This window comes from Panthera onca, chromosome D1 (genome assembly GCF_046562875.1).
Source record: "Panthera onca isolate mPanOnc1 chromosome D1, mPanOnc1 haplotype 2, whole genome shotgun sequence".
In the NCBI taxonomy this organism is placed as follows: domain Eukaryota; kingdom Metazoa; phylum Chordata; class Mammalia; order Carnivora; family Felidae; genus Panthera; species Panthera onca.
This window is the reverse complement of record NC_138348.1, coordinates 54,565,634-54,706,756: the sequence shown is the minus strand read 5'-3', so window position 1 is coordinate 54,706,756 and position 141,123 is coordinate 54,565,634. Positions and strand designations below refer to the sequence as shown.

Genomic DNA, 141,123 nt, shown 5'->3' with positions numbered 1-141,123 from the left:
TTAAGATGAAAGATGTTCAATTACTGAGATAACCAGAATGACCCAGTTTGGATTTCAAATGTGGAGTTGTTTTTTTTGTTTGCTTTAAAGAAGAAGGTGGGAGAGGCGCCTGGGTGGCTCAGTCGGTTAAGTGTCTGACTTCAGCTCAGGTCGTGATCTCGCGGTCCGTGAGTTCGAGCCCCACATCGGGCTCTGTGCTGACAGCTCAGAGCCTGGAGCCTGTTTCAGATTCTGTGTCTCCATCTCTGTGACCCTCCCCCGCTCATGCTCTGTCTCTCTCTGTCTCAAAAATAAATAAACATTAAAAAAAAAATAAGAAGGTGGGAATAAAAAGTGTGTTAACAATAGCTTGTTACTGAATTTTATTATCTAAATCTGGCACATAAAATTGGCATTGCCCATGGTTATGGCATCATTCCAAATATTTTACTTTTTCTCTGCCTCTGACTTCCATAACCTTTAATATAATAGCTAGTATTATCATCAATACATGTTTTATTGCTTTGTCAGTAACCTGAACTTTTTGGTCAGATATTCTTACTTTCCCCTAGATCTTCAGGAAATATTTATAGCACAAACATCCTATGAAAAATAACTCTTCTTACTTCAACTTCAGTCTGTATGGTTTTTTCAGAAGTACTAATGTCATGCTTAATGCTTAATAAATCTGTTTTTGTTTTTGGCAAATATAATCTCAAGAGTACCAGGAACCAGATGCAGAGATATTTTAATCTGTTTGGATTTGTGATGCTATGTTTGGGCTTTCTCTTCAAGGAAGATTAAAGTGGGTATGTTAATCATGTTCTGGATAGGAAGACAGAAGTTATACCAGTGGTTAACACTGGGAGTATTTAATCCAAGATAAACAAGTATAGGTGGACTGAAGGCACAAAGGGAATACAGAAATAATAGAGATAGTAACTGCAGGGTATCACTTCCACCTTTATGTCTGTGGGAACAAAGATAGGAGTTTGAAGTATTGAAAACTTAGAAGCATGGTGAAGGTCTTCCCCGAACTGACACTCAGACCCCTTATGGAAAGGTGCTGTCCTGTTGATTGTAGTACCTCAGGAGCCAAGAGAACAGACCACATAGATCCAAGACTCACACCCCTGTGAAGAGGCACTTCATAGCTGTAGCTCATGCTTCAGGAGCACAGAGGAGGACCCCTCATGGACCTGAGACTCAGACCCCTGAGACGCACCCCACTGATGTCTGGTTCTGTTTCTTCTGAGGAAGCGTGATGAGATTTTGCTGGGAGTATTGGGAAGAAATAAAACTAGAAGGAAGAACCAGTGATATTGGCGTTGTTGTATGGCATTGACAGGAATCACAAGCAAACATGCTGGGATACTCATCCTTTTAGTAGCTTCCAGTTTCCTTCTATCATATTCCAATTAACAGAACATAGCAGGGAACCAGCTGGCAAATGATAATTGTGTTTCATGATTCCCACCCTTATTATCAAAGCAGAGTATAAAGAATTGTAGTTATATTTATTTTTTTAATTTCTATTTATTTATTTAATTTTTATTTTTTTTCAATATATGAAGTTTATTGTCAAATTGGTTTCCATACAACACCCAGTGCTCATCCCAAAAGGTGCCCTCCTCAATACCCATCGCCCACCCTGCCCTCCCTCCCATCCCCCGTCAACCCTCAGTTTGTTCTCAGTTTTTAAGAGTCTCTTATGCTTTGGCTCTCTCCCACTCTAACCTCTTTTTTTTTTTTTTTTTTTTTTTTCCTTCCCCTCCCCCATGGGTTTCTGTTAAGTTTCTCAGGATCCACATAAGAGTGAAAACATATGGTATCTGTCTTTCTCTGTATGGCTTATTTCACTTAGCATCACACTCTCCAGTTCCATCCATGTTGCTACAAAGGGCCATATTTCATTCTTTCTCATTGCCATGTAGTACTCCATTGTGTATATAAACCACAATTTCTTTATCCATTCATCAGTTGATGGACATTTAGGCTCTTTCCATAATTTGGCTATTGTTGAGAGTGCTGCTATAAACATTGGGGTACAAGTGCCCCTATGCATCAGTACTCCTGTATCCCTTGGGTAAATTCCTAGCAGTGCTATTGCTGGGTCATAGGGTAGGTCTATTTTTGATTTTCTGAGGAACCTCCACACTATTTTCCAGAGTGGCTGTACCAATTTGCATTCCCACCAACAGTGCAAGAGGGTTCCCATTTCTCCACATCCTCGCCAGCATCTATAGTCTCCTGATTTGTTCATTTTGGCCTCTCTGACTGGTGTGAGGTGGTGTCTGAGTGTGGTTTTGATTTGTTTTCCCCTGATAAGGAGCGATGTTGAGCATCTTTTCATGTGCCTGTTGGCCATCCAGATGTCTTCTTCAGAGAAGTGTCTATTCATGTCTTCTGCCCATTTCTTCACTGGGTTATTTGTTTTTCGGGTGTGGAGTTCGGTGAGCTCTTTATAGATTTTGGATACTAGCCCTTTGTCCAATATGTCATCTGCAAATATCTTTTCCCATTCCGTTGGTTGCCTTTTAGTTTTGTTGGTTGTTTCCTTTGCTGTGCAGAAGCTTTTTATCTTCATAAGGTCCCAGTAGTTCATTTTTGCTTTTAATTCCCTTGCCTTTGGGGATGTGTCGAGTAAGAAATTGCTGCGGCTGAGGTCAGAGAGGTCTTTTCCTGCTTTCTCCTCTAGGGTTTTGATGGTTTCCTGTCTCAAATTCAGGTCCTTTATCCATTTTGAGTTTATTTTTGTGAATGGTGTGAGAAAGTGGTCTAGTTTTATTCTGCATGTTGCTGTCCAGTTCTCCCAGCACCATTTGTTAAAGAGACTGTGTTTTTTCCATTGGATGTTGTTTCCTGCTTTGTCAAAGCTTAGTTGGCCATACGTTTGTGGGTCTAGTTCTGGGGTTTCTATTCTATCCCATTGGTCTATGTGTCTGTTTTTGTGCCAATACCATGCTGTCTTGCTGATTACAGCTTTGTAGTAGAGGCTAAAGTCTGGGATTGTGATGCCTCCTGCTTTGGTCTTCTTCTTCAAAATTACTTTGGCTATTCGGGGCCTTTTGTGGTTCCATACGAATTTTAGGATTGCTTGTTCTAGTTTTGAGAAGAATGCTGGTGCAATTTTGATTGGGATTGCATTGAATGTGTAGATAGCTTTGGGTAGTATTGACATTTTGACAATATTTATTCTTCCAACCCATGAGCACGGAATGTTTTTCCATTCCTTTATACCTTCTTCAATTTCCTTCATAAACTTTCTATAGTTTTAAGCATACAGATCTTTTACATCTTTGGTTAGATTTATTCCTAGGTATTTTATGCTTCTTGGTGCAATTGTGAATGGGATCAGTTTCTATATTTGTCTTTCTGTTGCTTCATTATTAGTGTATAAGAATGCAACTGATTTCTGCACATTGATTTTGTATCCTGCAACTTTGCTGAATTCATGTATCAGTTCTAGCAGACGTTTGGTGGAGTCTATCGGATTTTCCATGTATAATATGTCATCTGCAAAAAGTGAAGCTTAACTTCATCGTTGCCAATTTTGATGCCTTTGATTTCCTTTTGTTGTCTGATTGCTGATGCTAGCACTTCCAACACTATGTTAAACAACAGCAGTGAGAGTGGACATCCCTGTCGTGTTCCTAATCTCAGGGAAAAAGCTCTCAGTTTTTCCCCATTGAGGATGATGTTAGCTGTGGGCTTTTCATAAATGGCTTTTATGGTGCTTAAGTATGTTCCTTCTATCCCGACTTTCTCGAGGGTTTTTATTAAGAAAGTTTGCTGAATTTTGTCAAAGGCCTTTTCTACATTGATTGACAGGATCATATGGTTCTTATCTTTTCTTTTATTAATGTGATGTATCACGTTGATTGATTTGCGAATGTTGAACCAGCCCTGCATCCCAGGAATGAATCCCACTTGATCATGGTGAATAATTCTTTTTATATGCTGTTGAATTCGATTTGCTAGTATCTTATTGAGAATTTTTACATCCATATTCATCAGGGATATTGGCCTGTAGTTCTCTTTTTTTTACTGGGTCTCTGTCTGGTTTAGGAATCAAAGTAATACTGGCTTCATAGAATGAGTCTGGAAGTTTTCCTTCCCTTTCTATTGTTTGGAATAGCTTGAGAAGGATAGGTATTATCTCTGCTTTAAACGTCTGGTAGAACTCCCCTGGGAAGCCATCTGGTCCTGGACTCTTATTTGTTGGGAGATTTTTGATGACTGATTCAATTTCTTCATTGGTTATGGGTCTGTTCAAGCTTTCTATTTCCTCCTGATTGAGTTTTGGAAGCGTGTGGGTGTTTAGGAATTTGTCCATTTCTTCCAGGTTGTCCAGTTTGTTGGCATATAATTTTTCATAGTATTCCCTGATAATTGTTTGTATCTCTGAGGGATTGGTTGTAATAATTCCATTTTCATTCATGATTTTCTCTATTTGGGTCATCTCCCTTTTCTTTTTGAGAAGCCTGGCTAGAGGTTTGTCAATTTTGTTTATTTTTTCAAAAAACCAAGTCTGGTTTCGTTGATTGGCTCTACAGTTTTTTTTAGAATCTATATTGTCTATTTCTGCTCTGATCTTTATTATTTCTCTTCTTCTGCTGGGTTTAGGCTGCCTTTGCTGTTCTGCTTCTATTTCCTTTAGGTGTGCTGTTAGATTTTGTATTTGGGATTTTTCTTGTTTCTTGAGATAGGCCTGGATTGCAATGTATTTTCCTCTCAGGACTGCCTTCACTGCATCCCAAAGTGTTTGGATTGTTGTATTTTCATTTTCGTTTGTTTCCATATATTTTTAAATTTCTTCTCTAATTGCCTGGTTGACCAATTCATTCTTTAATAGGGTGTTCTTTAACTTCCATGCTTTTGGAAGTTTTCCAGACTTTTTCCTGTGGTTGATTTCAAGCTTCATAGCATTGTGGTCTGAAAGTGTGCATGGTATGATCTCAATTCTTGTATACTTATGAAGGGCTGTTTTGTGACCCAGTATGTGATCTATGTTGGAGAATATTCTGTGTGTACTGGAGAAGAAAGTATATTCTGTTGCTTTGGGATGCAGAGTTCTAAATATATCTGTCAAGTCCATCTGATCCAATGTATCATTCAGGGCCCTCGTTTCTTTATTGACTGTGTGTCTAGATGATCTATCCATTTCTGTAAGTGGGGTGTTAAAGTCCCCTGCAATTACCACATTCTTATCAATAAGGTTGCTTGTGTTTGTGAGTAATTGTTTTATATATTTGGGGGCTCCTGTATTCGGCACATAGAAATTTATAATTGTTAGCTCTTCCTGATGGATAGACCCTGTAATTATTATATAATGCCCTTCTTCATCTCTTTTTACAGCCTTTAATTTAAAGTCTAGTTGATCTAAGTATGACTACTCCAGCTTTCTTTTGACATCCAGTGGCATGATAAATAGTTCTCCATCCCCTCACTCTCAATCTGAAGGTGTCCTCAGGTCTAAAATGAGTCTCTTGTAGACAGCAAATAGATGGGTCTTGTTTTTTTATCCATTCTGATACCCCATGTCTTTTGGTTGGTGCATTTAGTCCATTTACGTTCAGTGTTGTTATAGAAAGATATGAGTTTAGAGTCATTGTGATGTCTGTAGGTTTTATGCTCGTAGCGATGTCTCTGGTACTTTGTCTCACAGGATCTCCCTTAGGATCTCTCGTAGGGCTGGCTTAGTAGTGACGAATTCCTTCAGTTTTTGTTTGTTTGGGAAGACCTTTATCTCTCCCTCTCTTCTAGATGACAGACTGGCCGGATAAAGGATTCTCGGCTGCATATTTTTCTGTTCATCACATTGAAGATCTCCTGCCATTCCTTTCTGGCCTTCCAAGTTTCAGTAGAAAGATCGGTCACGAGTCTTATAGGTCTCCCTTTATATGTTAGAGCGTGATTATCCCTAGCTGCTTTCCGAATTTTCTCTTTATCCTTGTATTTTGCCAGTTTCCCTATGATATATCATGCAGAAGGTCAATTCAAGTTATGTCTAAAGGGAGTTCTCTGTGCCTCTTGGATTTCAATGCCTTTTTCTTTCCCCAGGTCTGGGAAGTTCTCAGCTATGATTTCGTCAAGTACATCTTCGGCACCTTTCCCTCTTTCTTCCTCCTCTGGAATACCAATTATGCATAGATTATTTCTCTTTAGTGCATCACTTAGTTCTCTAATTTTCCCCTCATACTCCTGCATTTTTTTATCTCTTTTTTTCTCAGCTTCCTCTTTTTCCATAATTTTATCTTCTAGTTCACCTATTCTCTCCTCTGCCTCTTCAGTCCAAGCCATGGTTGTTTCCATTTTATTTTGCAGTTCGTTTATAGCATTTTTTATCTCCTCCTGACTGTTCCTTAGTCTCTTGATCTCTGTAGCAATAGATTCTCTGCTGTCCTGTATACTCTTTTCAAGCCCAGCGATTAATTTTATGACTATTATTCTAAATTCACTTTCTGTTATATTATTTAAATCCTTTTTGATCAGTTCATTAGCTGTTGTTATTTCCTGGAGGTTCTTCTGAGGGGAATTCTTGCGTTTGGTCATTTTGGATAGTCCCTGGAGTGGTGCAGGACTTGGGGCACTTTCCCTGTGCTGTCTTGAATACCTTGCATTGGAGGGTGGGGCCGCAGTCAGACCTGATGTCTGCCCCCAGCCCACCACTGGGGCCACAGTCAGACTGGTGTGTGCCTTCTCTTCCCCTCTCCTAAGGGCTGGATTCACTGTGGGGTGGCGTGGCGCATCTGGGCTACTTGCACACTGCCATGCTTGTGGTGCTGGGGATCTGGCGTATTAGCTGGGGTGGATCGGCAAGGTGTGGGGGTGGGGAGGGGCAGGCTCAGCTCGCTTTTCCTTCGGAGATCCGCTTGGGGGGGGGGCCCTGCGGCACCGGGAGGGAGTCAGACCCGCTGCCAGAGGGATGGATCCGCAGAAGCACAGCCTTGGGTGTTTGGCAGTGCAAGCAAATTCCCTGGCAGGAACTGGTTCCCTTTGGGATTTTGGCTGGGGGATGGGTGAGGGAGATGGCGCTGGCAACGCCTTTCTTCCCCGCCAACCTGAGCTCTGTTGTCCAGGGCTCAACAACTCTCCCTCCCGTTGTCCTCCAGCCCTCCTGTTCTCTGAGCAGAGCTGTTAGCTTATAACCTTCCAGATGTCAAGTCCCGCTTGCTGTCAGAACACACTCCATCTGGCCGCTCTGCTTTTGTAAGCGAGACTCGGGGGCTATGCTTGGCCGGTGGGCCGCCCCTCCACCCTGGCTCCCTTCTGCCAGTCCGTGTAGTGCGCACTGCCTCACCGCCCTTCCTACCCTCTTCTGTGGGCCTCTCATCTGCACTTGGCTCTGGAGACTCCATTCTGCTAGTCTTCTGGCGGTTTTCTGGGTTATTTAGGCAGGTGTAGGTGGAACCTAAGTGATCAGCAGGATGCACGGTGAGCCCAGCGTCCTCCTACACTGTCATCTTCCCAGGATCTCCTCAAGAATTGTGGTTTTAGAGCTAAGATACAGTATTATTCATAGCCAGCACAGTGAGGTAATATGCATATAATACTGTTAGGTTTGATATAGCCATTACAGGGGTTTTCTTAGTTGCTGTAATCTGGACTGTTGATCATGACAACAGTATCTAGTAACTATAGTAAATGCTTCCATGGTTCACCACATACTTCTGCATATAATCTCCTGAAATGTAGCTAGTTGGCATACAGGAAACATTGGACTTGAACTATTTATTAGACCAAATGGACCTATCTGACATATAAACAATTTTTTTTTCCCAACAGCATCAAAATACATTTTCTTCTGAAAGACAGGGAACATTTTCTGAGATCAATCATATGTTAGGTCACAAAACAAATCTTAACAAAATTACCTGTCTGCCTTGTTAGGGATTCTGAGGCAACTCAGATCTTTTGCATGGATGCTTCTGCTCAAATATTTTGGTTCCTTTGGGAGGGAAGTGATTCTTAAGATTGTATGCTTTCTTGGGGTGCCTGGGTGGCTTAGTCGGTTAAGCCTCTGACTAGTGATTTTGGCTCAGATCATGATCTCACCATTCCTGAGGTCAAACCTCATGTCTCTCTGAGTCTGGCAACTCAGAGCCTGCTTGGCATTTGCTTTCTCCCTCCCTTTCTGCCCTCCCTCACTTGCATGTGCTCTCTCCCTCTCTCTCTCAAAAAACAAATAAATAAACATAAAAAAAGATTGTATGCCTTCTCTATTTTCTCAACATTTGTCTTTTTGCCTTCTTTAATTTTTAAGTAGACTCCTTGTTCAACATGGGGCTAGAACTTACAACCCTGAGACCAACTGTGGCATGTTCCACCAAATGAAACATCCAAGAGCCCCAAGATTGTATGACTTCTCTTGATCCTGCAGAGGTAGGCTGGGTACTGCAAGCCTCTCATTTGCTTTCTCTAGGATGGTGCTTCTAGTTCAATTTTTTGTGCTTTCTCCCAATCCCACAGAGATCATCCAGCTTTCTGCATGTGCTTACTGGTCATCTGCAAAAACTCATACTCTCTACCCGTGGGGATGCATACAGGGAGCTAGTCACATAGGGTGTTTGGTGAGGTATGTGAAGTATTGAGAGTGCCCATAGGTCAGTAAGGGGTCTGAGGTGAGACATCCCCACTGATTTGTGGGAAGGTCTCCTGATGGAGTCCACAAAGTGGTTAATAGGATCTGTATCCCTTCTAGGAGTTCCAAACCCTGGCTGCAGTGCTCCCAGCCTCTCCCTGTCCCTAAGTCATGCAGATCACATCACTGTTCTGTGTGGGTTGAGAAATACATGGGCCTCTTTGGCAGTATCCTACAAAGATGGAGAAGCTGGGTGCTCCCTCACTATCCTTTTACTTTCCCCTGTGGAAGATGGCATCTCTCTTGGCACTGAGTTGTGCCATCATGGGGTAGTGTGATGCAGGTAAGGTGAAATTGTTTCTATCTTCTCCAATGAATCTGTTTCCAGATTTTTGGCTCCAATGATGTGCAGGAACTTCTCCACTGGACTCCTGGGCTCTTACAAATGTCTGTGGATGATTATCAATATCTGTGTTCTTTGGAGAGAAGGTGATAGAATCCACTGTTGTGCTCACATTCATTGTCTTAATCCAGGGCTATGATGTCTCTCCAGACCACTCTCATAATAGTCTGAAGAGACCTGGAGCAGTAGGATATCCCATAGAGTATCACATTGTCCATTATAGTGATGAAATGATGAAACTGTGCTAGTCATGTGGGATGGACAAGACGTACATTCCAGAGGGTGGCCGGCAAGCCTACAAAGATGCAGAGGTCCACCACATCAGTACAACTTTAGCGGCCCAGTGTTCTGGGATACGCTATGATGTTTCCTTCACCACAAAGGGAGAGCACTGTGTCTTGCTCCCCAAGCATAAGAAGGATATACAATGTCCACTTTGGGTTCTAGAGGCATGCACCCTGACTCTGCTTCTCTCTCCATCTCTTTACACACATAATTAGGTGCAGCCTAGCTGACACTGAACTTTTCTTGACTATCAAGAAGATCCTCAGACATTTATATGTATTTTCTATTAGAGCATTAGCTTATTTGTGTATATTCCTTCTGAATGGAGATGAAATATCTAAGTATTCATGGGCCTAAGGACCATGGCTGGTTAAGAAATGAGGCTGTGGTCCGGCCTTACCCTAACATATGCAGACAGATGTCAGTGGCTTTGCTCTCTCTTCCCCGCCCCACACATTTATGTTTCTGGGGCATAAGAGAAGATATGCTACGTGTATAACTCTAATGTGAAGACATTTCTTTTTTTTTAATGTTTATTCATTTTTGAGAGACAGAGAGAGAGAGCATGAATGGGGAAAGGGCAGAGAGAGAGGGAGACACAGGATCTGAAGCAGGCTCCAGGCTCTGAGCTGTCAGCACAGATCCCAATGTGGGGCTTGAACGCACGAACTGCGAGATCATGACCTGAGCCGGAGTCAGTTGCTCAACCAACTGAGCCACCCAGGCACCCCTAATGTGAGGACATTTCAAAAAAATATTCTGGATTTAATATTCTATTACTAAATCTAATGTGTGTGTGTGTGTGTGCGTGTGTGTGTGTAGTGTAGTTTGTGTATACATGTGACTATTTTCTGTCAACTCATAGCCATCTGAAATAATGCCTTTAAGGATTCTTCACTGTGTAGTCTTCTATGAATTGAATATTTTCTGTTCATATTTTCATGGGTATAGTTTATCTACTATAGGCTGGTCGCCTCCAGTATTAAGAGGAAGGGACGATATATCCTGTCATGGGCAGGGAGGGATAATACATGACTACCTCTTCATCTGGACACATGGATTCTCTGTTTCTCCTGGATGTTGCCTCAGAGTTAAAAAGGACAGACCTGCCTCAGTGGCAGAACTAATCATATTTATTTTTTCTACCCTTAGGCAAATTACTCTGTGTCCTAAAATATGGCACAAAGAGGGCCAGATTGGGGCTAGTGGGACAGTAGTAAAATGACTGAATATTTCAATGTAATTCTTCAATCAAGCACCCCAGAGATTGGGGCATTCTTTAAAATAGACTTCCTGTATTCTCTTACACATATTTTGAGCTGTGGTTTCATCTTTCAGTGTCATTTTATCTTTGTTCTATCTTTCATGGATTCCTGAAATTTACAGATCACTTAGATCACTGATTATACTTCTATTTATATACCAGTGTTGCTATTAATTTCATCTCCTTTTTCTAGGTGAGAGTAGTTTGGACACGTGTGCTCTCTCCAGCTTCCTTATGCAATCTCCAATCTTCTTTCTTTCTTTTTTTTTTTTTTTTTTTTTAACGTTTATTTATTTTTGAGACAGAGAGAGGCAGAGCATGAACGGGGGAGAGGCAGAGAGAGAGGGAGACACAGAATCTGAAGCAGGCTCCAGGCTCTGAGCCATCAGCCCAGAGCCCAACGCGGGGCTTGAACTCACGGACCGCGAGATCATGACCTGAGCTGAAGTCGGACACTTAACCAACTGAGTCACTCAGGCGCCCCATTTTCTTTCCTTTTTTTTAAACATTACAGTTTTACTGATAAAAATTCACATACAGTACGACCTATTCATTTAATATGTAAAGGTTTAATGATTTTTAGTGCATTCTCAGAGTTTTGCCATTATCATCACAGTAAATTTTAGATCATTTTTATAATTCACAAATGGAACACCCTACCTACAGTCTTATCTCAGTACCTTCCATCCCACCCAGCCTAATGCAACCACTAATCTACTTCTGTCTCTGTAAATTTGCCTGTTTGAGACCTTTCATATATACTGAATCAATGATGTGTAGCCTTTGTTACTGACTCTTTTCAATTAGCATAATATTTTTTTTATTTCAAGTTTTTATTTAAACTCTAGTTAGTTCACACTATATAGACTGTATGTTAGCTAAGCTAACTTGACAAAAAGTTATATTTAAAAAAAAAGCAATAGCCAAATTATGGAAAGAGCCCAAATGTCCATAGACTGATGAATGGATAAAGAAGAGGTGATATATATACAATGGAATATTACTCAGCCATCAAAAAGAATGAAATCTTACCATTTGCAACAGTGTGGATGGACCTAAGGTGTACTATGCTAAGCAAAATAAGTCAATCAGAGAAAGACAAATATCATATGATTTCATTCACATGTGGAATTTAAGAAACAAAGTGGATCATAAGGGAAGGGAAGGGAAAATAAAATAAAAAGAGAGAGAGAGGCAAACCATAAGAGACTCTTAAATAAAGAAAACAAACTGAGGGTTGCTGGAGGGGTGTTGGGTGGGAGGATGGGCTAAATGGGTGATGGGCATTAAGGAGGCCACTTGTTGTGATGAGCACTGTATGTTATATGTAAGTGATGAATCACTAAATTTTCCTGAAATCATTATTACAATATATGTTAATTAACTTGTATTTAAATAAAATTAAAAAATTAAAAAAAAAAACAATGGTCAAGAAATGTGAGGATTTATTTTTGTATCCTCAATTCTATTCCGTGGATCTATATGTCTATCCTATGCCAGTACTACATTGTGTATATTATTATAGTCATGTAGTGAAATTAGAAATTGTTAAGTGTAAATCCCCCAATTTTGTTCTTTTTTGAGATGGTTTTGGCTATTTGGTGCTTCAAATTTCCATATGTATTTTGGGACTAGCTTGTCAGTTTAAGCAAAGAAATTTGAATTTTGATAGGTATTATATTACATTATATATTAATTTGAGAGTATAGCCTTAGTAACCATATTAAGTAGTCAATCCATAAACATAGCATATCTTTCCATTTATTTAGGACTTCTTTTACTTCTTTGAGCAGTGTTTCTGTGTACAATGTTCTCAGTGTGCAAGTCTTACCCCTCCTTGGGTAAATTTATTTCCATGTATATTTATTGTTTTTGATGCTATTGTAAATGGAACTTTTTCTTAATTTCAGTTTTGGATTGTTCATTGCTAGTGTATAAAAATACAATTACTTTTTTATATTTTGATCTTGTATTCTGTAACTTTGTGTAAGTCATTTATTATTAGTTTTAATAGTTTTTAATAGGTTTCTTAGGATCTTCTATACAAAAAAATCTGATCATCTACAAATAGAAATAGTTTTACTTCCTCCTTTATAATCCAGATAGCTTTTATTTTATTGCCTTTTCAAACTGACCTGGCTAGAATTTCCAATAGAATGTTGAATAAATTCGTGAGAATGGACATCCTTGTTTTGTTCATCATTTTAGGGTAAAGCATTCAGTCTGTCACCATTAAGTATAATGTTACTTGAACTTTTCACAGATATCTATTTATCAATTGAGAAAGTAACTTTTCTTCCTAATTTTTGAGTGCTTTTACCATAAATGGATGTTCAATTTTGTCAAAAGTTTTTCCTGCATCTATTCATATATTGAGATGATCATTTTGTTTTTGTCTGTTATTCTATTGTTTTAGTGTAAGTATGTGTATATTTTTTTCTTTTTTCCCCCCAACTTTAAATAAACCTTGAATTTCTGGGATGAATCCCCCTTGGTTATAGTATATAATCTTTTCTATATGTTGCTGAATTTGGTTTGATAATATGTTATTGAGGATATTTGCATCTCTATTCACAAGATATGTTGGTTTTTAATATTCTTTCCTGTGATGTCTTTGATTTTGACATCAGGGTAAAATGGCACCAATAGAATGAGTTGGATGTGTTCTCTCCTCTTCCATTTTCTGAAAGAATTTTTGAAAAATTAACATTAATTTTTCTTTAGGTGTTTGGTTAATTAACCAGTGAATTCATCTAGATCTGGGTTTTTCTTCTTTGGAAATTTAAAAATTACTGACTCATGATTATCAAAGAACCAACTTTTGGTTTTGTTGATTTTATATATTGTTTTTTAATTCTCTATTTAATTAATTTCCACTAGCTTAATCATTATTATTTTCTTCTTTTTGCTTTTAATTTTTTAACGTTTATTTATTTTTTAGAGAGATAGACAGAGTGCAAGCAGGGAGGGGCAGAGAGTGAGGTAGACACAGAATCTGAAGCAGGCTCCAGGCTCTGAGCTGTCAGAACAGAGCCAGATGCAGGGTTTGAACTTACAAACCACGAGATCATTGCCTGAGCCAAAGTCAGACGCTTAACTGACTGGGCCACCCAGGCACCCATCTTCTTTTTGCTTGATTTAAGGTCAGTTTGCTCTTTTCCCCAGCATTTTAAAGTGTATGGTTAGGTAATTGATTTGAGATACTTTCTAAAGACATGACATACCAAAATTGTGAGGTGAAGCTAAAGATTGCTTAGAGGAAAATTTATAGCCATAATGCCTACAATGAAAAAGAAAGTAGGCATTATGGCTATAAATTTTCCTCTAAGCAATCTTTAGCTTCACCTCACAATTTTGGTATGTCATGTCTTTATTTTCATTCACCTCAAAGTACTTTCTAAATCCTTTCGTGATTTCTTTTTTGGCCCATTATTTTTAGGAGTATATTGTTTAATTTTCTAGTATTTGTGAATTTACAAATTTTTGTTACTCATTTATAATTTAATTCCATTGTGGCCCATTTCTCTTGGAGTTAATCCCCTGATTTACATGCATAGATAGGCAGGATAGAATATGGCCTATTCAGTTTGCCTCTCTTGTCGTGAATCCTGTTCCTTATAATAGAGCTAGGGAAAGAGTGATTGAGGCCCCAGTATTCTCTGGCTGCCATGCCTGGGATAGAGCTTCTGCAGTATGACTATGGCTGAGTGCATGAAGACAGCCACTGACCTCTTGACTGCATTCACCTGGAATTTAGCTTCCACAGTTGGAGCTGAGGTGAAAAGAATGAGGAATATGGTGGTCTGCCCTTTCCAGGAGATATCGTAGCCTTAGACTGACAACTGGTGAAGATGGGGGTGGGGCTGGGGCTGGGGAAGGAAGCCCTATGTCCTTAGCTACACGGAGTGGAGCTATCAATATGCTGTACTGTGGGGGAAGGGAGGGGCAAATGCTGGCTCCTATTCAAGGGCCACAGACTCCCACTGTTCTTACAGTAATTTAATAGATTTTCTTGAACAGTTCTTCTGCTATATGCACTTAGGGCAATTTTCAGAGAATTTAAATGTTTATACCCATGTCTATATATAATTTTCACGATTTATGGTTGTTTCCCTGGGGAAACTATCCACAGATTTCCTCATGTTACCATTCTTCCCTTTTTTTTTTTTTTTTTTGTAATAGGCTTCCTGCCCAGTGTGCAGCCCAGTGCTGGGCTTGATCTTTCTGCTATTCTGAAAATTGATCTTTCCAGTTCTTTAGTTTATAGTTTTTTAAAAAATGTTTGTTTGTTTGTTTATGTATTTATTTATTGAGAGAAAACATGAGTTGGGGGGGGGGCAGAGAGAAAGGGAGAGAGAGAGAGACCCAAGCAGGCTCCAAGCTCTGTGTGGAACCCCACAGGGGGCTCGATCCCACCACTGTGAGATCATGACTTGAGCCAAAGTCAAGAGTCAGAGGCTTAACTGACTGAGCCACCCAGGTACCCCTTGACTTTACAGTTTGAAGAGCACAGTTTGATGGTATCTTGATCTTCCCAGCTTGGAAAATAGCAACAACATTGCTAAGAATATATTATTCTTACACATTCTATTAATCATTTTGCTTACATATTGTCACATATCACATAGTACATCAGATTTTGATTGGTTGCTTTATATCTACATATTTCAGTAATTATGATAATATCTTGTTGTTTGTCTCTGCCACCCTATCATATTGTGCAGTGTCTGGCAATAGGAGACACCCAGTAAATGAAAGAATGAATCAATGGTGGTTAAATTATATATAAGAATAATAGATAGGGGTGCATGGGTGGCTCAGTCAGTTAAGCGTTCGACTCTTGATTTCAGCTGAGGTCATGATCTCATGGTTTGTGAGATCAAGCCCCATGTTGGGCTTTGTGCTGATGGTGTGGAGCCTGCTTAAAATTCTCTCTCTCTCTCTCTCTCTCTCTGCCCCTCTCCTGCTCGTACTCTCTCTCTCTCTCACAAAATAAGTAGATAAAAATTTTTTAAAAATATAAAAAAAGGATAATAGACAGCAGGGTTTAATTGAAGATTAAGCAAAACTTAATAACTTTTTATTATGTATACTTTAAAAAAACAAAATGAGACAGAAAGATATGTTACAGTTTTAAGTATAATTTTGGAGGCAAATAATGGGCAAAGTATTCATGTTACCTATTTTCATTCATGCTTTCAGAAATTTATATTAATATATATAATACCCAGGCGCACCTGGATGGCTCAGTCGGTTGAGCATCTGACTCTTCATTTTGGCTCAGGTCATGATCTCATGGGTCATGAGTTTGAGCCCCATATCAGGCTCAGTGCTGACAGTGTGGAGCGTGCTTGGGATTCTCTCTCTCTCTCTCTCTCTCTCTCTCTCTGTCTCTCTCTCCCTCTCCCTCCCCCTCCTCTCAGAATAAATAAATAAACATATGCATATATATATATCCCATAATATTAGGATATTATTAGGGTATTATATTATATTATACCCATAATATTAAGATATTTTATTGATTATTTTTAAAGAGTAGATTAGTAATAGTTCTATTGAAGATAAAAAATAAATTTCTGTCAAATTGCATCTCCTACCCATCCTACCCAACTTTCTAGTTTTTTTCGTTTCAGGTCACTAATGAAAGCATACTGATTAAACACTAGGTCTTGGAAATGATAGCTAAGGAGTAGATTTTATTAAAAAGGTATTAGAGTCAAACCTCAAATCACTTGGGAAGAGGACTTTTTTAATGGCTCTACGGATCTGCTTGGGTTTTACACTGTAAATAATAGGATTCATCACTGGTGGAAGAAGCAGACACACATTAACCATAAGAATGTGTAACATAAGGAGGCGCCTTTTTCCCAAACCTATGGACAAAGCACAAGCTAATGAGAGGAATGTAGAAGATGGCCACAGCACCTATGTGGGAAATACAAGTGCTAAAGGCTTTATGCCAGTCCTCTAGGGAAGCAATGTTTAGGATAGTCTTAATAATCAGAATATAGGAGAGAAAAATAAAGGTGGAGTCCACTCCCACAGTAACTACAAGGGCAGTAAGTCCTAAAACACTGTTGATCTTACTGTCAGAACATGAAGCCAGATTATATCAGGATGGAAACAGTAAGAATGAGGAAGCACATGGCTTTGGCAGAAGGATAAATGTTTAAGAAGTAGGACCAGAGGCACTAGGATCACTGTTACCCTGACAAGGACGGCAAACCATACTTTGACAATTCTGGAATCAGTTAAGATGGCAGCATAGCTCAGTGAGTTACAAATGGCAATGAAGTGGTCAAAGGCCATTGCCAGGAGCACTGAGGACTCCATGACGGTAAAGAGTTGAATGAAGAATGTCTGGGCAACACAGGCATGGAAACTGATTTGTCTTGCACTGAACCAGAATATACCCAACATAGTGACCAGCGTTGAAATATACAAGCCCAAGTCAGTGGTTGAGAGCATAGAGAGGAAATAGTACATAGGTGCATGGAGACTTGACTTGGTGATGGTGAAAAACAGGATTAAAGCATTCCCAGAGAGGGAAGTCATGTACAGATAGCAGAAGAGGATGAAGGTCCAGGTGTGGGTAGCTTCAAGACCTGGAGATGTTTTCCCGTCAGGAAAAAGAATAGAGAAGTTGAAGTGATGTTAGGAAAGGATGACATCATTACTATGGAAGAATAATTCTTTTGAAATAAAATACCCTAGAAGGAGAAATGAAAACACCATTCAGCAATTTAATTGTGATTTCTATTAACTGTAGTTAGAGAAATCAAATTGCAGATTACTCCTAGGACTTCATCCTCTCCTTTTTGCTTCTCAGTTATTTCTTTTCTTTTTGCTTTATTGAGCTTCCCCTCCATGATTCATATTTCCTAATTCACAAAAGAGAATAGGATTTTTTTTTTTTATCTCAGCAGTACTTTTTCTTGTCTTCCTCTTTAACTCTAAACATTTTCTTTCCCCCTTCTCTGTACTTCCTGCATAGAGAATTGTAGCAAGATAATCTGAAAATGTCAAGAATTTAATGGATTTCTCAAAGTAATATTAGTGTTTAAAAGTAAGATTTATTACTTAATAAAATATACATATCTTTGAGTGTTTTTATATTAGTGCATTATCATGGAATTTGTCATACACTTTAAAGACATATAGTCTTTTCAGGAAATAATTTTATACGTCAAAATAACCTATTCATTATTTCTTCATCAGTGGATCTTATCCCTGGCTTGTTAAGGTTGCTTCTAGTCTGAGGTTAGATTTCTAATATTGATTTTTTATTTTCTTATCTGTTATTACTGTAGTGTTGACACATAATTGTTAAAGAAAATTTTCTGTAGCATCATTGTCAGCAGTTAGTCTCTTTCAAAGACAACTGTATTCAATTTCAAAGCTAAGAGTGAACTGCATGTACAGAGGCCAGCTTAGTGTTGTTGTGATCATTGCCATCTGTTACATATAGCCTCAGAAGAGTATATTTACAGAGGGTGTCTTCATGAAAGCAAACACACATTTGAGCTTTCAGCTCCACCAATAGGTAGCATCTGAAATGAGACTTACTATTTTGTAGATGAGGTCCTGGGTAAGTTTTCTTCTCCTTCCTTTCTTCTTTCCTGTATTGACTTAACTCTTGTGATCTAGTCCCCTTAATGTACTGGAAAATCTTGCTAAGAGCTTCACTAAGCCAATATGGCGGTGCTCTGAATACCCTATATTTTCTTCTCTTTGGCTTCTCAGAAACTGGTGAATTTCCTCTTAGTCCTAGTCATTGGCTGGAATCCCGTTGGTCCTTCATGAGCATTTGGAACCATGAAGTCTCCAACTACCTGATTTGGAGAATATACTCCTACAGCTGTGTTATACCTACACAATTTTACCTCCTTAGTTATTGAAACATTCTGGCTCCAAATCTTGGTTTGTGACACCTCTTGTTAATACCTGTTGTATTTCTTGGTCAGTGGATCTTATCCCTGGCTATTTATTTTTAAATAAATCAATTTTAAATAAATAAATCTCTGGCTACTCATTTTTAAATCTCTAGCTACTATTGCTATCTAGTCTCAACTTTTATTCCTGCTCTCACAAGTTACTGAGATTCCAACACATATTACATCTGAGGCTGCTCAGTTTGGGTTAATTCACAAAATAGGCACATGTCTTTGGTCTTGTCATTTAATGTTAATATTAAGGTTAATGGAATTAGATAATCTCCATTATTATTTTTTTTAATTTTTTTAATGTTTATTTATTTTTGAGAGAGAGAGAGACAGAGAGACAGAGCATGAGTGGGGGAGGTGCAGAGAGAGAGGGAGACACAGAATCCAAAGCAGGCTCCAGGCTCTGAGCTGTCAGCACAGAGCCTGATGCAGGGCTCGAACTCACGAACTGTGAGATCATGACCTGAACCGAAGTCGGATGCCCAACCGACTGAGCCACCCAGGCGCCCCTATTGTTTTCTTATTCCACGCAATTGCAGCTTAAAAAAAAAATCACAGAAATAAGCTTGCGGGCATTACTTAATATCCTAAATATTTGAGAGATTATGGAAAGGGCCCTATGCAGAAATTTTAAGTATGTAATATAGGCATTATGGAATAGTTACTATCCTGATTATAAGATGATTCATGTTTCATAATAATTTGACCCAAAAGTGTATTAACTGAAATGAAATAAATTTCTCAGTTCTCTGGCATCATTCAAAAAAAAAATCCTTTTATCAGATAATTTATGACAAACATTTTAAAGGTTATATTTAAAGGTCTATATATAAGATAGAGAAATTACTAGAAAAACAATCTCCTGGAGCGCCTGGGTGGCTCAATTGGTTAAGCGTCCGACTCTTGCTCTCTGCTCAGGTCATGATCTCATGGTTCATGGGTTCAAGGCCCCTGTCGGGCTCCACACTGACAATAGAACTTGCTTGGAATTCATTCTCTCTCTCTCTCTCTCTCTCTCTCTCTCTCTCTCTCTCAAAATAAATAAATAAGCCTAAAAAGAGAAAAAGAAAAAAGATTCCCTGATGGCTGGAGTCATCAATACAAATTTTAGCAGATTTAATTTAAATAAAATAAATACTCAAGAAGGTTAATATTTCCATTGTCAGGAAAGTAGCAGCAGTAGGGTTCAAGAAGACATATTATTTTTATTTTCAAAGTCTCTTCTAAGAAGAGACTTATAAATGAAATGCCTTCATTTATAACATTTTAGAGTAATGTAGAATCCTAGAATTATTGAATTGGAATGTACCTTAGAGATATTTTAATTTCTGTCATATAATGACATTAATTTTATCACATGTTCTTCTACTTGCCTAAAAGCAACTGCTTAATTTTATTAGTCTTATTCCTGTTAAGATGAATTGAAGAGATGGCTGTTTAAAAAAAAAGAATAGTCATAAATTATAAAGTTTAGAATCAGCCAGGAGAAGAGAAAACTAAGAGCAAACACATAGTTGTGTTCAAATGGTTGAAATGTTATTATATTTGAGAACTACATTTGATCTGTGTGCCATACAGAGGATACACCTATATCTTCTGAAAACTAGAGGGAATTTATAAGATGCTCCTTTAAGAAGTACTTTAATGCATGGAATGATCCAGAAACAGTGCAGGAATGAACTTCCAGTACTACTTGTCAAAACAGTCACTTTACTAAGCAAAAATACTGAAAATTCATTCAGTCATTCAGAAAAAAATATATTTCCCATGTACCTTGGATGAAAAACAGGAAATTAAATGCTAAGTGTAATGATGTCTCTGATCCTGAAAACACTTAGTTGACAAGGGAACACAGACAAGTAACATGGAATTAGAGTGTGAAGAGTAAATCTAGAATGCTATGAGAGCACATAAAGACAACAAACTCATTGTGAGAAATAAGGAATTGTTTCCAGTAAATAATGATGTCTAGATTGAGATCTGAATTCTAAGTAGAGGTATCAAGAAATGGATTTAGGTGTGTGTGTGGTGTGTGATGGTTGATTTTATGTGTCAACTTGATTGGGCCACCCCATATATCTGATTAAACGTTATTTCTGGGTATGTCTGTGAAAGGATTAATGTTTGAGTCAGTCAGTAGATTGAGTATAGCATATTACCCTTCCCACTGTGGGTGGGCCTCATTCAGTTAGTGGAAGGCCTGAATAGAATGAAAAAGCAGAGGAAGGAGGAGTTCTTTCTCTCTGCCTGACTGCCGAGCTGGGACATGGGTCTTCTGCCCTTGGGCTGGGATTTACACCATCGGTGCTTCTAGTTTTCAGGAGCCTTCAGACTTGGATTGGTACTACACCATTGGCTTTCCAGGATCTCCAGCTTACAAATGGCAGACTGTGTGATTTCTTAGCCTCCATAATTGTGTGAACCAATTCTTCATAATAAATACCTACCTACCTACCATCTCCTATTTGTTCTGTTTCTCTGGAGTATGAAAGAGGAGGGAAATTATAATGGAAGAAAAATTCTGGAATCATAGGACTTAGAATATTTTTTTCAAGTTTTCATTAAAAATTTTTTTAATGTTTATTTATTTTTGAGAGAGAGTGCGAGAGAGCAAGCATGAGCAGGGCAGAGCATGAGAGAGGCAGAGCATGAGACAGAGACAGAATCTGAAGAAGGCTCCAGTCTCTGAGCTGTCAGCACAGAGCCCGATGTGAGGCTTGAACTCACAGACTGCGAGATCATGAACCTGAGCCTAATGGGATGCTTAACCGACTGAGCCACTCAGGCACCCCTCAAGTTTTTGTTTAAATTCCAGTTAGTAAACATACAGTGTACTATTAGTTTCAGGTGTACAATATAGTGATTCAACACTTCCACACATCACACAGTGCTTCTCACAACAAGGGCACTCCTTAATCCCCATCACCTATTTAACTCATCCCCCGACCCTCTACCCCTCTGGTAATCATTATTTTGTTATCTACAGTTAAGAGTCTGTTTCTTGGTTTTACTTTATTTTGTTCCCTATGTCTGTTTGTTTTGTTTTTTAAATTCCACCTATGAGTGAAATCATATGGTATTTGTCTTTCTCTGACTTATTTCACTCAGCATAATACCTTCTAGCTCCATTCATTTTATTGCAAATGTCAAGATTTCATTCTTTTTTATGGCTGTGTAATATTCCATTGTATATACATACCACATCGTTAGCCATTCATCAGTCGATGGACCTTTGGACTCTTTCTATAATTTGGCTTTTGTTGATAATGTGCTATAAACATCAGGGTGCATATATCCCTTCGAATCAGTATTTTTGTATTCCTTGGGTAAATATCTAGTAGTGCAATTGCTGGATTGTTTGTAGTTCTATTTTTAACTTTTTGAGGCACCTCCATACTGTTTTCCAGAGTGGCCGCACCAGTTTGCATCCCCACCAACCTTTTAAGAGGGTTCCCCTTTCTCTGAATCCTTAATTTAGAATGTTTGATGCTATTTTCTCATTGGTAAATTGGAGGTAATATAGTTACTTTGAAAGTAGTTAAGATCTATCATTTATAAAATCCCAAAATGTGTCAGGCTTTACATGAGTTTTGTGCTTTATGTAGATTATCTTAATTAATTTAAAAATCAATTTGCTTATAATATCCTAAGTTTTCATCCCAGGAACGTAAAAATTAGAGAGAGAAACAAATTATAATATTTCATACAGTGGAAAAGCTAGGATTTGAATTCCATGTATGTAAATTTAAAATTGGTTACAATTCTACTATGCTACATATCAATTCTTCTTGATGTGGTGAAATTTATAGAATAACATTAAAAAATAAACTTTTGTTACATATGCATGTAAATTACTAAAATTTCAAATATTCATGTGGTTTTTCCTCTTTCCATAGACGTACACTGTCATTGTTCCTTGGTTCTAAACACTACTATAAATGCATATGTATTAGGGCATCAAACACTTGATATTTGATAAATTTGTTTTTTCACTTCCTGGTTTTTGTTGCTTTATTTAAAATTTATTTCCTTATCAACATCGAGGGGAAATGGAAAGCTATTATTTTATTACATGCTAAATTATTAAGACTACTGGTAAAATGAATCATGCATGTTGGATAATGATGCCTCCTGGAATCATGGATTTGAGCTATGGATACTTCTATTAGTGCTGCTCATTTTCATAGCCACTGCTGACCTATTTAACCTAAGTTAATTGACTTCAAATGCATCTCTTCATTTTCAATCTTGCTTGAATGTCTTAATCTCTTTAAGAATATTACAGTCTGTTATTCTGAATGGACCAGCATCATCCCTACTACAAGAAAAAGAACTAAAATTTCAAGCCTTACTAATAACGAATCACTATTATTTTTGGACAAAGTATTTACTTCTTTGAAATTCAACATTGGATTTGGGCATATGACTCTAGATATGCCATATTCTGTGTTTTTGCTTAAAGAAATTATATTGTACTTACTTTTTATGGCAGAATTCTACATTGATGACTCATTCAGTTTGGGGGCTATTCAGACTCCCTGTGTCTAGCACTATGAACAATACATTTTAGATATTTTATCTTATCTAAGGAATCCCAGCCAGATTTTAAACTGACCACATGCTCTGGATTTTTGTATTTTCAAAATTTTGTTGTTTATGAATTTTTTCAGAATTGAGTTTCAAGGGGTACCTGGGTGGCTCAGTCAGTTCAGCATCCAACTCTTGGTTTTGGCTCAGGTTGGTTTTGGTGCTTACAGCACAGAGTCTGCTTGAAACTTTCTCTCTCTCAAAATAAATAAATAAACTTGAAAAAAAAAAGAATTGAGATTCAGTAAATTGTGAAGAATTTCTAATTTTTATTTCTAAGCTTTGCTGAAAACTCTATGAGAATAGGACCTTTCCAGTAGTAGATTTTTAAATCAAAAGCAATTCCCAGAATCTTATGTTTACATGGTTGTTCTTATAATTTCATTTTAGAAATACTTCCTTTAATGAAGCCAAATTTCTTATTGCAGAATGAGCCCACATAAATCATCTTACATTAATACATATCCACAGTCTCTCTGATGCATCTGTACTTACATCAAGTGAAGACAATGAGGAAGAGACAAGGCTCTGAGGTCTCATTCACCTCTGAAGGAAGGGTATCTGTGAGAAACCCATTCTCAGGAGAGTTGTTTACCCCTCGGAAAAATCTATTTATTCGTAAGGATCTTTCTGGCTAATTGTTTTTGCTTCAGAGACACTCTGCATGCCTAAATCTACTTGCTCTCCCTTGTGGTTTAATGTACTGCAATTGCTGAGGTTGTTTTCTTTTTTGACTTGCTATGATTAATATTGAAATATATGCCAAGAAAATATAAATATTGAAGAAACATGGAAAGTGTATGAACATAGTTTTCACACCTGCTTTAGGAAGGAGACCACTGAAATCATTTGATATACTCTGGTATTGTAGACCCAGTTATTCCACATTGAGAAGATTTAAAGATTATTTTCTCCCCCCACCACCTCCTACAGGGATCAAAACAAATAAATGTTATATTGAAGATAATAAACAACAGAGAGATATATAGTTGTACCTTGTGGTCGGTTAAGCATCAGACTTAGGCTTAGGTCATGATCTCATGGTTCATGAGTTTAAGCCCTGCATGGGGCTCTGTGCTGATAGCACGGAGCCTGAAGCCTGCTTCGGATTCTGTGTCTCCCTCTCTTTCTGCCCTTCCTCTTCTAGCTCTCTGTCTCTCTCAAAAATAAATTAAAAAACATAAAAAAAATTGAAAATTTTATTTTCTCCATATCTGTGGACATTAATGCATAGAAAGATGAAGGAAAAAAATCAAATTTATACAGTGGTTTCCTATAGAGAAGACAGAAAGACTGAACTTGAGGAAACATATCAAGGAGGACTTTCACCTTTTCTGTAAAATCTTTTATTAATAAGAGCATATTTATTATTTCTTGTATAACTAAAATGTAATTTAAAAGGCTTTTAAAAAGTTTTTTTCTTCTTCTGATTTTCTTATGGAAAACAAAGGGAGGAGAAAGGGATAAGATTGGACACCTGAAACCTAAAAGGAAAATGTGATTTAATTTAAGAATTTTAGTGTACTATGGGTGCCTGGGTGGCTCAGTCAGTTAAATGTCTGACTCTTGATTTCAGTTCAGGTCATGATCTCATGGTTTGTGGGATTGAGCCCTGCGTTGGGCTGTGCGCTGACAGCATGGAGTCTGCTTGGGATGCTCTTTATCCCTCTCTCTCTCTGACCCTCTCCGCTACTCTCTCTCTCAAAAATAAATAAATACATATTTTTTAAAAAGAACTTTAGTGTCCTGAACAAAGTCTAAAAGTGGAGATGAAGAGATGTTTTCATGTTAGAATAGAAGAAATACAGATTCATTGGATGCAAGAGCAAATGGTAAGTGAGGAATTAAGGACGGTTTACTAGTTTTTGTCTTTGGCACCTGGGAAAATTTTTTTTTTTAGTTATGTATAGTAGTTGGTTCTGGGAAGCCATTCATGGAGAAAAAAAGTGGCTAAAATTATTCTTAGTCAAGTTGGGCCTTATGCAAACTGGGATAAATTCCAGAGACTGTGATCTCAGGTTCCAAAATAGCCCTTTGCCTATGCAATTTGAATTGTTCAGATGGACTATTTGATAGTCCAATATGTTCAGTTCAATTCAACAACTATCACTGAGTATCTGCTATGTGAAAGGTATTCTGCTAGGTATTATAGAAGCTTCAAGGCTTTTTTTATTTAGGGAATTTATAGACCTGTGGCAACCATTTTATATTAATATTAATATATATTTATATTTCTATTATTTCCATTTCTATGCCAAAAGTACATAAAGGCAAAAAAGATACTGGCAAAGTACTATAAAAGGTGAAATATAGGAAGGCAAGATCAAGTACCATTGGGCAATCATGAAAAATTTAATGACGAAGCTATTTAAAGATGAGCCTTGACATACAAGTAGAATTCCAAAGTGGAGGGTGGGTGTCAAGATTGAAGTAGAGTCAACAGTGAAGCTCAAGTCAACAGTGAACAGCTTTAGGAAAGTTGCATGTACATGAAGAAACAGCTGACTGCTTTTCTTAGACTGTGAGTATGTGAAAAGAGAGAGAGAGATAGATTAAATTTTAAAGGAAAGTTGAATCCAAATTTTGGAGGACTATATCAGAGATAGGAGCAGTTGCTTCATTTAGTTGGTGTATGAGAAGTGAACATGAAAGAGATACTTACTTATTGTTTTGTTATTAAATTTTACTTGTGCTGTATATTTAGAAAATTAATTCAAAGTGAATGATGTGTGGTTTTAGGTGGAAACATCAGAGATATAGGAAGTCAGTTATCTATAGGAATAGGGTAACTGAGAGGTAGTGAGAATCTGAATCAGTATTTTGGTGGTAGAAAAGATAAGATTGCCTTAGGTAGAACTAACAGCATTGTGGAGATATTTGAATTGGATGGCATCTAGTTCCACCCATCTCTAAAATTTCATGAGTTATAACTCCAACTTATGATCAATTTTCACTGACTTTGAAATGGGTCTTTATGGGCCAGTAATTGTTAAATATGAGTTCCCTTGGAACATACCAGTTTGAGCACAGATTTTTGAATCTGCTTTGTTTTCACACTATAAATGATGGGATTCATTACAGGGGGAATGAGCAAGTAAATATTAGCAATCAGTGTGGGCACATATGGTGGAGAATGTTTTCCAAATCTGTGAACAAAAGACAGGCTGATTAAAGGGATGTAGAATATGGCCACAGCCGTGATATGAGAAATGCAGGTGCTGAAGGCCTTTTTCCTCTCCTCTGGGGATGCAATGTTGAGAACTGAGCGAATTATCAGGACATAGGAAATCAGGATAAAAATAGAGTCCACTCCAGCAGTAGAGATAATTGCAGTTAGTCCAAATGCACTGTTGATCTTTGTGTCTGAACATGAGAGCTTCATTACATCAGGGTGGAAACAGTAGGAATGATGGAGCACATGACTGCGGCAGAACGATAGACGCTTGAGAAGAAGGACTAGTGGTATCAGAATGACAGTTCCCCTGGTAACAACTGCCAAACCAATCTGTGCAATCCTTTCATGAGTTAGAATGGTAGCATATCTCAAGGGGTTGGAAATGGCCACAAAACGATCAAAAGCCATAGCCAGGAGCACTGAAGATTCCATGAAAGTGAAGAGGTGAATGAAGAACATCTGTGATAAGCAGGCATTAAAGCTGATCTCCCTGGCATTGAGCCAGAATATTCCTAGTACTGTCACCAGTGTAGAGATGCATAAGCCAATGTCAGTGGTGGACAACATGGAGAGGAAATAGTACATGGGCTCATGGAGGCTTGGCTCAGTGAGGACTACGAAGAGGATCAGGGTATTCCCAGAAAGAGCAGTTAAATAGAGGCAGCAGAAGGGGATGGAAATCCAGGCATGGGCCCATTCAAGTCCAGGCACCCCAGTCAAGAGGAAAGTAGAGAAAGTAGAATTATGGAAAATTGGCATTATGGTCTGCAGGAGCTGAATTATCTTGTAATATCTTGATTTTCTAAATTTAGAATTTAAAAATTACTTTTTGTTAAAGTTTAATACACGAAAACTTAGTAAAGTGCACAAAACTTTAGAGTACAGCTCAATAAAGTTTGGCATCTATGTGGACTCATATAAATCCTTTCAAGATCAACTGATAGACTATTACCAGAAACCCAGAAGTCTTCCTAATGCCTCATCCTAATCAATCTCTTCTCCTATTGTAACCATTATTCTGACTTCTCTTATCATAATTAATTTTCCCTCTTCTTGATCTTTATATAAATAGAATCATACAGTATATACTACTTGCCTCTGGCTTCTTTCACTCAATATTATATCTGTGAGATTTGTCAGTGGAATGAGATATTTAACTAAGTTCAATTTAATTTCATACCTAGCTATGAAATTGGTGTTTGGTGTGTAACACTTACTAACCTGGACTCTGATCAATATTTTTTTTGTTACATTTTTTATCCTTCAATTGGATTATAAGCTTATGCTTATTAATATGGTCTCATGAAAATAAGAGGTTATTTTTAGCTAATCTTTGCTTAGTAAAATTCATTGCTCATAGGAGATATTCAATATGTTTTTTGCTAATTTCTGTTTTATTTGCCCTTTCTGAAATACTCTAACCATGAGTAGATCCTGGCCTAAGAAAATAATTGGTTCCTTTTTGCCTTGGAATTTTAGAATTATTAAATTCAGATTCCAAGTGAAAATTTATTTTGACTTAGCAGAGAACATCAGGGACAACCCAGGAATCTACTTTAGATAAGGCCAGTTCATCCTATCTCATGACATATGTTTATTAGAGGGAACTAGAGGGAAGATGCTTTAGGTCCCGTGGATCTGAAGTGTGATACTCTTTTTACTTTGTAAACTAAAATACTGCCTTGTTTACCATTATGGAACCTGCCTCTATTGTGGTAAAAATCAATAAGGAAATTGATAATCTTCTTTTGTAGCATTTATACCCTGCTCTTTCACCTGACCTTTGATTTCTTATAGGGTTATTTGGATATAGATTATATGACTGATAAGACCATGTTCCAGATGATGTTCTAAGCATTTTACATAGATTACTTCATTTGAGCCTTTGAAAAGCCTAAGAGAGAAGTATTTTTTATTTATTACAGATGCATAAAATGAAATTTAGAAGTTTGGACAAATAGCTGAAGGTCACAAAATCTGAAAGAACAGATGTTGGGAATCATAGAAAATAAGATTTTAGAAATTGTGCTATTAACAACTGCACTACATTTTCCAACGATAATAATAATGGTACCAATAATAATGATATAAGCCAAATGTGTTAGAGATATCTGTGTCTGCAAATCTCCTAATTATTTATCATCTTTATGGTTCAGAGTTGAAACAATTATTTCAGGATTGCTTAAGTATTATATGATTGTAAATAAACTAATGAGACTTGATTTTAGCAGATTGTAATTTCTTAAGCATATTTTTGGATGCTATAATTTAAATTAATCTACTGGATACTATAAGTTAAATTAACCCATGGTGGATATATTATAAAAATGAATTTATGCTCAAAATATATTTTAAATCTCTTTAGGATATCTATTATTCCTTTAGAATCCATCCATGATAATTTCCGTTTAAGAATGCCCATTTTTATACAATTTTATCATTAACATTTTTTTAATGTTTATTTATTTTTGAGAGAGAGAGAGAGAGAGAGAGAGAGAGACTGAGCGTGAGTCGGGGAGGGGCAGAGAGAGAGAGAGACACAGAATCTGAAGCAGGCTCCAGGCTTGGAGCTGTCAGCACAAAACCCATATACCATGAGATCCTGACCTGAGCTGAAGTCAGACGCTTAATCAACTGAGCCACCCAGGCGCCCCAATGCAATGTTATCATTTAAGTGACTATATAACTTACTTATGGAGATAGATAAAAATTAGTTTGACCCTTTTAATAAACATGTTACCTACTTCTACATACTTTGAATTCCATAGGCATTCTATGAACAATGTTTTTATTCATTTATTTTCCTAATTGCATACTTATCTTTATCCTAGGCTAATTTCCTAAATATTAGATCCATGTATGTAACTCTGTAATTTTTCTGCTTCAGTATCTCAAAGTCCACTTGAGCACAAGATGACTGCATCTGAATTAGTCCCCAGAACCCCTACAACTTGTATGTTCTATTTTCCTCAGTTTGATAATAGCTCGTGGTAGCTTGATGTGCCAGGCTGCCTGATCCAGAAATCTGAATGTATTTCCACTTCCCATCTGTTGATCATCAATTTCTGCCGGTACTGCAACTGTTTGTAATTCATACAGCATATTGCTCTCACAATTTCCTAAGAATTACAATAGACTTTAATTATAAAATAATTTTAGCTAGTACTATCTGAAACAGTCTCTCCCAGTTTTCTATTACATTTTCAAGGAAGATAAAGGATGAAACGAACAGACCAAAGAAGTACTAATGCTAAAACTGATATCCTACATCTGAGATATTTTGAGGGTGATTAACTCCTAACTAAGGAGATCAGTTAAGTCAAAATATAGGATAGCACTTGAGTAATCAAAGAAAGGGTAAAATTCCTCTATTCTTTTAGGAAGAAGAATTGAAGTCTGATCTTCTAGATTAGTAGTCATTGCATATAAAGAAAGGTCTGGAGTTATATCCTGCTGCAGAGGAAAATCAGTTACCATCACACGATGATCTGCCAGAACAATGAATAGGAACATAATCTCCCTGGAAAGACAAAATGCTGTTCCTATGATTGAAAATGTTGTAGATTCAATTAATTAAATTAATTTATGTATTCATTCACAGAAAACTGTTTAAAAGAGTCCTTGATTGTATCTTACTGAATTTTGAAGTGGTGTCTGTGGAATGTTACAAAGTTAACCACCTACATGGAGGGGAAGAAGTGCCTGCATGCTATGAACATGCTGACCTGAGAGGCACGCTGGTCTTCATGTCCGGGGCCTGGGCTGAAACATGTATTAGGTGAAAGGTTGGAAGATTAATGAGAGAATACTCCTAATATTCTTAGTGAGAAGAGAAATTAATATTGAGCCAGATTCTTTGCCCCACATAGCTCTACCTGTCATTGCTTTAATTGAATAACACCATGAATAGGCTGTGACTAACATTCCTAGATTTTTTGTGAGAAGATTTTGGTTTTGGAGTAAAGGTTCCCCTAGACAGACATAACAGGACCAGTGTATGAATCCAGGTCTGTCTGGCTCTCTAGGTATGCTCATTTCACTGTGCCATACTGCTTCTGGTGTTCAGACAAAATGGAAAAGAAACAAATCAGATTGCTGAAGACTGAATGGAATAAATGTGCTACAATAGGCATAAACCAATTAGAAACAGAAGTAAAACAATGGTAAGGATGTGCCAGTGATTTTGGTTATTATATATGTCAGGAAATATATACATAGAAGAAGCACAGCTTTGCTATGATTAGCTAAATAGTTGAAAACAAAACGTCCTTATGGAATTTGGAATTTCTGAATAGGTATCAGGTTCATGGAAGTGAACTAAAGAATGGAGAGCAAGTATAATCAGTGGCTCGAAGGGTGTGGAGACCAGAGACCTGTGGTAGGTGGAGAGAGTCTTACCTTTCAAGATGTGGAGAATTACAGAGGATACAATACCAGAGACTAAATGAATTGTTGTCTTTAACTTCCCTTCCAAGAAACTCTTCCTTGGGTTTAAGCTAAATTACTCATGATGGAGCTTAAAGCCATCAGGTACATTTTATTAGAGAGACAACTAAGTAGTGGTGCTGATCTGAGACCAGCTGCTTGACTTGGCCTTTAGATAGGGAGGAAAGCTTCTTTTATCCTTATTTAGAGTGGGGCATATGAAGGTCACCTATTTACCTCTCCGTATGGAAAATTTTACAAAGGACTTTGATGGTGTAGCCATTTACCCAACTGGGATAAATACACCCTTGGGGGATTTCTGTGCTAGTCTACTGTGCTTCACCTCTCTGCCCCAAGTTATTTAGCTAGCACCAGGAAATGCGGATGCTCTGACAAGAGAAAAAGGACCAAAGAAAAATAAACATATTGACACAATAACTCTGTGTTTATGTGTTTTAATTAAAAATGATATTGAACATGAATACAGCATTTAAGATGAGGATCCAATATTTCTTCTTGATTTTTATTCTATTTCTTGTAAATAATGAATTACACAGATTTTTTTGTACAACTAAGTGGAACAACAAATATTTTGAAAGTATTTCCAGGTAATAGCGTAGTGCCAAGTACATAGTACATGTAAATGAAATATTTGTCGAAATGAGCAAATGGATTCCTACAATTCAGAAGCAAACAGTAAAATAGAATTACAATGTTAAGGGGTTCCATGCAGGTTACACTTTCAATAGAAGAAGAAAGATTTGTCAGCATAGCCATTCAAATGGAAGCAACTCCTAGAAAAAAATAGATTGGTTCTTCTTCAGGGATTATGTTAATTAACATTCGTATAGTGATTAATTTTTCCAAGTAATTTTAGGTACATTATCTTATTTTGTATTAGTCACTCAGGCTAAAACAAACATTTTTAATTTACCTAACATATACTGATAAACAGTACTTAACACAAAATCAGTGGTCAGTAATGTTTGTCAAATTAATTTATCGCTCACTCTTGCAGATCTATTTCAAGTCTAGAAAAGAGAACCATATAAATAAGCAAAATAGAAGCCATTTTATTAAAGTCTATTTGGTTGATGATTAGGCTAATTAGCTAATAAAGTTGGTTAAATGTAGGAGTCATAAAAGTAATTTTAACCTACACTGATCATTTTATTTTAACTTGAGACATATATGTAATTTATTCATCATTGTTTGAAGTAGAGTTAGGGTCTTTCAATGTAGTTCTGCAAATTGCAATTTTATATTATCTTCCTTTGTAAACCATATCTTTAATAAGCTGTATACAATTTCCATTATAATAATTATGATGACTGAAGGAAAAGCAAGTAGCCTACAGTGTACTTACTGGGGGCAATTAGGATTTGCTAACTAGAGAGTGATCTGTGAGTGTTCAACTGGCTGCTAGCATTAGTCAGTATGTTTTACAGAGGGAATACATATGGCAAGTTTATTCAGTAGAACTTGCATGGGAATCTTTTTTTAATTAAGTTTTATGGGTATATAAAGAGCTGTATATATTTACTGTATACAATTTGATGAATTTGGGAATACATATACAACTGTGAAAGGCCATAAATGTATTCCTCCCACCCCCTTTCGTATTATTTTATGTGTGTGTGTGGTAAAACACTTATCATAATACCTACCCTCTTAGCAAGTTTTAAGTATACAATACAATATTATGATATATAGACCAACAGGTATGTGAAAAGATGCTCAACATTAATAATCATCAAGGAAATGGAAATCAAAACCACAATATCACCTCACATTTCTTAGGATGCCTATCATTGAAAAAAAAGAACAGCAACAAAAAACAAATACTGGTGAATATATGGAGAGAAGGGAACACAGCATTGATGGGAATTTAAATTGGTACAGTCTTATAGAAAACAGTATGGAGGTTTCTTGGGGTGCCTGGATAGCTCAGTAGGTTGAGTGTCTGACTCTTGATTTCGGTTCAGGTCATGATCCCAGGGCCATAGGATCAAGCCCCTTGTTGGGTCTGTGATGACAGCATGGAGCCTGCTTGGGATTCTCTCTCTCTTTCTCTCTCTCTGCTTCTCCTCTGCTCACACTCTTGCTCTCTTTCTCTCTCTCAAATAAATAAACATTATATATATATATATATATATATATACGTATACGTATATATATATATACGTATACGTATATATATATATATATATATGAAAAAGGAAACAGTATGGAGATTTCTCAAAAAATTTAAAGGAAGCATTAGATGCCCCTGGAGAAGAGCTTGGTCAAGTATTTTCAACAAGTATTTTCAAAGTAAAACTTTTAATCATAAAACATATAGTTAATGGGGCACCTAGGGGCTCAGTTGATTAAGCATCTGACTTGATTTTGGCTCAGGTCATAATCTCACAGTTCCTGGGATCCAGCCCCACGTTGGTCTCTGTGCTGAGCCTGCTTGGGATTCTTTCCCTTTGCTCCTCCATTTGCACATGCTTACACAGGAGCACACATTCTCATGCTCAAAATAAATAAATAAACATTAAAAAAAAAAGAGCACTGGGTGTTATATGTAAGGGATGAATCACTAAATTCTATTCCTGAAATCATTATTACACTATATGTTAACTAACTTGGATGTAATTTAAAAAATAATAATGAATTAAAAATAAATAAAACAATAAAACAAAAAAACAAAAACAATGACAAAAAAGAAACATAGAGTTAAGTGGCTACAGACATTTTGTGGTTGGTTTTGCATATTTTCTTCAATTCTTATAAATTGCCCCAGGCTAGAAATTACGTTTTTTTTAAGGCTTAATGATATATAGCATTATTTGTTATTAGTAACAAAGCATCTAGTATTATATTGAATTCATAAAACAGTAATTGTGAGAATAAGTAATTCTTTAATATAATAAATATGAAAATTTTATGGAGAATCTAAATGTAGACATGAGAGACATTTTATTGTTTCTATGCCTAACACAGATTTTTAATCTTGATTATTTTTTAATCATTGCTTCAGAATATCTGAATCTGTCTCTGCTGGCCTGCAGGAAAGATATGACATGCTAATATATGTGTTTATACTTTATAAATTTACATAACTCTCTTGCTATTCATCTAATCAGTGATTTTGTAATCCCTAGTACTTTTGCCTTGAGGAGTTTTGCTAATGGGAAATTTTCAAATTGAAATTTTCTTCTGTTTAATCAATCATTTAATTCTTAGGATTCTGACCACTGCCTTAAAGACATTTGTCTTTAATCAAATGTTCTTAATGTAATCTATTGGATAAAAAACAGGTATATGAGTGGTGTTGAGCAATATTTTGGTGAAATATTTCCCCTTTTCTGATAGACCCAAACATAGAAGTGGGCCCAATCTGCTGGTCCTGTAGATGTGAACCTGATTGATCACTACTAGAGACTTAGATACCTGACCTAAGAAGGGTCAATCAGATGTTTTTCTCATAAGCATTTTTAACATTGTGTTTAAGAATAATTTCTGTGTTATAGAAAAGCTGCAAAAACAATACTAAAATTTTCATATGTCCTTCACCCTGATACTTCATTTCCTGAGTATTTGTAACTTCAAGGGAAGCCAGTGAAGACTGAGAAATGGCAGGCTTTTAAACTTCTCCTGAGCAGCCCATAGCTTCTCTGGCTTCTTTGTCTTGGGTTTGGTTGTTTGGCTCCTCCTTATATTGCCCTACATACTTTCTTAATTTGATAGATGTGCTTATTATTAAGTGTGCCCTTCACGTCTCTGATTATCTATCCTAGTTCTGAGCTATCTGTCTGTCCTAGTTCTGAGCTTTTAATCCATCTTCACATTCCATGGAGGTCATAGTTCCATGAGCTGTTTTCAGCTGATGATTGAGTATGGCAGGGAAACTAAGACAGGCCCATTCCTAGAATGCACAGGATTCCTTTGACAGATGACTTTGACTTGAGGATACCTAATGGCCTTGACTAACTCTGTTTAGAACTGCATGGCAGTCTGGGATGATTCTTTCCACCAAAACTTTTTTTCCTTATTTTTCTGTTTAACTCAAGGTGAAGCTTACATTAAAGTATGACAGTTCTTCCAGCTTCCTTCTTGTCCATTCTTGACTTCTTCTTGTAATGTTCCCTAGCCCCTTGTTGGCTGTTTGTCTATTTTCTCCAGGGATGTCATGCTCTATTAACCATCCCCACAACTGCTTTCACTTTGAACTCTATTGCCTGTTCTTTGGATCTTGTTGGTTTTTATGATAATTGCAGCCCTCTGGTTTTTGGTGATTATCTGGCCTCTGTTATGTCCAGACCTCATCATATACATGGATATTAATGAGCCTGTCTCAGTGACCTTATCTCCTGTTGTCCCTGGTCAGCAGAAAAGAGCTACTTCTCAACTTCTTAGTGATGCTGGTTTCATTTTCACAGCTCATTCCTAATGAACTTAGTGAATGGTGTGTCCTCTAGGCCTCTCATGGAACACACCCTAGGGCAGATCTTCTGACCTTATATAATCTATCCATCCTGGTGTGCTCGCTTTTCTCAGCCACTATTCTATTGCTTAAAGAATTGTTCATAAAAGAAGTAGAATCAGGAAATCAACATAGATTAAAAGAAAAAGAGGAAGGAATATGGTATTTTGGGGTGGGAAGTAGCAGAATTCAACTTGAAGTTAACCTGTTGCATTTGAGGAATGGTAAGAATACAAGTCTAGTTAGAAAACCTGGCTAATTGGGGTGTCTGGGTGGCTCAGTCAGTTAAGCGTCCAACTCGGTTTCAGCTCAGGTCATGATCTTGTGGGTCATGAGGTTGAGCCCCACATCAGGCTCCACACTGACAGCATGGATCCTGCTTGGGATTCTTTCTCTCCCTCTCTCTCTGCACCTCCCCCACTCATTCTCTCTCTCTCTCTCTCAAAATAAATAAATAAACTTTTAAAAAAAGGAAAACCTGGCTAATGAAGTAGATAAGCAAGCATGTTTTACTACAAGGCTAAGAGACTTTATCCATCCTTCTGAAGGAAACATTTTGATTCCATTTTTTCCATAATTGATCAAATGACAGTTTACTGGATGGATAAATTAAAGAGAGAAAAAAAGACAAGGGACACAACAGATGTGCATGAATGAAAGAATCAGGACATATACAGTGTATGGAAAAACATAATGAAAAAAATCATGCCTTCACACGCACAGAGCTGTTTTTTTTTTCTTGCTATTCTCTTTTACTTTCTCTTGTGACCTATAGGATGAACTATTCAGATCCTTAAGACTCCCCATGATAATCTTTTTCATGTGGTTAATCTTTTTCATGTGGATAATCTTTTTTAAGTGGTTTCCCCTTGAGCTACAAACTTTATTAGAATGTTAATTTAGTGAATTTACCTCAATCCCACTCAATATACTAAGCCAAGTACTAGTTTATTCCCTTTAATGAATTATACTAAGTAACATGCATATGTAGTATGCCAGACATTTTGTAGATCAACAATATAACTCAACCTAAATAAAATTATGCAAATATTTGCTTGCACCTTATAAAGTTCCCTAAATATATCAAAAGCATTTCCCTCTTGCCATTATCTTGTTCACTTTCTTAACTCTAGATATCCTCCAGAGATAGGCTCAATCACAGCAAACTTGGCAATACTGTGGCCCTTTGAGCATCTCAACATATGAGTCCCTCAGCTCTAATATTTCCAGGTGTTCTATCTTTCTGAAGCTCCAGTCAGCTAACAGACATATAGAATTACCAGAGCAAAAGTCCCCCATACATTCAGGAAGCACACCCAAATTTCTAAACTAAATCTACAAATCAATTCCTTTATAGAATAGTATTGTTCAAGCAAAAGATTTTCTTTAAGCAACTAATACAAATCCTACAATCTAAAGTCACTTAATAGAATCCAATGGGTAGAGAAAACAAAACAAAAAAAGAGGTAAAATTTTGTATATTCTTCAATGCTGTGTCCAGATAGGACCTATGAATTTCAAACTCAGAAGAGTATTCTTCCATGAGGAGTAAAATGGTGATGCAGTACTTCTCACGTTCTTCTAGTTTCTTCCAAAATATACATCTCCTCTATTTACCTTTGGAAACATTTTCAACTTAGATGGCAACACAAACAAGAGGTATAATTTTGCCTTATCAAGTTAGTACATTACTTTATATTTGTTTATGTCACTGCTTCACACACTAGACTTTAAGCTTCTTGAGTGCAGAGAATATGTTCTTTTGAACTTTTGATTTCTATTGCTTCTCACAAAGCCAAACGTAAAGTAGGATCCCAGTTGCTTGTGTGCTGGCAAATTGAATCTCTGAAAACTAAAAAGTCCTCATTTGTAGTGTTTTTCAGTTCCCAGGTATAAATGGTTTTTTCAAGCTGCCAGGACATGGTGGAACACAGAGTTGAGATGAGATGCACAGCATGGCTGCCTGTAAGCTGATGTGCGCTGGCTCCACGTGTGCTGGCCTTTTTTTTTTTTTTTTCTTTTTTTTTTTTCAGGCTTGTATTCTCCAGAGGAAAAGTTATCTGATGTTGTCTGTGACTCCATACAGGCTGTAACAGTTCAGAGAAAGTGACAAGTTCTAAATACAAGTCTAAATAATACAGCTTAACAATACAGCTGTATCCCAGTGTTTGTGGGCTACATGAAACATCCCTCCTATTGATTACTTTTACAACTGCAATAAAATTGATGTGACTCCACTCTCCTCTTCATTTTTGTACTATTTTATACAACTGACTTTTAAGCTTCTGCCTGTCTCTTAAATTGATATGGTTACCATAAGTTCTTTTTTAGGAACAAAATATTTTAAGTACGGCCATGTATAGCTGTTTATAGGCTGAACACCATAAATTATTTATCTCGATTCTTTGGTTGGTTAAGATAGCCATAGTAGGTCCTTTGTGGCATTTGTGAAGCCTCTGAAATTTTATGGAAAATCTGAATGTGTTTATATGTGATTTTTCTGTGGAGAAGTCTTCATCGATTTCATTAGACTCCAAAGGGACTGTTATGCTTTAAAAGGTTAAGAAGCTCTGCCTCAAACTATTTCTAGTTCTCCAAAGTTCCCATTTCCTGTAATGAATTAGCAAATGCCCCTAATCCTTGAAGCTGTGCTATTGGCTGTCCAATACTAAATATTGATCTCTGGCTTACATGGCATGACACATCTATTCTAATCTTTTGAACTATTAACTATGAATGAAGAAAACAAACTATAGTCTAAGAAAGACAACACAACTTTCTTTTAAGGCATGATATATAAACATGAAGATTCTTACTTTTTCAGTTCTTACTTTTGATCTTATAATATTTTTCCTAGATGCTTTTGGCAGAGTGTCAATACACTAGTGAAGAGCATGGCATCTAAGACGCAGAAAGCCTGGATTCAAATCTCAACCCTCAGCCATGTCAGATGTCTGGCCTTTGATGGCCTAAATGTCTTTAGGCCTCACTTTCTTCATCTCTAAAATGTAATTAATATTGTATAGTTCACTGAGCTCTTTGAAGAGTAAATGGAATATGTCTTAAAAGCTGTTAGTAGAACACATAGTATAAAGTAGTCACTAAATGTTAATTACTCTGAGTATTTTCTTATTTTATTATCAATGATTTTCATGTTTCCCTTTTGGGCTATAAAATTCTTGGGATGTGACATATTTATGACTGAAAACACAAAGCCACTCTCTAAATATTTGTTGATTAAGGAATAAAATGACAAAAAAAATCTGATAGACAGTAACTTACCAGGACTACTTTTCTACAGTGAAAGTCACTTTTTTCAGGTTTTTCTCAAACAAACAGCTCTGTTTGTTTTGCAAGGAGAAGACTGAGTATAGCTTTGCGAATCTGTTTTGTTTTTACACTATAGATGATGGGGTTGAGCACTGGAGGAAAAAGCAGGTATATATTAGCCATCATCGAATGGACCACTTTGGGTGCTGATGGACCATAGCGATGCACCAAGGATAGGCTCATCATGGGGATGTAGAAAATAGCGACCGCTCCAATGTGGGACACACAAGTGCTGAAGACCTTATGGCGTTCTTCAGGGGAGGCAATACTGAGCACACAGCGAATGATCAAGATATATGACAGGATAATGCATGGTGTATCTACTCCTGTGGTCAGGATGAGATCAATTAATCCACAGATGCTGTTGGCCTGAGTATCTGAACATGCTAATTTAATCACATCTGGGTGGTAGCAGTAGGAGTGGGAAAGGACATTTTCTTTACAGAAATAGAGAGGCTTAAGGAGCAAAAGTAGTGGTACTATTAATACTACACTACGTATAATCATTAACAAGCTCATCTGAATTATTCTGGAATTAGTGAGAATAGTAGTATACCTCAGAGGATCACAGATGGCCACATAGCGGTCAAAAGCCATAGCCACCAGCACCCCAGATTCTATGACTGTAAATCCATGAAGAAAAAACATCTGGATAATGCAGGTATCTAGATTGACTTCTGTTGCATCAAACCAGAGGATACCTAATGTTGTTGACATTGTAGAAATGGCCAACCCCAAGTCAGCAGCTGAAAGCATAGAGAGGAAATAGTACATGGGTTCATGGAGACTCTGCTGGGTAATGATGACAAACAGGATCATGCTGTTCCCAGAGAGGGCAATGGCATAGAGACAGCAGAAGGGGATAGAAATCCACGCATGGACAGACTCTAGGCCAGGAATTCCAGTCAATAAGAAGGTTGGAAATTTAGATGTCAAGTTACTTAAGATCTGCATGTTTTCCTGGATTCGTAGCATGCTGTCCTCACAATGCTCACATCCTATAGGAATAATAAATTACATTGTCACACAAAAATTTCTAGATAAATTTTCTTCTGCTTAAGGAGAGCTATATAGGTCATAGATAAATACTCTATCATTAAGAAAACTCTAAATCAAACTCTATTTTAAGTATATATACTTTTAAATTCAAGGAAAATATGTCTAATTTATGATGATAATTATTTGCTATACTGACAGAATTTTAGTTCATAAGATTCTATGGATGGATAATTACTGTATAATAATATAATTCAATGCATTCCATTTTGAATAGGTTGTATATTAAATGACTAAGAGAAACCCACCTAAAGATATCCGTGGTTCTCCAGTGCCCACATGGGTATCAATTTCCAGGCAAAAGTCTCCAGATTTTTGCTGATAATATCCAGTTGGAAGTTATCATTATATAAGTGTCATTTCAATCCAATAGTGTGGGTGAACAACCTCAGAGGGTAGATTTACAAAAGAAAACCAATGAAGACCAACTCCATAGAAGTTACTGGAAAGGACTATATACACTAAAGCAAGGCTAGACGCTTTACAGGAACCATTAAAACCAAGAGAGGTGATGATATGACTGGGTGTTACATGAACAACAATGTCAAAGTGCTTAAGTGGTCAAATCTTCTAAGGATTAAAAATTTCAAATGCACCCAAGGAGCATAGTGACCCTAGAAAAAACAGTTGAGTCTAGGGATGACAGCTGAGAAGCTGCTACAGTGTCTTGAATGAATGGAAAAATGAGTAGTAGAGGCACAGGTAAATTATTTTGGGAAGTCATCAGTGAAGGCAAGTGGAGAAATAGGCCATCACTAAAGAAGACCAGAGGTGGATGGAAGATTTCTACAAGATTAGACAAACTTAGAGAAATATATATATTTATAAACTGAGGCTACAGATATAGAAAATAGTGAGAGATTGAAAACATAGAACAATAGGGATTAATTGGTATAGAAAACTCAGTAAGAAAGTAGTAGGTGATTGAATACAGAGCATAACAGTAATTAACCCTCAGAAAGATAAGGATCACCATTTCCATTGACCCTCTAGAATAAGTGGCAAAAGAGTAGATTGATGGAGGGTCATGTGAGGGAATTATGAGGCAGTGCCTGTTTGGGATTTTTTTTTCCTTTTTTTAAAATTGTGGTCAAATAAATCTAATATAAAATTTACCATTGTTAGCATTTTTAAGTGTACATTTCAGTGGTATTAAATACATTCATAATATTGTACAAGCATTATCACCATCCATCTCCGTAACTCTTTTCTTCTTGTAAAACTGAACTGTATATCCATTAAACACTCAGTCCTCTTTCCCCAATTATCTATGTAGAGTTCTCACTACTCTTAACATCTCATATAAGTGGAATCACACAGTATTTGTCCTTCAGTGACTGGTTTATTTCACTTAGTGTAATAACCTGAAGAGTCATCTGTGTCATAAAGTATGTCAGAATTTCCTTTTGTTTCTAACAGTGCCTACTTTTTTTCCTTATGAATTATTAGGGGAAAATTTGCTACTGTTCAAAGTGTGTGGAGTGATGGAGGCTGGTTTGAGGACGTGATAGAGGATTAAATAGATGTTATAGGGAATAGAGGAGACAGTTGAATCAATACACACAGAAATGTTATAAATATTATAAAATCTTGTTCAATTAAAATGTTTAACATAATTTTGAAAGCAATACATTTAATTGTTGAATTGTTAAAATCAATTCTAGGAAGACTTAAATCAAATAATACCAATGGTAGTTATTGTAATGTTAATACTTTTCAATCAAGCTTTTAACAATACTAGGTAAATTTTATTATCTGAGAGTAAATACCCCATAATAAGCATATATGTTACAATTCCTTTTAGGTACTTTCTGTGGTTCCTTTTTAAACTCTAGTTCTCAAGGTTTCCATTCAGTCTGTGAAAAATTATAATTTTTATCTATCAGCTAGTAGGAATCAGATATCTGTGTGGTATGTGGATCCCTTAAGACAAGATGAATCCTAGTGTTACCTGACTTTTCTGAAAGTTCATATGAATATTTGTGAATAGGCAACAATCAAAGTGTAAATTCAACACAATGGACACCTTTTTCTACCTTCTTACCAGCTCAACGTGGAAAGAGGAGCCTTCTTTGTCTTCACTCTCAGAGAGAGAACGAGATACACTTCTGGAGCCATGGACTTTATACCAAAGTGGGTTTGATCTGTGGGGCCATTGGTGAAATGTGCATCTCCCTGAGGCCATATTCAGAGGAAAACTGAAATCTTCTGTCTCCATCTGTAAATACAGGACAATGCTGTATAATCTCAGAAGGATTTTAGCCACTAACTCAAGTGACTAGTAATCCACAGGGATTAAATGCAAAACATGTAATTATCCATATAAATGGAGAGTTTAGACAGTGTTCTAGGCCCTGTGGAATAGAGGGATGCATGTTATGGATTAAGGATTATCAGTATGCTGGGAAGACAGTATAGCAAACCAGTGTTCATTGGAATAACAATTATAGTGACAATTAGGAGAGAACATATCCCCCCAGTTTCCAGGCCCCTATCCTTACATTTTTGCATTGACACATCGGGAGGATGATATATCCACTCCCAAACCTTCTCTGCCCAGACACTCACTAGCTTTTCCCCAAGAAATGGGTCAGCTCTTCACATATAGATTGGGACTTCTTAAACTAGTAGTTGAGTCACTGTGGGTGAATGAGTTCTCATGTGCATGTGTTCTTGCTCTCATACTTGCTGTTTTCCTGTGGTATTAAGTTCAGGGGCCTAAGACTCCTCGGGGAGTGTGACCATTGTTGTCAATGTGGACAGTTGCATCATGGAAGCAGGTTACTTTTTAGTCCTAGCAATTCTAATTCATTAAATTTTTTTTTCATGTTTATTTATTTTTGAGAGAGAGAGAGAGCAGGGGAGGGGCAGAGAGAGAGAAGGAGACACAGAATCTGAAGCAGGCTCCAGGCTCTGAGCTGTCAATACAGAGCCTGATGCGAGGCTTCAACTCACGAACTGTGAGATCATGAACTGAGCCAAAGTCAGATGCTTAACCGACTGAGCCATCCAGGTACCTGTAGGCCTAGCAATTCTAGATTCCTGGGAAAAAAGAAGACCCAGATATGAACAGTATATTTCTCCTTTATAGAGAAGTCCCACACAGGCAAGAACAGTTTTACGTTTACCTAGACATCAATAAAATCAGTAATCTCTTCTATATTTAGCTATTTTTCTTTAATTTCCATTTGGCTATTATTTCTATGCTTCCTTGTTTAAGAACTCTTAGTGCCAGGAAGTCTGAGGGGTTCAATTCAAGTGCTATAACTCTATGTGGAACCCCTCAAGTGTCTGGACTGATACTTCAAACAAAAAAATGAAATATGAGCAAATCATAGCACAAAATTTTATGAGTCAGTGAGAAAAAATTCAAAGTTTTACCATTGTTGCCTTCATAGAGGTTACAATATAACTACAGTTTCCATCCAAATCTTTCTGTGGTGGCCAGACTATAAAATAATAAAATCAACCCTGATTATCCCTGCCTCCTTGAACTCTAGTGTAATCCTTTGCCCTTGAATATGGGTAGGATCTGTGACTTGCTTCTAACCAATGGAGTAATAGCAGAGGTGATAGGATATTACTTTCATGGTTATGTTACCTAAAATGTGGCTCTGATGAAATGACAGCATGGTGCTTTGGCACATGGCAAAGAACTGAGGGCCATCTGTAGCCACCAACCAGCTAGGAACCAAATGTGGCTTCCTTTAGCAACAGCCAGCAAGAAACTGAATTCCTCAATCTAATAGGGCACAGGGAACTAATGGAATCCTGCCAACACCCATGTGATCTTGAATGCATATCCTTCCCCATTTGAACATCAAGTGAGATCATGGCCCTGATTATACCTTGATTACAGTCTTGCAGACTCAGCTAAGCTGTACCCAGACTCCTGATTTACTGAAGTTGTGAGATAAATGTTTTGAGCTTTTTGAAGACACAACATTTGTGGTAATTGTTATGTAGCAATAGGTAATTTCTATTGAAGGTCTAAAGCAATCTGTTTCAGTTGTTTTTCCACTGCTCTACTATCTTGGGGTTGCTAATGAGCATGAAAACACTAACATACCAAGTGACATTTACTTATTCCCTGAGTGATATGTCATGACTATGGAAGTTTTGAGGTTATTGAGGAAAATGATTGTGCTTTTTATGGTTTATGCATTACACAAAACACCCAGAACACATCTGGATACATCATAGGAAGCAAATAATGGCTTGCTGAGTTGTAAATAAACTTGTTATAAAGACAGTAACATGCATTCAGCAAGGTATGCATGTGAGTGTACTGCTCACTGATTCATCACATATAATTGCAGGCCAGGTAATGGTATAGAATAGAGGCCAGCAAGTTTTTTTCTTTTCTATAAGGAATGGATAGTAAATATTTTAGGCTTTTTCAGGCCATATAGTATTCTGTATTAACTATGCAATTTTGATGCTGTAGCATGGAAATATCTATAGTCCATTCTTATTTGGTGTAACTCTCTTCAAATTGAACTTCATTTATAAAAACAGATGGTAGGCCAGATTTGGCTTTTAGGCTGTAGTTTGTTAATTCTGATCCTTACTACATATTCTCTTCTAGCCCATCCTGATAACTGTCCTCTCCTCTTACAACCAAAGTAACTACCATCCTGACCTTCAACATCCTAAATTGGTTTTCCCTATAATTTGCATTTATAATATAATAAAATATATAAATTGAATAATACAGTATGTATACTTCTGTTTTTGGCTCCTTTGACATTATCATATGAGATTTTTTCACATTGTGTATGACAGTTGTTAATTGTTTTTAATTCTTTTAATTATATGAACATAGCAAAAGTTAATCAATTTTTCCTTTCTTAGATACTTTCTTTGTTTTCAGGTTTTCGTTATAAATAATTATGCTTCTATAAACATTATTATGCCTTTCAGAGCACACATATATACATATCTGCTGGTTAATATTCTAGGAACTAAATTGCTGGGTCAACTTTGAGATACTCTCAAATGTTTTTTGCTTTTTTGTATTTTTTTCTAATTTCTTTTTTTTAAAATCTTTTTTTAACGTTTATTTTTGAGACAGACAGAGACAGAGCATGAATGGGGGAGGGGCAGAGAGAGAGGGAGACACAGAATCAGAAGCAGGCTCCAGGCTCTGAGCCATCAGCCCAGAGCCCCACGCGGGGCCCCAACTCACCGACTGTGAGATCGTGACCTGAGCTGAAGTCGGACGCTTAACCGACTGAGCCACCCAGGCGTCCCATCTAATTTCAATGTTTATATATTTTTGAGAGAAAGAGAGACAGAGTGTGTGCAGGGGGGCAGAGAGAGAGAGGGAGACACAGAATTCAAAGCAGGCTCCAAGCTCTGAGCTGTCAGCACAGAACCCGAAGTGGGGCCACGAACCACACGATCATGACCTGAGCCAGTCAGAGGCTTAACGGACTGAGCCACTCAGGCGCTTCTCTCAAATGTTTTTTGAAAGAATTTGTACCAGTTTACACTCAGACCAGCAGTATGCGAGAGTTTCTGTTGATTCATACCTTTACCAGTATTTGATGTTATCGTATTTTTAAAGTTAATCATTCCTATGGGTTTGTAGTCTGATTTTAGCATTAATTACCATTTTCCTAACTAATGATATTGTATACCTTTTCAAATGTTTAATGGCACTTTGAATATAGTTTCTTATAAGACTGTTCCAGACTTTTCCCCATTTTTCATTGGCTTGTTTGATTTTTCTTTTGAATGTTATAGAATTCCATGTATATACAGGACAGGAATTCTCTTTTTAATATTCACTTTCTGGAAAATGTCTGTGATGAATAGATTTCCAGTTTTTTTTAATATGAAATTTATTGTCAAATTGGTTTCCATACAACACCCAGTGCTCATCCCAACAGGTGCTCTCCTCAATACCCATTACCCACCCTCTCCTCCCTCCCATCCCCCATCAACCCTCAGTTTGTTCTCAGTTTTTAAGAGTCTCTTATGTTTTGGCTCCCTCCCTCTCTAACCTCTTTTCTTTTTTCTTCCTCTCCCCCATGGTCTTCTGATAAGTTGCTCAGGATCCACATAAGTGTGAAAACATATGGTATCTGTGTTTCTCTGTATGACTTATTTCACTTAGCATAACACTCTCCAGTTCCATCCATGTTGCTACAAAAGGCCATATTTCATTCTTTCTCATTGCCATGTAGTATTCCATTGTGTATATAAACCATAATTTCTTTATCCATTCATCAGCTGATGGACATTTAGGCTCTCCATAATTTGGCTATTGTTGAAAGTGCTGCTATAAACATTAGGGTACAAGTGCCCCTATGCATCAGCACTCCTGTATCCCTTAGGTAAATTCCTAGCAGTGCTATTGCTGGGTCATAGACTTTAGCCTCTACCACAAAACTGTAATCATCATGATATTTGCACAAAAACAGACACATAGACCAATGGAATAGAATAGAGACTCCAGAATTGGACCCACAAAAGTATGGCCAACTAATCTTTGACAAAGCAGGAAAGAGTATCCAATGGAAAAGACAGTCTCTTTAACAAATGGTGCTGGGAGAACTGGATGGCAACATGCAGAAGAATGAAACTAGACCACTTTCTTACACCATTCACAAAAATAAACTCAAAATGGATGAAGGACCTGCATGTGAGACAGGACACCATCAAAACCCTAGAGAAGAAAGCAGCAAAAACCTCTCTGACCCAGCCACTGCAATTTGTTACTTGACACATCTACAAAGGCAAGGGAATTAAAAGTAAAAATAAACTATTGGGACCTCATGAAGGTAAAAATCTTCTGCACTGCAAAGGAAACAATCAACAAAATGAAAAGGCAACTGACAGAATGGGAAAAGATATTTGCAAATGACATATCAGATGAAGGGCTAGTATATAAACTCTATAAAGAACTCACCAAACTCCACATCTGAAAAACAAATAATCCAGTGAAGAAATGGGCAGAAGATATGAATAGACACTTCTCTAAAGAAGACATCCAGATGGCCAATAGGCACATGAAAAGACTGACTCTTGATTTCAGCTCAGGTCAATATCTAGTCCCACATGGAGCTCTGTACTGGCAGCATAGAACCTGCTTGGGATTATTTCTCTTCCTCTCTTTCTTCCCCTCTCAAGTTATCTCTCTCTCTCTCTCTCTCTCTCTCTCTCTCTCTCTCTCAAAATAAATAAGTAAACTTAAAAAAAAAAACAAAAGAAATAACATGGCTGGTAACTCTAGGGCTTCTAGAAAGTAGTGAATCCCAAAACTCTTCCATGATGGTCCATACCTGAGATACACACATTGAGAACTGGAAGTCAAAGACTGAGTGAGACTCCAGGTTTATCTGGGATTGGGGATAAGGACAAGGCTCTGCTAAGTGAGGCATCATACCTCCTTGGGCCTTTCTTCTTCTTCTGCTTTCTGACCTCTAGCCTCAAAGATAGAGTAAGATTAGTTAGTGAGCTCAGGCATAACAGATGTAGCAGAGAATCAATAATAAATACATAATCAGGTCATCAGGGTATAAGTGGGTGAGGGTGATGACTGTAGATTGTAGCAGGTGCTGGAAGAGGTTGGAGGAGGGGATTTTAGGATCAACTATGAACTTGTTATGTTCATAACCCCAGCACCAAACACAGTACTGGCACATAGTAAGTGGTGAAGAAATGCTTGTTGACTTTGAGCATGAAATACATCATACTAATAACACTGTGTTTGGCTCTGTGCAGAGTAGACAACACTGATGATGCATTATTCCCCTCTTGAAGTTACTGCAGAATTGAGCTCAGACAGCAGATCTCAGCCCTGAATAATGTTTAAAAACCAGGAGAAGCTGACCTGCTTTTGTTAAGTTCTGACTGGCTTCTCTTAGCCACTAGGTCACCCTAGAGGTGTGTGCTGAGAGAAGAGAGGCACTGGGATGACTCTGCCCATGTACAAATGGGAAATCAAGTCTCTTGCTCAAGGTACTCACTTGCTAGTTTTTGGAAATGAGTACAGGTGCCTGGAGTTAGTTACAGATTTGATGTCCTGGACCCACTGGTTCTTCAGGTTGTAATGAAGGCAGTCTTCTATTTTCACTGATTCATGATACTTAAGGGTACTTCTAGTCATGATAGAGCTGCACAGTTTAAGTAAGTAGGTTTTCTACTGGAGCTGGAATTCAGTGTGCTTCATTTGATCGTTTCATACTAACGAGGTTGTTTGATTGCCATTTTCTCCTGTGTCTATGGTAGTCCCATCCTCTTATAGAATAATATTTGGTGCAAGATAACCACTTCATAGGTATTTCTTGAAGAGAAATGTAAAATGTTCCACATATTTTATATTTGTAAATAAAAAGAAGTGAGTGAGGGACAAATTGTTATTTATCTGTCAAAGGTATCTTATCAGACAGATAACAACCTTCAAAGTTTCCATGGGAATAATGAAAGGAGGCCTTAGGACTGAAATGTCTGGTATCCCATTTTGCAGGAAGGAGGCAAAATGGACCTGCCAATGCCATCTTGTGGTCAGGAGTGGAATTGTTGTGACGATGGTAGCAGGCACATGTAAAAATTTAATCATTCATTCATGCAAGTAGGTTGGTTGTTTTTTTTTTTTATAGTCAGCTAAGTTTGGGAAAGAATAGTGAATAATTATGTATAATTTCTATTCAGGTAAGAGGAACAGATGGTGAATAAGTTGGAAATAAAATATTTGTGTTGAAAGAAAATTGATGATATGTAAGTTGATACGTAAGATATGTTGAGGTATGTGAGTTAAGAAATACCTCTCTGAGAAAGTGGTATTAGTTGAGATCTAAACGGTGTTGAGGGGAAGATAGAATATTCTAGAAAATGACAGCTGGAGGAAGTGGGAAGATTTAGGTCAAAGCACTAAAACAGATAAGAAGTGAATATATTTGAGGAGTGCCTGAGTAGCTCAGGAGGTTCAGTATCCGACTTTGGGTCAGGTCATGATCTCACGGTTAGTGAGTTCGAGTCTTGCATCAGTCTCTGCTGTCTGCACAGAGCCTGCTTTGGATCCTCTGTCTTTCTCTCTCTCTCTGCTCCTCTCCTTCTCTCTCTCTCTCAAAACGAGATATTTTTGTATAAAAATAAATTTTAAAATGTTAAAAAAAAAGAAGTGAGGGGTACCTGGGTGGCTCAGTCAGTTAAGCGTCTGACTTCAGCTCAGGTTATCATCTCACGAATCATGAGTTCAAGCCCCACGTCAGGCTCTGTGCTGATAGCTCAGAGCCTGGAGCCTGCTTCGGATTCTGTGTCTCCCTCTCTCTCTGCCCTTCCCCCATTCAAGTGCTCTTTCAGTCTCTGAAAACTTAATACAAGTAAAAAAAAACAGTTAAAAAAAAAAAGAAGTGAATGTATTTTGAGGAAGAATAGAAAGGGCAGAAGCATTGGAAAAAGGTAAAAACTGGTATGTTGAAAAAACAGAATATACTACTTAACAATAATAGGAAATGGATTACTTATAAAAAATGCAACAGTATGACTGAATCTGAAAATATTTATACTGAATGAAAGATACCAGACTCGAAAGAATGTATTATTTATTATTTCATTTATGAAAGTTTTAGTGAGAGAGAAATTAATCTATAGTGAATGAAATCAGATCAGGGTTTTCCTGGTTTGGGTACAGAGGTGGTGATTGACTCCAGAGAGGCAAGAGAAACTTTTCTGAAGTGATGGAAATGTTCTATGTGTTAATTGGGCTGGTAGCTACAGAGGCATTTATATGTGTCAGTACTCTTCAAACTGTGTGTTAAAATACTTACATTTTATTGTCACAAGTTATACAACAACAAAGCTGATTTTAAAAAGAGGAAGAGGCACTCACAATCACTAACTGATTTGCTGATAACAGTATCACAGTCCCTTGACAACCCTAAAATTTGGGAATCATGAAAATGCTCCTTCAGAATACCTATTCATTTCTGGGGACACTTTTAGTCTCCAATAGTGTTTCTTCTGGGGGAAGCAAACATGTTTCTGATTCTTCTTAAAGTACTTTCAACTGATGTTGGTTTTCGTATCATAAAAGCCTGAGTTCCTAGACCCTCTTCACTGTTGGCTTTGATGGGAGAGTGTGCAGGATGATAAAAAGACCAATGCAACAATTGTATTGGATGTTTTTTACCTTGTTTGTGTGATGGTATTATGTATGCATGCATATATCCAAACTCATAGAAATGTATATATTGATGTATAAATAAATATGTATACTTATTTTATAAGTATACTCTATAAAGTTGAAAGACTAAGAAAAAGTAAGCAAAATACATTTTTCTAAAATAACTTGAAATTTTAGTTTAAAAGGAAATTAAATATTTACAAATACTAAAACTCTTTGTGACTTTCTCATTCCCTTAACCATAAATATAGTTATCCTCAGAAGAAAATCTTTTTCATTCTTTTCCACAACTTCTTCATTCTGAAATCCATTGTCATCTGGGAATAGGAAATTTTTGTAAGGAAAGACCAACACTCAGCATACCTAATACTCATGGTTACTGGTCTCTGAAAGTTGTGATTCTGGCACCAATTTCATATCTGGATTTTCAAGCTTTTCGGGAAGTTATCCTATTCAGGAATCCTTCATCTTTTTAGATTGTCCCCTCCATTCCCCTAGGATTTGGCACTGAATTAACCTTTTCTGTACACTTCTGTTGTTGTTTCAATTACCTTTTTCTCATACTAAATTAAATCTCATCAACCAAGGATAATTTTAAAAAATAATTTGGGGCACTTAGGTAGTTCAGTTGGTTAAGCGTCTGACTTTGGCTCAGGTCATGATCTCGCAGTTGGTGAATTCGAGCCCCACGTAGGGCGCTGTGCTGACAGCTCAGAACCTGGAGCCTGCTTCAGATTCTGTGTCTCCCTTTCTGTCTGCCTCTTCCCTGCTCATACTCTGTCTCTCTGTCTCTGTGTCTCTCAAAAATAAATAAACATTAAAAAATTTTTTAAATACATTAAAATGCAGAAAGAAAATTAGAATGTCATAACTCTCTCACTCCTCTGAGTTGCTATTATTAGTATTTGGATTAATTTCCAGAGTCTTTTTCTATGCTTATGTATTTCTTTTCAGAACTGGTATCACCCCTATGGGCAAATGTTATTCTTCTTTTTTCTTTAATATTCTATCTTGTCCATTTTTTTTTACATCTTTATATACTCTTTGCAAATACATTAGTTAAATGATATATGATATTCAATTGCTCAGTCTTCATCTGGGTCTTATAGATCAATATATGAATGTTTTCCTCTTTTTTTTTTGTTTTATAAATAATGAATCTATACTTTTTTTTACTTATAAAATAAAGTCCTATTTTTTAAAAAAATGTTTATTCATTTATTCTGACAGGGAGAGAGAGAGAGCAGGGAGGGACAGAGAAAGAGCAGGGAGAGAGAGAATCCCAAGCAGGCTCTGTGCTGTCAGTGCAGAGCCTGATGTGGGCTCTATCTCATGAACTGTGAGATCACGACCTGAGCTGAAATCAAAAGCTGGAGGCTTAACCAGGTGATCCTCAAATTCTATTTTTATAAAAGAGATTCCATGTGAGGAAAAATATGTACTTTTTAACTGTTTTGGTGGGAAAACAATTTTTAAGTTTGTTTGTTTGTTTATTTATTTATTTATTTTTGAGAGAGAGAGAAACAGACAGAGAGCACATGTGTGAGGGGGGTAAGGGCACAGAGAGGGAGAGAGAGAATTCCAAACAGGCTCTGCACTGTCAGCATGGAGCCTTATGTGGGACTGGATCCTAGGAATCATGAAATTATGACCTGAGCCAAATTCAAGAGGTGAATGCTCAACTGACTGAACCCCCATGTGCCCCTGTTTTGGTGGAAGTTTGTAATCACCTTTTTAACAAGGTATACCAACTTATACTTCTACTGACAGTTTAAAAGTATTTTCAACTTTGTGATCTGTGGAAGATGGCATTCTTTTTAAATCTTCACTAATTTGATAGGTGGACATATTTTTTATTATTTTAATATTTTATTGTGTTTTGGGCATTGGTCAAATCAGGATTAATGATCAATCACATTTCCCAGAGAGCTTTTATGGGCATTCTAAAAATTGGTCCTTTTCCTCTAGAAGGTTGCTAACCTCTGGACCTTTTGTTCACAGAAAAGACTTTGTGCTAGTCTGGCAAACTTTCTGCATCTATATGTTCCTGGATCAGTGTGGGGGGTGGGGCATGGGTTGGCTATGTTGCCATGACCGTTGGCTCAGGGATCTTTTCCACAACAACCTTGAATAACCCTGTTCCTGATCTGCTTGGTTCTAACTCCATAGATGATGGGGTTGAGCATGGGAGGAACCAGGAGATAGAGATTGGCAAACATGATATGTACTGCTCGGGACACATGATGTCCAAAGCGGTGGGTGAGAAAAGTGAAGAGGGCAGGGATATATAAAGCCAAGATGACACAGATATGGGATGCACATGTGCCAAAAGCCTTGAGCTGGGCTTCACCAGAAGGCAACCCCAGAACAGTTCTCAAAATCATCACATAGGATACACTGATGACACTCATATCAAAGCCAACCACAGAGAAGGCCACAAAGAGCCCATATGCACGATTTACTCTAGTATCTGCACACACCAGCTTTAGCACAGCCATGTGTTCACAGTATGGCTGGGGAATGATCTGGTTGGGGCAGAAGGGCATCCTGGAGACCATAATGCAGAAGGGGCTCACCAACAGCAATGCTCTCATCATCACAGCTGCTCCCAATTTACCCACTACAGCTGGGGTCAGGACACTTGAGTGACGGAGTGGGAAGCAGATGGCCACATAACGGTCCAAGGCCATAGCCATGAGTACCCCAGACTCCACAGAGGAAAAGGCATGGATGAAGAACATCTGGATGAGGCAGGCATGGTATTCAGTCTCATGAGCATGAAACCAGAGTATAGCCAGCATTTTAGGTTGGGTGGAAGACGAGAGGACCAGGTCAGTGATAGCCAGCATGGCTAGAAAGAGGTACATGGGCTCATGCAGAGTGTGGTCAATTCGGATTATATGGAGGACAGTGGTATTGCCAATTATAGCCACAACATACATGGCACAGAGAGGAAAGGCAATCCAAAATTGGGAATTCTCGAGTCCTGGGATCCCAAGTAGGATGAAGGACACAGGATAAGATGAGTGATTCCCTGAAGCCAGCATCACAGGATGGTTAATTTGTTCTCCCCTGAGAAGGTAAGGTACTATCTATAGATGATAATAATAAATTATAATTATTATTTATAATCTTTTGGAAGAGGCAGTTAAATAATAGGGCAATAATGTTTAATGGTAAGCTGGAATAATTTCAACTATTTTAATAAATACATTTTTGCAACTTAAAGTAATGCTACTCTTTATTCTTCATTCATGTTTATGTCATTCAAATGGGGTCAGAACATGCTAGCTGCAATTGTAATTTCTGTATAAGAATTAATATTTTTCTTGAAAGTAGAATCTGCCAAGGGAAGACTATCTTGACAAATAACATCACTAATAGTAATTCTTGTGCTTCTATTCTTTAGAATGAACTGATTTGTTTTATCTTTCCCAAGGTCCTTTTCAGCCCTTTGTTTAAGCCAGTTAGACAACTTTTCAGGGTTGGAAACCAGTTTGGAAAACATTTTGGCTGAGGGCTCGTAACAATGTATGTAGTGATGATGAGTTATCTTTGACTCTAGGAGTTACCAGGAGAATTTGGGCTGGAGGATGACAGACTGACAGATTGTACACCTGAAATTAAACCTGTTATCTATAGTGGATGTCTCCTCCTAGATTAGGGGCCAGCAACTGTTTTCTGTAAAAGGTCAGATAGATCACACATATTTTAGTCTTCGTGGGCCATACATTCTCTGTTGCAACTAGTCAGTTTAGCGATTGTAGCATGAAAGCAGCCACAGTCAATACAGACATTTGTGAGTGTGGCTACATTCCAATACAATTTCATTTTTAAAACAGACTAGAAGCTGGATTTGGTCTTCAGGTGACAGTTTACTAATTCCTCTCCTATATGATAAATTTTCATGATATCAGCCCTGAAGAGTGCACCAACATGAGCACCTCTGTATTTGGCATAGAACAGGGATTTAATAAATATTTGCTGAAGCAAACAAGAAATATGTGTCATTGTTAAAGGGCAACGGACTTTTCAACTGATTAGCCATTCTTAAAATGTCTTGACAGAACCTTCTAAACACTACTTTGATGCCATGTCACAAGACAGCTATATCTATTTCTCACACTAGAGTCTGACCTCCTGTCCATTGAAAGACGTGAATGTCATCTTCTGCTGATACTTGCACACATGGTTGATCTTGTCTGGTCTCTCTGGTGACTATGACCTACCTGAGAGTCAATGACACAAAAGCTTACCTGCTTCTTAACTCAACACCTTTCCACTTTTTAATCTCACTTGACCCGAGCCTTTCCTTGAACACATTCATTCTTTCTCCTCCATAACAGTAACACCCAGAGATGAAGAATATCTTTTCAGATTTCCCTTAATCATTTATATCTGGGGACTAAGAAATGTTTCATTCAACCAGACTTAATGGTTCCTAACAAGGGTTTCTTTGAGATCCCAAATAGACTAAACTCTCTGATTTTCACTAGATATATAACATTATGAGAGAAATGGGACTCAGAACTTATAAATCTTACTCTAAATTGGAAACTTTACTATTCTACCTAGACAATAGCTATAGGTTTGCTCAAACCAAATACTCCTATCCAAGCCACAGTAAAAAATTAAGAAACACACACATTGTCTAGTGTCTAAGGCTCTGTTTCATCCCTTTCAGCCTGGCTTTGTCTTCCAGTGAAATATTCTGTTTGAATCAGAGTCTTCCTTTCTCCTTCTTTTCTGTGCTCTGTAAGTCAGCCTCCATTTGTGAGGATGAAGTCACCGAGGCTCATAGGCACCTGGAAAAGCACTTAGACCATCTTCATTCCTGCACTGGGCACTGGTAAAGATACTGGCTAAAACTACACTTTAACAAAAGGTATGCTATTCTGATTAATTATGATAGACATTGCTGTCTTTATAAATATAACACTGTATGCCTTTACATGTTATTGTTTTTAACTCTCACACACTTCTGCCCATCAGCCTTCATGGAGAACATACCTATTTTACATACTCCATTTGGAGTGGTGACTCTTCTTGGTGGTGACCAGGGACCCAAGTCTGAGATAGCAGATGGGGCCTCTTGACAGGTGTCTCTCGTTCTTTTCTGCACTTCCATTCCCATGGAATCTGGTGTCCTCACTATCAGCATTTCCTTAGTCTTTTTTCCCCCCTCAGACTTATGAACCCAACATGTGCAGAGTTAAGGTTACAAGTCATATGGAGTGGACAGGGAGTTAACTAGTCTTGTATCATTTTGTGCAGTGTGTGAGGTTTTCAATAGTAATTCTGAGGGGGAGACACAGGTTATCAATTTGCTGCTGGGTTGAGGGATGGAAATTTGCATTTCCTAAAGAGTAGGAAAAGGAAGAGCAATGTAATTTCCCTTCTTGCTCAACATTCCTCCTCCTTTCCCTGCTTTTAAATATGTCCCTGTCCCTGCCCTTATGTGCTACACCTCTTGTGAGCATAGTGCATACTGAAAGAAGAAATTAAGTCATCTTTTCCAACATTATACCTAAGATGATCATACAACGAACTTCAGATTCAATTTTTCTTTTCTCCAGAATACAATCTACTTTGTAAGACCTTGGCATAGCTTTTGGTTCAAGGATTCTGTTCTGACACTAATGGAGCTCAGCTTTCATCTGTGAGTATAGGTTTGAATCCAATGGTGATACCATTACCTCTGTTGGCTTCCATTACTCCACTCATTATGTGGAAATAGTTATGTCCATCAGTTTAACCAAGTTGCTCAAGCCTGAAAGTGTAGAGGAAAAATGGGCTGAGATCTTGCTAAGGAATAGGTGCAGGGAAATTTAGACTATTCTCTCACTTTGGGGTATCTAAAACTAAGGCATGGAGCAAGAATGCTAGAGGAAGGTAGAGTTCAGATCCAGCGTCCTTTGTGGAGGGATTGTGTATGAGGCAAGCTTCCTTCTTTTCTAGAATTTTCCTGGAGGACACAGTGTGAGCAGCGAATTATCTCCCCATCTCAGAAAGAAATCCAACAGTCATGGATCTCTTGACCTGGAGCCCCCATGAGTCATGCCATCCTTCAAAGTGTATTGCCTTATCTTTCAGCTTCTTAGAGCCTCTGTGAGTCCTACTGTTCTTTGGGAAGGGCAGAGATGACTGAGGCACAGGGGACCTACCACTCACCTTGAGCTCTGCTTTATCTCTGACCATAAGCAGCTTAACTGACTCCTCTGTGACTCAGCTTTTCACAGAGACTGTAGATTAAGACCTATTTAAAGACCTGTAAAGTATGGCCCCTCTCTTCCCCAAGCATTAATTCTTTCCCTCCTCTTGGAACCCACTGCCTCATACACTGGCTTCCTCTGAGATTAGAGAATAAAACTGGAAACATTAACCCCTAACTTGCCTCTCTCCTCTGTATACACATAAGCAAAGGCAGCGTATTTGAATGGATGCACAAAAGTGTGTGTTGTTGAGATTACAGGAGTGTGAGTTTGTCAGTATGCATGTATTTTTCATTAGTAAATTCCCCTTTGTGAAGCTGGAAAGTCCTTCTCACTTAGCCCAAACAGTTAAGCCTATGCAGAACTTCCTCTCACTCCCTGTGTAGAGCCTTGCTGGTATTCTCTTATTTATTATTTCTTAGCATTCCCTGGTATAGGATAGGTCAAATGAAGACTTGACAGCAATTATTTAAAAACAGAGGGTAAGGCTTTATTTGCAGAGTTCAAAGCTGTCAGACTTCAGAAGCTATGCCTCACCAAATCAAAATCCAACATACATTTACAGGGAAACAAATCACACAAAAATTCACCAAGAGTATCAAGTTTACAGCAATCTGTTTATGGTGAATTGCAATCATCATGTTCACAAAGGTCATGGTTTATTTTAATACATTAGCATAACAAAAATCTGACTAAACTGTTTTTGTTAGAGAGTCCAGGTTTAGAGGAAATAGTCAAGATTTTATTATCCTGGGGATCAGGCTGACATTGTAATTTTGGAGTTATCTCTGTTTGCAGATTTTTCTCTTTGTCTGTTTCTTTTAGCTGTCAGAGATTAAACACTTGGTGTAATGAAAGAGCAAGAAGTGCCAGGTTCTTCTTCTTCCTTCTTTTGTTCTTGTTCTTGTTCTTTTTCTGCTCTTATTCTTGTTCTGATTGTCCTCTCTTTCTCCTTCTCCTTTGTCTTTGTCTCCATCTCAACTTCAGCAAGTTCCTGCAATGATACATTTCACTGAATCAAAACTACTCTCTGTCAGGCAGAGACATAATACTTGTTTTAATTATTCTACATCATGTAGTCTTAACAGCTACTTTAGAGGTAGTTCTATCTTCTGCATTTTACATATAAATAAATAGAGGTTTAGCTAGGTTAAGTTACTTCATTAAATACAAGTAAAGGGCAAGTCTTTCTGACTCAAAGATGTCACTTTTCCTACTATATCATACTTTGCATATGTTATGAGTATTAGGGCTGAAACTAAGGTGAGGTAAGGAACATATTTCTCTTGGGCATGAAAGAAGGGTGCTATAAAAAACTCACCCACCAATCAGATAAATAACATTTTATGCAGTGTGTTAAGAAATAAAAATTGATGCAAAAATCTGTAATGAACAGAATATCAAAATTCTCATTAAAGACCAGAGATGTGCCAAGCAACAGTGTCCTGTAGCAAAATGCAAACTATGAACCCCTATGTACATATTTTTATGTATTTTTAATACTTAATGTTTTCTTGAACATTAAAATATTTGAGAAATTGAAAAGTAATTATATTAAATACCACACCATTATTTTCAATTTAAGTATTTTATTAATACTAAAATAGAATAAATTAAAATTTATATTTCATCTAAAGTCAAATAAAAATTATTTAGAACCCTCATTTACTCAGGAGAAAACTTCCAACATGGTAACTTTTTGAAATGACATAAGCAAAGAAGTACTTACGTACTTACTTACTTACTTTATTTATTTATTTTTAAAGTTTATTTATTTATTTTGAGTGAGAGAGAGAGAGAGAGTGGGGTAGGGGTAGAGACAGAGGGAGAGAGAGAGAATACCAAGCAGGCTCCACACTGCCACTGCAGAGCCCAATGTGGGGCTTGAACTCATGAACAGTGAGATCATGACCTGAGCTGAAACCAAGAGTAGACAGTCACTTAACCAAATGAGCCACCCAGGCCCCAAGTACGTATTTAAAATAGTAACAATAATTTATCTTCCAAAAAAAGTACTAGTGCACATTTTTTTTTCCTTTTGCTCTAATACAGCTTGGCATGGCACTGTTTTTTATTTAAAATTTTGATATTTTATGAATCATGGAATAACAATTATTTTATTTTATTTTATTTATGTTTTTTAAACTTGATTTATTTATTTTGAGAGAGAGAGGGAGACAGAGAGAGGGGAGGACAGAGAATCCCAAGAGGCTCTGTTCTGTCAGTGCAGAGACCACATGGGATTTGAACTCACAAACCATGAGATCATGACCTGAGCCAAAATCCTGAGTCTGTAGCTTATCAACTGAGCCATTCAGGCACCACTGCCCACCCCCGAAATAATTTATTTTATAAAAATATTGCATTAAAAAATTTTAAACATAATTACTGAATTTCTTTTTAAGAGAGTGAGAGAGAGAGAGAGAGAGAGCACGCGCAAGTCCTGGGGGAGACACACAGGAAGATGGAGAGAGAGGATCCCAAGCAGGCTCAATGTCCATCTAAGATTCTGATGTGGGGCTTGATCTCATGACCCTGAGATCATGACCTGAAATGAAATCGAGGTTGACACTTAACTGAGTTAACCACCCAGGCACCCCTAGTTACTGAATTATTGAATCCCTGTAATTTTACTCTCCTCAAAGTGTTGTTGGCTATTAGCAATTGTCCTTGGTGTATCTCCATCTTAATATGAATAAGGCCATGAGCACTTTCATGATTCTGAGTTTCAGGGGAAAGTTTGAACACTCATATGTGTTTCAAACTTCTAGAGAGTTTTTGCAGGATATTTTGTCCCTTCATTCATTCTCATTTCCATCTCCCTCCCTTTACTCTGCAAAGCCTAGAGAGGAAGAAAAGAGATAGTATTTCCTCTTTCAAAGTTCTACTCCAGTTTCTCCACCTCTCTGTCTCCTTGGTTCTTCTTCGCCTCTTCTCCTGCTCCTTTATTTGTATCTTTACCTGCTGTTTGTGGGAGGAAGATATGACTTTGCCCTCACAGGACTCTATCAGAGAGAAGAGAAGTGAGAACAAAGAAGACCAACTCCTTGCAAAAGCCTCTGAAATGAAAATAAAGGAAGAGAGGAGGAATTACTCACCAATTTTCATTGAGCCTTGGAGTCCAGATGAGAAGACTCAGGCCCCATGCTGGATGCCAAAATGAAGTGAGTTGGAGTGGGGTCTGAGAGTGAATGGTCAAGAAAGAATTCTTGAGATGTTTTTCGTGCAAAAGGGTGTTTTTATTATAGCCTGTTGACAGGACCCATGAGCAGAAAGAGCTGCTCCCCCCACCCGTGACCCTTCCAGGGTGGGTTATGTGTGACATTCCTCAGGACAGAGGAATTAAGACAGAAATGACTGTCTTAATAATTTACAAGGAAAAGAGCAATCTCCAGAACCCCATAGACTCAATTTCCTAGAGCCCTAACATCACCCTTTCCTCCATAATGATGTGGGGAACATAGGCAAGGAGAAAATGTAGACGAAATTAAATTTATTTATAACCTGCAGCCCTTTGACAAATACTTGAGATAGAGTATAACATTCCTCCAAAAAACTCCCAACTGTCTTGTCGTAATGTTAATGCCTTACAAGAGAGAAAAATAACTTTAGCTCAACAATACTAAGGCCTCCAGGATCTTATGAGTCCAAATTGGCACATGAAAGCCCTTTTGGAAGACTTTCTTTTTCCTTAACTCCCCCAACTCCCAAACATAAAATCACAATCCCAGTGCAGCTCTTTCAGTCCATGCGTCCTATTCATGTGCTTTAAGAAAATCACCATTTTGCATAGAATTTACCCTATGACCCAGCAATTGCACAAGTAGGCATTTATCCAGAGGCTACAAAAATACTGATTCAAAGGAGCACATGCACCCAATGTTTATAGCAGCTCTATCAACAATAGCCAAATTAGGGAAAGAGCCCAAATATCCATCCACTGATGAATGGAAAAAGAGATGTGGTATATATATTTAATGGAATAATATTTGGTGATTAAAAAGAATGAAATCTTGTCATTTGCAACAACATGGATGGAAGTAATGTATTATGCTAAGCAAAAATAAGTCAATCAGAGAAAGACGAATATCATATGATTTCACTCATATGTGGAATTTAAGAAACAAAGCAGATGAACATAGGGGAAGGGAAGGAACAATAAGATAAAAACAGAGAGGGAGGCAAATCATAAGAGATTCTAAAATACAGAGAACAAACTGAGGGTTGCTGGAGGGGAGGTAGGTGGGGGGGATGGGCTAATGGGTGATGGGCATTAAGGAAGACACTTGTTGGGATGAGCACTGGGTGTTATACGTGAGTGGTGAATCACTGGGTTCTGCTCCTAAAACCAGTACTACACTGTATAGTAAGTAACTTGAACTTAAATAAATAATTTTTTAAAAACTCAATGTTTTGAACCAAAGACATCTCAAGAATTCTTTCCTGGCCTCCACTCCAGATCCCTGCTCACCCCATCCTCGCCCCCCCCCCCCCAACTCCAAAACCACACCAAGAGGACCTCTATTATGAAAGCTGTAAGGACCAGGAAGAAATACATAGTTCATAGAGGTAGCCAGTGCAGGCCACATCAAAGAAGGGAGTTGTTTCACCACAACCATAGCATAGTTGATCTAGAACAGGAAGCAGATCCAGAATTGAGAATCCTCCCATCTTGGAAAGACACAGGAAGTGGGTTGGCGCCAGTCCCTGGTGGTGGCATCAGAGGATCACTGCTGATGGGGAAGGAAACTATCCTCTAAAGAGACTAAGTAAGTAATAAACATGCTGTTTTTGAGAAGGCTGGGAACTATGAGAGCTGAGTGACCAGAAAATTGTCTGAACAAGAAACACTAATTATATGTTATAAATACACATATTTTTCCTAAACTAAATTAAAGAAAAATTGAGTTATCCTGTTTCTCCTGATGGCTGTGTTTATAAATCACATGCCCAGATATAGAATGAATAATAAACACTTCAAATATTAAATCTCCAAATGGAAATGAATCACAGTAAATGCTATGTTAATCCCTGTCCTTTTCTGCTCATAAAAGTCAATTGCATCTAAAGAAAGATACTATGTTTTCATGATGCCTATGGGCATATCTGAATACTCTTCTGTTTTAGAAACATTACTTAAGATAAATTTGAAAAATCAAAAAAATGGATAGAAGAAAGGAGGGTGTGATCAGTTGTGATTAATAATAAATATATATTTGGTCTTTGTCTACTTTTCTGGCAGAGAGTTCCTAAAACTCTTGGACTTTCCTAAGTGATAAGAGCCATTAAGGTGTCTTTTGTTATGTCAATGACATGACGTTCTTACCCCACACAAGGATAGGGCCCACTTGCCAGAGGAACCAGCCACGTGATTGGAGAGTGGGAACTTTCAGTTCCAATAGAATCCAGGGAGGAGAGAGGGGCTGGAGTTTGAACCAATTGCCAATGGCCAATGATTGCATCAATCAATCATGCCTATGTAATGGAGCCTCCATAAAAACCCAGAAGGACAAGGTTCTGAGAGCTTCAACGTTGGTGAACACTTGAAGAGTGGAGAGAATTGTGGGAGAAAAAGCCCACAGACCCAAACAAAGGAGGGATGTGGAGACTCAGAACGCAGTGAAGCCAGGCTTTAATCAACATTCTTGCAAGAGCAGGTGTCTGATGGACAGGCACACTAGGGACAGTTATAGCAAACAATTTATTTCCTAGTGTGCAAGTCCCTCCCCTAGTTCCTCACTGGCTAAGTACTACAAAGGTTTCAGCCCTACCCAGGTGTTGCCTATGCCCATGTAAGGCAAAAACTAGTGTTATTGGAACAAATGTACATTCCCTGAAGTGAGGCAGAGACTTTTAGTCACTCCTCCTTGTGTTTTTTGGTGCATGCTCATTGCAAAGCCTACAAAAATAAGCCCTTGAAAAGGAGAGGGGAAGAAGAACCAGGAAGTAGAGTGTCCAAGAGTTTCAGACTCCACTGTGGAGGGAGTTCGAACATATTTCCAATAGGTTGTAAACCTACTGTTAACTATACAGCACAGTTTTTATTTGGTATTTCTGAAAATGAATCATCTCCCTTACTTCTCACAATAGTACCCCTGGCAAAGGCATATAGGTTCAATGCCCTTTCCCCATCCTTTGCGCTATGCATCTCCTCCCTCTGGTTGCTCCTGAGTTATGTCCTTATAATACACTGGTAATCTAGTAAGTAATATGTTTCTCTGAGTGCAATGAGTTGCCCTAGCAAATTAATTGTGAACAAGACGCAGGCCAAGGGAAACTCTGATTTATACTCAGTAGGTTAGAAGCACAGGTAACAACTGTTCTTATGATTAGTGTGAGAGGTCAGGTGGGAGGTGCAGTCTTGCAAGATTGAACCTTGAAGTTGCAGAATCTGATGCTGTCTCCTGAACTGAATTGTAGGATACCCAGTTGGTGTCCAGAGAATTGCTTGCTGGTGTGGAGCACCACCATACAAACTGTGATTTGGTCTCAGAATACTCATTTAGAGGGAGGGGGAGAGACAGAAAGTGAGACCTACTTTCATCAGGAGTTTGTCCATCTCTCTCCTTGTGTTGCCTGACGGACTGGGAGATCTCTGAGCTCTGAGGCCTCTAGAATCTTTTTCTATGCATATGTATTTCTATTTAGAATTGGCATCATGCCTATGGGAAAATGTTATTTTTCTTTTTTCTTTAATATTCTATCTTGATAATTTTTTAAATCTTTACATACTTTGTGCAAACACATTAATTAAATGATACATGATATTCAATTGCTCATTCTTCATCTGTGTCTTATGGATCAATATTTGAATGTTTTCTGTTTTTGTTTTTATAAATATTCTATACATGTCATTGTACTATTTTTTTTCTCAAATTCTATTTTTATAGAGATATAAGATGGGGAAAGTATACCTACTCTTTATTTTAAATGTTTATTTTTGAGAGATAGAGAGAGAGAGAAAGGCAGAGAGAGAGAGAAACACAGGATCCAAAGCAGGCTCTGTTCTGAGAGGAGTGACCCCACGTGGGGCTCGAATTCACTAGCTGTGAGATCATAACCTGAGCCAAAGTTGGACACTGAACTCAACTGGGCCACCAAGATGCTCCAAAGTACACATACTTGTTAACTGTTTTGGTGGAAATTTCTAATCTCCTTTTTAACAAGGTATACCAACTTATACTTCTAGTGACAGTGTCAAAGTAATTTTCACATTGGTCTGTGGCAAATGGCATTGTTTTCAAATCTTCACTAATTTGATAGGTCGACATCGTTCTTACTGGTTTCTTGTGCTGATGAACATTCGTCATCTCATCATTTATGATCAGCAATCACATCTCTCAGAGAGCTCCTGTTCTGGGCATCCTGAAAATTGATTCTTTTCTTCTGGAGGTTTGCTAACCTCTGTACTGATATGTGATGGCTTGGAAGACTTTCCTTTTGTGTTTATGTTCCCAGATCACAGTGGGTGATTGGCTTGATTGTGATGCTGTGATCCTTGACTCAGGGATCTTTTCCACAACAACCTTGAATAACCCTGTCCTTTATCTGCTTGGTTCTAACTCCATAGATGATGGGGTTGAGCATAGGAGGTACCAGGAGATAGAGATTAGCGAACATGATATGTACTGCTCCGGGCACATGATGTCCAAAGCGGTGGGTGAGGAATGTAAAGAGCGCTGGGATATAAAAAGCCAAGATGACACAGATATGGGATGCACATGTGCCAAAAGCCTTGAGCTGGGCTTCACCAGAAGGCAACCCCAGAACAGTTCTCAAAATCATCACATAGGATACACTGATGACAATCATATCAAAGCCAACCACAGAGAAGGCCCCAAAGAGCCCATATGCACGATTTACTCTAGTATCTGCACACACCAGCTTTAGCACAGCCATGTGTTCACAGTATGGCTGGGGAATGATCTGGTTGGGGCAGAAGGGCATCCTGGAGACCATAATGCAGAAGGGGCTCACCAACAGCAATGCTCTCATCATCACAGCTGCTCCCAATTTACCCACTACAGCTGGGGTCAGGACACTTGAGTGACGGAGTGGGAAGCAGATGGCCACATAACGGTCCAAGGCCATAGCCATGAGTACCCCAGACTCCACAGAGGAAAAGGCATGGATGAAGAACACCTGGATGAGGCAGGCGTGGTATTCAGTCTCATGAGCATGAAACCAGAGTATAGCCAGCATTTTAGGTTGGGTGGAAGACGAGAGGACCAGGTCAGTGATAGCCAGCATGGCTAGAAAGAGGTACATGGGCTCATGCAGAGTGTGGTCAATTCGGATTATATGGAGGACAGTGGTATTGCCAATTATAGCCACAACATACATGGCACAGAGAGGAAAGGCAATCCAAAATTGGGAATTCTCGAGTCCTGGGATCCCAAGCAGGATGAAGGAGACAGGATAAGATGAGTGATTCCCTGAAGCCAGCATCACAGGACGGTTAATTTGTTCTCCCCTGAGACGATAATGTATGATTATAATCAATAAATTAGTATTATTTTTAATCTTTCGTAGGGGCCACTGAATGATAGGACCATTGAGTTTAATGGTAAAATGGAATAATTTCAATTGTTTTAATAAATACATTTTTTCAATATAATGTGATGCTACTCTCTTCTTCATTCATGTTTATGTCATTCAAATTGGGGTCAGAACATGCTAGCTGCAAGTGTAATTTCTGTGTAAGAATCAGTATTTTCCATGAGAGTCAAACCTGCTAAGGGAAAAGTATCTTAACAAATAATGTCACTGATAGTAATTCTTGCTCTTCTATTCTTTAGAATATTTTATTTGTTTAACCTCTCCCATAGGTTCTTTTCACCCTCTGTTTAAGCCACCTAAGCAACTTCTCAGGATAGGAAACCAATTTGGAAAACACTTTCTCTTAATGGCTCATAGCATTGTATACAGTGATGATGAGTTACCTTTGATTTAGGAGTTACCAGGAATATTTGGGCCAGAGGATGACTGACTGACAGATTGTACACCTGCAGTTAAACCTGTTAGTCTCCTCCTAGATTAGGGGCCAGCAAATGTTTTCTGTAAAAGGTCACATCACACATCTTTTAGACTTTGTGGACCATATAGTTTTGTTGCAACTAGTCAGCTTAGCCATTGTAGCATGAACTCAACCATAGTCAATATAGAAATGTGTGAATGTGGCTACATTCCAATACAAATTTATTTTCAAAAACAGGCTACTAGCTGGATTTGGTCTGCAGGTGATAGTTTGCTAATTCCATTTTATACGACAAATTTTCATGACGTCAGCCCTGAATTGCGCACCATCCCTAGTACCTCTGTGCATGGCACAAAACAGGGGTTTAATTACCATTTTTAAAGCAAGTAATGAATAAATATCATTGTTCAGGGGTAATTGCTTTTTTAACTGAGTAGCCATATCTTACAATGTCCTAATAGAATCCTCTAAACATTACTTTGATGCCGTGCCACAGGACAGCTACATATATTTCTCATAGTAGAGTCTGACCTCCTGTCCATTGAAAGACGTGAATGTCATCTTCTGCTGATACTTGCGTACATGGTTGATCTTGTCTGATCCCTCTGGAGACTATTACCTATCTGAGAGTCAATGACACAAAAGCTTACCTGGGTCTTACTCAACACCTTCCCACTATTTAATTTCACTTGACCTGAGACTTTCCTTGAATTCATTCATTCTTACCTCCTCCATAACAGAAACACCAAGTTAAGAAGAGTATCTTTTCAAATCTCCCTTAACCAATCACCTATGGGGATTAACAATTGTTTCAGTCTACAGATATAATAGTTTTGTAAAAGGGTTTCTTTGAGATCCCAAATACACTTAATCTATTTCAGATTTTCCCTAGATTTATAACATTATGAGAGAAATGTGGCTCAGAGTTGGTAAATCTGGCTCTAAATTGGAAACTTTACTCTCCTACCTAGATAATAGCTGTAGGTTTGCTGAAAAGAAATACTCCTCTCCGGGGCATAGTGAAAATTCAGAAGCATACACATTATCTGATGTGTAAGGCTCTTGTTTCATTCCCTTCTGCTGGCTTGGTCTTCCAGTTATACATTCTGTTTGAATCAGAGTCTTCCTTTCTCCCTCCTTTCTCCCCCCTGTAAGTCACCCTCCATTTGTGAGGACAAAGTCACTGAGGCTCATAGGCACCTGGAAAAGCACTTAGACCATCTTCGTTTCTGCATTAGGCACTGGTGAATAAACTGGCTAAACCTTCAATTTTTCAAACTGCAGAACAATCTCTTTAATAATATGTAAGACATTGCTATTTTTGTAAATATAACATTATAAGCTTTTACATGTTATTGGTTTTAACTTCCACAAACTTCTGCCTGTCAGCCTTAACAGGGAAATTACCTGTTTGTTTTACATACTTTTTTTTGGAGTAGTGACTCTTCTTAGGGGGTGACCCAGTCTGAAGAGGGAAATGGGGGCTCTTGACAGGTGCTTTTCTTTCTTATCTACACTTAACAATCCCATGAAATATGGTGTCATCACTACAAGAAATTCTTCTGTCTTTTTTTGCTCCTCAGACGTATGAACTCAACACATGAAGTATTAAGGCTACAAGTCATGTGGAGTAGACAGGGAGTTAACCAATCTTGGGTCATTTTTGTGCAGTGTGTGAGGTTTTCAATAGTAATTCTGAGGGGAGACACAGGTCATCAACTTGCTGCTGAGTTGGGGGAAGGAGATGTACATTCCCTAAAAAGTAGGAAAAAGAAGAGCAATATAATTTCCCTTCTTGCCCAAAATTCCTTCCCCCTTTCCCTGCTTATAAATATGTCCCTGTCCTTGCCTACCATATGCTAGACCTCATGTGAGCATAGTGCTTATTGACAGAAGAAATTAAGCCATCTTTTTTTCTATGTTACAGCCAGGGTGATCACACATTGAACTTCAGATTCAATGTTTCTGTTCTCCAAAGTACAATATAATTTGTGAGAACTTGGTGTAACTTTTGTTTCAGGGAATATGGTTGCAAGAAAAATGTTCTCACACTGCTGGAGCTCAGTTTTCATCTGTGAGTATGGGTTTGAATCCAGTGCTGATACCACTACCTCTGTTGACTTCAATTACCCCACTCATTATGTAGAAATAGGTATGTTCATCAGTTTAATCGAGTTGCTCAAGTCTGGAAGGGTAAAGGATAAAATGGACTGAGATCTTGCTAAGGAATGGCTTCAGAGAAATTTAGTCTGTTCTCTCACTTTGGGGTATCTAAAACTAAGGCATGTAGCAAGAATGCCGAAGTGGGGTAGGGTTCAGATCCTGTGTCCTTTGTGGAGGGATTGAGTGTGGAGGCAGGCTGCCTACTTGTCTAGAATTTCCCTGGAGGACACAGTGTGAGCAGCGAATTGTCTCCCCATCTCAGAAGGAAATTCACCAGTCATGGATCTCTGGACCTGGAGCCAGCATAAGTCAGGTCATTCCGCACAGTGCATTGCGTTGCATTTCAGATTCTTAGAGACTCTGTGAGTCCTACTGTTCTCTGGGAAGGGCAGAGATGACTGGGGCACAGGGGACCACTCACCTTGAGCTCTGCTTTATCTCTGACCATAAGCAGCTCTAACTGGCTCCTGTGATTTAGGTTTTTACAGAGACTGTGAGTTCGGACCTATTTAAAGACCTGTTTAAGTCTGGCCTTTCCCTTCCCCAGCATTAATTCTTTCCTTCCTCTTGGGCCCCACTGCCTCATACTCTGGCTTCCTCTGAGACTGGAGGGTAAGCTGGAAGCATTAACCCCTAGCTTGCCTCTCTCCTCTGTATACACATAGCTAAAGCAGGGCATTTGAATGCATGTGCAAGAATGTGTGTTGTTGAGATTACAGGAGTGTGAGCTTATCTGTATGCATGCATTTTTTGTTAGTGAAACAAAATGTGGAATGTGGAATGTGAAAGTGTGTTGATATGTTTGTTGATGTGTATCTGAGAGATGTGTTAATAAACATGTGTAAGGACTGGATTTGCATGTGAATGTATGTGTATAAGCTGTGTTTGTGTAGGTATAAATAATCATTTGCTGTTGGTATACATATTTAGTGGGATAGTGTGGCTCTGTGAGTACAAAGCCACTAAATACACATGTTTTATGAAGGCATACACTGAGCTCCAAACCTGACACTGTGATTACACATCACTGTGTGTCTATACGAGTATGTATAGGCAATATTGTGGGTTTGATGAGGGTGTTGACAATCTGTTGGTGCTTCTGTGTGTCCCAAGGTACAATGGTCTAAGCCCTTTCACTTCTTATTAGGAGAGGGAAAACAAATTCCAGATGGAGGTCTTGCCATAGTTGTTCGTGAAAAGTTGTGAAGCTGGAAAGCCCTCCTAGCTCAGCCTGAATAGCTAAGTCTGTGCAGAGCTTCCTGTCACTCCCTGTGTAGGCCTAGCTGGTATTCGCATATTTATTTTTCTCAGCATTCCTTGATAGAGGATATGTCAAAGGAATATTTGACAAATAAATAACTAAAACCAGAAAGTAAGGATTTATTTGCACAGATGAAAGCTGTCAGACTTCAGAAACCATGCTTTGCAAAATCTAAAACCCAACATATAATTATAGGGAAACAAATCACATGTAATATTACCACCATTATCAGGATTACAATAACCTGTTTATGGTGAATTGCCATCATTATGTTCACAAAGGTCATGATTTAAACTATCAGCAGAAGAAAAAATATGGGATACAACTGGTTTTGTTAGGGAGTCCAGGTTTATAGGAAATATTCAAGGTTTTATTATTCTAGGGAGCAGGGGACATTGTAATTTTGGAGTTATCTCTGGTTGCAAATTAGTTTTCTTTGCTTCTTTTAGCTGTCATAGATTAAACACTTGCTGTAATGAAAGTAGAAGAAAGTGCCTTGTTGTTGTTGATGATGTTGTTGTTGTTCTTTTCCTCTTCCTCCTCCCTCCTCTTCCCCTTCTTCCTTCTTCTCTTCTTATTCTCCTCCTCCTCCTCTTCCATCCTTCATCTCTCCCCCCCCCCATTTCTTTTGTAATGAGAGGAGCTTTTCTCCTTCAATACAATGTCACATCTAAGGGTAGGAACTGAGTTTCCTCATCTCATGAATCTTCCCAAGATTCTCAGTGCCATGGTGCTTCCAAGCAGACATGGTACCCAAGTTCTTATAGAAGTAACTCGTTAGGTCAGCCACACTGTTTGTCAAGTTTAGTTCGGTATTGCTTGCTGAAATCAATGTGTAGTAGGCAGGTCAGTACGTTCCTGATTTACTCTTGTAAAGTTCTTTTCATGGTTTGTGTGTGTCAAAAGGTGGTGTTTCTGCAGGATCCATGGAGGACTTGTGAACCAGGCTCACACCCGTGCTCTAAATCTCAGTCTTTGGTAGAATGTACAGATTTGTGGGAAGTATTGAGAGCCTAGTTAGGGTGTTTTACCATGAACTTGTAGCCACACCAATCTTTAAGTTAGGTTTTGTGGGGTTATGATGGCAGAGTCAGAGAAAAACGTTTGGAAAGGAAGTTTTGATGGAAGAAGATGTTGTTGAGAATATTGACCTAAGAATCCTGGGACACTTCAGTGTAACTATGTCAAAAGATCCCCATCCAGAGCCTCATAGCTTTTTGATCCTCACTTGTGTTTTCCTCTGTCTCCATATAGATACTTAGTCAATATCGAATGGACATGTCCTGAACCTTGCCACAGCATATCAATCAATCTGAATCCTTGAGCATGTTATTCTAATGACACCATTGTATCTTTCTACCTTTTTTTTCCCCTCATTTTGTGTTTCCTTGTTAAAAATTTAATATATTTTTTAATGTTTATTTATTTTTGAGAGAGAGAGCGAGAGTGAGCGAGCATGAGGCATGAGTGGGGGAGGAGGAGGAGGAGGAGAGAGAGAGAGAGAGAGAGAGAGAGAGAGAGAGAGAGAAATAGAATCCAAAGCAGGCTCCAGGCTCTGAGCTGTCAGCACAGGTCCTAACGGGGCTCAAACTCACGTACCGTGAAATCATGACCTGAGCTGAAGTTGGATGCTTAACTGACTGAGCCATCCAGGTGCCCCTCATTTCTTGTTTTTCACATCATCAATTCCTTCAAAACTTATATATATATATATAGCCAATCTTTTCAGTACTCTTTTCAAGTTCTTGTCTATGAAATACAGTCCTCATAGTTCATCATTTCAACCATACTTGTGTGAATAACCTCAACACGATCTATCCATCACAGCTACTATTATGTCATTGTCTCCTGCTACCCCTGTACCACTGAGCAACTGCTAGAAGCAATAGCACCAATGATCAGATTGGGACCATTGCAAGTTCATGGCAATGACTTTACCTGGGCTCTCAAAGCAGCCCAAACTATTGTCACATTTCTCTCCCTTTAATTGTGCAGAGACATTGTGTTTGGAAACTAATAACTGACCTCCTTGACTAAGTTTATTGTTCAGACTCTGTCCACTAATTACAATGAATATCTTTTGTTACTTTGTGCATCTTCTCAAGAGGCAGAACTTCCAACCATAATGTAGAAGGTTAAACTGTCTGTTATCTGACCTCAGAAGGTGTATAACGATGGTTTTTTGTCCTCATTTCTTACTCTCCTGAAGAAAGTGCTCTCACTGCCAGTTGCTCCACCATGCAGGGCTCATTACCACATTCAGGAAGGAAATCAAACATGGTTAGAGGGGAAATAATCAGGGCTATGCTCTGCTTCCTCAAAGTTCAGGGAGAACCTTGCTGATGTTAACACTGTAGTGAAGGCCCTGGAGACCGAAAAAGACAAGAAAATGTATGTGCACTGCTTGGACAATTGTTGTGGGTTGAATTGTGTCCCCCCACCTTGATTTATATGTTGAATTTCTACTCCACTGTACCTCAGAATATGACTTTGTCATCAGAGTGTAGGTGGATAAAATGAGGTCATGTTGGAGTAGGGTGGGCCCTAATCCAATGTGACTGCTGTCTTCGTACAAGGGGAAATTTGGAAACACAGATGTATAGGTAGAGAGAAATTGCATTTGGCCATGAAGGTAGTTATCAAGATGATGTGTCTATAAGCCAAAGTTTCTGGGAAAAAAGTTTCCACACTGACAGCATGGAGCCTCCTTGGTATTCTCTCTCTCCTCTTTCTGCCCCTCCAATACTCTCTCTCTCTCTCTCTCTCTCTCTCTCTCTCAAAACAAATAGATAAAGTTTAGAAAACAAAAGAAATAACATGGCTCTTAACTCTAGGGCTTCTAGAAAGTAGTGAATCCCAAACACTTCCGTGATGGTCCATACCTAAAATATGCACATTCAGAACTGGAAATCAAAGACTGAGACTCCAGGTTTATCTGGGATTGGGGATAAGGACAAGGCTCTGCTAAGTGAGGCATCATACCTCCTTGGGCCTTTCTTCTTCTTCTGTTTTCTGAGCTCTAGCCTCAAAAGATAGAGTAAGATTAGTTAGTGAGCTCAGGCATAACAGATGTAGCAGAGAATCAATAATAAATACATAATCAGGTCATCAGGGTATAAGTGGGTGAGGGTGATGACTGTAGATTGTAGCAGGTGCTGGAAGAGGTTGGAGGAGGGGATTTTAGGATCAACTATGAACTTGTTATGTTCATAACCCCAGCACCAAACACAGTACTGGCACATAGTAAGTGGTGAAGAAATGCTTGTTGACTTTGAGCATGAAATACATCATACTAATAACACTGTGTTTGGCTCTGTGCAGAGTAGACAATACTGATGATACATTATTCCCCTCTTGAAGTTACTGTAGAACTGAGCTCAGACAGCAGATCTCAGCCCTGAATAATGTTTAAAAACCAGGAGAAGCTGACCTGCTTTTGTTAAATTCTGACTGGCTTCTCTTAGCCACTAGGTCACCCTAGAGGTGTGTGCTGAGAGAAGAGAGGCACTGGGATGACTCTGCCCATGTACAAATGGGAAATCAAGTCTCTTGCTCAAAGTGCTCACTTGCTAGTTTTTGGAAATGAATACAGGTGCCTGGGGTTAGTTACAGATTTGATGTCCTGGACCCACTGGTTCTTCAGGTTGTAATGAAGGCAGTCTTCTATTTTCACTGATTCATGATACTTAAGGGTACTTCTAGTCATGATACAGCTGCACAGTTTAAGTAAGTAGGTTTTCTACTGGAGCTGGAATTCAGTGTGCTTCATTTGATCGTTTCATACTAACGAGGTTGTTTGATTGCCATTTTCTCCTGTGTCTATGGTAGTCCCATCCTCTCATAGAATAATATTTGGTGCAACATAATCACTTCATAGGTATTTCTTGAAGAGAAATGTAAAATGTTCCACATATTTTATATTTGTAAATAAAAAGAAGTGAGTGAGGGACAAATTGTTATTTATCTGTCAAAGGTATCTTATCAGACAGATAACAACCTTCAAAGTTTCCATGGGAATAATGAAAGGAGGCCTTAGGACTGAAATGTCTGGTATCCCATTTTGCAGGAAGGAGGCAAAATGGACCTGCCAATGCCATCTTGTGGCCAGGAGTGGAATTGTTGTGACGATGGTAGCAGGCACATGTAAAAATTTAATCATTCATTCATGTAAGTAGTTTTTTCTGGTGAGCTAGGTTTGGGATAGAATAGTGAACAAGTATGCTATACTTATGGAAGTTATATTCAAGTCATACTAACTGATGGTGAATAAGTATTTGAATATTTACATATTCTGTTAAGATAAGGAGGAAATAAAATATTTATGTTGAAAGAAAATTACGGTGGGGGGCAAGAATTAGTTGACATATATGAGTTAAGCACACTTCACTGATAAGGTTGTATTAGTTGATATCTAAAGGATGTTGAGAGGAAGATAGAATATTCTAGAAAATAACAACTGGGGGACGTGGAACGATTTAGAGCAAAACCCTAACACAGATAAGAAGAGAATATGTTTGGAAGAAGAATAGAAGGGCTGAAGTAAAGGAAAATGGTGACAACTGGTATGTTGAAAAAATAGAATATACTGCTCAGAAATAATAGTAAATAACTACTTATCATATACATACAACAGTATGGCTGAATCTGAAAATCTCTATACTGAGTGAAAGACACCAGAATTAAAAGAATATATTATTTGTTCTTAGATTTATGAAAGTTTTAGTGAGAGAAAATAAATATATGTTGAAAGAAATCAGATCAGGCTTTGCCTGGTTTGGGTACAGAGGTGGCGACTGGCTCCAGAGAGGCAAGAGAAACTTTTCCAAAGTGTTGAAAATGTTCTATGTCTTAACTGGGGTGGGAGCTACAGAGGCATTTATATGTGTTAGAACTCTTCAAACTGTGCATTAAAATACTTACATTTTATTGTCACAAGTTATACAGAGATAAAGTTGATTTTAAAAAGAGGAAGAGGGGCTCACAATCACTAACTGATTTGCTGATAACAGTATAACAGTCTGTTGATAACTCTAAAATTTGGGGATCATGAAAATGCTCCTTCAGAATACCTATTCATTTTTGGGGACACGTTTAGTCTCCAATAGTGTTTCTTCTGGGAGAAGCAAACATGTTCCTGATTCTTCTTAAAGTACCTTCAACTGATGTTGGTTTTAGTAACATAAAAGCCTCAGTGCCTAGAACCTTTTCAGTATTGGCTTTAACAGGAGAATGGTGCAGGATGATAAAAAGACCAATTCAATAATTGTGGTGGGTGATTGTACCTTGTTTGTGGTGATGGTATTATGTCTGTAGCATATGTTCAAACCATCAAAATATATACATTAAATATGTACAACTTTTTGTAGAAGTATACCTCATAAAGAAAAAAATGAAAGTAAAAAATAGTTTCTAATAATAGCTTAAAATTTTAATATAAAAGGAAATTAAATATTAACAAATACTAAAACTTCTAGTGATTTTCTCACTACCTTTAACCATACAGTATAGTTATCTTCAGAAGGGAAATTCTCCTTCATTCTTTTCCCACACTCTGTCATTCTGAAATCCATTGAATCAGGGATTTAGGAAATTTTGGAAGGAGAATCCAATGCTCAGCATACCTAATCCTCATTCTTACCAGTCTCAAAAAGTTGTGATTCTGGTTTAATTTCACATCTGGAGTTTAAAGATTTTCTGGAAGTTATTCTAGAGTCCTTCATCTTCTCAGGTTGCCCACTGCCTTCCCCTAGGCTTAGGCACTGAAATAACCTCTTTGTACACTTTTGTTGTTTCAATTACATTTGCTCACACTAAAATTAAGCTTCCTCAATCAAGGATAATTTTAAATAATACATAAAAATGAAGAAATAAAATTAAGAAACCACAAATATCACTCCTCTGAGTTGCTATTATTAGATTTTGGATGTATTTCCAGAATATTTTTCTATGCCTTATATTTCTTTTTGAATTGGCCATAGCCTTATGGGCAAATGTTTTTTTCTTTTTTCTTTAATGTTCTATCTTGGTCATTTTACATACCTTTCCATACTCTTTGCAAATACATTAGTTAAATGTTACATGATATTCAGTTGTTTATTCTTCATCTGGGTCTTATAGGTTATTATTAGAATGTTTTCCAGTTTTTGTTTTTATAAATAATGAATCTGTATGTGCCTTTGAATTTTTTTTTTCAAATTCTATTTTTATAAAGAGATCCCAAGATGGGGAATACATGTGTTTTCTAATTGTTCTGGTAGAAATTTCAAGTGCCCTTTTTAACAAGGTTTACCAACTTGTACTTCTAGTGATAGTGTAAAAATAATTTTCACCTTGGTGGTCTATGGAAATGGCATTCTTTTATTTATTTATTTATTTATTTTTTCAATATGTGAAATTTATTGTCAAATTGTTTTCCATACAACACCCAGTGCTCATCCCAAAAGGTGCCCTCCTCAATACCCATCACCTACCCTCCCCTCCCTCCCACCCCTCATCAACCCTCAGTTTGTTCTCAGTTTTTAAGAGTCTCTTATGCTCTGGCTCTCTCCCACTCTAACCTTCTAACCTCTTTTTTTTTTTCCTTCCCCTCCCCCATGGGTTTCTGTTAAGTTTCTCAGGATCCACATAAGAGTGAAAGCATATGGTATCTGTCTTTCTCTGTATGGCTTATTTCACTTAGCATCACACTCTCCAGTTCCATCCACATTGCTACAAAGGGCCATATTTTGTTCTTTCTCATTGCCCTGTAGTACTCCATTGTGTATATAAACCACAATTTCTTTATCATTCATCAGTTGATGGACAGGAAATGGCATTCTTTAAAATCTTCACTAATTTGGTAGGTTGACATATTTTTCACTGTTTTCTTATGATGATGAAAATTGGTCAACTCAGCATTTGTGGTTAATCACATCTCTCAGAGAGCTCTTGTGGGCATCCTGAAAATTGGTTCTACTCTGGAGGGTTACTAAACTCTGGGCCTTTTGCTCACAGAGATGACTTTGTGCTGATATGTGATGGCATGACAAATTATCTGCATTTGTGTTCCTAGATCAGTGAGGTGATTGGGTTGGTTGTTATACTATGACTTTTGGCTCAGGGATCTTTCCAACAACAACCTTGAATAACCCTGTTCCTGATCTGCTTGGTTCTAACTCCATAGATGATGGGGTTGAGCATGGGAGGAACCAGGAGATAGAAATTGGCAAACATGATATGTACTGCTCGGGGCACATGATGTCCAAAGCGGTGGGTGAGGAATGTAAAGAGCGCTGGGATATAAAAAGCCAAGATGACACAGATATGGGATGCACATGTACCAAAAGCCTTGAGCTGGGCTTCACCAGAAGGCAACCCCAGAACAGTTCTCAAAATCATCACATAGGATACACTGATGACAATCATATCAAAGCCAACCACAGAGAAGGCCCCAAAGAGCCCATATGCACGATTTACTCTAGTATCTGCACACACCAGCTTTAGCACAGCCATGTGTTCACAGTATGGCTGGGGAATGATCTGGTTGGGGCAGAAGGGCATCCTGGAGACCATAATGCAGAAGGGGCTCACCAACAGCAATGCTCTCATCATCACAGCTGCTCCCAATTTACCCACTACAGCTGGGGTCAGGACACTTGAGTGACGGAGTGGGAAGCAGATGGCCACATAACGGTCCAAGGCCATAGCCATGAGTACCCCAGACTCCACAGAGGAAAAGGCATGGATGAAGAACATCTGGATGAGGCAGGCGTGGTATTCAGTCTCATGAGCATGAAACCAGAGTATAGCCAGCATTTTAGGTTGGGTGGAAGACGAGAGGACCAGGTCAGTGATAGCCAGCATGGCTAGAAAGAGGTACATGGGCTCATGCAGAGTGTGGTCAATTCGGATTATATGGAGGACAGTGGTATTGCCAATTATAGCCACAACATACATGGCACAGAGAGGAAAGGCAATCCAAAATTGGGAATTCTCGAGTCCTGGGATCCCAAGTAGGATGAAGTATGCAGGATGTGAAGAGCTGTTCTCTAAAGCCAGCATCACAGGATGGTTAATTTGGTTTCCTTGGGAAGGTAATCTATGCTCTACAGGTGGTAACAATGAAATAAGTTATTAGTATTATTTATAATATTTTAGAAGAAGCCATTGAATAATAGGTTGACTGACTTTAAAAGTAAACTGGAATAATTTCAAATGTTTTAATAAATTAAATTTTGGAACATAAAGTGATGTCATTCTTTAGCCTTCATTCATATTTATGTCACTCAAAGTAGTGTCAGAACATACTAGCTGCAAGTGTAGTTTCTGTATAAGAATCAATATTATCCATGAAAGTAGAATCTGTTAAGAGAAAACTATCTTAACTAATAATGTCACTAATAGTAATTCTCATCCTTCTATTGTTTAGGACAAATTGATTTGTTTAACCTTTCCAACAGGTTCTTTTCAGCCATTTATTTAAGCCACTTGGGAACTTTTCAGGACAGGAAACCAGTTTGCAAAGCACTTTGTCTTAATGGCATTGTACGTAGTGAGGATGAGTTATTTTTGATTCTAGGAGTTACCGGGAGAATTTAGGCTGGAGGATAACTGAGTGACAGATTGTACACCTGCAGTTAAACCTGTTATGTATAGTGAATGTCTCCTCCTAGATTAGGGGCCAGCAACTGTTTTCTGTGAAAGGTCAGATCACGCATATTTTAGTCTTTGTGGGCCATACAATCTTGTTGGTATTAGTCAGCTTGGGCATGGTAGCATGAAAGCAGCACAGTCAATATGGAAATGTGTGAGTGTGGCTACATTCCAATACAATTTTATTTTCAAAAACAGGCTGCAAGCTGGATTTGGTCTGCAGGTGATAATTTACTAACTCCTGTCCTGCATGATGAATTTTCATGAGGTCGGCCCTAACGAGTACACCAACCTGAGCACTTCTCTACTTGGCACAGAACAGGGTTTTAATAAATGTTTGCTGAAGCAAACAACAAATAAATGTCATTGTTCAGGGGCAATGGACTTTTTACCTGGTTAGCCATATCTTAAAAATGTCCTAATAGAACCTTCTAAACACTACTTTGATGCCAGGTCACAAGACAGCTATATGTATTTTTCATGCTGGAGTCTGAGCTGCTGTCTGTTGACAGACATGAATGTCATCCTGTGCCAATACTTGCATTACATGGTTTACCCTGTCTGATCCCTCTGCTGACTGTTACCTATGTGGAGTCAATGACCAATTTAATCTCAATTGACCAGAACCTTTGTTCGAATGTCCTCCCTAATGGAAACACCCAGATAAGAAGAGTATCTTTTCAAATCTTCCTTAACCAGCCTCTGGAGACTAACAAAATTTCATTCAACCTGATGTAATGGTTCCTAAAAAGGTTTTGTTCAAGATCCCAAATAAACTTAATCTCTTTCTGACTTTCCCTATATTTATAGCATTATGAGAGAAATGTGGATCAGAACTTATAAATTTTGCTTTAATTTGGAAACTTTACTATCCTACCTAGATAATAGCTAGGGCTTTGCTCAGAACAAATACTCCTCTCCAGGGCATAGTGAAAATTCAGAAACACACACGTTATCTGGTGTTTAACGTTCTTTTTCATGCACTTCTGCCTGGCTTTCAGTTTTATCTTCTGTTTGAACCAGAATCTTCTTTTCTCCTTCCCTTCTGCCCCCTGTAAGTCACCCTCCATTTGTGAAGACATACTCACTGGGTCTCATGGGCACCTGGGAGAGCATAATGAGGCCATTTTTGTTACTCTGATAAAGGTGCTGGGTAAACCTACAATGTCTCAAAGAGCATAATAATCTAATTACTCATAGAAAATGTTGCTATTTTTGTAAATATAACACTATTTGCTTTTACATGTTATTGTTTTTAATACACACTTACACACTTCTGCCCATCAGCCTTCATGGGAAACTTACCTGTTCTACATACTCTTTTTGGAGTGGTGACTCTTCTTAGGTGGTGACCAGGAACCCAAGTCTGAGGTAGGAGATGGGGCTCTTGACTGGTGCCTCTCTTTCTTCTCTACATTTACATTCCCATGGAATCTGATGTCCTCACTATCAGCATTTCCTTTGTCTTTTTCCCTCCTCAGACTTGCAAGGAGTTAAGTCTGCAACTAATGTGGAGTGGACAAGGAGTTAACCAATTAACCATTAGCCAAGACTAACCAATCTTCGTTTTTTTTTTTTTTTTTTTTTTTTTGTGCAGTGTGTGAGGTTTTCAATAGTAATTCTGAGGGGAGACACAGGTCATCAACTTGCTGCTGAGTTGGGGGAAAGAGATGTACATTCCCTAAAAAGTAGGAAAAAGAAGGGCAATATAATTTCCCTTCTTGCCCAAAATTCCTTCCCCCTTTCCCTGCTTATAAATATGTCCCTGTCCTTGCCTACCATATGCTAGACCTCATGTGAGCATGGTGCTTATTGACAGAAGAAATTAAGCCATCTTTTTTTCTATGTTACAGCCAGGGTGATCACACATTGAATTTCAGATTCAATGCTTCTGTTCTCCAAAGTACAATATAATTTGTGAGAACTTGGCGTAACTTTTGTTTCAGGGAATATGGTTGCAAGAAAAATGTTCTCACACTGCTGGAGCTCAGTTTTCATCTGTGAGTATGGGTTTGAATCCAGTGCTGATACCACTACCTCTGTTGACTTCAATTACCCCACTCATTATGTAGAAATAGGTATGTTCATCAGTTTAATCGAGTTGCTCAAGTCTGGAAGGGTAAAGGATAAAATGGACTGAGATCTTGCTAAGGAATGGCTTCAGAGAAATTTAGTCTATTCTCTCACTTTGGGGTATCTAAAACTAAGGCATGTAGCAAGAATGCCGAAGTGGGGTAGGGTTCAGATCCTGTGTCCTTTGTGGAGGGATTGAGTGTGGAGGCAGGCTGCCTACTTGTCTAGAATTTCCCTGGAGGACACAGTGTGAGCAGCGAATTGTCTCCCCATCTCAGAAGGAAATTCACCAGTCATGGATCTCTGGACCTGGAGCCAGCATAAGTCAGGTCATTCCGCACAGTGCATTGCGTTGCATTTCAGATTCTTAGAGACTCTGTGAGTCCTACTGTTCTCTGGGAAGGGCAGAGATGACTGGGGCACAGGGGACCACTCACCTTGAGCTCTGCTTTATCTCTGACCATAAGCAGCTCTAACTGGCTCCTGTGATTTAGGTTTTTACAGAGACTGTGAGTTCGGACCTATTTAAAGACCTGTTTAAGTCTGGCCTTTCCCTTCCCCAGCATTAATTCTTTCCTTCCTCTTGGGCCCCACTGCCTCATACTCTGGCTTCCTCTGAGACTGGAGGGTAAGCTGGAAGCATTAACCCCTAGCTTGCCTCTCTCCTCTGTATACACATAGCTAAAGCAGGGCATTTGAATGCATGTGCAAGAATGTGTGTTGTTGAGATTACAGGAGTGTGAGCTTATCTGTATGCATGCATTTTTTGTTAGTGAAACAAAATGTGGAATGTGGAATGTGAAAGTGTGTTGATATGTTTGTTGATGTGTATCTGAGAGATGTGTTAATAAACATGTGTAAGGACTGGATTTGCATGTGAATGTATGTGTATAAGCTGTGTTTGTGTAGGTATAAATAATCATTTGCTGTTGGTATACATATTTAGTGGGATAGTGTGGCTCTGTGAGTACAAAGCCACTAAATACACATGTTTTATGAAGGCATACACTGAGCTCCAAACCTGACACTGTGATTACACATCACTGTGTGTCTATACGAGTATGTATAGGCAATATTGTGGGTTTGATGAGGGTGTTGACAATCTGTTGGTGCTTCTGTGTGTCCCAAGGTACAATGGTCTAAGCCCTTTCACTTCTTATTAGGAGAGGGAAAACGAATTCCAGATGGAGGTCTTGCCATAGTTGTTTGTGGAAAGTTGTGAAGCTGGAAAGCCCTCCTAGCTCAGCCTGAACAGTTAAGTCTGTGCAGAGCTTCCTGTCACTCCCTGTGTAGGCCCTTGCTGGTATTCTCTTATTTCTTTTCTCTTAAAAAAAAGTTGTTTTAATGTTTGTTTATTTTTTAAGGAGAGAGGGAGAGAGCATGAGTGGGAGTGGGGCAGAGAGCGAGGGAGACACAGAATCTGAAGCAGGCTCTAGGCTCTGAGTTGTCAGCACAGAGGCCGATGTGGGACTCGAACCCACAAACTGTGAGATCATGACCTGAGCTGAAGTCAGACACTTAACCGACTGAACCACCCAGGCGCCCCTCATATATTTTTTTCTCAGCATTCCCTAATATGAAGGATATGTCATAAATGAAGATTTGACAAAAATGTGTTTAAAAACAGAGAGTAATATTTTTTTTGCAGAGTTCACAGTTGTCAGACTCAGAAGATACACTCTGCCATTTAAACCCAACATACATTTATAGGGAAATAAATCACACAAAATGTTACCAACATTATCAGGGTTATAGTAATCTGTTTATGGTGAATTGCCATCATCATGTTCACAAAGGTCATGGTTTGTTTTAAGATATCAGCATAACAAAAATCTAGGGTACAACTGTTTTTGTTAGGGAGTCCCAGTTTACAGGAAATATTCGAGGTTTTATTATTCTTGGGATCAGGCTCACATTGTAATTTTGGAGTTATCTCTGGTTGTAACTGTTTTTCTGTGTCTGCTTCTGTTAGCAGTTGTGGATTAAACACTTGGTGTAATGAAAGTAGAAGAAAGTGCCACATGCTTCTGTTTCTCCTTCTTTCTTAACTAGAGGAATTTTCTCCCTAAATAACATGAAACATCTCAGGATAGGACCTGAGTTTCCTCATCTCATGAATCTTCCCACGATCCCCAATGCTATGGTGGCTCCAAGCAGACATGATATCCAAGCTCTTATTGAAGTAACTTGTTAGGCCATCCACAGTGTTTTTCAACTCTAGCTGGGCATGACTTGCTGAAATGAGTGTGCAGCAGGCAGGTCAGTACTTTCCTGATTTGGTCTCGTAAAGTTCTCCTCATGGTTTGTGTGTTTCAAAAGCTGGTGTCTCTGCAGGATGCACAGAGGACTTGTGCACTTGGCTCGCAGACCTGCTCTAAACCTCAGTCTCCAGTAGACAGTGAAAAGATTTGTGGGCAATATTGAGAGTCTAGTTTAAGGTTGGTTACCATGAACTTGTAGCCACACCAATCTGTGAGTTAGGTTTTGTGGGGTTGTGAGGGCAGAGACAGAGAAAAATGTTTGGAAAGGAAGTTTTGATGGATGAAAAAGCTGTTGAGGATATTGACCTGAGAATCCTGGGATACTTGCATGTAATTATGTCGAAAGCTTGTCCCCATCCATAGCCCCATAGCTCTTCTATCCTCACTTGTGTTGTCCTCTATCTCCACAGTAGATACTCAGTCAATCATGAATGGACATGGCCTGAACCTTGCCAAAGCTCAGAGATACTCAATCTCTGAATCCTTGAACATACCTTATGTATATTTTCCCAATCTTTTCAGTCCTCTTTTCTTTTCAAGTTCTTGTCTATGAAATATAGTCCTCATAGTTCATCATTTCAACCATACTTGTGTGAATAACCTCAACACGATCTATCCATCACAGCTACTATTATGTCATTGTCTCCTGCTACCCCTGTACCACTGAGCAACTGCTAGAAGCAATAGCACCAATGATCAGATTGGGACCATTGCAAGTTCATGGCAATGACTTTACCTGGGCTCTCAAAGCAGCCCAAACTATTGTCACATTTCTCTCCCTTTAATTGTGCAGAGACATTGTGTTTGGAAACTAATAACTGACCTCCTTGACTAAGTTTATTGTTCAGACTCTGTCCACTAATTACAATGAATATCTTTTGTTACTTTGTGCATCTTCTCAAGAGGCAGAACTTCCAACCATAATGTAGAAGGTTAAACTGTCTGTTATCTGACCTCAGAAGGTGTATAACGATGGTTTTTTGTCCTCATTTCTTACTCTCCTGAAGAAAGTGCTCTCACTGCCAGTTGCTCCACCATGCAGGGTTCATTACCACATTCAGGAAGGAAATCAAACATGGTTAGAGGGGAAATAATCAGGGCTATGCTCTGCTTCCTCAAAGTTCAGGGAGAACCTTGCTGATGTTAACACTGTAGTGAAGGCCCTGGAGACCGAAAAAGACAAGAAAATGTATGTGCACTGCTTGGACAATTGTTGTGGGTTGAATTGTGTCCCCCACCCGATTTATATGTTGAATTTCTAACCCCCAGTACCTCAGAATATATCTTATTTTGAAATAGAGTCATTAAAGACATAGTTAGCTAAGATGAACTTACACTGGAGTAGGGTGGGTCTTGGTCCAATATGACTGATGTCCTTATAAAAACTGAAATTTGGACCCAGAGACATATAAATAGATAGAGAATACCATGTGGACATGAAGGCAGAAATCAAGATGATGTGTCTATAAGCCAGTTTTATAGCAAACCACCAGAAGCCAGGAGAGAAGCATTGAACAGATTCACTTTCATAGCCAACAGAAGAAACCAACATGTCTGATACCTTAATCCTAGACTTCTAAGCTCCAGAACTATAACGCAATACATTTCTGTCAGTTAAGCTATTCAGTTTGTGGCACTTTATTATGGCAGCCTAACAAACTAATACAGCAATAAATACATTTTATCCTTAATTTTAAATCTTCATCTATAAATAATTATACTCCACATGAGCCAGTGGGTTTTTTTTTTTAACTAGGCTTCACGCCCAGCATAGAGTCCAATGTGGGGCTGAACTTGTGATCTTAGATCAAGACCTGAGCTGAGATTAAGAGTTGGGCAGTTAACTAACTGAGCCATTCAAGATCACCAGCCAGTGGATTTTAAACATAGTTTTTATTAGTTTATCTAATTAATTGCTAAATGTAATTTAATTCAATTATTTATCTAATTAAATTGTTTTCTATTTAGGCAGTGATCCTACTGTGTCCCACATAACTTAGGGGTGGCCTTGTATGCATGTAAGGATAGATCAATACATTATTGAAAAAAATGATAAAGAAACCAGAAATAGCTTCAAGCAGAATTAATTTTCAGCAGAGAAAGTAATGCAATTCAGGGACAGAAAAATGTCTTTATGGCACTAAACTAATTGTCTGTATAAAAGAAAAATGAACCTTAACTCCTACCTCAAAAAAATCTTTACTGAATTATAATATAAACCTAGATTTGAAAGCTAGAACTATAAATATTCTAAAAGAAAAAATAGAATAATATTGTCATGAACTTTAGGAAAGGAAAGATTTCTTAGCCTGCAAAAAGCACTAGCTATGAAAGAAAATAAATCAACAGTTGAACCTCATCAAAATTTTAAAAAATCAATTTCAAAAGGTGGCATTATAAATTTGAAAAGGCAAACATGGGGTGCCTGGGGGGATCGGTCAGTTGAGCATCTGACTTCGGGGTCAGGATCTCACAGTTTGTAAGTTCAAGCCCCATATGGGGCTCTGTTCTGACAGCTCAGAGCCTAGAACCTGCTTCGGATTCTGTGTCTCCCTCACGCTCTCTCTGTTTCTGTCTTTCTCTCAAAAATAAATAGACATTAAAGAAAAAAGAAAAGGCAAGTCACAGATGGACAAAATATTCACAATGCCTATAACTGAAAAATAAAGTTCCATAATCAATTAATGAAAAAACAAGCAGCTTATTAAAATTTTAAGCAAATGATGTATTAAACTGATAAGAACAGCTACTACACTTGATCTTAGCCAAAAGGCCGAGAAGCGATTTAAGCAAATGATTTAAATAGGCACTTCACAAAAGACAGTAGATGAATACACATGTGGAAAGTGCTCAGCATTATTATTCATAGGAAATAAAATACCAAATCACAATGAGATACCAATATAAACTTATTAGCATAACAAAAATTAAATACATTGACAACACTAAGTATTGGCAAAAATATGGGTCAATTGACACACTCAGGTTCTAAGTACAGACACATCAGGAAACTTTTTGGCAATTTCTAATAAAGGTGAGCATCTCTTTAAAAATTTTTTTTTAATGTTTATTTTTGAGAAACAGAGAGAGACAGAGCATGAGTGGGAAAGGGACAGAGAGAGACACACAGAATCCAAAGCACACAGAATCTGAGCTGTCAGCACAGAGCCTGATGCGGGGCTTGAATGCATGAACTGTGAGATCATGGCCTGAGCTGAAATTAAATGCTCAACCTTCTGAGTCACCCAGGTGCCCCCAAGGTAAGTATCTTTTTGACCAAGCAATTCCGCTTATAGTTCATACCCCAAATAAGTGTTTTATATATGTACCAAAAGTGTGAAAGAATGTTTATAGTAGCTGTATGTATAAACAGCTAAGATGTGAAAACAACTCAAATCTGTCAATTGGAGATTAAACAAATTTGCTACATTTATCCAATTGAATACTACTGAGCAAAGAAGGAAAAAAGAATAAAGAACTGGAAAAAAAAAGCATATATAGAAACAATATTGTGAAATTTCAAAGTACCAAGGATAAGAAAAGTAGAACCTAATGCTTTAGAGTAAAGACCTATAAAGAAAGACCAGAAAGTTTAATTTTGGTTTATACAAACCTAGCTATGAATAGGGGAGATTTGCTTGATAGTTTCTATATGCCAATTTGTATTCTAACAGTTTAAAAACTACAGATTTACTGATTCTGTACAACAACTCAATGAAATAGGTATCAACATTTTACAGGTAGAGAAACTAAGGCAGCAAGGAGTTAAGTTTTACAGTGTAGACATACAGAACCAGAATTTTTATCTCTAGTCTTATTCATTACATTAAACTAAACCTTGAAAATATTCAGAGAAATTATTATAGCCTAACAATTCTATATACAGCCAAATCCATCAATAAAGTGTAAGAGCAAAAACAGTTTTTTTGACAGGCAGGAACACAGAATATTTATCATTTTCTGCCTCCTTTTTTTTTTCTTAATAAAACCAGAGTGTGTGCTTCAGCAAAATAAAACGGATATCTAATCGCCAACCAAGTATGAGTGGAAATTATTCAAGGATATCATGTAAAGTAATCCCAGGAAAGCAGCATTTTGATATACTTTAAAAAATGCAGAATATAGGAGCGCCTTGGTGGTTCAGTAGGTTGAGTGTCTGGTTTTGGTTCAGGTTATGATATCACAGTTTTCTGAGTTCAAGCCCCACATTGGGCTCTGTGCTGGCAGCGTAGAGCATGGTTGGGATTCTCTCCCTCTGCCCCTACCCCACTCATGCTGTCTCTCTCTCCAAATAAATAAATAACCTTAAGAAAATGCAGAATATTTTAAAGCCTTGCACAAAATAAATCCTCAGAGAAGAAGGGGTGTCAGAAATTTAGAAATCATGCTCCATCTCAGACCTAATGAATCAGAATTTTCATTTTAATAAGATCTTGAGAATATTTGTATGGTCATTTGATTTTGCAAGCATTTAGTTATCATTAGGAATAAATAGCAGTAAGGCATTAGGGAGATGATGAAGAAAGCTTGTCTTTATCCTGTAAGCAAGGAAAATAGAAGATAATTTGAATTTCAGAAAACAGAAAGTTGTCCAAGAAAACCATGGTCCAATGTAAATTAAATAGAAATTTGGCATAATTATGGGCAATAGAATCAGTAGAAAAGGAAAGAATTGATTTTATATTAGTAGCACCATGTATTCTAGATTCTGTGTTGAATAATGTGTATTTAATCAAATAAAAATCAAATCAAAAAAAATTTCAGTCAAAATTTATTTCCTTTAAGGCTCAAACAACTGAAACACAAATATGCAATATTTAATCATAGCTTTAACACTTTACATAAATTTATATATCTTATCCAGACAAATATTACAGTGTAGGTGACTAAATTTGGGAATGGAGAAGGGAAAGAAGGAGGAAGTGTGAGGGTATTTCTTGCCTGCAGCTTATATGGCAATAAATAGGATCTAAAGTTAATGGAGAGAAAAAAGAATGTTTATATTTATTGAAAAATATTACAAATATTTAAATAGTTAAAATTTAAGTAATTAAATATTAACAATAATTTTAAAAATAATTAAAAGAGAATGGTAAACATATTACTGATCTGCTTCAGTCTAGTGATGAGCCTCTTAGGGAAAGCCTAGTCCTCACACCTAGAATCATGCTGCTCATCTGATTATATTATTTCTAAGCCCCAAGGGTATCTTGGCAGCAGGGCTGGGTTACATGCTGGGCTCCTTATAGAGGCACCCACATGCATAGGTGGCTGGTCGGTGAGTGGGAAAGGCAGCTCTGCCTCTGTTGGGAGCCAGGTAAGATGGCAGGAGCAGAAAGAGCAGACCAAGGAGAGGGACTGTGAGAGCCAATGTGGAGGGTGAGGTTGGATGAACCAGTGGGAGGCATGGAGCAGGGTAGGTACTGAGAAACACAGGACTGCAAATCAGAAGTAGAAGAGTACAGATAATGGGAAGAGGCGTTCAGAGCGGCAGGCACAAGCTGAATGTTGTGGGAATTAAGTGAGATATCAGCCAGAAGTTTGCAAACGAATATTTATTCCAAGGAGAAAAACACTGAATTCAGTTATGTCAAGGAAGTGGAGTGAATTGTTGTAATTCTGTGTGGTCCAAATTTGACATGTATTGTATACTTTATTGCTTCACTCAGCTTTTAAATTTGACTGATTTCCATATCCTCATTCGCTAGAAAATAAGTTTTTTGAGTTCTTTCACTTGGCATCAGCTCCACCTTTTTACAGGATCCTGGTAGTCTGAGCTCTCTAACAAGTGTCTTCACACAAGCCATTTATATTTAGAAAGAAGTAATTCAGGGACATCTGGGTGGCTCAGTCGGTTAAGCGTCCGACTTCGGCTCAGGTCATGATCTTGCAGTTTATGAGTTAGAGCCCTGCACTGGGCTCTGCACTGATAGCTCAGAGCCTGGAACCTGCTTAGATTCTGTGTCTCCCTCTCTCTCTGCCCCTCCCCCACTTGTGCTCTGTCTCTCCCTCTCTCTCAAAAATAAATAAACATTAAAAATTAAAAAAAAAAGAAAGAAGTACTTCAAATGCATCTTGGTATTTGACCAGTTATCACAGACAAACTGGAAATAGGCAGGGATATTTTTTTAAGTTCCAGGTTTACAGATGAGGAATCTTAAATGGGAATGGGTCACCAAGGTCCTACCTCCCATCAATGTAGGAGTAAAGACACCTGCCTTCATCCTTGTTATGGTACTGGATCAGAATAATACATTCCAATGTCCACTATGTCCTTCATGACCAAAGCCTCCGGAAACAGAAATCTGCTTAGTGTTATGTTTCCCATTCCCAACTCCCTCACCATCGATCAAACCACAGACTGTCCTCAAGCAACAGACACACAATCTATTTGGAAGGGCATGCAGCAGCAGTCTTTGGTCTTAGCCTTCTAATGCATGTATGATATGCTGTACTTTTAATTTTGTTTACAGGCATTTTTTGTAATCAATAGTATTTAAGTTGGGTGCAGTGTTTTCTATCAGTATTTTATTTAATGGTTTTATTTTCATCTTAAGTAGAAGGCGTTCCCTAAAAAAGTCACAAATGCATTTTCTTTTATTTACTCTTTTTTTAAAAAATTTTTTTAACGTTTATTTATTTTTGAGACAGAGAGAGACAGAGCATGAATGGGGGAGGGGCAGAGAGAGAGGGAGACACAGAATCTGAAGCAGGTTCCAGGCTCTGAGCCATCAGCCCAGAGCCCTACGCGGGGCTCAAACTCACGGACGCGAGATCGTGACCTGAGTTGAAGTCCGACGCTTAACCGACTGAGCCACCCAGGCGCCCCTTATTTACTCTTAATATTATTATAGGGGTTGGTTTTACCTTGAATTTTTAAATTCAAATGCAGGGGTCTGTGTAAAATAGGGATAGATGAATATTTTTATAAATTGTTAGCCAATTGACCAAATATCATTTATCACCTATCAGTTACTTTTTCTAGTGATATAAAATGCCATTGTCATCATATTCTTTATCCTCATCACACATTTTTTTGAAATGCTATTCTTTCCTGGGGACATATATTTTTAAACTTTGACAATATTATATTTTGTTATTATAATAACTTCATCTTACATTTTGATATATCGAAGGACAAATCCCCTCTCTTTGTCATTTTCAATATTATACTGAATATATTTATACATTTATTGTATCTAATACACTTTAGGATCCATCTATCACTGTCCATTAAACAATCTTGTGTGTTATTGATTGATAAATGCTTTAATTTATGAGAATATTAATGCAAGAATTCACATTGTTTCACTATTGGATATTTCTATCTTCAGGAAAGAAATAAAGGACGTTTTTTATGTTCTTCACTAAATTTTTAGAGGCCTCTTCTCTCTAACAATACAGACATTGTATTATACCAATACTTTTATAGTTTGGTGGCGACTGTAAATAAATCCTTATTTTTATAAAATTCCCTCAATGGTTAATTTTTATGAACAGGAATAGCTATTTATTTATTTATATTCTATGTGGTCACATTATTGAACTCTATTTTAAGAGTTTGCAGTCTTTTCTTTTAGATTTTTAAGTAAAGAATCAATTAAAACCTAAATAAAGTTCTTTTAAAAATTTCTTTTTAAGAGTAACACTCTCCTTTTATTTACTTATCTTTTTTCATTTACTAAGATTTTTCCATAGAATGTTGAATACTAGTTGTGATAGTAAATATCTTTATCTTGTACTGACCTTAATAGAAATGCTTTTAGGGGCGCCTGGGTGGCTCAGTCGGTTGAGCGACCGACTTCAGCTCAGGTCATGATCTCACGGTTTGTGAGTTCGAGCCGCGCGTCAGGCTCTGTGCTGACAGCTCAGAGTCTGGAGCCTGCTTCTGATTCTGTATCTCTCTCTCTCTCTGCCCCTTCCGCACTCATGCTCTGTCTCTCTCTGTCTCAGAAATAAACATAATAATAAAAAAAATAAAAAAAAAAGAAATGCTTTTAATTGGTCACCAGTAAATATGTTTTGTTCCAAATTTCTAGAAGATGTCTTTCATTCAGGGAGCTATTTTCTTCCTAAATATTAATAATTTTATCATGAATTGCCATTGCATTTTCTGATTTTTCCCTCAAGTCTTGATCAGGTTTTCCACCAGTAATCTGTTAGTATAGCCACATCATTAATAGATTTCTTGAACTGAATATTTTTTTCATTTGTAAGACAAAGTGTACTGTTTCAAAGTGCAATATTCTTTAAAGGAACAGTTACATCTGACTTGCTAAAAGGTTATTTATAATGTTTGCATGTGCCATCATAAGTAATTAGATGAATAGCTTTTCATCTATTTATATGCTCAAGAATAGGATTTCTCAACCTCAGCCCTGTTAACAATCTGGGCTGGATAGTCCTTGTTGTCTTGTGCATTTGAGGATATAAGCAACCCTGACTTGGACCCACTAGATGCCAGTAGCACTCCCTCCCCAGTCGTGACAACCAAAACTGTTCCCAGGCATTGCCAAATGATCCTTGCTGGAGGGGATGGTAGTGCAAAATTTCTTCTTTTTCACTCTACTAGAATTTTAGAAATACTCTACTTTTTTTTTTCTTCAAATTTGGTTTCTTCAAATTTCCTCATCATTGCCATTTCTGTTGGATTTGACTTCTTGGGCTAAATTGGTGATTGATGTTTTTCTATAAAGTCAATTTTATATCTGTTACCCAATATATTGTTATACTTATGCATCCTTAAACCATTATATTTAAAATTTTATTTCTCTATCCTTTTGTTTTCTTTTCCATTTCTTATGCCATTAATCATGCTTTCTCTAAAAATTTCTTGACCACTTTTAAATAAGTTCATATATTTTCTTTTTGGCTTTTTTTTAATGTTTATTTATTTTTGAAAGAGAGAGAGAGAGAGAGAACACAAGCAGGGGAGGGGCAGGGAGAGAGGGAGACACAGAACCTGAAACAGGCTCCAGGCTCTGACCTGTCAGCACAAAACCCGATGCAGGGCTCAAACCCACAAACTGTGAGATCGTGACATCCAAAGTCGGATGCTTAACTGACTGAGCCACCCAGATGCCCCCATATATTTTCTTTTTAAGTAATCAACTTTGGTTTTATAGTTAACTCATTCATTTGTGCTCTTAATCTTTGTTAATTTCTTCTTCTTTCACATTTATTTAAATATTTTCCTAGCATCTAATATTGAAAATTTTTTAAAAATAATAGTTTACACCCTTGTTTTCTAATAAATTTATGTTATTCAGACTACACATTACACTCCAGTGTCTTCTTTTATAGAGCACTTCTCTACTTGGCACAGAACAGGGTTTTAATAAATGTTTGCTGAAGCAAACAACAAATAAATGTCATTGTTCAGGGGCAATGGACTTTTTACCTGGTTAGCCGTATCTTAAAAATGTCCTAATAGAACCTTCTAAACACTACTTTGATGCCAGTTCACAAGACAGCTATATGTATTTTTCATGCTGGAGTCTGAGCTGCTGTCTGTTGACAGACATGAATGTCATCCTGTGCCAATACTTGCATTACATGGTTGACCCTGTCTGATCCCTCTGCTGACTGTTACCTATGTGGAGTCAATGACCAATTTAATCTCAATTGACCAGAACCTTTGTTCGAATGTCCTCCCTAACGGAAACACCCAGATAAGAAGAGTATCTTTTCAAACCTCCCTTAACCAGCCTCTGGAGACTAACAAAATTTCATTCAACCTGATGTAATGGTTCCTAAAAAGGTTTTGTTCAAGATCCCAAATAAACTTAATCTCTTTCTGACTTTCCCTATATTTATAGCATTATAAGAGAAATGTGGAAATGTGTGACTTTCTCATTTTTATTCAGTCTAAAGGATTGTTTAGAGGATTGTTTTCTTGTTTTTTTTTTTTTTTTCTGGCATAGAGAAGATGCTTAATAAATGGATGTTGTTATTGCTTTGGAGCCCTTGTCCTTTTATATTTATAATATGTTATTATTATTTGTAGGTTAATTTAATAGGCATGGTTAGATAGCATGAAGATCTGAAAGAGATTATTTTGTGCTTAAATAAAGAAGAGGTGGAAGGAGAAAGTCTTTAGAGTTTGAGCAGAAGGGACTTGGTGATTGGGAAAGATGTAAACATACAGGGCAACTCCCAGAGTTATGATTTAGAGAATTGGTTAATTTTGTGAAAATTATAAGCTTTGTTCAGAATATAAAGGATTAAGAACAAGTATAGGGCATAGGGGAAGATGATCAGTTTGGTTTTGAACATAATTGAATTGAACATGAATTGATTTACGCATGAGAAATCCATATGGCAATGTTCAGAAGGAACATCTATCTTCAAGAACTTGGAAACCACAGCTGCCTTCAGATATTATTTGAAATTTTTCATTAAATAAATGAAAGATGAAACTGTGAAAATGGGCAAGATAATTTAAATGACTTGAGAATGGCCAAAAGGCAGATTCCTGAAGGATTCCAAAGTTAAGGTTCTTTGGGTGGGGAGTGGGAAGCCAGAGAGAGAAATTGCTGAGTGGTGGGAGAAAAGTAATAGAGATTAGTGCCAGTACGTGAGGAGAGAAAATTCCCAGAAAGAAAGTATCCTTAGCATAATAGGTAAATGAAAGGATAAATGAAAGGATCACAAAAGTGAGTGAATCAAGGGCTCCTGGGTGGCTTAATCAGTTAAGTATCTGACTCTTGATTTCTGCTCAGGTCATGATCTTACAGTTTGTGAGTTTGAGCCCTGCATCTGGTTCTGTGCTGATAGTGTGGAGACTGCTTGGGATTCTCTCTCCATGTGTCTCTGCCCCTACCCCCATTCACTCTCACTGTCTCTCTCAAAATAAATAAATAAGCTTAAAAAAAAATTAGTAACCAAATCTGGCAATTCTATTTTACTGTTGTTTTCCATAGTGGGTGTAGCCTCAACACTAATTCTCTGGCCCTTTGTGCACACAGACCATCAATGAGATTCTTTTCCCCAGAAGCCTGAAGAGCTTTGTATTTACACCTGAAACTTAAGACTCTACTCCAGAGATGCTACGTTGACCAAAATGTGTCTCTGGAAGGTACAAATTTGAAAAATGTTTGCCAGGGACATTTGTCAGACTGGTTTAGAGATTCCTCCTATGCATTCCTCAGCCTTATTGAATGAAGGAATTGGAGTCTTATATGCAGATTCTGACTTCAGCTTTTCTATTGTCTAACTGTATTATATGGGGAAAATTAATCACTTTAAACATCGTAATAAAAATATTAAGAATGACAACTTTCTATACCTCATTGGATAGTTGTGATGATTGAATGAGATTATGGATATGAAGATGATTGCATTTGGCACATAGTATGTGTTCAAGAAATGATGGCTATTAAGGTTCTTTGTGTTTTAGGAGAAGCCTGTGCTATTTATCAAAATGTAGTGCTTACTGCACTATGTTAAAATAATGGCAAGGTTTATCTTTCTCTCTCCCTCTTTCTTCCTCCTTTCCTCCCTTCCTCTCCTCTATCTCTCAATTTTTCCACCTTCCCTTCCTCCCTCGCTTTCTTTCTTTCTTTCTTTCTTTCTTTCTTTCTTTCTTTCTTCTCTCTCTCCCTTCCTTCCTTCCTTCCTTCCTTCCTTCCTTCCTTCCTTCCTCCTCCCTTCTTCTTCTACCTTAATTATGTATATGGTTTCTCTCAACAATTAGACAGTACTTTATAAAGATAACCTTAGGAGATTTATTTTTGAGTCTTAGTTTCCGTTCTACCTCCTAGAGTTGGTATATGGATGAAATTACATGATGCATATAAAATGTCAAATAACACATAGAACTTTCAACAAATGGGAGTTACAATTATTTTGTTAGGATGGTACTTTGGACCACCTTATAATCACATATATAAACATGTGTGTCTTGGGGTTGTCTTTGGCATTCTTCTGTATATTTCCCAGGACAAAAAATAATAATATCCACATTTCAAATGTGACTTGATTTTTCAGTGCTTTATTTCAGGATTAGTAATTTATTTTCAAAAAATACTTCAAACCATTATATTATTGTATTGTACAGCTGACGCTACTATAACACTGTATGTTAATTATACTTTGGTAAAAAATATTAGAAACCAATTTTCTCATCATATTGTTTAAGTGTTCTACTGGGAACGTTGAGAGGAAAGGATGACTTCATTGTGATGTTTGTTGTCATCAAAGAGAACTATAGATTTAAGAAAAATTAGATGTGGAATAATTCAGGGAATCTTCTCTCTTCAATAAATGAGGAGAAGCATGGAGAGAGGCTTCCAGTACTAGCAAGCTCATAAAAAACCTAAAGTACTTACAAAATCAGCAATAGTAACTCAGTGAATGTTAGAGTGCCAGAAAGATGTTCTAAGTGATGAGCTATATATTTATTATTTATATTATGTTCAGTTATTCAAATATCCCTGTCTTTTCAGTCCCTAATTATGTTGGTCCTCAATAATACCAATGCTCAACTTCTGACCTTCTTCCTGACGGGTATTCCAGGCCTGAGAGCAGCCCAGGTCTGGGTCTCCATCCCTTTTTGTCTCCTGTATGTCATCGCCCTCTCTGGGAACAGCATGATCCTATTTGTGGTCCTCTGTGAGCAGAACCTCCATGAGCCCATGTATTATTTCCTCTCTATGCTTTCAGCCATCGACCTGAGCTTATCCCTGTGCACACTTCCTACTACCCTTGGTGTTTTCTGGTTTGAAGCTCGCGAAATCACCTTAAATGCCTGCATTGCCCAGATGTTCTTTCTCCATGGATTTACTTTCATGGAGTCTGGGGTTCTATTGGCCATGGCCTTTGACCGTTTTGTAGCCATCTGTGATCCACTGAGATATGCCACCATCCTCACCAATGCCAGGATTGCCCAGATTGGGATAAGCATGTTGATAAGGAACGTTGCTGTAATGTTACCAGTGGTGCTCTTTGTCAAGAGGCTGTCCTTCTGCCGTGCTGTGGCCCTTTCACATTCTTACTGCTACCATGTTGATCTCATTCAACTCTCATGCACAGATAACAGAATCAACAGCATCCTTGGTCTGTTTGCACTTTTTTCCACGACGGGGTTTGATTGTCCTTGCATCTTGATCTCCTATGTCCTGATCATTCGATCTGTTCTCAACATTGCCTCCTCTGAGGGGAGGCAAAAAGCCTTCAACACCTGCATATCCCACATCAGCGCTGTTGCCATCTTCTACATCCCTCTCATCAGCTTGTCTCTTGTCCATCGCTATGGCCATTCAGCACCTCTGTTTGTCCACACCATCATGGCCAATGTCTTCCTTCTCATCCCTCCTGTGCTCAACCCTATCATCTACAGTGTGAAGACTAAGCAGATTCGAAAGGCTATTGTCAAGGTCTTAATTCAGAAGCAACAAATTTAATCATTAGTAATCTCAGAGTAGAGACAAAGCCATTTATGAATGAATGCCTTGGTAGAATGGTGTAATTATCCACAAATGGCCTACATGTGCTTTCAACAACCTAAACTATGCAACTTATAGGTTGTGTGATATTTGCTTAGTTTCCTTGTCAGTAATTCCACATTAATGTTGCCTAAATTTTGTTTCATTTTCAATGTAAAGTGAGATATGTATGTAAACAACTATTCATATGTGCAAGTAGTATGTGTCCTGAATAAAATGTTCGTTCAGACTGCATACGATAAGTCCAGATTTAATGTAGGAAACTTTGTTAATAAACCGATTGTTCTTTTCTAAATGATATAAAAAAGATAATTTATAATTTGATGTTTTTCTTCTTAAAATTCTTGATTAACTACAAAAATAGCCATTCTATAGAGTGAATCTTATAAGCATATCAATGCAATTCAACATTGGATAATATATAGGTAGTTCTTTTACCCTCTATTATGTGTAGGAGTATATCTAATGCACATACAAAATGTCATATCAAGTGCTCAGGATCAGTTCCTACTGCTGTTAGCTGAACATTAAAAGTTGGTAATAACATTACTAAACCCAGGAGTGAGGATTACACAGTTTTCCTAAGATTAGCGTCGGTAAGAAGGAACTCATACTCTTGGCTCTTTCTTTATCCTCATCTCTGCCATTATTACTCTATCTGTGGGCCCTCTGAATCAGAAGTAGTATAGCCAAAGCTTGCTGATATTTACACATAGGTTCTTTCTTTCTGATTGTTGAGTTCCTCCTCTGAGATGGGTACTGTTTTGTGGATATTAGCATGAGATGCAATATGTCTACTTCAATATGTATTTCATATACATCTTCTACAGACTACCTTATCTCTTTTCTTTTAAGTTTGCTAGTTACATTCACTGGCCAGCTATCCAAGCCCTTCAACAAAGTACAGAAGTCCATGTATATCCACATACCTCAGACAACCTCTCTTTTTACATGAAGTTAACAACCAAGGGCACTGTCCATTAAGGGGATTTTCCTTCAGCATTCTTTTTTTTTTTTTTTTTTTTTTTTTTTTTGTGGCCTCCCATATGTGAAGGTATTGTGCTACTGTATTCTACTTCTGGTTAGTGCCAACTTGCCCACTAATCCATCCATGAACCGAGCCTGAATATTTTCCTTCTTTTCCATTAACGTATCAGAAACCTTCAGTGAGGCCATGAATGGGAATTAATGGAGAGCATCTATATATCAGTGATAAGTGTCATGGGATCCTGGGACAACTATTCATAAACTTTACTTGTGCTTGTTTTGACTTTGTACTTTGTCTTCCCTACAATAAAGGTGCAAACTTTACAGATGAGAGTTTTCCCAGCTCATAAATGTAATATAACCAATTATATACTTAGGAACCTGGAGAATAAGCACAGGTATGAAAATCACTGGGCTCACTTGGAGACAAAATTTGCCCAAAATTCCATTAATCATCTTACCCCAATAATCTCATACTTTAATCAAAAAAGAGCATAATGTTATGTTTGGTTGCTTATTATCAGTGAGAGATTGTATCCTATATCCAATAGTTCTCAAAGGTTTTGGGTATTCTCCTTTCCTTAATGAACATTTGTAAATGGACATAGGTCCATTTTGGAAAAGATATAGATAATTTGTATTGCATGTTTCCAGTAGCATAGCAGGTTATTTCATCAGGGACACCAAGATTCATGTTCAGTTAATGGGCTCTGGATATGTGCAGCAACTTAAATCTTTAAATAGGTGAAGCAACTTAAATCTTTAAGTTTCCTATTAGGGTGGTTGATGTCAGCCTGATGCTCAGAAGCTCTTTATTTTAAATGCATGTCAATTAGCTCCCAGTTACTGTCCATTGCGCTCATCTTCAGAAACATTATCATCTATTGCAATAGGTCACTATGGGTCCTGTCACCCTGATTGCCATTTTACCTTTGCTATTCTCTACAGTAATTATATTTACCTTATGATTTTAAGTCCTTCCATGTGTCTCAGGATCACTTCATCTTCATTGTCAGTAGGGAGGCCAGTTCCACAGGGGCAGATTTCATTGCCAAGTCTAGGCTGCAGTGCATAGCAATCACCGAACTATTCAAAGATACCAAATACCCTCTTACAAATGCGTTCTTTATTGCCTTAGTGAAGGAGTGTCCTCTCTTTTCTCCCAGAGAAAATAATCATGTAATAAATTCTCTGGTCCTACATGATAAATCCATTCTAACATGTCTACCTCTTTGAGATTTCTATAGTCTATATTTTGCAAAGAAGATCTGACATCTCTATCTAATTTGCTATAGGTAATCATCATGTTCAAGTTTCAATCAACCATCCCAGCAGTGCATTATCACAGTTGCTAGGTATCCTTGATATAATGTTAAACCTCAAATCATAGATGAGTATCCTCTGTCAATAATGTCAAATTGTTTGTGTCAAATTCTTCTCTATCTTAATTAATATTTATGTCACTAGCCACTTCCTATGCTAACTTACATCTAATACCTTCGAGATATACTCCTATAGGTATTCATTTGATTCTAGTTAGTACAATCAGGTAGGCTTTGCAATGATGTCACTGGTTAAACTATTTTCTCCCCAAATGTTAATAACATTTCCCTGCTCAAGCTTTACTGAAATCAGACTGGTTATTGGCTTTGGTACAGTGAGAAGCGATGGGGCAAGATCTTGCATAGGAAAAGCATTGTAAAGCATTGTCCTCAGGTTTGGTTTTTGTAAGGTTTCTGTATAAGGTAAAATAAATATCATCTGTAAATCTTCTCATGAGAGGGGAACTCCTTTGGCTAACATGGAATATTCAAAATTTCCAAGATTTTTAGGCTTATACACTCAAATGTTAATATCCCAGCAGTGAGGATCATACCACTTCCCCATTTTTTTATTCCCAGTATTTTTCAGTGTTACAACTTTATAAAAGAAGATTTATCAAAACTGAGCATTCAATTTGCCTTGCAGTTCTGTTACTCTTTCAGTTAAATCATGTGCTGGATTTTTAGAAGTATATGATCTTTGGCTGAAGGAGATAAAGATTTCCTTAAATGTTCCTATAGGGGGCATTCTGACTTTCACAGCATGTCCTGAGTTGTCAATTGGCTGTCCTAATCTAATCATTTTCTATTTAAGGTTTCTAATGCAGATACACAACAGTTATCCCATCTCATAATCTTTATAGTTAATGTTTTTTAGGTACAAATGAGAGATTGGATTCAATGTCCATAGTCACCATGTAACCTAACATCTCCCTTCCACCTGAATCTCATCCAACCAACCACAAGTGACAGTCATAGTAATTTTGATGCCATTGCATGTCAGGAATCATTGTAAGCCCACTGACCACTGGCAATAGAGCCTTAGTTGTCAGTTGACCATGCTATTGTAATGTGATTCCAGGGAGCATGAGTGAGGGATAGCTGATGTCAAAAAAGGAAAGACAGTGAGATGATACAAAAATTTATTATTGATTTGGACACTGCATTATCCAGACTCCAATCAAGAGACAGAGACCACATAATTATTTGAGAAGAAAAAGTTTAATAAAGAAGTAGATTAACAGGGAAGTAGATTAGCAGGGAAGTTGGCTAGTAAGAGTTAAAAGATGAGAAGAGGATATAAGGAGTAACCACCCTTCCTAGGGTAGAGATGGAACATTCAAGAAAGAGCCCTCTTCTCCTTCCTGTAAGCTTGTGAAGTTATAAGGTGTCTATTGATGAAGCTTGCAAAAAATCTTCCCTCTGGGAGTTCCAAGGAAGGTGCCAACTCTCTGAACTCTAGGTGCCAGACAAGCTTATGACTGCTGGACACTGCTGGAACTGGGATATGGATAGAGTACCCTTTATAGGATTATAATGCATTTCCATGTGAGGCTCAGGCTGGGGTAGCTCCAGGCTGCCCTTTTGGGATGAGGGTTGGGTGGCCAGCTTGCTAACTAGATAGCCCTATGTTGCCCTAATTTATATACACATACCCAGGGCTAAGGAGAAGATGTAGGAGATTCTCCTTCAGCTAGAGTGCTGCTCCATACTGTCTGGGCCGCTGGTTATGTCACTGTTTTCCCAGTGAGTAGCTGGAGAACAAGCTCAGTAGCTAATTCTGGAAGAAACTGTGCACCACTGGAACCAAGCACTGAAGCAATCACACAGTGCCAAGCAATGGAAAAACAACATGTTCTGTGGGAATCCAGCCAACAAGCCACACAGAAACCAAGAAGAGAAAACCCCTTCTCCCTACAGTGTTCCTCCACTACTTTCCACTAACCAGTCTTAATAATGTGCCAGCTGACAAAAGAGAAATATTTACAGAGTCCAACACCATCATCATAGAGTAGGCAAAAGGCACTTTGGAGCTGAGAGATGGTAAATCAAGAATGAGCCAGACATCATTATGGACGACTATTGACCATTCCTGCAGACCCATCTCTGAAGCCTTACTTATCAAATATGTCTCATGACAGTCAATCCAGGAAAATAAGGAGGGGAACAATAATCCATTGGATCACATTTACCATTGGTCAAAGTTTATCCTATGAGCTGTTAATTCCATCATACTTCCTCACATGTATGAACACCAAGTGAGTATCTGAGAATGTGTCATGACTTGGTGTCAGTCCTGGGACAAGAATAAAGAGGTGCACAGTGCAGGCCTAAGGCAAGGGATTATCATGTTCTCCCTGTGTGAAGCCAGCCAATGATTGATGAGCCCAGTTGTTGCAACAGTGACAGGACAATGAGGTCAAAGGATTTGAAGTGGTTCACTATAAGAAGCTGATTCACCACATAAACTCAAACCCTGATGTTCTGGCCTGGAGAGCTTGTAGGCTGACAAGGGATTGGTTGCCTCTGAGTGAGGTTTGAGCCATCTCTCCTGTTGAAAAGTCAGTCCCCTTGTTCTTTTCTGGTACAAGATCTACTCTCCATTTAATTCTATAAATCAGTTGGTGGCATACTTACCAACTTCTATTTCTTTACCTTTTTTAACCTCAGGTAGAGAAGGGAAATGGTTCAGAAAAGGGTTTTCATGGGCTAAATGTTTTAGAAAGGATGGAGTCAGATCCAGGACAATGGGGAAATTTCTACAAGCATATCAAGCACATAGATGTGGTCTCAGAGAGGGCCAATGAGAGAAACTCCTTTTATTTTTTTTAAGTTGGGCTGTGGAGCTTGAGCTCATGACCCTGCGATCAAGAGCTGAGCTGAGATCAAGAGTTGGACACTTAACCAACTCAGCTACCCAGGCACCCCAGGAGAAACTCCTTTTATAGGGAATATAAATTCCCTATAATTCATAGCTTTGTACATTAAAATTGTCATATTAACAATAAAAAGAGGAAAAAAGAAGGGAAGAAATGGAGAAGGAGGGGTTGGGGCAGCAATTTGAATTGGAGAATGAAAAGCAGGAGGAAGATAATACATTTTATTTAATTTTTCACCTATATTTTCTTAGGTAAATTTGCCTTTTACCTAAATTTATCCCTTCTAAGGACAGAGTTCTCAATGCCATGCATCCTGAAAAGAACAAAGCACTAATTTTTTTTTTAGTTCCAGCTGCTTTTCTTCCTGGTGATCTTAAAGCTTTCTGGACCTACAGTTCAAGGAGTGTTCAACTCAGAATGATGCAGATATATGTCAAGGAACAATGGGAGGATGTAGACATAATTGAACCATGTAACTCCATTATGATCCTAGATAGATGCTGGATTAAGCATAAGAATTTATTTTACTTCGTCTAATGTTCTGACTATAATATATATTTTGAAATGTGGAAAATCAATATGAATAGGTTAGAGCCCTCTTTTCTCCACTTTTCTGCCTGACCTACTCTGATGACTATAGCTCTTACCTCTAGCACATCCTCTTTTATATTAACCTGAAGACCAGTGTGATCATTGCTGGTCTATGCAAATTGGTTCATTTATCGGTCGTTACTTTGTTTCAAGTCAAAGGTGTTTGCTAGATCTAATTTTCTGTTCTCTCTCTGAGAACCACATGTCCTCCTACAACATGCACCAGAATTATACTTTTTATTTATTTCCAATTTTCAAAGTTGAGGCTGAATAAAAATTGATAGTTCTTCTGAAATTGAGGGCCTAAGATACCAGAATCTTGTGATTCTGGGCTTTTCTTTCTCTTATGTGAGATTAAATGCCTTCAATGTCTGATAAATATGAAGGGACTGGATATAAGACAGTGAAGAAAGGAGTCAATGATAAATTTGAGAGCTTGTGACCTACCTAAATCCACTCACATTTAAAATAAAAGTAGACATTGTGATGACCAAACAGAAAATATCTGTTGGTACAATTCCACATAAGGTCTGTGATAGTCTTAGATTGAGTTTACTAAGGCCTACACTTAATCTTGGAGCCATAGCTGGATATAGGCGACCTTACCAATGTCTGAGACAAACTGTCCTCAAAGTCTGCACCTGATGTAGGAACAGCATCTCAAGCATTAATTAAATCTACAACTGTGAGTCTGAGCCTGCTCTCTGCATTTCTTGGGAGAGCAGGTTATAGATAGATGTAATGAAGCTAGAGAGTCATTGTTCCTAGGGGAGTAGGTGTCTGTTAATTCTCAGGAGGATGTGCCTATGCTAGGGAAGAGTACGAGGGTATATATAAGGATATGGATTCCCAACATGGTGCTGGAGCAGAGAAGTTATAGAACCTGGAAGAATTTGAAAACTTTTCACCCTTGCTCTGGGGTAAGGAACCCAGGAGCCTAGTAGGTGTCCTAGAGACTCAAATTGAATTTCCCTCAGTTTATTTTATGTTTCCCAATGAAAACTCTGCAATTTATAGAGTTCAACCTTATGGCTTTGAAATGGTTGTAGGTAAAATGCTTCATGGCTTCTTCAGCCTAAGAGATCAAGCTGCATTTGGGACAGCATTGAAAGCTGAAAAGATTAGAGAACATATGTGGGATGGGGTACATCTTTATATTGGCATGATGGACACAGTTGAAAAGACAATGATGCCAGTAGTAACTAATTTGTTTAGTTACTTGATTTAGGCTGGCAGCTTTTCAAAAAATAACTCAGACATGGAATCTTAGAAATGACCATTTTAAGGTCACCTTTTGAACAAGAATGGATAGTGTATTATCACCTTTCTCCCTGTGAATCCCATTCCCCTGACAAGAGCCGAGTGTCACATGCACTATTGGGGTTTTTCTGGTTTAGAGCTGCTAAAAGGAGGGTTGCCCAAGGTGTGAGTGATGCTGACACCAAGAACATGAGCAGGATCAAGTCCAAATACCAGAGGTAAGAACCTGAATTGGTCAGCAATCTAAAAGGTAGACATTGAATAGCCAAGAGAAATGGTAAGCCAAAAGAAATCCAAGAACAGGGAAAGAAGGACAAGAACCGTGGCCATTCTGAACGGGGCCACTAGCGATTGAATGGAACCAATGTGAGTGTTTCAAACACCTACAAATGACGACTGTCTTATGTTATTCACTACAAGGAAACCCACCACATTTGAAAGGCTGAGGTGAAATGGACACTCAGTACTGAAATATGTTCTCATCACTTCTGCATATGACACACCCTACACACCACAAACCTTACAGTCCCTATCTTGAGTCAAGTGGAGGCAAAGGTCCTTTAAAATTTTAGTAGCAGAGAAAAAGACTAGTAAGTGTCCTCCCCTTCTTCAGTGCTATTTCCACCCCTCACCTTGTAATTTCTTCCATCTGGATACAATTCATTCTTTCTCTACCCTTGCCAGGAAATGCTCATAAACCCTCCATGAAAGGACAAATACTTGTGGCCTGGCCATTCCCTTCTCACCGCTTCTTGTGGTCTTCTAGCTGGAAGCTCACCACTTAGGGGATGATAGCTGGTGTCCGAGGAGTCCTTCCTCTGCTCCCTGAGGTGCTGTGCTCACTCAAACTGCCTCAGGCTACAGTAATGTGCTGGCATATAGTGTTTCAACCTGGAGATCTCTTGGTGATTTATGGTTCTGGAAGTGGTGTTGTATAAGACAATTAGGAGGGGGTAGAATTAAAAGAATATAAGAAAGTACTGAGCATCACCCTCCATTTCCAAAGTTCTGATGGGAAAATTTAAAACATTTTGTATATTTGCTTCATGTGTTATTGGCTTCTTAAAAATGAAAATAAAACATTACTCTTAAATTTGAAGTTCCCTTTGACACATACTCCATTTCCACCATGCTCATTGTACTGTGATTTTTTGTGTGTGTACACACATGTGCACACACATGTGTGCTTGTATGCATAATTTTCTAGTACAGGGGTCAACAAACTTTTTCTGTAAATGGCCAGGAAGTAAATATTTTAGACTTTTCAGGCCATGTATTTGTCTCTGTCCTATATGTTTTTTTCTTCTTTTTTTCTTTTGATACAACACTTTAAAATATTTTTTAAATTCTCACAGGTTGAATTTGGCTCTGCAAATTAGTTTCCCAAACTCTGTGGTAGGTCAATTTTATATTTTCACACACATGTATCATGAACAATAATATGTTAGGCCTCCTTTAACTCCTGCTACTGTAGCATCTGTGATTTGTATGAATATATGAGCATTGACCACATCCAAGATGTTATAGATTTTCCAGACTGCAATATGTTCCAACTTAGTTTACTTGATGCATAAATCTTAAAAAGTGGTGTTTTTTTAAAAAGGTTATCAAACACCTTGTTGCTTCCAAGCTATAAGGAAGAAAGGTAGACTTGAAGGTCTCAAATGAATATCATGAAGAACCTATTTAAATCGACTCTGTATTTTTCTTTATATAGAAAAAGTTACATTATTGCTTGATACCTAAGGATGAGCTATACTTAATTTAACTGACAACTGAACTTAATTGTGTTCAGTACACACAACTAAGAGAATTTGTTGTTGATGTTATTTATCTACCAGGAGCATATAAATGAGAGACCTATTTGTAATGTTTTCTCTTAATACCTCAGAAGTTGAAATCTCCACCTTCCTGTTGGTTGGGATCCCAGGGTTTGAGAGTGTACACATTTGGATCTCCATCCCCATCTGCTTTATGTACCTCCTGGCCACCCTGGGCAACTGCACCACCCTGTTTGTCATCAGGACAGAGTCTTCCCTGCATGAGCCTGTGTACTATTTCCTCTCCATGCTGGCCTTATCTGACCTGGGCTTGTCTTTGTCTTCTCTTCCCTCTATGCTGAGGATCTTCTTGTTCAATGCCATGGAGATTTCTGCTGATGCATGTATTGCCCAGGAATTTTTCATCCATGGATTCACAGGCATGGAATCCTCAATGCTCTTGATCATGTCCTTTGATTGCTTTCCAGCCATTTTCAACCCTCTAAGGTATAATTCCATTCTTACCAGCTCCAGAATTTTGCATCGTGGGCTGATATTTGATATTAAAAGCATTCTACTAGTTCTTCCTCTTCCTTTCACTTTAAATAGACTCAGATACTGTAATAAACACCTGCTCTCACACTTCTACTGTCTCCACCAGGATGTCATGAAACTGGCCTGCTCTGACAATAGGGTTAACTTTTACTATGGTCTGTTTGTCTCACTCTGCATGATGTCAGACAGTGTTTTCATTGCTGTTTCCTATGTGTTCAACCTGAAGACTGTATTGGGTATTGCATCCCATGGGGAGCAAGTTAAAGCTCTTAATACCTGCGTGTCCCACATCTGTGCTGTGCTCATCTTCTTTGTGCCCATCATCACCTTGGCTACCATACATCACTTTGCCAAGCATAAATCCCCTTTGGCTATGATTCTGATAGCTGATGCATTCTTGTTGGTACCACCTTTGATGAATCCCATTGTGTATTGTGTAAAAAGTTGGCAGATTAGAGTAAAAGTCCTGGAAAAACTGAGTCTAAAGTCTAAATGATGGGGCAGAGGTAGAAGTTCCATTTTCTCTACAATAAATTGTCTTAGGAGCAGGGCAATATTTCTTTCAAAGAGGAGATATTTCCTTTTACTTCATAGCCCTTAAATGATATTAATTAATTCATTAATCAATCAATCAATCCCTAAAGGGGACCTAATATACCACAGCAAATCTGCTTTTAGGGAAGAGGAGGCCTGCATTTCATAGCGTATGTAGGAATGCTTTTGTTATTGCTTGGGGGATTGATGGCATCTATCCTCAGGTATGAATTATGAGCAAGAATCCAGAGGAGCTTCTAAGGAGGAAGTATGATCAGTGGCCCTAAACTGTGGTGGGTGGAACTCTGCAAGGTTTTGGAGCAATTTAGCATCTTCATATTTGCTTCCCTTATTTAATTCTTTTTTTGTGATTTACATTAAGCCCTTTATAATGTGTCTAAGTTGGCTTAAGTATGTTTTTTTCCTTGCCACTTAAAGTGTGGTCGAATGTTCAGTGGCAGCGTCTCACCTGGAAAGTAACTAGCTGCAAGCCTATTAAGTCAGAATCTGCATTTTAGCAAGATCTTAGATGATTTGTATGAACATTAATGTTTGAGTTGAAAAAAAAACCTTTTTGGGGCAATGTGAAAAGGGAACCTAGAGAGTATGTCTTCTGCTGAAGCCAAATTGGGGAAATTGTAGGAGGAAATTATAGGTGGTAATTGGCATTTGGCAACATTTGTAGTAAAAGCAAGGGGCTGAGTCCTCGGAGCACAGTGGACGGAGACCCAGAGACATCTCCAACATCATACATATGTCTTTCTTATGGACTACATTGTGAATTTCTACAACGAAAGAGTTGTGAGTTATTCAACTTTATTTTTTTTTTTTTTTTTTTTTTTTTTTTTTTTAAATTTTTTTTTTTTTTTTTTAACGTTTATTTATTTTTGAGACAGAGTGAGACAGAGCATGAACGGGGGAGGGGCAGAGAGAGAGGGAGACACAGAATCAGAAGCAGGCTCCAGGCTCTGAGCCATCAGCCCAGAGCCCGACGCGGGGCTCGAACTCACGGACCATGAGATCGTGACCTGGGCCGAAGTCGGACGTCTAACCGACTGAGCCACCCAGGCGCCCCGAGTTATTCAACTTTAGAAGTCTCCTCACAATAAAATTCCTTGTTCATAGTATGCACTTGGTAGATGTATATCAATTTGAACTGAAAGAATAGTTCAAAGTTTTGCTGGGGTGGGAATTCAGGGGTGAATCAGGGCAGTCGTAACCTAGACTCAACTCACCTCTGCACTTTCTGCACCTCTTACCAGGGAGTTAACATTGTCAAGAGATATAAGGGTCCTTTGTGAGAGAAAGAATTTAGGGCAGCCCATAATGCCTTTAGGTGAAATAATAGCTGTCAAGCCACAACACAGAATCTGCACCACTGTGGCCAAACAGACCTTGAAACAAGTTTCTTATCCAAGCCTCCCTGTATCCACCTATCATCTCCTGGCCCTGTAAATGGAGCCAGATTAGAGCCCTTTAAAGACATCCTATTAAGAAAGTGTCAACAAAGAAGCTTTAGGGGCTACAAGGACGATGCCATCTTGATTTAGGGGATCAGAGTCCAGGGCTACTATTAATCAATGAGAAATAACATAACTCCAGACAGGGGATTTAGAAGCCAACCCATAGAAGAAAGGGTAAAAAGACCCTATCAGGGATAACATGTCCTCTAAACCATTTAGTGTGATAACTTAGTCCTGCAAGGGAGGTGGCAAGATGACTAAAAAAGCTCAAGACTGAGGTCAAGACTCAGTCCTCTGGTTTCAGCTCTGCCATTTCCTAGCTATGTGACCTTGAGAAAATTACTTTCTATGTGTTGTGTATTATATTTCATATGTACTTTGAAATTAAAGGGGATAATTCCTTCTTTCTTCATTGTCTGAATTAATATGTTAATCTTTTTAAGAGCCATACAATCCAAATATGGTCTTCAGACGGATTTGTTTAGACAAGAGTGTTTAGATGAGTTCATATAAAAAATAGAGATTTATGAGTTATCTTAAAAGTAGGAAGATATGGCAATACTAGGCCTACATTCCCACATGGAAAAACTCAGTAGGAACACACTGAGAAGTGTTGGCCCTTATACAGACCCCACTACTCACAGTCTGAGTATGTGTTTGCTCCATTTACTGCTATCATGACCTTGTTCTTCTAGGTATTTGAACTTAAGATCCCTGTTACAAATTCTTTTTTTTACGTTTATTTATTTTTGAGAGAGAGGGAAAGAGAGAGAGAGAACACACATAAGAGAGTGTGAGAAGGGGAGGGGCAGAGAGAAAGGGACACAGAGAACTCAAAGCATGATCAACACTGTCAGCGCAGGACTTGAACCCATGAACCCTGAGATCATGACCTGAGCTAAAATCAAGAGACAGATGCTCAACTGACTGAGCCACCCAGGCACACCCCCATTAATGAATTATTAATTGCTTTCTCATCCTCATCCCCACCTCTCTCTCTCTCTCTCTCTCTCTCTCTCTCTCTCTCTCTCTCTCTTTCTCTCTCACACAGGTTACAGGTCTGGAGTCTTTGTTTAAGCTTTGTTTAGCAGTGGGACCAACCCAGAAATCTGGATTTTGCAAAGCTTTTCCTGGTTTTCAGTTTCAATCAGCTCCCCTGTATCACTGTTACATTTTATTTACAATTGTAAACATTCCTGCTAATACCTCTTATGCCCCTGTGTGCTGTTAGAGGAGAAAGATTTTCCTTCAAATCTGTCAGGTGATTTGCAGAGACAACAGTGCCCCCTGACTGGCCAAGAGTGGTAATACCAAGCACTTGGCACTTGAAAACTGACAGAATTGAGTGGATGTGGCCCTGACCAGGAGAGAGCAGTGGAGCCCCTGCCGTGAAAGAGTTCTGTGTTCCCTGAACTACTAAACACAGAGGTTTAGTTCATCTTCCCTGACTTACACAGGCCCATGCAAAAGTGCTTTCAGCAAATCCCAAGTTGCAGTTTTCCTTCTCTAAAATGAGGTTGTATCAGCCGAAAGAATCTTCCACCTGTAATGTTCTTTATTCACATTGAATATACATACAAGGTGTAACTACAGTTATTTTTGACTTCATTAATTCCAAATAACTATGATTTATTGAATATCTCTTATGTTCAGACACTATGATAAAGGGACGTGATTTCATGCAATCCTTATTATACCTATTTTGCAAACATAAGAACAGCTGTTGCCAAATGACACAGGAAGTAGTGAAGTGAGAATTCAAAACTAGGCTTGTGGGACTTCAAACTGTTTACATCATTCTGCTGTCAGTAAATAAATGAGACTCTGGGGGTGGGTGCAGCAGGGAGGAGGAAATGGTAAACTTTGGGAAAAGCAGGGTTTCTCAGAGACCCCATTACTGTTGCCTCAAGACCAAGCTGTTTCTCTGTTCAACAATTAAAAAAAAAAGTATTTTATAGCAGGGACTTTTTATTAAGCAAATCTGAAAATAAATGCTGCCTTTGCAACTAATTTTATATACTTTAAACATTCTGAAATCCTCAGTCGCAGTATTCTCATTTGTGAAATGGAAATACTAATTTTCTAATTTAGTAAGAGGATATATAATATACCTTGCAGAGAAACTTGGTATCAGATGAGGATATAACTGTTCTGCCTTGCTGGAATGTATCCTGATAGATTAGTATGGGTTCTTGTTTTGGTACTAAGTGGATCCAATTTGCTACTTTCATTTAGAATGCATTTTTCTATAATCACAATAGAAAAAAGATGTTTCTATATCAGAAAATTGAACAACACATTAAAGCAGACAATTATAGTTATATTAGTGGATGCTGAAAAAGCACTTAATAGGGTTTATTGAGTAAGCTTATTAAAAATTAGTAAAATTGGAATACACATAAATTATTTGAATATTTACAAATTACCCAAAGATCTTGCAGCCAACCATTGTTCTAATAAGTGAACCACTAATGCCACTTCTGTTAAAATCAATAACAAGATTTGAGTGTTCACTTTCACTGTTATTCTTTCATAACAGGCTGGAGATTCCAATGAGTTAAATAAAGTAAAATGAAATAAGTTGTATGAATAGTAGGAAAAACCTACCAGTCACCTATTTTTACTTATAAATGATAAATATAAATAAAATCCAAAAATAAAAAGCTATATAATTCATATGATAATTTGGTAAAATATATATTAATGCAAGATAAAAAATGATTTTCCCCAATCTAGCTTTATGGATGTGGAAATAGAATAGAGAATTATTTTATTTATAAGAGCAACAAAATCATATAATTAAAAACTATAGAAATAAATTTAATTAAGCAAATAATTTTATTGAAAAATTTAAAAAGGTATTAATAAGTGAAATATCTATCATATATTTTTGGGTGTGAAAGTTTATCATCATAAATGTTAGCTTACACTTAATCTATAAAAATAATGTAATTCTTGTTAGGATTCCAAAGCTCTTGTTTGTTTCATGAAAGGGGGATCACTTTATACCACATATTAACAAGTCAGACTATGAGCCTACACTGATAGATCAGTGATATGTGATTATATCCATGACACATATATCAAAATCCATAAAAAAATCCGTAAAGCAATGTACAAACACACACACACACACACACACACACACACACACACACACACACACGTAGAGTGCCATGGAAGGTTTCTGTGTTCTCATTTCTCTGCTGTGTAACTGTTTAACTCCTCCAGTTTCCTCAGGCATTAGGGTACAGATGTGGTGGGGAAATTAACAAAAACAAAACAACAACAGACACACACTTGGGTGGTTGTGACATGACCTAGATCCTGGACGTTCTATGCCACGATCTGTAGTGTAACAGTGGGTAGACCACTGTCACTCTCTGGAGCTTGTAAGTTTACCTTAATAGACACATTCACACTTGCAAGGACAGGCAGATACATCCATGTATATGTGCTTATGTGTGCCTGAGTGACCATTTCATGCATTTTGAACTGAGTTCTTCATCATGGAAAAACTACTTTTGTATCAGGTAGTTTTAAGCCACCAACTGTGGAGGGGCATCCTCTTCACTGAGCACAACCCACCTTCCTGGGCTGTAGTCTCTTGACTATTCTCTCTCTAATCTCCTTCATCTTGACACTGTAGAGAATAGGATTTATCAATGGAGGAAGCAGGAAGTGGACATAGGAGAGAAGAGTATGGGCAGGCTGAGGTATTGGCACTCTAAGATGGTCAATGAGGGCAAGAAGGATCAAGGGCATGTAGAAGAGGAGCACAGCAGAGAGGTGGGCAGCACAGGTTTGGCCAGCCTTCCAGCGATCCTCACTGGATCCCAAACCTTGCAAGACTCTGCCAATTAAGCCATAGGAGAAAAAAATAAGCAGAGGGTCTAATCCCATAACTGACAGAACCACAGAGAGGCTATAGATTGCACCCCAACCTCCAGGGCAGGCCAAATGGGCTATATCTGGGTGCAAGCAGTAAGAATGGGTCAGGACCTGTGGGAGGCAGTAGGGCATGTGGGCCAGGAGGAATGGCAGGGGCAGATGGAGACCCAGGCATCGGAAAGCAATAGCCAGGCAAATCTTGCTAATGACATCATTGGTGAGGAGCGTTGGGTAGTGGAGAGGGCGGCAGATGGCTAGTGCTCGATCTAAGGCCATGGCGAGCAACACAGAGGACTCCATGACAGAAAAGATGTGGACAAAGAACATCTGTAGGAGGCAAGCCGAGGCAGGGACAGCATGAACGCCAGCAAAGGCAAGACCCAGCAGGGTGGGCATCAGGGCTGTGGCCAAGCCAACATCAGACACGCTAAGCAAGAAGAGGAAGAAGTACATTGGACGGTGCAGGGTGGAATCCAAGGCAATGATCCAGAGAATAGTACCGTTGCCCAGGGCAGAGAGAAGGTACATTGTGATGAGTGGTATTGTCCACCAGGAGGGTGCAGCTGACAGGCCTGGCATGCCCACCAACAAGAAGGTGGGGGCCATTGAAGTGTTATTGGGGGCTGCCTGATTGGGGAATGTTGACATAGTTCAGGATCCCACTTTGAAGTCTGGAACCTGAAAACTGATTAGAAAGATTTACTTAATCTTTTGACACATTTGCATAATGCTATCTAAAGCAGCCTGCCTCCTTCCCCAGCCCCCAGCACACACTGGCTTTCACATTCCCTCCCAGAACACACAGACATTCTAATATCTATGCCAAAGTCATCCCATGTCTTGGCAATTTTTCTAAAGCTGTCCTCAAATCTGTGTCTCTCCCTAAATTGTTTTTCCACTTTCCTTTAACCCTGCTTTTCTTACAGCTTTTTCCTAACTCATAGCCCTCCCTTAATGGCAAACATCTGTGAGAGGGTCTATACTGTTATAAACACTTTTTCTGCTCCCCTCAACCCTGGGCATTCTGACTTCAGTTCCCTTTAAGTGCTCTCAATAAAGTCACCCTTTACATCTTTACTATTAAATCAAGGGGCACTCATATTTCCTAAACTGATGTTTTTCTCAATGAGCTTTGACTGCTACAAATCCAGTTTCTCCTTTTCTTTCTAAGTTTACCTTTTGAAGCTAATTACTTAGTTCACCTTGCTGTGTCCCATTCAGGGTATATATTGACATTAAAAAAATTTTTTTAACGTTTATTTATTATTGAGAGACAGAAAGAGATAGAGCATGAGCATGGGAGGGGCAGAGAGTGGGGGACACACAGAATTTGAAGCAGACTCCAGGCTCTGAGCTGTCAGCACAGAGCCCAACGTGGGGCTCAAACTCACCAACTGTGAGATCATGACCTGAGCCGAAGTCGGATGCTTAACCAACTGAGCCACCCAGGCACCCCTATATTGACATTTTTGACAGATCTTAATTTGGCCCTCTTCTTTTTCTTCAGTGGTAGTATCTAGTCTTATGACTTTTAACTCTGTGGACTAATGAATTACAATTATATCTCCTAGCTCATTCTATATTCATCTTATCCTGGAAATCTCTACTCTTATGTCCCATTTATTTTAAATTCAAATAATCCCAAAAAGACCTTCACAAATGCATCTTAAAAGTTCTTCCAGCTTCCTCAGTTAGGAGACAATGGTGGGAAAATCACAATGACAAAAGGGAAAAAAAAAAAGGAAGAAAGAAAGAAAAAAAGGGAACATATATTGGTTCCCTACATCAGTTTGTGGCAAGACCACTCACCAATTTCCCACAATAAAAGCCTTACAATTAGCCTACTTCACATATAATATCCAAATATTATTCATAATTTCAACAAGAAATACTGAGCACACACTGTAGTCCTATCTCTTTCCCTCAGTCAAATGCCCAGAAAAGTTAGAACTTAAATTCCAGACAAAAGTACCATGAAATTGTGATCTGGGGAAAAGAAAAAATAAAGACATGTTGAGTTATGTTCTTAGGGGAATAATAGGGATATAAATTAACTCCAAACACTTATTTAAAAATTCTAAATGTATATATCTTAAAATATGAAATTAAACATTTTAAAATTAAATGTAAAACTTTCAAAGTATAAGGGAAAATAAATGAAACAAAGATCTTAATCTAACAGAAAACATTTAAAGAGGAACGAATAGGAGCAGATATTTATTTGTAGTGTGATTGAGTGAGGAGGTTGAAAAATCCTCTCTCACAAAAAGCAAGTATAAAACTGGCAAAATGGTCAATAACACCATTTTAATACCATTCATTCCTGAATGAAGCCCATTCATTAAAGCTACAGAACTTTGGGAAATAACTCCTATGGTAAAGACATTCTGGCCTAGGGCTGCCCTCATTATCCCCACTGTCTCCAGTTCTGTCAGAGGCAGGAAGGAGACAGGGAAAGCTGAGGGCTTTGTTCCAGTTGCCTGAGCTAGCTTCCTTGATTTGGAGCTTGTCGGTTAGTGTGGTCATCTTGGTGGCCAGCAAGTAGGGATGGCCCAAGGCTCTACTAAGTTGGTATTCTTATATCAGAAAAGAAGTTCTCAAATCAATAACATGAGATTCTACCTTAAGTATTTGTAAAACAAAGAACAATCAAAACTCAAAGTAAGTACAGGTAAAGTAATTCAATTAAAGAGCAGCAAAATGGAAAATTGAAAACAACAGAGAAAATCAATAAAACCAAAATTTGTTCTTTGAAAAGATGGACAAAATTGAAAACTCTTAATAAGCATGGATAAAGAAATTGTGGTTTATATACACAATGGAGTACTACGTGGCAATGAGAAAGAATGAAATATGGCCCTTTGTAGCAACATGGATGGAACTGGAGAGTGTTATGCTAAGTGAAATAAGCCATACAGAGAATGACAGATACCATATGTGTTCACTCTTATGTAGATCCTGAGAAACTTAACAGAAACCCATGGGGGAGGGGAAGGGAAAAAAAAAAGGAGGTTAGAGTGGGAGAGAGCCAAAGCGTAAGAGACTCTTAAAAACTGAGAACAAACTGAGGGTTGATGGGGGGTGGGAGGGAGGGGAGGGTGAGTGATGGGTATTGAGGAGGCCACCTTTTGGGATGAGCACTGGGTGTTGTATGGAAACCAATTTGACAATAAACTTCATATATTGAAAAAAAAAACTTAATAAGCCTTACAAAAAAATAAAAGACATAAATTATCAAGATCAGGAGTATAATAAAGAACATGATTACTGACCTTACAGAAACCCAAATGATAATAAGGGTATATTATAAACAACTATATGCCAGCAAATAGGTTAAATAAAAAAAAATCCAAGGAAGACATAAATTGCCAAACTGACTCAAGGAAAAATAGGAAATCTGAACAGACCTATAACAACATAAAGAAATTCAAATACTAATTTAAAATTTTTCTACAAAGAAATCCCAGGTTCAGATGGCTTCCTTGGTAAATCACAGGAAAATTCAGCATAAGAACAAATACTAAATGTTTCTCAAACTTTTTTTTAACAGGGGATAGTTTTATAAAATCCAACTCATTGTAGTCCCCATGGTGAGATTAGTGATTTTATAAAGAAATGAAGGACCAGAGTTCTCTTTGCCTGATGAGGATAGAATAAGAAATTGTCCTTCTGAGGGACAGGAAAGAGTTCTGACCAGGAAAAAATGAGCTGGAACCTAAAATTTGGACACCTTAAATTTCAGGTTGTGAGGAACCAATATATGTTGTTAAAAGTGGAAAAAAGAAAAAAAAAAAAAAACTCATGCTAGGAGTATGGTGTGACCTTAATTCCAAAGCCAGACAAAGATACCACAGGAAAAACAAAAACAAAAACAAACCAAACTATAGACAAATATCTCTGAAGATATATACAAATTATTAACATAATAGCAAATCAAACTCAACAACATATAAAAAGAATTATATACTTTGATTAAGTGAGATTTATCCCATAAGGGCAAGGTTGGTTTTACATTTTAAAATCAGTTACTATAATATGCCATATTAATAAAATAAAGACCAAAACTTCATAGTCATCTCAATAGACACAGAAAAGGAATTCATCAAAAACCTCATTCATGGTAAAAACTTCACGGAATAGAAATAGAAAGGAACTTCCTCAATCTGATAAAGGGCATCTGTGAATAAACCTATAGCTAATATCGTACTTGACTAAGATTTAGAATGAGGCAAAGTTATCTGGTTTGGTCACTTCTGTTCAACATTGCACTGAAGATTCTAGGTAATACATTAAAGAAAACAAATTAAAGTGTCCAGTTTGGTAAGGAAGTTATAAAATGATCTTTATTTACAGATGACATGAATCTATACATAGAAAATTCTAAGGAATCCATCGAAAAAAACCCTAAAGCTAATCAATGAATTTTACAAGGCCATTGCATGCAAATTCAAGATACAAATATCAATTGTATGTTGATAAATAGCAATGAACAATCTGAGAATAAAATTGAGAAAATAATTTTATTCACAATGCATCAAAAATTTTACTAGGATTAAATTTAACAAAAACATACTATCATACACTGAAAACTTTGAAACAATGCTGAAAGAAATTAAAGAAGCTCCAATATAGTTAAAATATTTATAAATATGGAAAGTTTAGGTATCTCTCAATTACCCCCAAATTACCTGTACCTTCAACAGTATTCTTGATAAAGGGCCAGAGGCCTTTTTGTATAAACTGATAAGCTTATCCTAAAATTTTTTTGGAAATGCTATGGGACTAGAAGAGCCAAAATGATTTTGAAAGAGAAAAAACAAAGTTGGGAAAGTTACACTACCCAACTTCAAACCTTACTAGTCAAGACAGGGAATGAAAACAGATGTACAGACCTATGGAATAGACTAGAGAGCCTGGAAATGAACTCAAGCATATATAGTCAACTGATCTTCAACAAGGATGCCAGGAATGTGCAATGAAGAAAGGAAAGTCTCCTTAACAAATGGTATTGGGAAAACTGATATCCATATGCAAAAAAATTAAATTGTATGCATATCTTGTACCATACATAAAAATCAATTAAAAATGGATTAAAGATATTTATTTATTTATTTATTTATTCATTCATTCATTCATTCATTCATTTATTTAATATAATTTATTGTTAAGTTGGCTAACATACAGTGTGTAAAGTGTGATCTTGGTTTTGGGGGTAGATTCCTGTGATTCATAGTTTACATACAGCACCCAGTGCTCATCCCAACAAGTGCCCTCCTCAATGCCCATCACCCAGACCTGGAAACATAAGAAAACATAAGGGCAAAGCTTTATGACATTGGAATTGACAGTAAGTTCTTATTATATGACCATAAAAGCACAAATAACAAAAACAAAATTAGACAAATAGGCTACATCAACCTTAAAACTTCTGCACAGGAAAGAAACAGCCAACAAAGTGAGGAGCCAACCTACAGAATAGGAGAAAATATTTACAAATTGTATTTGACAAGTGTTTAATATTCCAAAATATATGAGAAACTCCTACAAGTCAATAACAAAAAACAACTCAATTTTAAACAGGCAAAAGAACTAAATAGACATTTTTCTAAAGAATACATACAAATGGCCGATAGGTATATGGTAAAATGCTCAAAATCACTAATCATCAGGGAAATGCAAATCAAAACCATAATTAGATATCACCTCACACCTGTTAGTTAGGATGGATATTAGCCAAAAATAAAAATAAAAAAGATAATAAGAGTTGGTGACGATGCAGCCACTATGGAAAACAGTATGGTGCTTCCTAAGAAAATTAAAAAGAGAATTATCAGGGGCACCTGGGTGGCTCAGCAGGTTAAGTGTCTGACTTTGGCTCAGGTCATGATCTCACAGTTCGTGAATTTGAGCCTCGCGTTGGGCTCTGTGCTGACAGCTCAGAGCCTGGACCCTGCTTCAGATTCTGTGTCTCCCTCTCTCTCTGCTCCTCCCCCACACATGCTCTGTCTCTCAAAAATAAGGGAACATTAAAAAAAAGAGAGAGAATTATCATATGATCCAGCCATGCTGCTTTTGAGTGTATATTCAAAAGAATTGAAATCAGGATGTTGAAGGATATCTGCACTCCTGTGTTCACTGCAGCATTATCCACAATAGCTAAGATATGAAAGCAACCTAAAGGTCCATCAATGGATGAATGGAAGAAATTATGGTATATACATACCAGGGAATGTTATTCAGCCTTAAAAATGAAGGAAATCCTGCCATATGCTGCAACGTGGATGGATCTGGAGGATAACATGCAAAGTAAAATAAACCTTGTTGTTATAGAAGGACAAATACTGCATGATTCCATTTGTATGAGGTGTATAATATTCAAACTTATAGAAACAGAGAAGAGAATGGCGGCTTCCATGATCTGGGGTGGGGAGAGACAAGGAATTACTGTTCAATGAGTATAAAGTTTCAGTTATGTAAGATGAATAAGTTTTAGAGATCTTCTGTACAACATTGTGCCTATAGTTAACAACTTAACATTTTGTTCAGAGGCCAGATCTCATGTTAAATGTTCTTACAACAACAACAACAACAACAACAACAACAAATCATCACAACAACAACAACAACATCTCATAACAATAGTACCCTATAGGGGTTGAAAGATAAAAGAAAGAATGGGACAGAGTGTCCCAGAATGGGACAGTATTTGCAAACTTGTATTACTGAAAAAAGTTTAAATTTGGAATAAAGAAACAAATAAATAAGAAAGAGATGGGTGATCTAATGTAAGATCTAGCAAAATATGAGGTGTGATTTTATATGACTTTATAGAAATGCTAAACAAATGTATAATAAAAGCAATCTCATTGGTTACTAAGATAAGACATATTTTATAAATGATAAAACAGGGATGCCTGGGTGGCTCAGTCAGTTAAGCGTCTGACTCTTGGTTTCATCTCAGGTCATGATGAGGTTTGTGAGTACGAGCCTCACGTTGGGCTCCACACTGTTAGCTGTTAGTGTGGAACCTCCCTGTCTCTCTGCCCCTCTTCTGCTCTCTCTCTCTCAATACATAAATAAACTTAAAAAAAAAACATTTTTTACCTGTCATGTGGGATAAAATCATAAAATTTGATAAAATTATATGCTGGAAAAATATTAAAAGACTACTTTTAAGTTTATTTATTTTTAAGGGAGATAGAGGAACAATCAGGGGAGGGGCAGAGAGAGAGAGAGAGAAGGAGACAAAGAATCTGAAGCAGGATGGGGAGCCTGAACCCTAGAACCCCAAGATTATGAACTGAGCCAAAGTCAGGCACTCAACCAACTGGGCCACCCAGGGGCTCCTTAAATGACTTAAGCCTTAATCAAGGCTGTCAACACTGTAAAACATTGTAGTTCTTTTGGGAGCAATTTGGTGCATTTCATTAAGATAAGAAATTTAGGGGAGGCTTGGTGGCTCAATCAGTTAAACGTCAGACTCTTGATTTTGGCTCAGGTCATGATCTCACAGGTTTGTGAGTTCAAGCCCCACATCAGGCTCTGCACTGACAGTGTGGAGCCTGCTTGGGATTCTCTCTCTGCCTCTTTCTCTGCCCTTCCCCTGCTCATGCTCTCTCTCTCAAAATAAACTAACTTAAAAAAAGTAAGACATTTACATAATTTGGCAATTCTAGTTCTTGATATATCTATCAGAAAGAAAGACCCATATGCACGAAGAGGCATAAAATATTTTCGTTTGCAAGAGGACAAAAGCAGAGTTCTGCATAATTCTCATATTAATTCTGATAACTAATTAATCAGAAAAACAGTCATGGTGCATAGCAGTCTCAACAGTTAAGAGTAAAGATATATTGTTGAGTTAAAAATATGCATAATGATTGATCCATTATAGTATTATATATGTTTTAAAAGCCTCCTAACACTGTACCACAGACAGCTATATTTGTACATAAGTGCCTAGAAGTCCTGGACAGATTTGCATTACTTGATTTGATTAAAGTAATAATGACTGGGGTAAGGGACTAACAGTGAATTGAGGATAGGATTAAAAGATGACTTTGGCCTTGGGGTGCCTGGGTAGCTCAGTCGGTTGGGCGGCTGACTACAGCTCAGGTCATGATCTTGTGGTCTGTGAGTTTGAGCCCTGCATCGGGCTCTGTGCTGACAGCTCAGAGCCTGGAGCCTGCTTCTGATTCTGTGTTTCCCTCTCTCTCTGCCCCTTCCCTGCTTGCTCTCTGTCTCTGTCTCTCTCTCAAAAATAATAAACATTAAAAAAAATGTTTAAAGATGACTTTGGCCTTAACCCCAACACTTTTCTAATGTTAAATGAGTAACTATGCTTAGTAAACTCCATCGTCTCATCTCAGATTTTTCTTCCACATCCACTTTTACTCATCAAAGGTGTTTTGGGTTTTGCTGAGGCTTTTGTTTGTATTATCCTGATTGGTTTCTGTGCTGCCAGTTCTTCTGCCTCCCAATCCTCCCTGCATATAGATTTCACAGTGTTATTTTATAATTTGCAATCTGATAATGTGGCTGTGGCATCTTTCTTTTGAGCCATCTGATTTTCCACTGCTTTAAAATAAAGACCACACCTTTATTTGTCATAGAAACCTCTTCACCATCTGGCCCCAACATCCCTTACTGCTTAACTCGTTTCTAGTCTACTTCTACATTCATCTTAGCCTGGCAGAACTACTGTGATTCCTCAGATATGTCATTAATTTTTGTATTTTGAAATGTATTTTGAAAATACATTTTATTTTGAAATTTATTTTGAAAAATACATTTAATAAGTGGAATGTCCTCCTCTCTCATGTATAGCATGATGTTCCAACTCAAACATTGTTCCTCTCTTTCCTGAAGACTGCTGACCACCTTTTCTCTAACAGACTCTGGGATAGCTTATTTATCCTATCCTTTTTTTATTAAGTTTATTTTTATTATTCATTTTTGAGAGAGAGGCAGTGTGAGCAGGGGAGAGGCAGCGAGAGAAGGATAGAGAGAGAATCCCAAGCAGGGTCTGTACTGTCAGCGCAGAGCCCAATGTGGGGCTCAAACCCACAAACTGTGAGATCATGACCTGAGCAGAAACCAAGAGTCAGATGCTTAACCAACTGAGCTACCCAGGTGCCCCTATTTACCCTCTCCTATCACACTATAGCACATTCTCTAATATAATCCTGATCATTCTCAATTCTTAATATGTCTTCCTGTGTTTTCCTTAATGAACTGTTAACTTCCTCAAGAGATGGTTCTTCATTTTATTCATTGTTATGAATCCAGCTCCTGGTTTATATTATACTTCAAATAAATGTGCTTCATAAAACCTTTACACTTCTATTTTACACATTCTCAATTCTGTTTCTCCAAATTTTCTCCTGGATTTGATCCCTTCTCCTGAAATGCTCAGTTTTATTCCATAAACTGTCACTATTCTCAAAATCTTCCCAGCCACCCCTCTTGCACACCTCATATAAGTTTCTCCAAAATGTTAATCTTTTCTTCAGTGGAGTCAACACATTTCTAGTCCCCACCATCTTGGAGTCTCTGCCTCACCTTGAAGTGTTTTCTACATGGAGCTTCTTCTGAGTATCTGGGCTTACAGTCCCAAGAACAGAGGCTCCTAATGTATCTCATACATTTGACTGAACATTCCTGCTCATTAAAAACAGGTCAGGTGGTGGGTAGACATGTTAGAAGGTAAAGCAGAAAGAGATTTAGGATAGATTCCTGTTGAAAAAAAAAACGTGTGAGCCTTTTTTTTTTTTTTTTTAACTTTGGGGGTGGGGCATTGAGAGTGAAGGAGAGAGTGAGAATCTCAAGCAGGCTCTGCATTCAGTACTGTTCCCAACATGGGGCTCAATCTCACCAAACATGAGATCATGACCTGAGCCAAAACCAAGAGTCAGGCACTTAATCGACTTAGCCACCTAGGCGCCCCCTGTGAGGCTTTTGTGAGGATATTTAAATCTTTATATGTGAACTTCGTATTTGACAGGTTCACTCCTTCCCAGAATTTTTAAAGTGCTCTCATACATACCTAGCTAGCATACAAAAAGCACATGTACTTTCTGCCATTTACACTATTCAAACACAAAAATATACATTTTGTGGCCAATATTTATTTCTACACACAACATAGACATATATGCATGCCCTTACACACATGCATGCACACACAGACACATACTTATCCACCCTGATACACAGAAACACTCATGCAAGGAAGGTTTATATTCATGGGCAGAAGTATTTTTGAAACATATGCATATCAAATTAACAGGTACTCAAACAAAAGTGTAACTTATACATTCAAGGGTGCAGAAATATACAAATGCTCATTCCCTCAGATAGAAAGAAGCACTTCTGAATACACACTGATATAAATGCATGTATGAACAAAAAGGCATGTGGAAGCCTAAGTTTGTGTTGGTGGACATATGTTATCATATATAGACTCCTGTCCACAGATTGTGAATGACAAGTGTTCCTAATCAATCTTTTGCCACCTCACACAATCATAGCCAGGTAAATTTAAAGATTCATTCTTCAAAACACATGCATGCAGCCAATGAGTAGCTCTTATCTCCTTACATACACACATACTTATCAGATGTTCACAAACATCCCTGCAATATGCAGCTATGTATATACATCTATATATATCAGAAATACAGGTGGTCATAAACATGCATCTTGAAACACATCTCACATTGCTCAATTAGGCATCCTTATTTCACTTCAAATATCTGGTATGTTGCTAGAAGGATAAGTAAGCTTCTTTTTTCTCACACTGAAACCTTGCTCTCTACAGATTTAACTCTATGATTCAAAACTGAAAGTGGGGACATTGTCACCAAAACATGTTTATACATACTGGAGAATGTTTTTTGGGACAGAACAGAAGTTTCATTCATTACCAGACTAGTTCCCTTCCATCTGAAGGACAAATGGAACATTGGATATTTGGTTACAAGGGAGATCTGATGGTGGCTTCATGGAAAGCTGTGAGCAGCATATAGAGATGGCAGAGTATTATGAACAGATTTTCTCACTTTACATTTCTGTCCAGACCTAGTCCTGGCAACAAAGGCCTCACCACAACTCTCCCTGCTATTTATGAGGCCAGCATTGAAAAGTGTATGTCAGACAGGGTCTCTGGTTGCGGGCGAATGCTGCAGCATTAGGATGGCTTTAAGAAGTGGCCAGTGTGAGAAGAGGTATAGCATCAGCGTCACAGGAGTTGAGCCATAGGCGATAAAATGGAAGAAATGGTTAAGAGGGTAGATTTCTCTCCAAGACAATGATTGCCCCTCCACCTCCTGAGAGGCCCCCTTTTATCTCCAGATTAACCCTGACTGAAAGAGCTATGTTGAGTGCCAAGCACCAAGCAATCCTTTGGAAACAGGCGGCATATCCCATGGATAACCACTTAACAAAGTATGAGATCAAAGCTGGCACATTATAAAATGTTGATATGGTAAGAGACCTATGCATATAGGGAGGATAAGGGAAACAAGCACAGCAGATGGGGTGGAGGAATACAACAATCTAGGGAAGAGAAAGGTTTAGATAAATTGTAGGGCCCAAACTTAGAAAATAATTTCCCATGTTCTTAGTCTCAAATCTGTGTGGATAGTTGGAAGGTAAGGCAATGATCAGTTCTGCTGCTCCCTGTATTCAGATTCTTTTTCATGCTATGTCTTTACTGGGGAGATTTAGCTTTTCTCTGAAGAACCTGGGGACAAAGGACCCTAGCAGGTTATAATCGGACAAGGTAAGCAGAAAGCCAGCCCATATATGGGGGATAGAAGATACCACCACTGAATTCTCAAGGTTCCCCAGATTCTACCATGCAGAGGTTCTGGCCACCAGTAAACTCAGAACTGCACTATACAATTTGAAGACATCCCTCAGTGATAGATTTGGTCAGCAAAGTCTGCTCCACATGACTTCCTAGTTCTAACGTATGATGTTAAATATTCAGTCCCAATTCCTAATACTATATGCTAAGTCATATCCTTGCCTTTGCACCTATAGCTACCTCTAACTTCTCTGCATTTTCCATCTCAGGAAACCACTTTTCCTTACTAGAACTCAGATGCTACCAGCTCCCATAGGCCTTCTAATGTATTTCTCCCTCCAAATGAATCACTCCCCCCTTCTACAATTCTATGCATAAGTTAGTGTACTTCTGGACCTCTTCCCATACCTTCCTGCTGCTCTGTGAGCTCTTTGAAGACAAGGACTATTTTGGATTTTTTATTCCTATAATCACATATTTCCATTAGATATGAAATAAGTTTGTTGAATTCCATGAACTGTTTTAACGAGTCAGCTTAGACAAAACTTTGCCTCACTGCCCAAATTCTGAACCCCATGCGTCCCTCCCTTCTACAAAGGACACTGTGCTTTTCTGATCTCTCCATCTGCTCTATCCCAACCCCCCAGCCCAATCTACCTTCCAACTCTTCAAAAATTGAAGAAACTTTCTGAGAGTGGTCCCATTCTTTGCCCCATCTCATTTTTATCCTTCCATGTTCAGAAACAGGAACTCCCATACCTATTTCTCCCTCCTCTTTCCTTTCTTTCTTGTTTTCTCTCCCATTTATTTCATCACTCTCACCATAAGTCTTATTGTCCCTCCCCATACCTACTTCTCCCTTTGTGCAGTTCACTCACCACACTTGGTTCTCTCAGCGACCCACACACTTTGGTGTTCTAGTGGACTGCCTCGGGTATATTCTTTATGCAACCCTTGATGTACCTCATCTGGGGGAGTGGGTGGGGTGTGGGATACACGAAAGGCGAGCACAGGTGTCCAGCCTCTTGTTGCCAGAACCCCATGGGGAACCTCGATGAGAATGTTGTGGTTAGTTAAGGGCTTGTTGTTCAGCCCAGAGGAAGCACAATAATGACCTTTAAACTGCAGCAGGAATGAAGAGTCTCTCCATCCCTAGGATCCAGTCTTGTTCTCATAGCCCATGAAGCAGGTTCTCCTCCACCCTATACTAATCCTGAGCTCATAGTCCTGATAGGTCCCTGTGTCCTGTCTCACCCTGGCCTGTCTGCTCTTTGACCATTACCACCACCTCTTCCCAGCCTTTAATTCAGAGAGCGGATAATGAGCCCTAGAGGGTGCCTCAGGCTCAGTCCGCAGGGATACCTTCTGGTTTTGTTGCCTGTCTGTTTTGACTAATCGTCCTTAGCTCAGTGGAGTACCACATGGTGCTAATGGCTCTAAGGTCACAGGTTCCATCTCTGCAGAGATCACTTAGTCACTTGCTTTGCAACCTCAGGCTAAGGCCTAAATCAATTAAAAAACTTGCTGGAACTATAAAATGGCCTCTTACCTTTGTTATGGTTTCATCCCCATCCCTGGCCACATGCACACTGCTATCCATAAAGTCAGCTCTCTCCGAAATACAACAGTAGCTCGACTGGATCCCTTCACTCCTCTAGCCCAGTCATTTTGGCTTACTCTCTGTCTCTCTCTCCCCTGTACTTTGCACTTTCTCATTCTCCCTGCCATTTCTTGTTCCCTATAGATGCCTTGTTTTCTGATGGATCAGGTATCACCAGACACCCTACTCCCCACACCAGCTTGTAGCTTTTCCTTCACACCCTGGACACAATCAACCCAAATCTCCATAAATGCTCATTGTGTGCCATGCCGTCCACTGCTCCTCCCCTCCTGGAGAATTTTCAGGGTGCTTTTGTTCCTGTAATCCCTGCAGCAGACCTGGGTAACCAGATCCCAGCTTGGGGGTTTTACCGGGCTCATCCCTGTCACTTCTACTCCCTTTCAGGAGATGGTACTTTAATCTCTCTATCCCCAGGGCACAGCTACACGTCTCCTGACTCAGGTTACCCTCCTCACACTCCTTCCAGCAATTCCAGCAGGTGTGATCTGTTGAATCTGGAAGCTGCCTCAAAGTCTGCAACTAAAGTTTAACCCCATGGTGAATGGAGCTGAGGACACTGACTACATTCGTCTAGCACCTCAAACACGCACAACCCCATAAACAAGGGCTGTCTCTGGCTCCCTGATAAGTTCAGTGAAACATTCTATATCCATCGATCTATATCCACTTGGGATCTGGGGATGCCTCTCCTCGGACGTCTAAACCACAGGAAGGGCCCCATATCTATCTGCAGCCTGCTTTCCTGGATGTTCAGGATAGACATTTATTCATATGATAAATGAATCTGGCCTAATAGGTTGGAGGGAGGGACAGAATTAAACCATTCTTGGGTCCCTTCTTTTCTCAGGTCAACGTGTGTGTCATTCGATATGATGTTTTAGGAGCCCACTGTGTGGTGCTGTGGCTTTCATAGTTAGACCATCTAGGTAAAAATCCTTGCTTTGCCATTTTCCAGCTATAAGGCTGTGGACAAGCTACTTCACATCTTTGAACTTCAGTTTCCTCATCAGTAAAAAGAATTTGGATGAAATGTGAGTGAAGTGTCCAGAACAATGCCTACCTCCCATTGCTAGTGTTTGTAGGGGCTGATGGCAGGCTGCCCCAAATGGCATATTGATTATTTTGAATTGAACCTGGGAAACAGCCAGTACAAGGACACCCAGATGCTTTTTTGTCACCCCTGAAAGCAGACAATAAATCTCCCATATGAAAGTTACCTTGCCTGTACTAAGAAGTAAAAAGACATCTTAATCACCAGAGATAGAAGCTTTAAAGCTGAGAAAGCTGCAGAAACAAACCTTGTTACTTAAAAAAAAATTTTTTTAACATTTATTTTTGAGAGAGAGAGAAAGAGAGAGAGAGCACAGAGGAGGGACAGAGATAGAGGGAGACACAGAATCTGAAGCAGGCTCCAGGCTCCGAGCTGTCAGTACAGAGCCCGACACGGGCTCAAACTCACAGTGCTTGAACCATGAACTGTGTAATCATGACCTGAGTCAAAGTCAGGCGCTTAACTGACTGAGCCACCCAGGCACCCGAAAACTTGCTACTTTTTTACTAACTTACTACCTCAGCCCAAATTTCATTTACTAATAAAAGCTCCCAAACGTCTGTTTTCTTTATTCTGACAATTTCTTACACATTTATTATCTCTTTGTCTAAAATGTATAAACACTGCCTGCCTTATTCATGTGTTTGGGTCTCAATTTCATTATTAAACCTCTGTGTGCACATATTGAAACCTTGGATTTTTCTCCTGTTAATCTGTTCCATGTAAATTTAATTCTTAGTCCAGTAAGAAGAACCTTGGACAAAGGAAAATTTCTTCCTCCCCTTCATAATCTATATAGGTAACTTAATTGCTCCCAAATTAGCTAGTATTCCCCAAAATATATGTGACAATGGAATACAATATTTCTGCCAAGAAAATACATGTCTTAAGCCCAAGAGAGTGGCATAATAGAAAAGACAAATTGGACTCAGTCTGTAGGCTCTCTAACTTATTGTTGGCTGTCAGGGGTCACTGCCATATCCTAGAGGCTGCTCTTATCCTTGTATGTAGTCTCCTCTACCTTGACATGTTGAAGCCAACGTATGTTCATGGCCCAAACTCTCAGCAAATTATAAATACAAAGGGAACTTCCATGATTTTATAAAGGGCATCTACAAAAATGCTGCTAACTAATATAATTAATGATGAAAGACTTAATGCTTTCTCCCTAAGATTGGGAGAAAAGGCAAGAGTGTATGTCCTCACCATTCTTGTACAGAATTGTACTAGAATTCTACTCAGTACAATGAGGGGAAAATGTAGAAGGCTTACAGATATATATTAGAAAAGAAGAAATACACAACTGTGTATTCATAGATAGCATGACAGTCTATATAAAAAAACCACAAGAAATATACAAAAAGTTCCTAGAACTTGAAGATCAGTTTGGCAAGATCACAGGATTAGAGTCAATATTAAAAAAAAATCAATGATATTTCTACATATTAGCAATGAGTAATTCGAAATGGAATAAAAAATTCTTTAATGTTTATTTATTTTTGAGAGAGATACAGAGTGTGAGCAGGGGAGGGGCAGAGAGAGAGAGAGAGAGAGAGAGAGAGGGAGACACAGAATCCTAAGCAAGCTCCAGGCTCAGAGCTGTTAGCACAGAGCCCAACACAGGGCTTGAACTCATGAACCGTGAGATCATGACCTGAGCTGAAGTCAGACACTTAACTGACTGAGTCACCCAGGCGCCCAGAAATGGATTTTTTTAAGTACCATTTATAATAGCACCAAAATGACACACCAAGCTATATAGCTAATAAAATTTGTACAAAATTATCATGTTGAAAAATACAGAGCATTGTTAAAAGAAATAAGAGATGGCCTAAATAAATGGTGAAAATGAATTACAGGACTCAACATTTTTTAAGATGTCAATTCTGCCTAAATTATTCTAAAAGTTTAATGAAATTCCAATCAAAAGCCTAGCAATGTTTTTGGTAGAGATAGACAAGCTGATTCTAAAATGTATATAAGAAGTCAAAAGAACTAATATAGACAAAACAATTTTGAAAAAGAAGAGAAAGTTTGAAGACCCTTAATACCTGACTTCTAGAGTTCCTATTGTTTTGGCAAAGGGACAGACACATAAATCAGTGAAATACTATAGAGAATCTACAAAAAGAGACCCACAGAAATATGGTCAATTGATTTTTGAACAAAAAAAATCATAAACATAAATGTAAATCATAATACTATAAAATTTCTAGAAGAGAAAATATGAGAAAATCTTTGAGACTTTTTGTTATGCAAATATTTCTTAAATTAGACACCAAAAGCACAACTCAAAGCAAATATATATATATATATATATATATATATATATATATACACACATTTGTATGTATATATGTATATATATGTATATATATATATATGTGTGTGTGTGTGTGTGTGTATATATATATATTTTTGATTTTATATATGTATATATATATACATATATAAAATCAAAAATATTTTATAAGAGGGGCACCTGAGTGGTTCAGTCAGTTAAGCATCCAACTTTGGATTTCAGCTCAGGTCATGATCTCACAGTTCATGGGTTCAAGCCCCATGTCAGGTTCTGCACTGACAGTGCAGAGCCTGCTTGAGATTCTCTCTCTGTCTCTGTCTCTGTCTCTCTCTCTCTCTCTGCTCCTCCCCCACTCACTCTCATGCTTGCTCTCTCTCTCAAAATAAAAAGATAAACTTTAAAAATATATTTTATAAGATTTTTAAAAATAAAAATGCTTAACAAAAGACAGTGTTAAGATAATGAAAAAGAAAAGACAAAACACAGACTAGGGGAATAAGTAAAAAATCATATAAACAACAAAGGTTTTTTAATCAAAATATATAATATATTAAGCTATAAATTCAACAAGAAAAAAAAAGTAACCCAATAGGAAATAATGGGCCAAAGATTTGAATAGACATTTCATCAGAGAAGACATTATGTATGGCAATAAACACATAAAAAAAGGCCCAACATTATTAGTCACTAAGGAAATAAAAATTAAAACCACCATGATAAGTTGTCACTATAAACCTGTAAGAATGACAAAAAAATAATAATTTAAGGTGCTAGTTGGAACAAAAGCAGGTAGGACTGTCATACATTGGTGATAGAATACAAAATGGCACAACCACTTTGAAAAATGATTTGGTATTTTTTAAATAAAGTTAGACACATAGTTAACGTATGCCTGGGCCATTGACTTTTATGTATTTAAACAAGAGAAATGAAAACTTAGGCACATATAAAAACCTATGTGTGAATGCTTATAACAACTTTACTTACAAACTTCCTTCAACTACCAAATGGATAAACAGAATATCAACTATATCCATACAATGGATATGCGTACAATGAAACCCTGTTTAGCAATATTGTGTATAAATCTCAAATGCACTATGTTAAATGGAAAAATTCAGGTTTGAAAGATTACATACCATTTAATGAACCAAAGTTATAGGGTCAGACAACAGATTAGCAATTGCCAAGGGCTTGTGGTGGGTGGAAGGGGTCAACTACAAGGGGTAACATGATGGAATGTTTTGGGTTGATGGAACTCTTCCATATTTGGATTAAGGGGGTGGTTGCGTGACTCTAAGACAGAATTGCACAAAAAGATGTAAATTTCATTGGCTATAAATTTTAAAATCATTTTAAAAATGTAAACTCTCATTAAGAGCATATGGCAGTTTAAGTTTGATAAAATTTACCTTTCAAGCCTCATCCATCTTTTCTTATGTCCTCCCTCTCTCTTGCCCATTTTCTCATTATATTACCTTCCCTTGGTTTCCTGCTTTTTCCCTTTTTTCCTTTCTTCTGTTCTTCTACTCTTCCATTTTTTAAAAAAATGCAACAAATATGTTTTGGTCACTTTGATCACACAATGTATTGCTCTGGGTATGAATTGAAGCATTTGTGCTTCAAAAATTATAGTAATTCAGTTTTTTAAATACTTCAGAAATGTAGTAAGAATGAGTCAGCAAGAAAAATATTTTGGGAAAAATATACACTTGCATGAATATGAAGTTGTCTTGATGTTATGAAAACTGCTTAAGGATAAACAAGATATATAGGCTTACAGATTATTTGCAAACACATTTTCAGCTTCTCATGATTATGATTTTTTTCATAAGGCTTTCATAAAAAATAAAATTTATGTGGCAATGAAATCATTTAACTACATGTAATAAGACATCTGTCCAGTTCAAATTTGGTTAGCGCCAAATATTATGAGTAATATTTTCTAAAGAAATTGACAATAAAAGAAACCTCATTACTTTCTCATAACTTAGAGAAAGAAGGAACAGGGAAAAACAAGAATAAACAAAGCAATTTATTTTTGTGTGAATAAAAAAAGTTAGAATGTTACTGAAGAAGTCCATGTAGGAGAAATAGAGTGTGTGGAATTGTATTACATTTGATATAAAAAGAAAGCAATATTAGAAATATTTAAAAGGTAAAAATGTCAGGATGTACTATTTATAGGATGATTTATATTTTTGTATTTACATGACTAGATGGATTGAACTATGAACTGAGATATAAAAATAAAGAAATAGCCAGTTAAAGTATAGAGGGAAAAGCATAAAGTTGCATTTTAAAGTTATGGATTTATTGATTTTAATGAGTATGTGTGATGCAGAGGTAAAGATAATGGCCACCAGGCAGATACATAGAACTGCCTGAAAGTCAACACAAGGATGAGGATCAGAGATACAGATTTGGAAGGAATCTGTTTGTATGTAAAGTTGAATGAGAAAAGCAAGAGTTACAGTAGGAAATGGAATCAGAGAAACTGGGATTGGAGTAGGGTTAATATTGAACCTGGGAAGAGGCAATTTATTTAAACTCTGAGAAGGAAAGTTTGGGTGTGAATATATTTCAAGAAGTAGCTAAGAGAGGGTGGGATATTGAAAAAGATTGGAGCAAATCATCACAATTCTTTTGAATGAGTAGGGAAAGGGTTTTGCTATGGAATGTAATGGGAAAAAGACTGAGTGGGAGAGGGGTTAGAAATGTGAATATTTGAAATTGCTTTTGATAGGAATGGGATTAGTATGCAATCAAAGAAAATTAATTAATGAAAGATGGATACTCTAAATCTATAGGACCGTACAATCTGACCTATTGCACAGTGTCCTCTATTTTCAGCTTTGAAGATGTTGAAATTTAAAAAGAGAGATAGTAATATTTGTCTAGTTTTATATTTGTGTTGACGTATAGACAGAAAGTGAAAAGAAATCAGAATCCATGTGATATGCAAATGATCAACCTGTACAAGTAAAAAACCCAAACAAACCAAAACTAAACACACACACATATACACACACAACCAAAGAACCAACAAACAATAAAAAGTGTCGACTGAGAGATTAGAATAAAATTACAGTGATTCAGTTACTCAAAGCCCTTATTCATCAATACGGATGAAAAATTTGAGTAAGAGTGTTACTGAGCTGTAAGATTCATTTATAATGAGCAGTAGAATATAGAGGTTAAATTATTGCAAGTAGAGCAATTCAACAGCTTACTTACTCCAAACAGTTTAAAAGAATTATTATATGATGTAGAGATGAATTATTTCTAGTTAAGAAACTGAACACTTTGAGATTCTATGGTGGTGAAGAGAATCTGAATTAATATTAAATTACTGTAGGACCATCATGTAGATAAATGGTAATTGATTAAGAGAGCTTAGTTTACATGAGCATTTCTTCCTTATCTAGTAATGTTGACCTTCAAGATCTAGTAAGTCTGGAACACACCTGGGGCAGTGAGGAACCCCTGCTCTATTATTTCTAGCATAAGTAATTTCTGCAATAAAAATTCTTGAAGTTATGTTGACAATCTAGACTAATTCCCAATATGATCCTCTTTTCTCTTTGGAAGCATGAAGGTGATAATACTTACCATATCAACTTCACAAGAGTTTTAAAGTCATGAGGATTATTATAATGATGGTGTAAAGCAAATGTGATAAATCATATAACTGATGAAACTCAGAATTAATATTAGATATTTTTTTATTAATGTTGTTGCTGATGTTAGTATTCAGGGGGGCAGTTAGGAATGGTAGCGTTATCTGAAGGTAATAATTGGATATTATGGAAAATTAATTGTTTCTTGATTGGTTGGTACAATTGATGACTCCCTGTAGGGTCTCTTACTTTCCTTTTGTACAGGGCATGGCTAGACTTCTTAGGTTGATACTGAAAACTGAGCAATGAAACATCAGGAAAAATTCATTTACTAGGGAGTCATTTCAACTGTAGATTTTGTGGGAAAATAGAATGGGAAAATCTTGGAGTCACTTTTCCTTGGGATTTTTTATTAGTTCTGCTGTGTTTTGAGAAAAATAAAGGCAACTGTCATTCATTTTAGGACATGGAAAGAGGCTAAGATGGCCCTGAGAGATCATAATTGAGTTCTAAGCAGCCTCTGAAACTAACCCCCTGCACACACATGCACACAAAAAATGCCTTTTTCTACTAACCTCCTCAATACTCTTTCATACCCCAGACATGAATATCTAGGAGGTGATTTTACAGCTCTGGGGAGACCTCCTCAAATCTCAGAAGCTCCAGGGAGTAACTCTGCTGATTGATCTGTGAAACTCTCCATGGTGTGATAGGAGGAGGACTTTTGGAGCAGTGCAAGAAATAAAAGTCCTCATGTGGGTAGTGGCAATGGTTTTGTCAGGCAAGCCTCAGGCTGCTTAAGATCCTCTTCCAGCTAGGGATATTCTCAGCAACCAGGTAAGTTTTAGAGAAAAAAAAAAAAGTTGGCCTACCAACAGAGTATTTTAAGATTTTAAGATACCATCACTGAAGTTCTAATTATCTCCCAACCACTTCTTTCCTGTCCCCTTATCTTTCCTTTGTCCTTTATTCTCCAACCCAAACACTCCATGTCCTATGTTCTTGCTTTCTTTCTCATTCACATCATTAAGGGAAAGATGTGAAGACAACTTCTTTAACCTCAGAATGAATAGGTCACCTTTTTCTAAGAGGTGGATAAATATCTGCTCCCATAATCTTAAAATGTAAGGAACGCCCTCCCTACTCACTCCCTACTCAATGTAAGCAGAAGATAAATGTCACCTATAGAATACTGAATAACTGTTTCTATATTGTTTACACATTGTACTTTTAAAATTCCTTTCATTTAGAACCTTAGAATGATTGGAGTTTGGGAATTTTCCCCTTGATATGGCAGTTTGTGGCTCTACTGTCAGGTGAGGTATGGTTACCATTAAACTCTTCCTCAGGAGGGTTTTTCTTTCTATTTCATCAGGTTCTCTCTGCCCATCATATATCCTGGTAATAATGAAGAGTAAACCTCTGTTTTAAAGGCCAGTTCCAATCTTATTCTATCATCTACAAATATCCTAGATTGCCTAGAAACTTCCTAGTACTTAGAACAGATTGAAGTGTGTTTTTTGTTTGTTTGTTTGTTTGTTTGCTGCTACTCATATAATAGAGAAATTTTGTAGTTTTATTTCATTGTTCACCCGCTTCTACAATCTAGGATCTATAATGAGGCCATATAGCTTGTGGTAGCCTGGGCAGATGCAGAACACTTAGACAATCAGTTTTTCCATAAATTTTGCAGTATGGACAGCAGAGGGTCAGGGCTAGATGAAACTTTCAAAGGAAGAACTTGGGGTCTAAAAGCCTAATCATCAGGAGGTAGACTTGAACTCCTCCTGTTTTCTAGATCCTGGGCAATATAGATACAGAATAAAATCTAAGGACCTGTATTAGGGAGTAAGGGTCTTTGGCCAAGAGATGCAGTTTTAACTTGGTCTTCTCTAATTGCACCCTTAAGCTCCCATTGCATTTAGCTGTAATTTTCCTCAACAAGGCTGTGCCTTTGTCCCTCTCTTTTTTAAAAAAAATTTTAATGTTTATTTATTTTTGAGAGAAAGAGAGAGAGAGCGCAGGGGAGGGGCAGAGAGAGACACACACAGAATCCTAAGCAGGCTCCAGGCTCTGAGCTGTCAGCACAGAGCCAGATGCAGGGCTTCTACCCATGAACTGTGAGATCCTGACCTGAGCTGAAGTTGGATACTTAACCGACTGAGCCACCCAGGCACCCCTGCCTTTGTCCCTCTCTTACCTGCTTTGCTACTAATTAGGTGTTTGACTCAGGGCAAGTTATTTTCTTTTTCTGGGTTTCAGTTTCTTTATTAGTAAAATGTGAAATAGATCAACTTTTACTTCTGCTGGTCTTTGGATCTGTTTTTCTTTTTATTCGTTTTCTCTTCTCTTCTTCCCTCCCCCTACCTTATTTACCTTTTCACTCTCATTTGTCTACCTCTTAAACTTTTCTCTCATTTCTACTTTTTATTATAACCATTTGAAAAACATAAGCACTTTATTTCTCAAAAATCACTAAAAGAGGCAAAAACTAAAGTAATAGGAAAGAAATGTATGCTGACATCTAATAGGCCAGATATTTGAACCAACAGCTAGCTCTTTTTCATAAGAATAATGGAAAGAAATGAATATTTCATAGAAAGATAGAAAATGTCCTGGCTAAGACTGGGGAAATATGAATCAGAAATCTTTCAAAGAGGATCTTTTGGGAAATGTCAAAAAAAGGTAATAATATGGTTTTTGATTCATCATGAGCATGGGTCAGCCAGAAATGTATACGTAGCCTAGAGGTGAGATATTCAATAATTGAATAAAAGAGGATAAATTATTCAAAAATTACAAGATATACAAAGTAAATGTGATTCTTTGCTGATACAGGAGAACCTATTAGTTTTCACTTCCACTAACTGTAAAGAACTCTGACCAAAAAATTCAAAACAAACAGAACAAAAAATGAGAAGGAAACAAATGAAAAACTCAATGTCAGCACAGAAAACATATGAAGAAAGGAACTTTTTATTCCAAGTAATCATAATAAAAAGCACACATCCTGCTTTCTAATGTCTCTACATTTTTACATTTTTAATACTTACACTGCCCCTATGGGGTAGGTACTATGATTGCCACATGTTACACATACAGGACTGTATGTTGAGAAGCAGAGGAACTGGAATCTGAATCCAAGATGTGCCAGTCCAGAGTCCACGTTCTTGACACTACATTGCCTCATAGTCAACTTGATCCCAATCTACTGATGAAGGCAACTGAGGAGTGTCTTAAGCATGAGAGCCTCTCAGAGAGTGTGTTCTACATCTAGCTAGCATTCATGTCTGAAGTCAAATGTCCCATCAGGGGTTCCTGTGGCATAAATATAGTTATTGATTCTAGCAACATAAGGGTGTCTCCCGGATGTCTATTAAGGCCTCTGTAAAGACTCAGAGTGTTACATATGTTATGCATGATCACTGTGCCTTAGCAATAGGTCATTATCAGATGATCCCAATCCTGAAAAAGGCTTCAAGTGAACCCTGAGGGTCTCACTTCCTTTTAGACAAAGAGAGTTATGCTAAAAAAAAAAAAAAAAAAAAGAAAAAAAAGAAATACTGTTGTTGCTTTCCTAAGTATGATTTAGTACCCATTCGACTAAGATTTTACCAGATTGGAGATGATAATACATTTCATTTTCTGTAATGGTAGGTGGCTGCCTGAGGTTCCTGGGTTGAGAATGATTCTGAGGCCACATCCAGGTTCAGGGTAAATGAAGGAGTGTTGTGCTCAAATAGAAGCATAGGCATGTACACTGGGTATTTCCATCCCTATCCTAGATACAAGGTCCATTGCCTTCATGGGAGATCTTGGCAGAAGGAGTATGATGGGTAGGGATAACATCCTTTATGGGGAATCAAATAATTCATATTTTGTATTGATACTGTCTTAGTTATTATGTCCTTAACCTTGCTCAACTGCTTGTAATATATTGGTTAGAAAGAGGGAAGAAAGGACAGGAGAGGAAGGACATTTTACCTAATGCACTAGCATTAGAGTGTGTGCTTCAAACTGAATGTGACTTATTTGTAGTTGGGTGAGTCTTTTTCTCCTGGGCCAGGAGATGCTTTCTCAACAGGATATATGGAGGAGTAGTAATTTCAGGGGTTCATTTCTCTCTTATACCCTCCCTACCAATGTGAAAATAACATTGTTTCACTCTAAGGAAAGTCAGATTCTGCTATATTATTAATCCCTGTCACTGTATTTTTAGGAGGTCACCCATCAGGATCCTGCAAGCTCTCTCCTCATGCCTGTGTCACACTGGCTTCATGGCAGATAATAACCACTCTCACTTCCAACACCCTTACTTTGTCTTAATGGGAATTCCAGGGCTTGAACAAAAGTATTACTGGATAGCATTCCCACTGGGTGCTATATATGTCATTGCCCTCTTTGGCAATGGTGTTATCATCTCTACCATCAAGTCTGAATCATCCCTGCATATCCCCATGTACTATTTTCTCTGCATGCTGGCGCTGGCAGACATAGGACTTACCCTCTGTACTCTGCCCTCTATGCTAGGCATATTCTGGTTTAACTATAAGTCCATTGCCTTTGATTCCTGCCTTGTTCAGATGTACTTCATTCACACCTTCTCAGCCATTGAATCTGGTGTACTGGTGGCCATGGCCTTTGATCGGGTTGTAGCCATCTGGAACCCCCTCAGGTATGGGACCATCATAACCAATGGTGTGGTCTGCAGAGCTGGGACAGTCATCTTGACAAGGGCAGTCTGTGTGGTCTTCCCTGTGCCTTTCCTCATCAAGCGACTTCCCTTCTACCACTCCAACATCCTCTCCCACTCCTTCTGCCTTCACCAAGATGTCATGCGCCTTGCCTGTGCCAGCACTCGTATCAACAGTCTCTATGGCCTTATTGCTGTCATCTTCACCAAGGGTTCTGACTCCCTCTCTATCCTCCTCTCCTATGTGTTCATACTCCGAGCGGTAATGGCCATTGCCTCAGGGGAGGGCCGGCTGAAAGCACTCAACACCTGTGTTTCACATATCTGTGCTGTACTCATTTTCTATGTTCCACTCATTGGGCTGTCTGTCATCCATCGTTTTGGAAAGCATCTTTCACCACTGACTCATGTCCTCATGGCTAATGCCTACCTTCTTGTACCCCCTGTGCTAAACCCTGTAGTCTATACCGTGAAGACCAAGGAGATGAGAAAGAAAATAATTCAAATATTTGTTCAAACCAAGATCACTGCAGAGGGTTAGGGTCAACCAGTTTGAAAGAGGAAGAATCTATTCTGTAAAGGCTCAATTATGACTATGAGAAATAAAGGTTTATATTTTTCATGTTTTCTGTGTGATTTGAATTGGGCAAAGAGGGATTTCCCTGCACTCAACGTATACTTTCCTTTTCCTGTGCCAAATTGTTCTTTGCCTAGTATAGAAAGAGTGACATCTTTAGGAACTGTTCAATGTACTGTCCTATAGCCCTGTATTTATGAGTTGGCATGTAATAGCTAAAGGTAGGGCATATTATTAATTCAGTTTTTAAATAACTGTTTTGAACACAAATAGGTCATGAGTTTAATGCCATTTAAATTGAAGCTTGCCAAATCAATTTCACATTCTAACTCAAGAATTAAGAAAGGTCTCCATTAGTTTAAAAGGGGAGAAATGAACTATACTCATTAAATAATAAGAGAATACCTGGGGATAATACATTATTAAAATAAAATATGAATCAGAAAAATGATCAAATTTTAGGATTAAGGTTATAAATGTAAGAGTGCCTGGGTGGCTCAGTCGGTTAAATGTCTGTTGATCTCAGCTCACATCATGAGCTCATGGTTCATGGGGTCAAGCTCTGCACTGGGCTCTGTTCTGGCAGTATGGAGAATGCTTGGGATTTTCTCCCTCCCTCTCTCTCTGTCCCTTCCCTTCTCACACATACACACACACTCTCTCTCAAAATGAGTAAATAAACTAAGAAAAAAAAAGAATATAAATGTATACAGTTGATCAGGGGCCAACTATGTTGCATAACTTGAGATCAAAAGATTAAGAGTGAGGTTTTGCTTTTCCACGTGTGACACTCCTTATTTTCTTAATTTGGTAATTATGGCATCTCTGTGAGGGAGAGTGTTATAGACTATTAACTATATGTGATGAGGCAAATACAGGAAGTGAGAAGTTTGAAATTTTTTACAGCAGTTTGACTGCAGTGACACCAAAGCACACAATTTTCTATACAATACAATAAAATTGTGTGGATGCCACTTTTTTTCCTGGTCTGAGTAGATGGGGTGTGGGGTTTCCCAGGAAGACAAATGGGGTGCAGTTTGAGCCATAGGGCATGATTGTGGTTTCTGGTGTGATGAGGGGAGTTAAGTGCAGGTCCATATAGAGGGGCAGGGAGAGGATGGGCTGAGATGAACTGAATTAAATAGGGGGGGGGGGGTTGTGGAGGATCCTGGGTGGCTCAGTCAGTTGAGAAACTGATTCTTGATTTCCACTCAGGTCTTGATCCCAGGATTGTGGGATCAAGCCCTGTGTTGGGCTCTGTGCTGAGTGTGGAGGAGTTGCTTATCTATTGTATTTTAAGATTGTTTTGAAATGCTAATTTTTTTAAATGAGAAAAGGAAATCTTGAAGAGAATAGATCTGGGTGAGAGATTATGTTCTATTATCTTTCCATATCAGGGACCTCTGTGGCCCAGTCTCCACACTGTTGTTACAGTGAACTAGATCTCTAATTCACATTTTTGGAAAGTAATGTAAGTGTTTATTGTAGGTTTCTTTAAAAAAAGTGATGAAGGGAGTTTGCAGAGCAAAAGGCATAACAATACTTCATGAAATACTCTTTGAGCATTTTTCTCTGTCTTCTCATGGAGGCTGCTAATAGTCTATTTTTCTGTTCTCTGTCTTCACGTGGTCCTCTCATGAAACTTAGCTTCCCGCTCACTTCCTCCTTCCCAGCCAGGTGCAGCTGTCCTGAAGTGTAAGTATATGAGAAGGAAAAGTTTTGTTCCCACACTGAGAATTAAACAAGTTGTTTTCAGAATGTGTGCACGCCAGAGGAACTTAAGTCTTTGTGTTTCTGTCAACGTGGCCATGTACAACATGGCTTTTATTTGTTTTGTTGTTTTGAGGATATAATCTTGTTGTTTTGTATGTATGGTTACTAGTCATAGGCTAATTTAATTTTCATTTGATTTTTAAATTCATAGCATGCTATTTCTGTTTAATGGTTCATGTCTGAAGGTAGACTTGAATTGTGCCCTAAGTATTAACAGGTGATGACTGATGAACATGTGGCACTTTGTGGCTATGACAAATTGGCCACTCTATGAAATAAACCAGGAGATGAATCTAGCAGCTTAGGTTTTCATGTGAACATTCCCATATCTAGGATATATAAATCTGTTTTCCCCAAATTGTTTTCAACAGACATACTCCATCTGATAAATCCTTCCTTAACAAGTAGTAAATTTAGTCACATATCAAATTAAATTTTCCTAAACATCTTATTTTAAGACATAGTTAAACATGTAGTTTGACATATTATTCCTGTGCTGCTGTCTTCCTACTTAGAGAGGTTCTCTCCTCATTCCATTCCATAATTCTGACCAAAAAAAAAAAAAAAAAATGTATCTTACATTTGCAAGAGGACCAAACAATACTGATTACCATGGGTGTGGATGACACAGGCAAATCAAAGAATCAAGGACCGAGTTTCTGAATATGTTTCAGTATGTTTTTGAATGTTGTATAAATGAAGCATGTTTATACCTTTAAAGAAAGAACTAGAAAGTGATCACTGTAGGGAAGAGCAAGGGTTAAATAAAGCTTGTGTGGTAATTGAAGTATATAAAAAATTCCACAAAGAGATAATGCAAGGGCAATTACAAATGAAAAATTAGACCATGAAGGAGAAAAGAAGGGGAGAGATCCATTGGGCTATATTTTAATGTGTATTTATTTTTGAGAGAGAGAGAGTGAGCGAGCAGGAAAGGGGCATAGAAAGGGAGACACAGAATCCAAAGCAGGCAGCATGGAGCCTGACATAGGGCTCTAACTCACAGACCATGAGATCATGATCTGAGCTGAAGTTGGACGCTTAAACAACTGAGCCACTGAGGCACCATTACCTATAGCCATTGGGCTATATTTTAAAGCCATTACCATGAATGGCATTTTGGCAGAAGAGAGTTACTGAGGTAGCAGAGTGACAAGGGGGAAACTTTGAGAAATACCCACATCCTGTGGGAAAGGAAGAAGTAAAGTCAGGTGACAAAAGAAGGTAGAAGAAGTAGATGTAATAGAGTGCCATGAAATCAGCAAAGAAAAGGGGACTGCAAATATTTGTAATTTGCCCAAATAAATTAAGCTGAAGGAGGATTGAGAGGAAAATACTTGGTTTGTTAATTACTAAGAGATCTGAGCCATGCAAAACATAGCTATCATATATTAATGGAGACAAAAGCCAGACTGCAGAAGCCACAGGAGTGACTGCACAGTAAAGATGTGGAGTATGTGTATAGATTGCTGCTAAAGAATTTAGACTTTTGATCTTGCTATCTCATGGCCCCACCAGAGAATCAGAAAATAATGGTGTGCAAAGGGCACTTTCAGCTCATTTCCTCTGTCACTACAGTATGTGAGCACTGTAAAGATATCCCCTGGTGGTTGTCTTTTATCCTTAGTCTAGAGTGGTAGTTTTCAAGATTTTAGTTGTGTATCTATATAGGAAAAAAAGGACACTCCCCAATATGTTTATATTTTATATTCGTTTATTCAAAAATTGTATATGGTAACACATTAAGAAAAATAAACATTTTTGAAGGCTGAGATAAACTTAAATACAAATAAAGTTCTATTTTTTTCTCTTTGTAGGCCAACTGATTTTAATATGTCCTTTTTGGGACTCATGTTTTCCATTTAGATAGCATCAATATTTCTGCAGCCACCAACCATTTCAAGTAACTGCCACTTTTAACTTTCATCCTGGCAGTTGAACTTCTTCTTAAGGTTTTGACAATATTGATTCCTAGTTTATTTACCATGCATCTGTGTCTTAGGTTTGTTTCCTCCCCATGGAATTTGCCTGCCAGCCTAGGAAACCCCGAGGTATGGATCAAGTCTCAATTCACAGGCTTTAAAATTTACATCTAAATTTTAATCTCATTCTGACACTTAGAAACTGTTTAACAAGCAAGTTCCTTAACTGCTCTAAATCTTATTTCTCCCAGGTGTCAAATATTGCTCACACCAACTCTGAAAGATTGTTGGGAGGATATTAATTAAGATATATAAAGACAGATAGCATTATTTATTAGTATTAATAAATTAAATGTGATGTTGTAATGTAATAACCTACTTGGCTTGTAATGGTATATGTATTTCCTTGCAGAGAAATACGCCAGGGATTGAGCAGCAAATTGGTGAATATATCTCCATGGTCTAGCATCATGAATGGCATTTCATTAGGGCTAAATGCATATTTATTGAATGAACAAATAATTATCCTAGCAATTTCATTGTGTAATGATTAATAAAATACTTAAAACAGGTATTAGCATCAATGCAAAGGCACATTGCATTTGACATATTCATCCTCACACATGCGTTCACTGCTTTCTTAAACTTCTTCCCAGTGCTGAAAGTTTTCACTTGTCCTCATAAAAAGCCCAGGAGTAATTTTAGTTGGATCATCGAGTACACAGTAAAATAGTCTTCACTCATACTGTGTCAAAAGAGTAAAGGTAGAACATCTATTATTCTACTAAGCATGTGGCAGAAAACTAAGACTATTATAACTCTGTAAAGAAGTGATATTCCCTAAAAGAAAAGGTGTAGGGGCACCTAGGTGGCTCAATCGGTTAAGCGGCCAACTCTTGGTTTTGGCTCAGGTCATGATCTCACTGTTTGTGAATTCCAGCCCTGCATCAGACTCTGCTCAAGAAGCGCAGAGCCTTCTTGGGATTGTCCCTCTTCCTCTGTCTCTGCCCCTCCCCTGCTCATGCACATGCACATGCTCTCTTTCTCTCTCAAAATAAATAAATAAACTTTTAAAAAAAGGTGTAAATCAAGTAACCACAGATGTGTCTGTTTTAATTTGATCATAGGTACTCTTCACTCAATAAATACCAAAACATAAATGCTATTTGATTCTGTAACAGTTTTCTTTGCTCTATTGTTAAGAAAAACAAAACAAGGGGCGCCTGGGTGGCGCAGTCGGTTAAGCGTCCGACTTCAGCCAGGTCACGATCTCGCGGTCCGTGAGTTCGAGCCCCGCGTCAGGCTCTGGGCTGATGGCTCGGAGCCTGGAGCCTGTTTCCGATTCTGTGTCTCCCTCTCTCTCTGCCCCTCCCCCGTTCATGCTCTGTCTCTCTCTGTCCCAAAAATAAAATAAAAAACGTTGAAAAAAAAAAAAATTAAAAAAAAAAAAAAAAAGAAAAACAAAACAAAACAATCTCAGAGGTCCAACCCTTAAGTAGTGCTGTTGTGCTTCTAGAATTCTTCTTTATGTAATCATTATTTAATTGATGATTAAAGAAAGAATGCTACTTCATCTTATATGAGTAAATGCTCATAAGTGCTATCTAGATACACAGGTAATAATTTATACCATTACTGATGCTCATCTCCCAGTTTCAAAGAAGAAAAATTATGATGTTAATTAAATTAAATTTTGTATGTGACACCAGATTTCAAAATGGAGTGCATACAGGACAAGAATGACCCGTGTTATTTCGTCACCCACGATCCTTGCCCACCCTTGAATTTCACTAGATGTGCATAATCTGACTGCATTGGAACTGCTGAAATGGCCACACCTTATACTTGAC

The 141,123-nt window shown here is 37.9% G+C and overlaps 9 protein-coding genes and 2 pseudogenes across 9 annotated transcripts; 3 read left to right on the top strand and 8 right to left on the bottom strand.

Annotated features, from left to right (window-relative positions):
- Positions 1-16,200: 16,200 nt before the first annotated feature.
- LOC132660597 (olfactory receptor OR51C1-like) lies at positions 16,201-17,189 on the bottom strand (annotated as a pseudogene).
- A 5,514-nt stretch (positions 17,190-22,703) lies between these two features.
- On the bottom strand, positions 22,704-26,982 carry LOC132660598 (olfactory receptor OR51C1-like). The gene is made up of 3 exons (XM_060604410.1): positions 26,065-26,982; positions 24,768-24,784; positions 22,704-22,779 (listed from the first exon to the last, which is right to left on the bottom strand). Exons 1-3 carry the CDS (start codon positions 26,980-26,982, stop codon positions 22,704-22,706), a joined length of 1,011 nt encoding a protein of 336 aa, XP_060460393.1.
- Positions 26,983-38,406: 11,424 nt separating this feature from the next.
- Positions 38,407-39,424, bottom strand: LOC132660599 (olfactory receptor 51F1). Its single transcript, XM_060604411.2, is given in 2 exon segments — positions 38,407-38,491; positions 38,493-39,424. Coding segments are annotated over 2 exon segments (1,017 nt in total).
- A 12,318-nt stretch (positions 39,425-51,742) lies between these two features.
- Positions 51,743-52,687, bottom strand: LOC132677517 (olfactory receptor 52R1-like). Its single transcript, XM_060629330.3, has one exon. It carries the CDS (start codon positions 52,685-52,687, stop codon positions 51,743-51,745), a length of 945 nt encoding a protein of 314 aa, XP_060485313.3.
- Positions 52,688-63,355: 10,668 nt separating this feature from the next.
- On the bottom strand, positions 63,356-64,300 carry OR52R1 (olfactory receptor family 52 subfamily R member 1). The gene has a single exon (XM_060627150.3). It carries the CDS (start codon positions 64,298-64,300, stop codon positions 63,356-63,358), a length of 945 nt encoding a protein of 314 aa, XP_060483133.3.
- An 11,048-nt stretch (positions 64,301-75,348) lies between these two features.
- LOC132674378 (olfactory receptor 52R1-like) lies at positions 75,349-76,293 on the bottom strand. The gene has a single exon (XM_060627017.2). The coding sequence runs from the start codon at positions 76,291-76,293 to the stop codon at positions 75,349-75,351; it is 945 nt and encodes a 314-aa protein (XP_060483000.2).
- Positions 76,294-83,882: 7,589 nt separating this feature from the next.
- Positions 83,883-84,003, bottom strand: LOC132662676 (U2 spliceosomal RNA; annotated as a pseudogene).
- A 9,670-nt stretch (positions 84,004-93,673) lies between these two features.
- OR51F2 (olfactory receptor family 51 subfamily F member 2) lies at positions 93,674-94,621 on the top strand. The gene has a single exon (XM_060605808.1). It carries the CDS (start codon positions 93,674-93,676, stop codon positions 94,619-94,621), a length of 948 nt encoding a protein of 315 aa, XP_060461791.1.
- An 8,932-nt stretch (positions 94,622-103,553) lies between these two features.
- On the top strand, positions 103,554-104,513 carry LOC132661352 (olfactory receptor 51A7-like). The gene has a single exon (XM_060605805.2). It carries the CDS (start codon positions 103,554-103,556, stop codon positions 104,511-104,513), a length of 960 nt encoding a protein of 319 aa, XP_060461788.2.
- Positions 104,514-109,584: 5,071 nt separating this feature from the next.
- OR51S1 (olfactory receptor family 51 subfamily S member 1) lies at positions 109,585-110,553 on the bottom strand. The gene has a single exon (XM_060605803.3). It carries the CDS (start codon positions 110,551-110,553, stop codon positions 109,585-109,587), a length of 969 nt encoding a protein of 322 aa, XP_060461786.3.
- A 24,032-nt stretch (positions 110,554-134,585) lies between these two features.
- LOC132661351 (olfactory receptor 51H1-like) lies at positions 134,586-135,542 on the top strand. The gene has a single exon (XM_060605804.3). The coding sequence runs from the start codon at positions 134,586-134,588 to the stop codon at positions 135,540-135,542; it is 957 nt and encodes a 318-aa protein (XP_060461787.3).
- Positions 135,543-141,123: the final 5,581 nt, after the last annotated feature.

Coding starts and splice junctions, on each gene's coding strand:
- LOC132660598 (XM_060604410.1), bottom strand. CDS start 26,982: ATGCCAATTTTCCATAATTCTACTTTCTCTACTTTCCTCTTGACTGGG.
- LOC132677517 (XM_060629330.3), bottom strand. CDS start 52,687: ATGCTGGCTTCAGGGAATCACTCATCTTATCCTGTGTCCTTCATCCTA.
- OR52R1 (XM_060627150.3), bottom strand. CDS start 64,300: ATGCTGGCTTCAGGGAATCACTCATCTTATCCTGTCTCCTTCATCCTG.
- LOC132674378 (XM_060627017.2), bottom strand. CDS start 76,293: ATGCTGGCTTTAGAGAACAGCTCTTCACATCCTGCATACTTCATCCTA.
- OR51F2 (XM_060605808.1), top strand. CDS start 93,674: ATGTTGGTCCTCAATAATACCAATGCTCAACTTCTGACCTTCTTCCTG.
- LOC132661352 (XM_060605805.2), top strand. CDS start 103,554: ATGAGAGACCTATTTGTAATGTTTTCTCTTAATACCTCAGAAGTTGAA.
- OR51S1 (XM_060605803.3), bottom strand. CDS start 110,553: ATGTCAACATTCCCCAATCAGGCAGCCCCCAATAACACTTCAATGGCC.
- LOC132661351 (XM_060605804.3), top strand. CDS start 134,586: ATGGCAGATAATAACCACTCTCACTTCCAACACCCTTACTTTGTCTTA.